The following is a 122,762-nucleotide window of genomic DNA, read 5'->3' as shown; positions in this document are numbered from 1 at the left end:
AATTGAAAACAAGACATATCTTCGAAATAAACTTCTACATTTCTACCTAATTTCAGTTCTCGTTTCTGCTTTTCCATTTATGTGTGCATCTAAAAGCTCCTGAAAAAAGCAGGAGCTTATCAGATACAAATGCATGGAGACAGACACGTGTAAAAACATGTAAAAGGAAATTTCCTGAAATTTAAAATATTATATTTTAAAATTGGCAACCAATTGAAAAGAGTAAACTTTGAACACAAGACATACATTAACTGACACTTAGATGGATCAGTTCTTAGATAGATCATCTTTTTAATACAGATTCTGTTCTATACAATAACACGTAATATAAATCTTATACCATACTAATATTTCTCTATACACATGGTCATAAATGTACAGTACAGTGTACACACATATAGTATTAACACACATACACGTACATGTATCTTCTCGTTAGTAGCTTTCCAACTCACTCAGAGTTTATCACAATGGCTGATTTTCTGTCCGGCAGATGATTGTGACAAAAAGAAAAACTATTTTCTTTGACTAAAACCCAAAACAGACACTTGAATATTTACATCCCTGAAAAATTTACATTAATACACAAGAATGATGGTCTTTTGTCTGGCTCAAAAATATTGTAAAAGGTGTGAGGATGAAGGAGATAGCCCCAATCGCAAAGGCGCTCTCCAAGAGCCCATACAAAGTTTAAAGTGTACTCTATCTACTTACTGACATAAATCTACTGTAACACCCATTATACAACAGCTGATTGAAGGCTGGTTTATTGTTTTATGTCCAGCACATTGTGAAATGAAACATGAAGCCCTGAGGAGAAAGAGAGACACAGATATAGTGAAACATGTCCAGGACTTAGTCCAGAAGCTGACGGAGGCCAAAAGGCCTCCGCAGTCATTCAGAGTACTGTCCAAAAGCAGTGGCTCCGCCCTCCTGAGCAACAAACAGCGAACAGGAGGAGATGTCCCATGTCAGGTTTCACATGTTGGGATTTCTCTGGTATAAGATGCTAGTTCAGCTAAAGTGACTACAGACAGTTTTAATTAAGTTTCCACAAAATGTTGCCCTTTGATTTCCACTTTAAAACTGAGGTGATACAATTTCAGTAGTATTACAGTAGCCTGTGTAGTATTCTGCTTTGACATGATGCCCAGTGGCCTCTTTCTGTTGATCAGCTGATTAAGTCCCCTTTCTTCTCTCTTCCCCCAGTAACCTAAACCATAAGTAGAAAACCAACAATTCTGTGTTCACATTCTATTTGTTCACATCCTTGGGGTCATTGCTTTTCTCAGAATTTATTGCACATGATCACAAAACACACACGCTCCTTTATTCATTTAATCAACCACACACGCAAAGACACACGTATACATGCCCACATGTAAACATACAAACGAAATCCCACAGCCTCGCTTAAGTCATCATGACTTTTACTCATATAATTTATTTCAACAAATAATAAATAAAGTCATGCCTTTTAGCTTTAACTTGCACACATTGTTCTAAAATATGGTGCTTACTGCAAATTAAATATTTTTTATTTATTTTTATTTCCTGGTAGTTTCATAATAGATTGTAAACTTCTGAATGCTTGTATTTACCCGCTATTAATTTGCTATACCATATACAGTATTTGCACTTTCACTCTGATACATTGTTGTAAACATACAGCAGGACATTCAGCACCACAATAATATATTAATAACTCAATTAAGGCATTAACAAATGAGGGAATTAAAGAGAAATATAGACTTCCATTAATATTTTTCTCACTGAGAATATCTGTGCAGGTAGATATTGGTGTGCTTTCACAGATAATTACTAAACATAGATCAGTGTGTGTGAGTGTGTGTGTGTGTGTCATAGGTACATGCACATGCAAGTTGAAAGTGCACGCAGGAGCAGTAATGTATGCATTTGCTGTTGTCTAACCCTTATCCTGCCCCAACTGCACTGATTTTCAGTATACATGGCTATGGTGTATGCTTGGCCAGTGTTGTCATGGAGACACAGTGACCACCTTGTCCCTAAGAAAGTGGACTAATGACAGCCTACGTAAGGAGAGCAGAAAGAAGGCTCTAATTAAAGTCTAGGACTCACCTGTCCACATCTGCATGGAACCAGTGGTCATGGGATTTGTCCTGACCTTTGAAAACTAACTGGTTTTTTACACACCCATGCACAAATATACACAAGATCCATCTTTAGCAAATTGGTAAGATACATACAATTCTTCAAATTCACACACACACACTTGCACACATGCAAACACGCTGAAGCCTCATTCCCTCACTGCTTCTGTGAGGCACCGATCAGTGGCTTCACTGGCCTCCACTCGTGGCTTGCGAGTCTTCCTCTGACCTCCACCCTCCACCCAGGAGTTATGAATAACTGTCCCCCCGCTAGGAGCTGGGTCCACCTGCAGAAGGGACACTACCCTTTTCTTGACACGCGTTTTGAGGGCACGGCGCAACTTCTGCCTGGTGAAAGCATAAAGCAGAGGATGAAAAATAGTGGTTCCATAAGCCATTGCCAAGAAGCAGAGGCGCAGCCGCACCAGGCTGTCGCTTGGACCCATACACAGGATCAGAACATTGACTAAAGACAGAGGCGCCCAGCAGCCCAGGAAGGTGGATATGATGAGCAGGGACATTTTGAGGACACGGCGTTGACGCTCTCGACGGTCCCTGTGCCTGCGCACTGCCCGCCTCAAGGCGATGATGGCAGAAACCGAGGCCTGTACACCCATGGTGGATGCAGGCAGTGGTGAGGTGGCGTGGGTCTGGGTTGGGGCTGAAGCTGGGATTGTAGAAGCAGGGGTGGCCGGTGTGGTGGCGATGGGGGTGGTGGCAGCAGTACTGACCGTAGTGACTGTGTCTCCACTGTCAGACATCGCCTGTGGCATGGAGAGGAGTGGTGGGGGTGATGTTGGTGTCGGTGTGAGGGAGGGAATGAGAGGCGGATTGGTGAGGTTCTGGTTGGAGGACACTACCTCTGTGGGCAGGCTCAGGTCCTTCTTCTTCTGCCTCCTGCAGCGTATCCTGCAGGTGGAGTCCTTTGCGCGCTTACTCCTCATCATGTGGGAGCCTATTCGAATGTTGAGGGCCTGCAGGATCTTGGAGTAGGTGAACAACATGACGACCACAGCGATGAAGAAGCATGGCACTTGGAGTAACAAGTGATAATACATCGCCAGGCCGGTGTAATACCCCTGGCCTCCGACGCACAGCAGAGTCCTGTTCTGCCATACTGGAGTCAGGTGGTGTGTTGGGGAGGAAGGGTGAGTTGAGGGTAAAGCGGAGGGAGATATGGAGGAAAAAATGGGGGTCAATCCAGTGGTAAACTCAGAGTTATTGTTATGTCCTCCTGGCTCCTCATCCTTATTGTCCTTAACCGCTGAATAGAAGAAATCCCCCTCAAGGAAGGGCAGGAAGAAGACCGCCAGAGACACGGCCCACACTGCTGCCAGGAGCAGTGCTGCTCTCCTGGTGGTCAGCAGACGACTGGCTGGATGCACTGAGATGTCGTACCGGTCCAAACTGATCACCAGCACATTGACTGCTGTGGCCACACTGGTGAACGTGACACAGGCCTCATGAAAGCAGCAAAGCGTGGCCAGGCTGCCGACTCCACTTCCATTCGCCGGGAGCAGGATCACAGCCACAGTCAGCGGCAGACACAGCAGACAGACGAGTATGTCCAGCACATGGAGGTTCACTGTGACCAGGTTGCTGACTGAATCCACCAGGTTGGACTGAGCACAGTAGAGCACGAGTACGGTCAGGTTGCTGCTGAAGCCCAACACCAGCTCCAGCATCAGCACAGTGGTCAGGGACACCTGGAAGCCCAGGGGGTACGGTTTGCTCCAGCCCACCTCACCCCCTCCATCCAGCAGGCCTACCCCCTGACCATCGCTGGTCTCCAGGAGGTCACGATAGCCTTCGGTCTCCATTGACGCCACAGCACTCCCTCACACATAGCAACAGCGGCCACCACGCCAGACCATGCTTTGTCTTTCTGTTTCCTCTGACTCAAACGAGACAGTGACGAGGATGATGATGGTCAGATCTGTGGTTGATTCTGTGAAAAAATATATAGAAATTAGTAGAAAGACAGAGAGATCAAAGAGGAAGATCAAGCAGTTATCACTCAGCTGGTTTCATATTTACTTAAAAATAAGACTCAAACTTGTCAGATAAACGGGAAACAATTTGACAAGTGGAGAGGAGCTAAGACTCGACACAACAAGGTAAAGGGGAGCTTGGCGGGCGATTAGAGTCGTGGGTTGCAGTTCAAGCTGCTGCTGATGACCCATGATGCCTCACTGGGCTCCAGTAGTTAGACAACAACATGCTTCGTATCGACAATGGTGAGAGCTCAGAAAAGAATTGGAGTAGAAAAAAAGTCTCTTGGGGGTCATTTGCAATTATGAGTGGATACCTGAATAGTCAACACATTTAAACAAACCAATGGGGAATTATCTCCTGTGCTTACGGTTCGTATACTGTGCTAAATGTTGTCACAAAGATGTACCCATGCTTCTCATGGGCAGGAGTGGGTGGATGATTGATTCATTATTAAGCAACGTATGTATAGGTCAGGGAGCTTGCAGAATAAGGCATGTGGAAACATATAGAAAGCAGCCACAACTGGACCGTAACGATGGCAGTGACAATACATGGGCTCTACATGTTTCCCCATTGACAACCCGTCTTGTGAAGACAATTAATGCCTGTGATGCCTGTGTAATACAAGAAAAAAACCTTCTGTCAAACCTCTCTTATTTTTTCCCACTAGCGGTATAAAACGATCAGCTTCTGCCGAGAAGAGGTGGCAGGTACATTGGTGGGCTGGTAGAGAAAAACCGTGCAGTGCATGTCAACCTAGCAGGCCCCCGACTGAGGGTGGCAGCAGTTAATAGTTCTCACAGGGAGATATAATGAAGACGAATGGATCAATGATCCGCAGACAGTGGGATATAAACAATGCTATCAGAGAAAGACGAGCTCCCCTGGCATCCTCTCTCTCTACACCCCCTCTGTCTCCTCTGCTCTCCCTCATATCCCCTCCTATTCTGTTCCCCTTTCTGAGTGCTGGCTGAGACGGACTACTTTGCATGTAGAGCATGTTATTCATGACTGACTGCATGCTCTCCTGTGCCCGGGAAGGAATCGCATTAAATGTTGGTTGATTGGATATAAAGCTTTATTCATGTAGCGAGAAAAAACAAATTCCCTGAGTCTCTAAACTAAACGCTACAGGTTAGTCTTAACCGGCAGCGTTGACCTCAGTCTTTGCTGTCCACCTTTCCTCTGCCACTGCTTTTGTTCTCACCCTCTCGTTTTCCCTTTTCCCTTTTGTTTTATCTCACTTTTTTGGTCCCATTTGTCATCTGGAATGGACCTACAGGCAGAACAGGAATCTTAATCCACTAATGGGCTCCATGGGGTGTGTGGTGTTGGAACATTGATTTAAAGCATCATCAATCTGCCAATTTAACAAGTCATAGGCATGGGAGCACACAAACGCACTCCTCCTCTCACAGGCACCTGTGATTTCATTTTGAGCGCTGCATAAAAAATATTTTATGTTGAATGCATTTTATTTCTTCCTCTCAACACAAAATGCAGTTTAAGTGTTGGCTTTATTAATTTACTTGAACACAGGTCACAGTATAATGCTGTATGTAACTTTAGTAAGAACACAACAACTTTCTCCGGTAAAGTACCTTTAAAATCTTCCACTAGTATCAACTGGCGAAGAGATTCAAAATGATCCTTTACCTCACTTGCGGCACACCACTTGTCAAAGAGTAGACTCTTCTCTCGAGCAAACTCCACAAATGTTTGCCCACTGGCCTTTTTGTGGTTCCTGAACTTTTGTCTGTAGGCCTCAGGGACAAGTTCATAGGCACGCAATATTGACTCCTTGAGCACATCATACTGTAAACTCTCTTCCAAGGAAAGCGATGACACAACCTCTTGGGCTTTTCCGACTAACTTGCACTGTAGTAGAATCGGCCACATGTCTTTAGGCCAAAGTAGGGCAGTAGCAATCCTCTCAAAGGCATTGAAATAGGAATCAACCTCAGACTCCCTAAATGTTGGCACTAAAGCAATGTTCTTGCTTACATCAAAACCTGTTTGCGAAAGTGCAGAGTTATGGGTTGACCGTTGGCCAGCAGCGATTCTCATGGCCTCCACCTCAAGCTGCTTTAATTTGACCTCTTTTTCAGCCTCTATTTCGAACTTCCGTATCTCTAACCGAAGATTATATTCTGCGTTCCGGACCATTTCCTTCTCCTGCGCATCTAGTTGAAGGCGGGCTAGGCGAACCTTCAACTTGGCATCGCCACTGGATGCACGGGAATCTGGGGAAAAAGCTTCAAAACGTGGTAACGTTGCAGGAGGAGAGTGACGTTCAACCCTTTCACCCAAAGCGGTAGCGGGTGTACCCTTGCTCTGTTGAACGGAGGAAGCCTCTGGCCGTACCAAAACATCCAACTCCACTAGTCCCTCCAATACCTTTGTTTTGTAATATTTCCCATGGAAATGGAAATGACATCTGGCATAATCACAGATATATTTTAGTTATCTAGATGTTTAATTGTTACCTTTCTTTATTCAATACGGTGGACATCAAGGTATCAAGTAACGGCGTATGTTTGACAGTCAATCACAGCAATCACAGAGGCAACATGCATACTGTGTCTTCCATCTCATGCCAAGGTGTGTGTGTTGCGTGTTTGAAGCACTACACTTAATTAATGTCAGAAAAATAACTGTATTTACCATTTATGGAAAGCTAAATAAATAAAATAAATGTAAGCATACATTTACAATAAAAATATATAAATCTAATGATAACACAGAAAAAGAAGACATTTGTGTAAAATTCTATTCTGATTTAATCACTCTTAGTTACAAAGGATGTGTACCGGTGAAGTGAGCAGGCTGAATTGATTTCAACAAGAGTTGTTTATTATGACGAAGAGAAACATTGAGCCACAATCAGTCCTGTGATAATGGATACTCACTTTGTGATGAACTGGTAACGGATAAGAGCCACAAGGCCAGAAAGAATAGAGTAGAAGAGAAAATACGTCTGTGTTAGCATGTAGTTTGGGGGCAAGACAAAATGTCATAAGCCCTGAATCTGAACATCTGTGACTCTGACCTGCGGCAGAAGCAGTCACCGTATTAAAGTATTAATCGGGAAGGAAGGAAGAAGTAGACAGGGTGGTGATTTGTGGGCTGTTTTTCTATAATGATCACCAATGTTGATGTTTTTCAGTTGGAATTGTAAATGAAAGTTCATTCGAGGCAACAGATCAGTCGTACACAATTTACGGTCCTGCTCGCTGAAAAGAGCGGTGCAGAGAACGCCTCGCTGTATGCTCTAATACAGTGTAAACGTGTTGGCTCTAATAAGAGCATTGTGTTATTGTGGCATGCCTTTTTCCAACATACTATTGTGTTTGTGTACTGTATTTATGTGTAGTGATCTTTTAGTTGTGGGAAAGGAAACTAGCTGGAAACTCTGATTTACAATCAGCCTGTGATTGACAAGTCATTCAGAAGAGAAAGGAGCATAATGCATAAAACATGATGTAAAGAAAATCACCCGCACAATCAGGCATTCAAATTTAAAAAGTCTAACATGTTTCTTGACAGCTTTGGTGGTTAATCCAGAAGACAAACACATTTGAAGGTCATTTTTTTTAAGGCTGAGTTCTGTGATGGTCATAGAAAATGGCTTCATTTCAGTCATAGTGTCTTAAATTGGTTTTACCCTGTCCGAAGTCATTCATCAACAGCCTAATTTACAATCATGTATTGACAGCTAAATAAAGTGTCTGGTTGGTTCAGTATGGAATCTAAAGAGTAACTGTCATCTACAGATGTGACTTTAAAGATGATTTCATCAAATCTGGTGTCATGATCCAGAGTTTTTGAGTCTTGTTTTGTGTCTTATTTTGAAGTCCCCGTCTCTCATGTCCTCTGTTTCCCTGCATTTCCTGTCCCTGTGATTGCCTGCCCTGTCCCTGATTGTTTCCTCCTGTGTGATTGTTAGCCCCGCCCTCATTGTGTCCACCTGTGTCTCGTTCCGTGGTGTCCAATCACCTGCACCTTCCCTGTGTATTTAGACCCTGTTTGTCTTTTTCTGCAGTGTTGGTTCGTACTGGTTAGTTTGTGTGTGTTTGACCTGTTTTGAGTAAATTATTACATTTTCTGTGGAACATTGTTGGCGTTTGGGTCCGATCTCTCTGTCTACAACAGCCACCCTGATATCTGGTGTGTAAATTACAGAAGATTCTCTACCTTGCTCCAAAACATCAACAACAACAACAACAAACTGAGTGCCCAACCCCTTGAGGTCCCGCCGTCAGGGTCATTATAGGTGACAGATAGTGTGGCAGGTCTTCAAGCCCCTCAATAGCAGAGGGGAAATGCTCAAGCAGATCTTGTCGTCAGTGTGACAGGTTCAGTTTTTTGTTTCTTTGCTTGTCTTTGTGTGATTTCTTTGCATGTGCTCTAAACTTTCCATGATTCTAGCTTATTTCTCCTGACAACACGTTTCTTGCCAGAGGCTAAATTACTTCTGCCAAATACAAAGACAAACAGTAGGCATCCTTTCGGCCCAGATGGAGTCTAAAACAACACATTGTATGGCATTTCATTATTTTGGCATACTTGTTAGGTGTGTCTTTGTAAAATAACAAAACACACAACGACCTTGAGAGAATATATAAAAGTTCTAACATTGTATAGAGACCATGAGCAAGACTGAAATACAGCTGCTCCGCCCTGAATTCACAAGATAACTGCAGCAAGACCCTGCAACAGTTTGATCAAAAAGGTGCAATCAGCATAGTGCCGCAGCAGCTTTGTGGATGACAAGATTTATTCAAGCCACCAGTCTTTGTCCACTATGTTTTTATTTATCATTAGCAAAATTAGAAAAAGAATTAGGATCCTGTAAGTCATAATTATGACTTACTAGCTCATAATAATGAGCTATAATTGGTTTCTTACAGTGGTGGAAACGGGCTTCCATACCAATCTTCTTTTATTAACACGCCCGCAAACACTTTGCACGACTCACACGCACAGACTCGTCAGGACACTATAATGTCACTTAATCCTACCTCAATGGGTAGAAGCACACTTCACTTACTTCACACACAATTCCCCTCAGATGACACAACACCTCCAGGCCAGTGCACCTGTCTGGTAAACAACACGCATGCGATCCACGGGGTGTCTAAAATGAGGCAGAAAAGGTTTATTAACTGGCCCTTTTCTTTCTGCCGTGCTGCTGCGTGCCGAGGTCTCAACCAGCTTCTGTTGAATGTCCGGATCCTGCTCCCGGCCTGAGGGCACTCTCCCATGTTCACCCCAGTCCTCTGCAATCTAGATGCGACGATGGTAGTCGGAACACGTGTGACTTCAGTTTGATAATTATTACAACTCTAAGTGCTCAGTTTGCATATTTCTGAGGTTGTCAGAACTTTCCACAGAAGACCATTTCTGTCTGTTTTAAACCATCTGTGTTAAAGTAGGTGTAGTGGAGAGATCTTAGTATTGCTGTTAGTTAGACAATATAAGTATAATAGCTATAAGCAGGGCTACTAAAGAACGAATGATAAGCAGCTCAGATTTCCATAAGCTGACGATTCGGCCATCTGATGTTATCTGTACATTCTTGTTTAATAGAGCACACTGGATTGCTTTAAGTAAGTCTCTCTGTCCTCTAGGCAGGAGTTCTTATTTGTAATCAGTAAACCTGCTGCTGTGGTTTAAATTTAGCTTTTGGAAATGATTCAGCTCTTCTGTGAGGCATTACGTTCACCTCAGGGACGGGGGAGGGAGGGAGGGGGGGGGGGTTGTCAGTGCTGTTAGGGCAACAATAAATAAAATAGATGTGTCACTTTAGTTCCAAAAATGAGATTGGAAAGAGAAAATGCTGTGGTTGTTCAGATAATAAAAAAGACATTTAGAAGAGGGCATTGTGTCTAACTGCAGGTGCACAAAGCTGGAGGTGTAGCTGTACGGTATTCTGCTTTATTTTGGGAACTATCTGTGGAATAATTTATATCTCTTATTTCTTTGATGTATACAACATGGTGAAACTAGAAACAAGCCTTTGCTTGTCTATGGAATGGAAACTAAAAGTTGACGAGAGGAGAGAGACAGTAAAGGTGAGTGAAGGAGAAAAAAAGGGAAAAGAGAGAAAGCCAACAGGAGGGTGACGCACGCCGTACGCTGACTCATGGCTCTCCTAGGTATTCCTAATGTCCGCAGTGATACAATCGATCAAAGACTTAATTTCCCCACACGATTCATCCAGCAGCGCTAACAGCAAGCAGCCACCAGCTGGGCCGTAGCATGCCTGGCAGGCTCCGAGCAAAGCAGCCGGGACCGGCCAACAACACAACCTGCTCAGTGAGAGCAGCAACATCCCACCCGATCTCATAGGTTTCTGATGAGGTCAGCTTCAGGAACTTCCCTTTGAAATATGTTTGACTGCGCAGCAAACATAATACTGTATGTTTATTACAGGTGTAAGTGCAACTCCAGAGCTGTTAATACTGCTACTTCAATATGAGGCCAAGGCCAAGCAACACTTAAACCCGTTGAATATAACAACGGGTCATCATAACTCCTTCTCGGCCACAAAAGCCCAGCATTTAGTGCACAATGTATGGCTTACTACCATCTGCCCACACGGCCACCCACCGCCAGCCCACGTCTCTGCATGCGCTCCCTCCAGATACAGCGGAAGATGGATTGTCATCTGAGGTGAATGACATCTTGTGTGCTTAACCCTTGTGTTGCCTTAGGGTCATTTTGACCCGAATCAATATGACACCCTCCCCCCGCCTTAGGATTAATTTGACCCCATTCAATGTTTAATGTCGGTGTTCTTTCGGTAGTCAACAAACAAACATAAAGTGCCTCACACTTAAACTTGGAAAACAATATTAATTCTAATAATTTTCTGGAGGTTTTAATTGCTGGCGTCAAATTGAACCCAAAGGGTAAAATATGTTAGTAAATATAAAGGTAACAGGAGGGTGAAACATTGAATCGGGTCAAAATGACCCAAAGGCAGGGGGAGGGTGTAATATTGATTCGGGTCAAAATGACCCTAAGGCAACACAAGGGTTAAGAAACTGCTGAATCCCATCTGCACTTATGCCTGAGACAAGTTCGGGAGAAAGGGACGGGGGCAGCGGGAGCTAACATGAGAATGGGAGGTGGGTGCAGTGAGGGAGTGATGGATCGGAGGGTGGCTTAAAGGCGTGTGCAGATGGATGCTGAGTCGTGTGCTCGCTTGAGGGGAATGTTTGTTCCCTGCTCACTACCTCTATCCATCTCGCTTTTGAATAGTCCCAGTTGCGCTGCCTCGCCTCCCCTCACCATCCATCTTACAACCAGCACATGGCTCTAACCCTAACCCTATTTTACACTGTGCAATATCTTTTGTGAAACCCCACTGCTATGTCCAGACACTTTATAATCCCACAATTCTGACAGGCTGCTACCAGGACAACAATAAGGAAACTACAGCAGACAGGTTCATTATAACAGCCAGTAATCTATAGGAACAGCACTGCAGAAAAAGGCCGCGGTCGCAAGACAACTCTGAGACATCATTATCACCTGACAGCGAGCTAGATGGATTTAATTTGGCACATTCATAAAAGACACTACTTGGTATCCAATATCCAGCTATACAGGATACCAAGCCTGTGGATAAGCACCACCCATCAATAAGCACCAATCAAGGCTTTGCAATTACAGTTCTGTAAACAAGAAGAAATCAAAATCGAGAGTGAAAGCTGGCGAAATTAGGTAAAATTGAGTCGGAGCAAGTGGAGAGTGTTTCGTATATCAGTGCTTTGGAAGGCTGTTCACTGGCCCATCAAAGACAATAGCAATGATTACAATATTATACATAATAATAAAAGAGGGCAATTTAGAGAGGAGTTCATTATATTTCTATTATATCCGTAATTACTTGTACATTCCGTGTGTGTTCTGAACTGATCAGATGAAATTTGTGATGTCTCCCTCCATCTCTCCATTTCAACAGCCCTTGTCATCAGGAGTTAATGGATTGTCAGAATCCAGTGAAGTAGCCTGTGTGCTGCACCTATCAGTGTAGATTTGTATTGAAAACAGATAATCAAGTCACAGTGCAAGGTCTGTGGTCGCTTTAATGCTGCACTTGTGACGAGGAATTAATCCAACAGTTGATTATGTGATAAAAGAACCGCTTCTTGTTTAGCAAGAAAGAGGTTTGACGTGGATTCATCTGCACACGCACACAGAGCATCTCTCACAACCAGGAGATGTTGACTCACAATGGTGGATTTATTATGATTTAACTATTATAGGTGCACTCCAACAATTTAACAGTGTTCTTGTCATACGGAGTATCAATCTGCAATGAAAAACACTTTTATAATGTCATCCTTGGGTCTAGAGAAAGCTTTCAAATGTTTGTGACGATAACCTTGACGACATCCCAAATAGTACTCGAGACTTTACAACCACGGGGAAAAGATGTGCTTGAGCTGCACAATGGGAAATGTAGGATCCAGCGTTTTGGAACTTGACTATTATTTGGATATTTTTTCAAATCTGTTTTACAATTTCAACAAAAGTGTGATCCTAAACTGGACAATCCCTTTAAGTCATGTGTTATATGATCTGTGTTATATGATCTGGCAGTCTTACCAAATGTGTCAACAATAAGTTCAGGGTGTATAGAGAAAAGTAAAAAGATAAAACATTTAATTCTTAAAGGTGGCCGGTAGATTTTTCTACAAACAGGTATAACACATATGTGAAATGCAATTCTTTCCTCACATAATATTTCCTAATTTATTTATTTTTTATCTCTGCTGTTTACATCGATGTTTACTTCTTCTTCTTCCCGGGCTTTGTTGGTGCAGTTATGTTTCTTGGCACATTATTGAAGCCACTTTTAGATCAGCGGAATACTGAGACCATTGGCAGAAATATGAGTTGCTACTTCAGCAACTCGGACAGTGCCGTGTATTTATCAATACACAGCCCAAAGAGCTGCTTCAGATATGATGGTCCTCTGGTGGATGCATCAGCACAGTCTTTTGTGGCCAGCTACACCCGGTGGAGGCTAGTAGCTCGCACAAACCTCAGTCAGATAAAGGATCCTTAAGTCAGGCTGACTAGACTAACATGTATGCAACGAAACAACTTCTCTGCCACGTCGCTCTCTCAGGGAATGGAGAGAGCGGATAATGTAAGCCAGGGGGATGTGTTTTGCTAACTAGGGTGATGGCATCCCACCTCATACTGACCCTACTCATCCATGTGCACACAATAAATAGACATTTAACAAGAAATTGCAGTGAAACAGCAAATGGGGAATTTTGCATTCACCTTCAGCTTAGATTGATTGAAACTTTACTTCAGAAGTAGATTTGCGCCTTCAGGGATAATAATCTTTGAAAGAAGAGGTTAGAAAACTAGAACAATGGAATTGAATGCAATAGAATAAGAGCAAATGAGCAAGTGGAACTGATGGGTATAGGGAAAAAAGAGTGAAGCTGTCTGAAGTGATTGTGCTATTTCACTCCAAATGGCAATTAGAGCTCAATTAATGCCATTTATCTCCTGCGGACAGGACATCATTGGCCAAGAGGGGAGAGCTTCACGGCAGGCACACCTTCATGATAGACAGAGGTCTCACCAGAGGACGCAAGACCAACATACACATACATTAATTATCCATTCCCATTTCCCACATGAAGCGGTTTCATAAAAAACCCAGGAGGGCCAAAGAGCATAAGACGCATACTAAATACATGTCAATTAAACCTCATTTAGACTCACGCCTAATGTCGGTTCCAACTGATATCGAATGCAAGGTATTCATGTCATTATATGTAAAATGTGTGCCAGGTGTGTCTGCGTATAGAATATTTGTAATGTTTGATTAAGTAAACACAACCCGCAATTGGCTAACCCCCTCGTCTAGACTACAAGTGTATCAGACTTGTTTTTCACTTGCACGTCTCACACAACAGATTAATTCTAGGCGATGCAGATGTCTGCATCAGCTCTGTACAGGCACACGTCTCAGCTCCGTCTCTCAAGTGAATGAGAAGTCAGCAGGCAGTGTACGACAGACAATACAAGTGGTTTGGAGAATGTGTGATTCACCATAAATTATGATGCAGTTCGTTGCAGCAGTACGAGAGCTTTTCCGTGGACAGCCGAGACACTCACGCAACTCATCACTCACTCGCTCACACACAACCGAGCTCATGATCCCCTCAGCGGGCATACAATAAATATGCAAGAAAGCAGCTGTGTTGCTGTTGGATATCTACGGGTTGCCACAGTGAGTCTCTAAAGTCTCGTCTCTCTATTTGCCCGTCATGCGTCTCACTTTTCCATCATTCTCCTCCTGCTTTTGTCCTATTTGGTGGTGGGATCTGCTTCACCCCTATGTTTTTTACTATTATTTGAGGAACATTGTCATCTACTGTATAAGGGAAATTAATTAAGTGCAGGGTGCTTTTCATTTCACAAGGTAAACACGGGTAGGCCTATGCTTCGACAAAGGATGAGCAAACTCAGCCATCTTTATTTTCAATACACATGGTGTTATGTCTTTACTTTTTCTGTTGTTGTACTAGTTCAGAGACGGGGTTTGACAACTTCTTTCTATGATGATTAAAAAAGGATTTGGCCAATCCAGTCAAAATATAGTTCTAAATATGAAAATACAAATATACAGTTGTCCTTTAATACTACAAGCCTGTTGCTGTCGGCTTTTACAGCGATAACTGTGATTGTTTGTGGTTACTGCACTGACTTTTTGCAGATGCTTATTCAAAATTGTCAGCAGTTGAATTATCAGTGAAAAGTAAACTACATTAGTAAACTATATGTATACCACTAAATTGTATTAAAAACAGCTTTATTTCAGGCTTTTGTGACCAATGAGCAGCTGTTACATACCACTTATCTGCTTTTCTCACACTGTTGTGGTCCTATAATAACCTCAGCAAGACTCTGATCATCTCCTCGTCAGCACTGTTACGAAAGGTAAATAAGACTCCTCAAATCAGAAGTAAAGTACCCCTTTGCTCATTGCGCTGAAACAAAATATGACAGTTTTCCTCAACTACGCTGCAGCATCTATCTGGAGAGTGACATGTCTGGTGAAATATTTCCCCACCAGCAGCATCAAAGCTTCTCTATAAGAAGACGCATACACACAATGACCCACATGCACAGCAAACACATGGCCTTCATGAGAGTGAATGAAAATAGGAACACTTTAAAACAATTATCCCTTTGGGAATCTAGAAAAAAGACACACACACACACACACACACACACACACACGCAGCCATAACACATCATAGAGAAGGTGGGCTTTAACTTACTCTAAATAATCTTCTGCATGTTTGTACTCAGTCTCATCCAAGAAGTTTGAACAATCTTAATCTGCGATACATCAAGATGAGCTTGTTACTGTATTTTCACAGTAGCTAATTAACCATGAGTTAAAAAGATTGATCATTTGATAATATTGAGAAGAGGATAACATCTTGTAAAATGTGGTGACCTCATGGTTACCTTGCAACCTAAAATGTCTTTGAAGCTGCATTCTTAAAATTGTATTTAGATTTTCATTTAACTAACTATAGGCTGCAGAGTGTAAGCCTATTATTTTTGAAAGTTTCCATAATGTGCGAAATGTTCACAAATTACATAACCACACTTACAAAACACAAGCACTGGTATATGGGTGTTAGAAGTTAAAATACATTTAAGAAATCAGAAAGTATGTGAATGTGGGTAGGCAAAAATGTGAGAACATTTTGAAAAAAGAAAAGTTTTGCAAAGGATCACGATGACTATTATGTGGGAGCACAAAAGTAATATGAGAAAACAAAAGAAATTCATATTTTTAATTATTTAAATCCTCACATAGAAAAACACCTCTTGCCAGGAAGAAAAAATATGTTGCAGCACAGGATCCAAAGAATCTGATTTTGTGTGGAAGCACTGTTGATGCAAACACACAGCAGTTTGACATTGAACCAACTCAAACTGTATACTGGAGAGTATATGTTGCTTTAGTGTTCAGCAGGAGAAACCCATCATCACTTCACCACCTCACTACTCACATGTTCACATTTCGCATATCATCAACAGGAGAGCAGTGCAGGAAACACTGCTCTACATTCAAACACACAGAGCTAACACAAAGTCGGATGTTTACGGTAGCCTACTTATATATATACATACTGATTTTAAAACTATAGATTCAACATCGATATAATTTTAGATCATTACTGCGATAGAAAATAAATGTAAAAAAGCGCTTTATGACGTTGCTACACGATAATAACATTTCAGATTATAAATCTACATAAAAGCACATGTCAAGCCGAGAGACATCTAATTTGATTCTCTCTCTCTCTCTCTCTCTCTCTCTCTCTCTTTATTTATTTATTACTGTTTTTGCGGTCTTTCTGATGAAGGTAAATAACTGCAGAGGCACCGTGAGAAACAATCCTTTGAAATCATGGTCTCGTATCGGAATATAACCAACTAATCATATTCACAGTGGAATACTTGTATCTTATTAAAGCATTAAATGTCACGAGTGGATGAACTGAGCCACTGCTCTTCAACATGATCACACGGGCCGGCTTCACGCGAATCCATGTGACTGAAGCGTATCAACAATACGAAGCCCACTTGGTCCTAAATAAGTCACTACAGGTCCATTTTTCTATATTCGATTATCTTTCCCTCTCTGTGACGAAGTGTTGTCTGACTATTGCTGCACAAAAAGAAAAACAACCCAATTGGACAGAGGGATATATTTTGTGTGATGTCCGAAAACGCAAAGAAGCGATTACAATCAGCCGCTGGCATGTCCCGAGGCTGATATGTCAGGCCTCTATAAGTGCTGCTGAGTTGTTATTATCGACTCCAGTCCGCAACCTAAACAGGTCGGGACGGTCTTGTCCCTACATCACAACATGATGCATTTAGTCACATCGTCTCATTTTAAACATGCATTTGTAAAGACATTCTCAAAATCATGAGGATTTTTACTTGGAATTAAACATTGTGCCTACTGTAGAAGAAGTGTTGTAGTCGAGTGTTAAACTTACCAGTTTGGTGAGTGGGAATTCCCTTTACATCCTACTGCGGGTGTCCGTGCGCTGCGCTTTCTCCAACACTGGACCCCCGATTCACTCCAAGGCTCTCCAGGACAGCCCGCTGTCAGCCAAAAACGTGACCAGAATGAGTTGCCTCCGTGTTGTCATAAATATTACAGCGGGAGGGGGGTTGCGGGTGGGGGTGGGGGGCCCTCCACGGCTGCAGATGCTGTGGCTCACAAAGTAGGTATAATATCACAGTGTTTGGGCGTTTTTCTTTTAATTCCCCAATCAACACGGCGCGCTACACCTGTCCACTTTTATGCAGCGGACTCACAGTAGCATCCCACACACGGACCGGTCCACCGCATGATGCGCTAACTGCTCGCTGGAGCGCAGTCCTCCAGCAAGCGCAGGAGGGGGAGGGAGGGGGAATGGAGTGGAGTGGGATTTGTGTTCGAAGGGGGAGGAGACAGGGATGCGAGAGGAGCAGTGGGGGTGGGGGGCGGCGGTGTGTGTGTGTGCGTGTGTGAGATGGCTAGCCTTCGTTCCACAAGGACGACCTGAGATTCTTCAAGGGTGACCGCTCCTCTGTAGTATTTCAACCAAGATTCCCAAATGACTTGCGTCTCCCTCCCTTAAAATATACTGCACCCACTTCTTCACCTGATCTCCATCAAAATAAAACTGACTGGATAATATCAGTCTCCCCATGTGGAGGAGGCTTTTGAAGGCTTCGGTCTGCTTTGCTGCACACTGAGGGCTGTTCACTGAGTGTCTGCCCTCATATCAGGCTCTACATTTTAATGGGCTGGTTAAAGAGCAGATTCATGAGGCTTGAAGCCATATTTCACCTGAGATTATCATCTCGTTGTAAGGCGCATCCTCGGTCACTCTGAGCTGTGTGCATGGTTCAAGGTCACTGACCAGATTTGTGACCTTGGACACATTCAATATGAGGTCCCTGTCCCTGCGGTGCTCATACTGATTCACAGACAGTTGTTTTGGAGAGGGGTGTAAATGTCGTGATTATGTGAGATAAACTGCAGTGGGAGATAAAAGGTGTGAACACCCAGAGTGTCTGAGGAGAGCCATGCAGCTGGTGCAGCTGTTCGCTGTTAAGAAACTCCCACAGTGGAATGTGTGCTACAATTTAAATAAAAAGTCCTCCATTAAGAATAGCTATGCATATTTCCCCCCAAAATGGATGTAACAACTGTGAACATTTAACCTTATTTTGAATTGTTTAATGGTAAAAACCTGCATCTGAAATATGCCCTTATATGCTAATAAACAGATGGTGGTATAAATACTGTTTATATAACCTTGAACAAGAAACCTTGCAAGCCTCCAAAATTAAATAAAATCAGTGTTGGCCCTCATGCACCTCCACCAACTCCCCTAGGTGTTTGTAATCCATTCTAAGGTCATTGCTATTTGTGCTTGTTGCTATCATATCATCATCATGATATTTGCCGAAAGTGTTAGACCCTTCAGTGTTGAATGTATTATTTTTTAGGCAATAGTTTGGGGAAATATTTACTTTCTTTCAGCGAGTTAAATGAGAAAACCTATCACTCGCATATCTGTTTGGTAAATGCACAGCTCCAGTCATCAACTGGTTAGCCTATAGCTCAGCATAAAGATGGATACAAGGTGAACCAGCTAGTCTGTGTCACAGGTGGCGTCACAGGAATAGCGAGGTGCAAGAGCTCATGTGCAGAGGAACTGGACTGGACTCACAGTGCATATCACAAAAAAACACTCTTTACTAAGGCAAAAGGTTTCCAAAAAGTAACAAAGTACAAAAAGGGGCAGGGCAGGCATGTCAGGAATACTAGCAACACGAAAGACAGGACTACGGACAAAAGACAACAATCCAGCAAGAGACAAGGGAAAGACTGACACAATATATAGGGGGGGGGAAACATGTACGACATGAGACAGTAACGAGCCGAGAGTGGCTGAGGGCAGTGCAGGGAATGAAACAGTCAAGGTGACACAGAACAGAGCCTTACAGTCTGGCTCGGCCTGAAGGTGCACGCCAGCACCTCTGAAGCTCACTGCTAAAAGGTACTGTGAGGAACTGTGTTTTAAAAAGTGTAAAAACAACACATTGTAGTTTTACCGGACCTTTTCTTGGCTGTAAGCAGTAACTTCCTGAAGTATCTGCTTATTCCCATGGCAACCTCAACACTAAAGCCAACACATGCACCATCTTATTTTACTTCCCCTTTTTTTTTTTACTTATGGAAATATGAAGTATTAAACTGTGAACATTAGAAGCGATGTGTAGGAACATGTTGCTCCTTCCAGAACCAGGCTGTTTCCAGCTGTCACCATGCTATAACTGGCTGCAGTTGTAGCCATAATGTACACCATACAGACATCTATCTTCTCATCTCACTCTCTGCAAGAAAGGGAGTATGTATATTTCCAAAATATCAATCTATTTCTTTAAAATGTAATACATGTAACTATAAATTGTATAAATAAGGTTTGGTTTATGGAGGACTGACTGTGCTTCATGTGTGTAACGGGAAGGAAGTATTTTTTGAGAGAAAAAGACATCCCACCACCTCCACCTTTTCCTTTTGTGCGACACACATTTGACAGAAACAGCCAGGCTCCCTGTGAGCATGCAGTCGCCTAGTTTCTTCGTCAAACACAAACATAGTGAACTGCCCTTGCTAGTGATCTGAATCTCTTGTGAAAACAGTCACACGCAAATGCAAAGCTAGCCAGTGAGTCGGAGCATCTGCCAAACACCCACATACCATATGCCCGCGTCACTCAGCCAAGGAAAAATAGAGAAACACATCTAAACAAACACACAAAATGTTAGAATGCAAATAAAAACATACATAAAAACAAAAAAATACAAGACAAGTGCCGCCTATACAGCAAGATGACATAGGGACACGCTGTGTGCCCGACATTCAAGCTGTGCAGCATGAAGACAACATCTCTCCTTTGTAATGACTGTTCATTTGTAATTTCCATCCAGCAGGTATCGCATGATAAATGCTTCATTTTACTGCTTTGACCCTCTCTTGCCTTACATCCGCCGAATTGATGCACTGCATCACCTCGACTTTTTGAATGATTTTCCCGTTTTTCTCAAAAGGCATTTTAGCACCACCAAGACACGGGGCATGAACTTACTACATACACACACATGAACTTACTACATACACACATGAAGTTACTACATACACACACATGAACTTACTACATACACACACATGAACTTACTACATAGTGACATACATGTATAATGTGTAATAAGGTCATGTGCACATGACCTTATTACATACACACATGAACTTCCTACTTACATACATACACATGAACTTATTACATAGTGACATACAAATTAACTTATTACATACATACAAATGAATTTACTACATGGTGACATACACATGAACTTACTACATACACACACATGACCTTATTACATACATACAAATGAATTTACTACATAGTGACATACACATGAACTTTCAACATACATACAAATGAACTTACTACATATCTACATGTGTAGTGAACTTCTGTGGAAAGACGCTAAAACTGAAATCTAATAAATACAACAAAATCGTAAAGAATACATTTCTGCCAGGAACTAAGTAACCAAATATCTTGAGTGCTTGGACTCTAAATGTACCAGGTGTCTAGACATATTAAGAGCAAATTATACTCTTTGACACTCAAATCATTAAGGCTGAGTCCACCTTGTTTTATGACCCTCCCTTTCCAGTGTACATTCATGAGGGACGCTGCGACATATCCAATTGTGAATAATGGCTGAAGAAAAGTCTTAAGGCAAAATAACATTTAACTGAATTGATATGTTAGTCATAGTCTTTGCATTGTATGTATATATGCAGTATATATATATATACATGCAGTATATATATATATATATGTATATATATACATACATTTATATATATATCTTTTTATTAACCTCAGAGTAACATACTCAATTTGCTGCAAGGACATCCAGCCAACATAAGGAGCCAGAACCTGAAGAAGTGTCTTCCTTAGCCGTGTTTGTATTATGCTACAACCTGTATTGATAACTTTGAATCCTGCACACCAGATCTCTCCCTCGAGGCTCTGCCGGTTCCGCCTCTTTTCTCTGGTCTTGTGTTTCTGACCCGTCGACTCCGGCGCCGTCTAATGTGCCATGCAGCTCTGACCTGCAGTGCACCAACGTGCTGAAGATTCGTTCCAGCCATTATTTAGAGAAGATGAAAGCCATTTAAAAACTGCCGAATGTACCATAATGATCCCAGCTGCTAAAAAGGGTGTTGAAAAGAGGAGTCAGCCTCCTGCTGAGAGAGACGGTGTCGAGGAACAACGGTTTGAGCCATACCTCAACAAAGAACACTATACCAGGTCCGAAAATATCAGAGAAAGCCGAAACAACTGCCACAGAGTGAGAAATGGAATAATGCGATTCAAAGGAACAACAAGAAATGTAGTGATGTCGACAGAGGAACAGCCTCCACTTTTTAGCTTAACATCTCTCATCTCATCAGAAGCCTCAGGTGAAAACAATAATATTTCCAGATGTAAATTAGTTTATATAAATCAGACAATACAATAATTCTTCGATACAAATATTCAAAATACAGATCAATAAGCTTTACACCTAAATATTTAGATTTAATTTAAATTAGAACTATAATAAAATTGCTTTACAATCTTCCCTGGTGGGTCTTAAACTGAACATTGAATAACATCTTAACAAAATTGTATGTAAAATTGTTAAGACAAATTGAATTAATTATAACATATATATACATATATGTTATAATTAATTTATATATGTTATTTATTATATAATATATATATATGTTATATATATATGTAATATATTATATAACATGAAATAATGTAATATAAATCAATAATATCAGACACTGATTGTGTCTGTTATTTATGCCAGGTCTGTCTTTTAATCAGAGGATCGGTGGTTCGATTCCCGGCTCGCTAGCCCAATGTTGATGTGTCCTTGAGCAAGACACTGAACCCCGAAGCTGTGTCTATGGTGTATGAAAAGCTAAATGAAATGTACATTTATGGTACTCATCATATTCTTGATTTATTCCATATATTTTGTTTATTTTATATTTTATTCCTTTCATTTATAATAAACCTGATCATTTGATTTGTATGTTAATGAAATAATATGTCCCTGTACACTATAAAAAGAACTCAGCAGCAACCCCGAGATTGAGATGAAATAATTATGTAAAAGTTCCCTGTTTTTCACAAATTGGGTGTCGCCCTAAATACAAATGTAAAACATTTTTTTATATTGATATTTGCGGTTTATAAATCAGAAATTAGTCATTCATAATTCTTAAATAGTTTGATATTCATTAATTATTACACTGTACACTACACAGGTTGTGTTAAGGAGCTGCAGTGAATTTAGGGAATCTCATATCCTTCCTATATCGAGGATTACATCCAATATGGTTGTTATACGTCAGCAAAATGCTGAGGTTAAAAAGAAACCATCGCTTTTTGAATTCACGGGCCGATATCAAAATGTGACCTTTTCTCTGATGCGTTAAAGAAACGTGTTCTGCCAAGCCTCATTGTACGTCCACTGGAAACATCTGGCGCTCAGCTACTTATGCACAGTAATGACAAGAAAAACATACCACCAAACCCCAAGATGCATGTTGTTGTTTTTCCCCTCTAATATTTCAAGTAGAAACTGAATCCATATAAGTATTGTGAACCTCCAGGTCCCAGAGAGAGATGTTCCCCACAGGCGTCAATAAAGCAGTAGATCAATAAAGCAGATCATTTTTTCTCCCTGTGGACTTACTATATATATATATATTAGTGAATGTAATCAGTATGTGGCCATATTTCCTGATCAGTGTGTAAATTAAACATTTATTCGAGTGATAATATGATTTGTCTTGTGCATTTACCGTAGCCTCTGTGTTGTGGGTTGTTACGTCTGTCTTGTGTCCTGTCAGTTAGGGGGTCCTATGTGGTATCAAAGATCTCATAACCTCTGGTAAACATGATAATGTGTCAAGACCCCTGGGGCCTGGTCTGAACGGTCATCCCGAAAGTGAGACACACCAAAGAAGCCTGGTCACACAAATACCACCACTCACAAATTCACACAGAAATGCGAGACCTAAATGGTTTCCTTGTGGGGGCACACACAGGTGTCACTAATAACATGTAAATCACTAGATCACAATTGCTAAAAAAAAGCCATGGTTTATGTTATTTGTTACAGCTGTGCTTTCCTGATTTGACCATTTTAAATGTGTGAAAAGGGCCAATGAATCAGATTAATTTAATACAGAAACAAGATTGCTTTTATGGTAGCGATGTTATTAAGATGGTCGTTCGCAAAATGAAGCAAAACAATATTTTTTTAAACAGAACAATATATTCCAAAAAACAGCTTCCCTTACAGAGTACGTACTGTTGCAAGGAGTATGCACTCGATTGGGACATACTACTTTGTCATAACATTGCACCTTGAACTTTGACCTTTTTGCTCATATATCGACTGCGCTGCTGAGGATTGTGGCTCAGAATAGCCAGAAGAGCATGGTGGCTTGCACACTGAAAAATGGAACCGGATGCAGTGGGACATTCTGGTATCTTTGCCATGGGCCTCCTGCCGTTCTCTGGCATAGCAATAGTATAGTTGGAACAAATACTAAAACTCTGCAGTCTCTTTCTAGCGGCTTTACGAGGCTTAAGCACATCAATGCTGTGAGCTAAATGCTAACGTCAGCATTCTAATAGGCTCAAAATGATAATGATGTTTTAGCAAATAAATAATGTTTATCATCAAGAACAAAATCTATGTGAAGCCTTTGTGGCTTGACAAAATGACGTTGAGTCGAGGTTTGAGGGAGACAAACGCTGAACCAGGGGCATGGGGCAGACAGAGAGGATTATGGGTGAGGCGGAGAGGGATAGAGAGATAGAGAATGAGAGAAAATGAATAGATAAAGATAGTGGGGGAAAGAAAAATAGAAATAAGAAATAAAAAGACAAGTAGCTCTGCAGTAGTTGTTTGATCAGAATCCAACAATCGCAATCATGCATTATGAATAAGAAGAGGAGTTTACCTTTTCCCAGCATTAAGAAGAGGGTGCAGAGCACACGGAGGCCGGTCACTAAATGTCACCACTGAAGTGTCCTTGTATAAGCTCATGGTGTCCTGCCAGGAGGGGGCAGACGAACAGCTTGATTTGAACCTCTCATTACTGTAAGAAGTACCCCTGGACCTGCACAGGGGGTTAATATTGACTGTCATTATGACTTTGTGACAGCTGGCCAGTCACCTTTACTGGTATTTTGTGGCAACTGTAAACTATCATTTATTTTACTGTGTGTCTACTGGCTGCTGTTTTTCAAATAAGTGTAATGGGCTGTGAAATTAGTTTTATCTCTGTGCACAATAAGGCTACAGAACAATTCTTGACTCTAGTTTCCCTAAAGGCTGGTTTTGGAAAATGCTTTTTTACTCGAAATGACAAAGTGTAACCATTTAAAAAATACTCAGATCCTCAATTTACATATACGTGGTTTAATAAAGAAATAACACATTTGACCAGCGTGTTAAGTCTGTTCCACATGACAGACCCATTTGATTGGATTATCTGTGGCTGGTACGGACAAATGGGCACAGGTGTCTGCATGACTACGCATTCACCTGTGCTCCTGCAGTCAAATTCAGTTAAGACATTCCTGGTTTGATTGAACCACAAAGGAACTTTGTGATGGATGGAAGATGAGACGCTCACTGACCTGTCACTCCACCCCCCCCCCCCGCCCCTTCCTCCCCGACCCTTGACTGTGCGATCTGCTCTCTGAGGGCGGCGGCTGACATCCACGGCCCTGTCTACAGCTCAGCCCTCCTGCTCCTCGGCCACACGGATATCCTGTCACTTCCCTCCCATCCCCACTCAGCCACACAGCAACAGCAGGGCCCTTCCCTACCCAGCCTGCATACTTAAACTTGAAAATGGCACGTGGTCACCATCCTCAAACATTTTAAACGAGCCACGACTTTTACAAACTGGCAACTGTGATTTCTTTACGGTGCCATTTGATTCAGTGCGAAGATATTACTTGAAGCCTGCCAGAGATAATATCCTGAACAAGATAGACGGAGCACTGGAGAAAAGGGGGAAATAATCTTCTGTCTCACCTTGCCCGTCTTTCTTCCATCTCCACAAAACTACAATTTCTCTTCATCGGTTTCCTCCATTTCTTTAAGTCTTTTAAAGTTCAGTTGTTGCAACATATTTAGTCAAAGGCTTAGCCTTACTTTACCCACATGTTAATAAATGAATAGGCAATTACTTAGTGTTCAAATGAGGCTGTTTAGGGAGCAGAGACCAGAAACGTAATTCAAGTAATGACCCCATGGATCCACATCAACAGCACAAGCTGAGTCATTGAGAGAATGAATAAGAAAATTAAAGATTATAGTGTTTCAAAGACAAACTTTAGTTGACCAAAATCAAGAGTAAAATATGAGCTGGAAGCTGCAGAAGGATCTCACAGACAAGGACGTCTGGCAGCTCACGCTACTGGCTGAGTGGGATCAAAGGTCAACAGCCAGCCTGTGAACCGTTTCTGAGGGGGTTAGATTGCTGATAACGCAAACAAACTGAGGAGGTTAAGGTATGAAGAATTATGAGTATCATAAATGTGACGCAGTTACAGAGTCTGCAGCCATTCTAGCAGCTCTTTGAGTCTGCACAAAATGCTTATAATATTAGTGTTAGCTTCATGCACCATGTGAACGATCTAGGTTTAGTGTGTTAGTTTCAACTGTCTGTTCAGTGTGTGATTCCACCTGCCATATAGTGCAGGTTCAGAGGCTCACAGGTGCCCTCCCTCGATAATCGGTTCATGAGAGTTATACCCAAGGTAGGTTGTTTAGCTCAGGGCTCAGCACAAACATAAATATCAATAAGTCCCCTGAATAAGGATGCTTGTCTTTTCACTTGTTGCTAAGAAATCTAATTTGTGTGCATTTTTTATAAACTGGTCGACAAGGGAACTGTGTTAAAATAACTTGTTAATCATTAAGGTGCCAAGTCTGAGCCGTACCGAACTGTATGACTGAGCAGTATGTATTTTGATCCAATTCAGATAATAATAAAATATCGTCGTCCACCCGACACATCATGACCTCTGTGGTAATGAAGTCCTTTGAACGCTTGGTCCTGTCACACCTCAAGACCACCACCGACCCTCTCCTGGACCCCCTGCAGTTCTCCTACAGAGCCAACAGGTCTGCAGACGATGCAGTTAACATGGCCCTACACTTCATCCTCCAGCATCTGGACTCCCCAGGAACCTACGCCAGGATCCTGTTTGTGGACTTCAGCTCTGCCTTCAACACCATCATCCCGTCCCTGCTGCAGGGCAAGCTCTCCCAGCTGCACGTGCCCGACTCCACCTGCAGGTGGATCACAGACTTCCTGACCGACAGGAAGCAGCACGTGAGGCTGGGGAAACACGTCTCAGGCTCCCGGTCCACCAGCACGGGTTCCCCCCAAGGCTGTGTTCTTCCCCCTCTGCTGTTCTCCCTGTACACCAACAGCTGCACCTCCAGTCACCAGTCCGTCAAGCTCCTGAAGTTTGCGGATGACACCACCCTCATTGGGCTCATCTCTGGTGGGGACGAGACCGCCTACAGGTGGGAGACTGACCACCTGGTGACCTGGTGCAGCCAGAACAACCTGGAGCTCAACGCTCTAAAGACAGTGGAGGTGGTTGTGGATTTCAGGAGGAATGCAGCCCCACCCGCCCCTCTCATCCTGTGGGACTCCCCCGTCAACGCTGTGGAGTCCTTCCGCTTCCTGAGAGATGGTTATTGGCTGCAATCTGCCTTCCCTCCAGGTCCTGTTCACTTCTAGGTCACTGAAGCGGGCCAGAAAGATTGTCGCTGACCCCTCCCACCCTGGACACAACCTGTTCGAGTCCCTCCCCTCTGGTAGGAGGCTGCGGTCCATCAGGACAAAGACCTCCCGCCACACCAAAAGTTTTTTCCCGTCGGCAGTCGGGCTCATCAATGGAGCCCGGGTCCCCCACTGACTGACTGTCACCCCCAGGACTACCTCCTCTTCTTCCTCCTCCACACACATGTCACTTTAACATGCACTTTAACTTAAACACACACCTAAACACTTTAACGTTATTTGTTGTCCGAGCACTTTCTTCTACTTAAGTTAATACACACATTGCACTGTTGCGTTGATTGTTGTTTGTCATGTCTAATGTTGCACCTTTCGCCAAAAAAATTTCCTCGTTTGTGTAAATATTCCTGGCAATAAACGGTTTCTGATTCTGATAAGACAATGTAACGCAGAGTCAAAGGTTGCTTTTCAAGCTACTTTCAGTTTTGGATCTCTGCTCGATCTCATAACATCATATTTAATCAGCATGCTAACATTAGCTAATTAGCTAATCCATTCTCTGGGCCCCTTTGGGAACCCTTTCTCTCTCGGTGGATTGCACCCGTGAGGTTGGAGTCAGTCAATAATCCACATGAGGCACTTCAAGTATTGTCAAATTTAGTGTGGATATGTAGTGGCAGATGGACAGACTCCTTGGTGCAGCGTCAGCATTGAGGCACGCATTTGTATTCGGCTTCTGTGGGGAAGGAAGGGAGCTGAGTCGGAGGTCCAAGCTCTTGATTTACCAGTCCACTTATGCTTAGACCCTCACCTAAAGTCACAAGCTTTGGGTAGTGACCGAAAGATGGAAATATAAATTACATTTGGCCAAAGTGTGCTTCCTTCATAAGGTGGCTAGACTCAGCCTTAGAGAGGGTGAGGAGCTCAGAGCCGGCTTCTTTGTGTGTTAACATGCCAGTTGAGGTGCCTCTGATCAGGATGCCTCCTGGATGTCTACCGTTAGGCTACAAGGTTTTCTGGGCAAGTTAAAGTGGCAGGAGGTTCTGGTGGGGGGGGGGGGGGGGGGGGGGGGACCCATACACTTGCTAGAAGGATAGAATAACTTGTCTGGCCTTGGAATGCATCAGGGTTCCTCAGGAAGAGCTGGACAACAATGCTGGAGAAGAATGTCTGAATGTCCTGCAACAAGACCCATGATAAGAAAAGAGTATAATTGCATGGATCTGGGCACCATGGAGATCTCCTCCCAATCTTAATGGGAATCCATCCAGTACTTAGTTGTAGAGACATCTGAGGATCAACAAAGACAGAACCACGAATGTCTGATGAAATATTTCCAAGTAATGCATGCAACAGTTATTTCTGTGAAGCCATTCCTTGATTCGCTGAAAAGAACTTTCTTGTGAATCGTAGTACTTTCATATGCCTTATGTTAGGCGGAGCACTAGAGCATTGGCATTAGCATTAGCTGGCTGGCTTCTATGGTTTCATACATGCGTCACACTGACACTTCTCACTGTATCCGCTGATGTGCCCCGAGCTGCCAAGCTCCCTACATCAACTCAACCACCATCTTGCTGGTTACTGTTGATTTAACCATTATTTAATGTTTATAGACTAGATGTGTTTGTTCAAGGAAGATTACATTTTACTTTTTTCTTTATCTCTGAGAGCATCCTCAAAGAGGGCTGTCATTTTCCATCAAACCTGACGATAACCATTTAATATAAAAAGTACATTTCTTGACACAGGTGTCACTAAAGATATGAAATTGAAAACAATCATAGGAGTTAAGCAGCAGGGACATTGGGACAATCTATGGACACCCAGTTCCTGCTATCCTGCTACACCCCAGAAATAGATTTAGATGTTGCACCAGTTCCAATGAGCAGGAAGTGCCTTTGAGGACCCTATCTGATTTCCATCCACCCCTCTCTTCCAATAACCAACAATTTCCACCACTCTGCTTCCTAGCCCAACAAAATTTCAGATTACAGATTTGCTCAGGAGTCAGTCAGGAGACGGAAGTGGATCACTGGGGGGAGGGAGGATTGAAGGAGTCAAAAAGATGAGAGCGAGAGAGTAATGGATATTGAGATCTGAGAAAACTGAAAAACTCCATCAGTTGTTTGAGTGTGAATTGAAATAGAGCAGAGGCTGCTGAATGACAGGCAGAGATGAGAAATGATATATGCTAATTTAGGCTTATGCATCTATAATATCCCATGAGAGGCTGTTGATAATGCTGAGGCATTGTGACACTCAGGTGGCCCATGCTCATCACTGCCATAATGAAGAGAATATGCTAATAGATGACTCATCTGCTGGAGGAAGAATTGAACAAAGTCAACACCTTCACTGCTCTGTTAGTTAATGTAGGAGATTGACAGGAGAGAAGACACTGAGGAAGAGGCATGGACAGAGAGATAGATGAGATGGAGGGAATAGATGCACTCAGACATTACACATGTAGAAATACATATAGACAAAGCTAATGTAAAGCTTATGTCTTAGTGACTTTCATTTTTAAAAGTCTTTAAAGATCTTTCTTTTTTTCTAAACACACCATAAAGCACATTTTCCCTGCATAAATGGACTCACAGTCAGAGAAATATGAGGTTAGCAGAGGGAGGCTGGTGTATAATACCCTCTTCTAATTGAAACCGCTTTGTGAGAAAGTACTTAGTTCAGCCCAGAGAGGCTGAACCAAAGCAGATCAATACACTGAACAAATGCTTCGACTGGCACAACTCTGAGTGCTCAGGTGAAATACTTACAGGACAGAAGAACATTCTGATGGCTCGTCCACACTCAAACTGCAGGGGATCAAATAGAGAGAACACAGGGGTCAAAGCCACGATTTTTTCTCCTTCATTTCCCCCCCTGACACTTAAGTATGTCAGGTTCTAGTGACGGGGTGAGGCTCAGGCGCAGAGAGACAGGCTGGACGCAATATGAATAACAAAAAAAGCACTCTTTAATGAGGCTAAACAGTTTACAAAAAACAAGGTCCAAAAGGGGCAGGCAGAGAATGCAGGTTTAGGGCAGGCAGGGTCAACAGGTAGAACCAGGAACACGGACAGGACGACGGGAAAAGGACACGGAACTATAGACGACAATCCGACAGCAAACACCGGAAAGACTGACACAATATATAGGGGGGGAAACACAGGTGTACGACATCAGACAGTAACGAGACAAGCGTGGCTGAGGGCAGGTGCAGGGAATTAAACAATTAAGACAGAGAAGACACAGAGGAGACACAGGAGACACGGAACATAGGAGACACAGAACAGGGTGTATGTTTTGGTAATGAGCAATATGTGCAAGCAAGTGGGACAGGAGTACAGATATAAGAGATACGGATCATATGCTATTATGACTGAGAGGGTGAAAGTGAGATTGAGAACATTTCTAGCATGTTTCATTGCTATAGCAACAGCCTTTGTACTTGCTGAGGGAAGTGGGTGGCATAAAAAAAAGAGCAAGAGTGAGTGGAGTGATGGAGAGGGAGAGAGGGAGAGAGGGAGACTTTAGCTTACTCCTCTCTCTTGGCAAGGTTCTACCAAGCCAGCTCTCTGCTAACCCCAGACTGTGGGGCTTTAAACAGTCAAGGTCACTGAAGAGGAAAAATGAACAACTCCTAAACGTGTTTCTGCATACTCCACATACGAGGGAGGTGGAGAGGAGCAGTTCTGACTCAGACAGACAGGGGGAGCTACCATTGTACTCACAACATGCACATGACTGCCCTCCACAAGACATACTTCATCCCAGCCGAAGGATCATGGCGCCTGTGAAATACCCTTGAAGGGTCACGAACCATAATCCTCATTGTACCGCATTTAAATGCCTTTATGTCGCAACATTGAAATAGTAGAGAGAAAAACAACATAATATCCAATCTTCAGCATTTGGAAAATTCATATACAAGCAGACGTGCTTCCTGTTTTCTACGCAAAAGCTAATCATCTCAATAATGTTGCATTCTGAGCTCAAATTTAATGGCAGCAGTGCCACTGTTATGGTGGTAATTACAATTACAACGCCAATATAGCTCAGCAAATGAATGCAGTGAGGCGGGCACTTAGTTCATATTAAATTACAATTCAGTTGTAGTCAATGTTCACACCACACATTAGCATAAGTCTGCGAAGGACAACCTTGAGTCACGAAATCAGACTGTGTGTGTTTAGAGAGAGAGAGCCCAAGAGCCCCGGCAGAGAGAATTTAAAATGAGTTAAGGTTATTAAATCTCAGCTTGTTTCATAGAGACTTACGTTTGAAGTCCCTGCCAACACCCACACACACACAGACATACACACACACACACACACACACACACACACACACACACACACACACACACACACACACACACACACACACACACACACACACACACACACACACACACACACACACACACACACATCCTTTGGAAGACTTGAGGGACTGCTCTAAAGGATTTTGGTGTCTTGGGTAAAGCTGATTTGTTATGGCTGCTGAAATCAGTGACGGCTGCTATTTTTGGAATATGTGAAATGCATCTAACACTTGAATCATGAGGAAATACTGTGTGAAATATGTGTGTCAGTGAGCGTCCCCCCCCCCCCCCCCACACACACACACCCACTCACACACACAAACTTCAGGAGGAAGACGACATCTCCACAACCGCTGAGAGTTCTGGGAGAAGATGTGAACATGGTGGAGGAGTACAAGTTCCTGGGCGTCTCCATCGACAACACACTGAACTGGATGGCCGACATCAACGCTGTGTACAAGAAGGGGATGAGTCGACTCTTTTCTAGAGGAAACTTGGATCCTTCGATGTGTGCAGCAAGATGGTGGAGATGTTCTCGTCTGTTGGACCAGTGCCCTGCACTTCTCCGTACTCATGGGGGAGCAGCATTGGAGCCGAAGACACAGCCGGCTCCATCATTGGCTGCAAAGAGAGGACACTGAAGAAATGATTGTCCATATTGGATAACCCGGACCACCGTCTCAACCACCTACTGCAGGGAGAGTGCAGCGCGTTCTCCAACTGACTGTTTCAGCTCCGCTGTCACAAGGACACATTCAGGAGAACATTCCTGATACAGGAGAACATTCCTGCCCACTGCTGTTGGACTTTATAATAAATCACCTCTGGCCAGATCCCCCTGAAATTGAACATCAATAAACTTTGCACCGCAGTCACTTTGTACTTTAGATACACTGTACACTTTCATTTCGGTATTATTTAAATTATTGAATGTAATATGCCCTACTACTATATTTTATTGTATATTTGTAACCATGTTTGCTGTTGCTTCAAGACATTCCACCCTTGGGATGAATAAAGTAAAATCTAATCTAATCTTTTGTGAGTATTTCAATTTTTCTTTCTGTGTTTTCTTCACGAGATGTCAGTGTGATTTATTGTGCCATTTTACTGCACTATTTATACTGTAATATATCAGCTGTTAAAATGATGCATTGCTTTAGAAAATGAATACCCTCACCAGGACATTTAAATGCTGCTTACACTTAAATGTATCAGTAATACTATTTAAGTAATACAACCCTGTCTTATGGGTCATTCTGAAAAATGTGTACAAATAATGTACTATTTTTGATACTTCAATCCTGGTAATTAAGTTTAACTTTGATTGCAATACTTTTTATTGTGATGGATTATTCTTATATAGCATTATTAGTACTTCTACTGAAGTAAAATATCGTCATTATTCACTCCACCACTGGCTCTTGCATTCAGTGATATTTTAGGTAAGAGTGTGGTCTAATGGGATGTTACAGTTCATGCATCTGTGCATCAACATACATTCTTAATAAATATCTATATATATATATATAGATATATCTATATCTATATAGATATATATCCATATAAACATCTATATATAGATATATATCTATATAGATATATATAAACATCTATATATATACCTATATATATAAAAATATATATATCTATAAAAAAATATATATCTATATATCTATATATCTATATGGTTTTCAGAGTTTGGTGTGGAAAAACTTGACAGGCATGCACAGAGTAAAGACCTAAACCCCATCCAACATTGGCCAGGCCTTATCGCCCAGCATCAGTGTTCCACTTCACTAAAGCTCTTTTGGCCGGATGGGATCAAATCCCTGCAGTGAGGTTCCTAAATCTTGTGGCAAGCTTTTCGAGTAAGATAGAGTCTGTTATAGCAGCTTACTAATGCGCACAGCAGTGGCCTGTCTTTGTCCATCACGTGAACAATTGAAGTCTTTTCCATCTATTTATCTCTACCTGCACAAGCACCGTCAGCACGTTGTGATCTTGTCCTTGCTACCATGTGCTTCAGGTGATGAAGCTCTCACACAGCCTCTGCCAACACATGCGGGCCCACAGCGTGATGAGGTGCTGACGGAGATCACTTATGAAATTGAGTCAGGTAAAAGAAGATGACGAGGTGACGGCGAAGCTGCGTGAATCCTGTTGGAGTGTAATGAGGTGGATATAGAGTCGCCGTGTCTAACACCAGAGGAATTAACCGAGGGCAGAGAGCATGGAAAACGAAGAGGGAGGGGAGGGGGGGGGGGGGAGGCGTGGCTAACAAGCAGAAAATCCTCTCATTCGTAATATCTGCAGATGAAATTAGAACATCTTGATCAGTCACACACATAACAATTTATAGTCTCCGAATCTTCGTAATTAACACTTCCATTGACAAATTATGTGGTGAATTTCCATGATTGGACATTTTCAATCGTCTGTGCACACAGACACATATCACTGAGGCCATATCATTTTATTTTGTTGTCAGACAGACAGCGAATGTGAAAGTCATCGGTTCAAAAGCCACAAGCTTTAGTGTTGCGTATGCTAACGTGCCAACATACAATGTTTAAAATACAAACAACGAATAGATGACATTAGAATATAGAAAAGACTTGTCTTTATTAAAATATTTGGTTTATTAGAAATGTCTTTTGAAATGTTCCATAGCTCTACAGAAACAGAATTGCACCACAAAAACACACTGTTCCATCTTCAAAACACAGTACAAAAATACCTTTAAAATAGCACCTTTTCTCTTGCAGGTAAACATGCAGTCATGATCAGAAACACGACTTCCCCAAACAGTAAAATACAATATGTACAAAATATTGGCAGAATATTGTGCTTGATTCTTCATATTTAATACAAATATGATAAAACTATATCCATAATATAACCCAATACAGATGTGCTTGCATAGTAATCATGTAGAGAATTGTGAAGAGTTATTTTAGGCATCTGTGGCTCTGGATTTAAAGGTTCTGTTCATCCCCTGCAGATGGTATTCGTTGCTGTTCGAGCACTTTCAAAGCTTTCATGGAAATCTCCTGGTTAAACTCATTAATTTCTACCATGTTGGGTGAATTTTTTTAGATTTTTAGTCAAGATCAAGTACATATTTGTACATTTCAACTCTTAAGTTGCACTACGGTAAAAACAACCACCAATCACTGAGTCTTGTTAAGGGCTCAACTTGTTATTTGAGAATTACATTACATTAATTCTATATTATTTCTATACCATTTGTCATGGAATGTTATTTATCTTTTAATCAAGTTAAAAAATGAATGTAAAAAATAATCTTATGCATGCAGTTTACAGGTATTCTCTTTTGGATTCAGGGTTAATGTTAAATGAACTCAGATAGCTTTTGTCATCCCAAAGGATTTCTCTGAAAAAAGCTGAAATACTACCACAAAAGTAGCTTTATTCAGGCAACTCCTGTGCTTCTATGTTGAGGAACATTACAGTAAAATGATCATGACAAGAAAACTTGCGAATGCTCATTAACAACCTTTACCTCTGCCCACTTTGTTACTTTACTAAGTCAGGACAGTGAAACTGTTTATATATATATATATATATAGATATATATATATATTAGTGAATGTAATCAGTATGTGGCCATATTTCCTGATCAGTGTGTGAATTAAACATTTATTAGAGTAATAATATGATTTGTCTTGTGCATTTACCGTAGCCTGTGTTGTGGGTTGTTACGTCTGTCTTGTGTCCTGTCTGATAGAAAGTCTGGCATCTAGGGGGTCCTATGTGGTATCAAAGATCTTTTTGTTGTTGAGTAAAATAATAAAAACATCCTTGCAGTAAATACCAGTTCAGTGAAGTCCACAACAAATGTAGTTTGTAGTCCATGCTGCCAAATCCTCCTGTTATGTGTATTTTATTGAGTGTTGCTGGGGATCTACTTGTGGTTCTCTTTGCTAAAGTAGCTTTCACTACTGCTAATCATGAATACAGCCGTAAACAGGCCTAGATTTGTGCAGCTTGCATCGGATGACACATTCAACTGAAATTATTAGGAAATAAACCAAACATAAGACACCTTCATGAGTGAAGGGAATACTGGGCCCACCGAGACCATTTCCTTCTTATTGGCCTGTTTCCGATCAACAGCTAAGTTTTAATGACTAAAAAATAAATGCGTCAAGTGTTTGGTTTACTGCTGTTGATCTGTAATAAGGCAGTATGCTGTTACAGAAAATACTTTTATAGTTATTTAGAACTATAATTACAGGCTTGATTTTGTGAGGTCACACTGAATTTGTGCCAAATTTAAAAGAAATTAGCCATAAGCTTTCCTGAGATATCTCATTCAAGAGAATGGGATGGACATTAGGTCAAGGTGAAACTTTGACCTACAGAATGTGATAAATTAATCTGTGAGTCCAGGTTGATGTTTGTGCCAAATTTGAAGACAATCCCACCTTCTTGAGATATTGTGTTCCCGTGTACGAACACCGAATGCCTCCGGACACAGTTGCTACTGGCACGGAGGGTACAAAATATGTGCCTTTTGAAAAGGTGGAACAAATGCTTGTAATTACCAAACAATGGAAGACGCAACACAATTGTGAGGGTATTTATAATCGGATAAAATGCACCCACTTTGACAAAATAACCATCACTTCTGAACAAAGAGACATTTCTTTTCAATTTGTCAGTGACCGGTTCCACGTAAACAAACACACATAAAAACTGAACTATACTTCAATCTACAGCCTCAAAAATGATCACAGAGTTAAAAAAAACACAATAAATCATCATGAGCTTCACCATATTGGTATTTACTGAAGGCTATTGCAACACCAAATGGATTACGGTACTGAAGGTACAGTGGAAGGCAAGGACACTATTCTTAAGTGTGCCAAGGTACGACTGCACAAATCGTACTAACAAACTAACCCAACACTGTTTTATCTTTTGGAGAGCATAACGCAAGGGGGCCCTCTGGTATCCCCTCTCAACCTGGGATACAGTTTGTTTGGGTTTGCAGAAACAATAAATAAACAAGAACTAATCTTGAACATTTGACAAAATAATGATGAGACGGATTTGTCCTCAATCATCTTGCGGTCTTTAAGGGATGAGGACCTGCACAACAGATCACACTCGTTAGTCTGCATACATTCAATACTGACATAACCTACCATGTGTGTGTGTGTGTGTGTGTACCTTTAGCCTCCCCAAGGCAGAGCTCCTCGCACTCCTCCTGTTGGAGGAAGCGGTTGTTGTTTCCTTCACAGCCGCTGTAGATGAAGGGCCTGCAGGCCTGAACCTGACTATTAAAGTACCAGCGCAGAGTGTATTGTCCACAGTTCCCCTCCTCCATGGGCAGCAGGCACAAGTCAGCTGGAGCTACAGAACACAAACATGCATGTGCGTGCACGCACCCACCCACACGCACACACAGACACACACGTCAAGAGTGTGCACACAGAGAAACAAAGACGCACACACGATAAGAAAAGAGCAGGCCAGGCAGAGAGGAGCTGAGGCAGAGCAGTAGAAAAGAGCAATATGGGACCCACAACAAGCATTCCTGACCACTGAGATCAAAAACGCAATCAAACCAACATATTCATTTTTTAGATAATTAGCTCCGATTTATAAATCATTTTGTGTGATTTTACTGGATGCATTTATGCCTTTAAGTCAACAGCAAAACAGCAACGCAGCCCGGGACATGCAGAGAGGACCAGACTTCAGGCCGGCAGGATGGCAGAATGAATCCTTGTTGAATCCCAATACAAGACAACAGCATGAGCGGTTTACCTTCCCCCTGGACGCTCCTCTTGATTCTGATCGATCTGGCTTTCAGAGGTGTAACTTTGGCTGCTTTCTGACCAACAGCTTTTACTTTCTTCTTAACATCAGCTCTGGCTGATTTCTTTGGTTGAACTGCGATTGTTTTTATATTTTCATCCTTATCAACCTCACCTGCACACACAGCATAGACACATTCAGCATGAATAGAAGGACAAATACATTAGTGTGATAACGGGTTTAAAGGTCATGGTCGTTCTCAGACTCAGGACGGTGGGCGCTTGTAGCAGGCGGGAGTGAAACATTATACAAGGTCAACGCCGTCCCTCAATGTCATGAAATGAGCACAAAGTGAAACACACACTGAATATGAAGACACGCTCCTCCAGCACAAACTTGATTATGTGCCGATTGAATAAACCAAATTATGGCACATGGGGAGAAATTTGAAACGCCATCTTCTGTTCGTCACATGAACCAGACCAAGTCTGTGGACACATCTTGTTAATGTTGGGGTCATTCTAATTAAAAGGGGAATCCAGGCATTGTTATTATTCTCGTACTTTTGTCCATTGTGAACATTTTAATCGCCACCTTTATTGTAGAATTTGGAAAACCTGGAATTTGTGCATAATTGTGAGAGTAAAATAATATAATATAAAAATATGGAAGTAACAATCAGGTTGATGCATATTTCTGAGGTTCATAGTTTGGGCTCATGAAGACATATTGCCTGAAAAACACAGCATCGACTTTGTTTCCCCCACTTCAAAACAGGGAACACAGACAATGTTCTCATCTTACGCATTTCATGTAAGACCAGGTTGGTTGAAGCGGTGCTCAGTCTATCAGAAAGTGATATTTTACTCCACGGTAGCATCAGACATGGAATGAAACACAGTACCGTCGCTAAGGTCGGCAGAGGCAGTGAAGTAGAGCAGCTCGTCCAAGGGGTTGTTGTTGTAGGACTGGATGGAGTAGATGTGCTCGTAGTCGGGGTCGTTGGTGTTCACCACCACATGCAGCTCACGGCCTGAGAGAAACGCAACACCACACAGGTAAGAGATCCTTCACCTGCATCTGACGACCTCCACGCTTCAGACAGATGGAAGCCCTTTGGACCGTATTGGCCCAACTCAAGAAGCTTATGAATACAAGTACAAAAACATCAGTGAGCCTATTCACTAACATTTGTATTAGTCTATAGAATACATGATGTGGGAGTGTAACATAAATGGAGTCCTCTGTTTTCTTAATGAGAAAACCACCCAGCTGTCAGAGGTCTCCAGACCCAGAGCCACCAAGTTAGACCTGCTTGTTAGGGACGGACAGGCAGACGGACACACAGGTCAAGGTCGACAGGCAGAGCGATGGACGCACACACTCACCCTCCTCACCCTTCACGGCCAGTAGTTGCTCTGGTGCAGGCCGAGACCGGTTCGGGAGCTGGGACCGATTTACCGGGCCTGTACCTGAGAGAGCCAGATAGGACGGGCAGGAGCGAACAGGTACACCAAGGGAGCGGAGACGAGATTTAGAGAGCAAGAGGGACCAGGAAAGTGTTACAGAAGAGGGACCGGAAAGGTAACATGATGGGAAAAAAGGAAGGACAGAACATTCTGGTAGTAATACCTTCAGACACATGAGCCAACAACAAAAACAACAACCCCGAAGCCCCACACAAATCATTCCACCGTTGCAGCATACACACCAGATGAAAGGATTTACAGAGTTTTGCAAGATTGGTCACCATGAGGCAATCTTCCAAAAACGGGTTGTAATCATTTAAGGATTCAAGTCGCTGCTGTACGGACTTGCTGCCTCAAACCATCACTGATCTGTACATTATGAAATGCAGAACTACTTCTGAGGTATGACTAATAAAGAGTGAAAACGTTTGGTTTTGCTTCATTATTAGTACCCCTGCATCGTAATAGTAACGGCTGCTTCACAACACTGATGAAGTCTTCATTGATCAACTTTGAGAAAGTCGATCTTTTTTGAGTTTTTTTCCAATTGTCTTTTAATTAGTGGATTTGATCCAGTCTCAGTAATTTGAAGAAAGTACGTTTTTAATTAAGTCTATATAATATTTGAAGGTAATGAAACTGATTGTTTTGTGTGCATGAGGTTAAATGATCATTTAAACCACACACAAAAATGCCTAATTTGGGAAAATGCTCGAAAGCATTCAAAAGAATATATATGCGACTGACGACTCCACAGCAGTGTGTGGTATAGTGTGTGACTCATGATACACCACAGCCCTTCTGGCCACCAACCCTCCTCTGCTGCAGTCGATTGGCTCACTCACCTCCACACGCTGAGGACCAGACGGATGGACAGGAAGGAAGCAGAAACAGAGGACAAAAAAAGGTCAGCTCCAAGAGCCATGACATTGTTGTAGTTCTCTGCAGCTTCTTTTGTATCATACTTTCAAAGAGTTTCGCTGAAGCTGTGACTCATATGCCGTGGATACCAGCGGAAGGGGGACACGTCTGTTATAAATTAGCAATGTGAGCTGCATGACAGACTCACCACAGTGCTGACTCATCTCGGAGCGAACGTACTCTCTGACCTCATACTCCTGAATGGAAAATAAATAGTGGGAAGAGAGAGAGAAAAACACACACACACACACACTTACAAACACAACCCTAATTCAGCTTTGTGTAAGTGTGTGTGTGTGTGCTGTTTGATGGACACATTCAAATTGAACAGGGTAAAGGCACAAGCACTGACCATCATGCCTGGCTCTCCGCTGTCTCCCTTGGCTCCATCTGGTCCCAACTCTCCCTGCAACACGAAACCGAGTCAGAACACGCGGCACACACAGCGGCGGAGAGCACGCGCATCCATTGAGCTGAGAGCAGCACGGCAACGAAACGCAAAGTCAAAGTCAAAGATCAGGAATTGTGACGTTTACAGATACAGTACATAAAAAAGGTTTCTCAGCCTCGGCATCCTGAGCCAATGACCCTTTAACGAACCAACAAATACAATAAAGCCGGGAGGCGTTAAGAAAATGTGGTTCTCATCTCAAGTTACCAGATTTGCTGGAATTCAAAAGCGTTATTTGAATACGATTTTCAACGTTTTTTAATAAGGGAACCAATAAGGATCTCTGGTTTTCTATCCAGAGATGTTTGTCCAGAAAAAGACCCGGAGACGAGGGCGACACTCACATGCTCTCCCCGCTGCCCCGGGATCCCTGGGATACCGCGTGGACCAACCATGAAGGGACCGATTGGACCTCTCTCTCCCTGACGAGGTACAACAACATTACACCACACAGCATGTCTGCAGGAGACGAGCGGAGTAAACATCTTTGCATCGATCTCTGGAGAGGCGCTATCTGCCTGCGTTGCTTCAGTGAAATCAAAGGCAGATCATTGATTCTAGTCCACTGCTATCGGTCCTCCAAAGGAGCTACGATTCTCCTTCAGTTCACACACGCAATATGACATCAAAGCTATAGCGAATGTGACTTCATGCAGTTCTGGTGCGCATGCATTGTGCCAATCTGTGTTTACAGTTGTTTTGTATTAGTGCTTGTCTGATCCGTTAATAGGATGTAAAATAAACTGGGTTGACTAACAGGAGTGTCTCAGTCTAAAAAAAGGTGCGTCCATCAAAGAGACTGGATATGGCCCCGCTCTCCTTTCACCAGCTCTCTTTCGTGATTTGATGATGCAGCAGACAAGCCAGTCGGAGGCAGGGCCCATCAACCTGTCAATCATTATGATGAAGCAATACACGGGAATCAAAGAAAACGAGCTGTCAGGTGAAGAAGAAACAGGAGAACAAACTCGGGAGGAAAACAAAAGACTGTATTCTTTTTGTAGAAGTCGTAAATCACATTCCTCACAAATGTCAAAAACAAAAGGTTGTTATCTTTGTTGCTGCTCACACATCTCTGACTGCTGCTATTTTGTGCCGTTGCATAGTTGTGCAATTACCATGTTAGTTTATTCTTGCTTCCATTATACATTCTTTTTCTTTGCTAGATAGCCATAGAATGTGTGTGCACCGTCGTACCTGATGGGTTGCCCATTAGCCGGTGTAACAAAGGCTTGTTGGATTGCCATTATATCCTCTCTCGTCACTTTAATAGACATCTGCCTCCATAAAGCGGAGAAGTGTGAGGAAGTTTGCAGCTGACCCCTCTCACCCTGGAGACACTCTGTTTGAGTCCCTCCCCTCTGGCAGGAGGCTGAGGTCCATCAGAACCAAGAGCTCACGCCACACAGACAGCTTCTTCCCATCGGCAGTCCGGCTCATGAACAGAGCCCGGGTCCCCACTGACCCTCATGAACAGAGCCTGGGACCCCACTGACCCTCATGAACAGAGCCCGGGTCCCCACTGACCCTCATGAACAGAGCCCGGGTCCCCACTGACCCTCATGAACAGAGCCCGGGTCCCCACTGACCCTCATGAACAGAGCCTGGGACCCCACTGACCCTCATGAACAGAGCCCGGGTCCCCACTGACCCTCATGAACAGAGCCCGGGTCCCCACTGACCCTCATGAACAGAGCCTGGGTCCCCACTGACCCTCATGAACAGAGCCTGGGTCCCCACTGACCCTCATGAACAGAGCCTGGGACCCCACTGACCCTCATGAACAGAGCCCGGGTCCCCACTGACCCTCATGAACAGAGCCCGGGTCCCCACTGACTGACTCGGTCATCACCAGGACATTTCCTTCCTGTCACTCCCATTGCACACCTCTTATTCTTCATTTTAAATACACTTAAATACACATAACTCTTCACTTTTAATACCCTTATCACTTTCAACTGACCTACACTGGTTAAAGTAATGAAACCTGCCTTTCTGTGCACTTTATCTTATTTCTATATTCTTAATTCTCGCACTTTGTTGATTGTCGCTGATTGTTGTTAATGTTATTGTCTATTGTCGCACATTCCTTCAATGTGAAAACATAAATGGCAATAAAAGCTTCTGATTCTGAAGTATGTCATTCTTCATTGTCAAGCCAAAGTAAAGATAGTCACCTTCTGTCCCTGGAGCCCCTCTGGGCCTTTAGCACCAGCTAGTCCCTGAGTGCCACTCAGGCCCGGTGTCCCATCCACCCCCCTGGGGCCAGGGGGACCGGGTACACCCGATGGACCCTACATGAATCACAGAGACAGGGCATTATGAACCCAAAGGCTTCCTGAGTGGAGCTCTGAGGATGATCCATGTGGTGCCTCTGATGGTACGTCCCATGGAGCCGAGAGACGCTCACACTGGACCGCTACAAACTCACCCGTTCACCTTTCTCTCCCTGAGTTCCTTTGGGTCCTGCTAGGCCGTCAATTCCACGGTCGCCCTACACAGCAGAAGAGAAGTGGTAACACTTTATATATTGGACACATTTATAGTTAGTCAAATAAAAGTTAAGACAGCACATACCTTTGGACCGACTATTCCTTCTTTTCCAGGAGTCCCAAGAGCCCCAGAAGGTCCAAGTTCCCCCTGGAAAACACAGAGAGCACAGCTGGAGACCAGTCTTAAGAGCACACAGACGCATGTATACATACATATATATATATATATAAGATATATATATATGTATGATATATATATATATATATAATATATATATATATGTATGATATATATATATATGTATGATATATATATATATATGTATGATATATATATATATATATATAATACATCACATAGTGTCCGTTGGATGTTAATCATACCTGTTCACCTTTTCTTCCTGGGAGGCCTGATCGGCCATGAGTACCACCATCCCCCTAAACACAAACACTCGTTAAATTTCAAAAGTACTAACCAAATATTACATGACTCATACATTCCAGGACTCACAACTCATAATAAAAACTACAACAAGGAACTTTAATTTTGAGTTGATTAAGTGGACAAAAGTGGACCGAAGCAGCGGAGTCGCTCTCTTCCTCCCGACAAAACTTCAACCGCAGGTCGAAGGCGTCTGCAAAGCTGGATCTGACCTGGGCTCTGGACATCGGCCGATACCGAGTACCGATTAGATAATACCGTTTGTATTTAATAAGCTGCATGCTTTACCGTATGCCCAGTGACTGGACTCATTCTTTTATCTATGAGGTAACAACATAAATACATGGATATCTATTACTGGTACATCGGTTGTATTCTGCATTTCTAATCACAAAAGGATCCGCTGCACAGACGACGAGCTTTCAGTGAGATGTTAACTTCTTAGTTCATCATTGGGACAGAAGAAATACCCGGTGTTAAAATACCACTCGGTGAGAAATCACCACAATACAATTGCTTCATTCATGCTCATCTCTTCTCCTCTTCCTCCTCCAAATCAGATTTTCTTTGTCTGTCTTGATCCCACCTTCTCTCCTTTGAGTCCATCATTTCCACAAGCTCCCTTGGGTCCTCGGTCACCCTGGAAGCAAATAAGTTCATCTTTGAAAGAGGCCCATGAAGAAGCTTGTGAGTGACAATGGACAAGATGCTCTGGACCAGCCGGACAGAGAGCCCATCCATTGGTCACAGACCAGCGGACTGGCTCGGGTCGTTGGTCACAAATCAACATGTAATATCAAACGCATTCTATAAAAACCTCAATATATCACTTTACGGAGGGTTATATGCACAACTATTTCTTGTCCAGGACCAGCTGACAGGCACCCGGTGGAGTCTTCAGGCAGTAAATGGTCCTGGCCAATAAGATAAATTGTGAGGTCCTGGGATGTCGTACATGTATAGATTGTAAAGCCCTCTGAGGCAAATTTGTAATTTGTGATAATGGGCTGTACAAAGTACACTGAATTGAATTCAAATAGTCTTGCACATAAATAGTAAATTGAGGTTATTGTATGTTGGATTTTGTAACTTTGGGAGGAGCCAAGTTTCCTTTATTTCCCAAAATGTCAAACTATTCCTTCAGATTCAACCTCTCATCCCACTGAGAAATTTTGAACTTTTTACATTTTTCGAGAGGTCTGAGATGCTTCTGATGTTGTTTGTGGGTAAATACTTGTGTGTGAGAGGCTGCATGTGTTGTATGTCTTCTCTCTTTACTGTCTCCAGCGGTCCTCTGTGCACGACTGTTGCTCAGTGGTGAGCAGAGTCGTCTTTCCACATGGACTAGCCCATGTCCATGTGTCCTTGGGCAAGACTCGAAACCCCAAATAACTCCCGTAGCTGTGCCTGCGGTGTGTGAATGTGTGTGAACAATAAGAATTCAAACTTATATAGCCCTTTTCTAAATACACAAATACATGTAAATGAATGTTAGATGGTCCTGATGGTGGCTCCTCCCATCAGTGTATGATTGGGTGTGAATGGGTTAAAGCGCTTTGAGTGGTCGGAGGAATAGTAAAGCGCTAAACAGGAACAGTCCGTTTACTCTGGTCTCTCTTACTAAATAGATCTGTGTCAATGAGATAAGCTGATAAAAGTTATCAAAATAAAAATAACTTGCTTGCCTGCACACATCTTTGATTGCTTCAGTGATTAAAATATAATTCAAATGAATAAATTAAGTGAAAGACAAATGGGCATTGATTCTATCAGGCTTAGCAAACCCGCTATTTTTGGGTGTTGATAATCATAATGAAAGGGTGAATGTTCTGCATGGATATCTTGACTGTAATCCTCTGCAATCATATCCATGTTGTGCTATTATTGACTTGTGATCGTCATCACCGACTCCCGAAGGATGAAAATACCTTGATTCCTCTCGGTCCTACAACACCAAGCTCTCCCTTCTCGCCCCTCTGCCCGGCTGTCCCGTCTTTTCCTTGAAAACCCTGGAAGAGAAAACAGAAAAAAATCCCTTGATCTGTCCACCAAAGAGATAAAACCACACACACACACAACATGATTAATCTATATTGGGATGAAATTCAAATCACAGACCAATTCGCCAGGTACTCCAGGATAGCCAGCTTCTCCCTGCAGGGAGAGGACAGAAATATAGTGATTAGAGCAGTCAAATTATGACATGTACTAACTACGGACTGGATTTAATATTAACTCTGACACTGATTTAATCACAATAATCAGCCATGCTCAGCGTTACTCGCCTTTTGTCCCCCAGGGCCACGGGCCCCCGGGAATCCAATGGATCCTCTTTCTCCCGACTCTCCCCTCAGACCCTAATGTCAAATACAAGGATACATAAATATGTATAGTGATCATTTGTGATATCAGTATAGTGGCCTTTTTGATGGTGTAACAAAAGAATATTGTTTAAATGTCATCTTTTCCTTGTTAACAGTTAAATAAATGAGTTCAATAAATGAGTCACTTGATGTGTCTGCTTGGCCATCAGATCCATGTTACTTGTTATAATATATGCAATTATCCATCACCACTAAATTATGTTATGTGGGACGAATAAAGGATTATCTAATCTAATCTAAAAGTAACTCTATATCTGAGAAGTATTAAAATAAGCACGCTTTTGATAATTGTTTTTGAGCAAAAATGCTGGTTTCTCTGCTTTATATCTGAAGCTGGTCGGTTGAAACCAGAAATGTGAATATATCACCATTTCTGAGGTTCCCTTCACCAACTAGTTCATAAATCCCTCAACATAAAAAACAAAATGGAACAAAAGAAAAAGATCCTTGGTAGCATCCATAACACCATCCTACATGTATAACACCATCCTATATGTATAACACCATCCCACATGTATAACACCATCCTATATGTATAACACCATCCTATATGTATAACACCATCCTATATGTATAACACGATCCCATATGTATAACACCATCCTATATGTATAACACCATCCTATATGTATAACACCATCCCACATGTATAACACCATCCTATATGTATAACACCATCCTATATGTATAACACCATCCTATATGTATAACACGATCCCATATGTATAACACCATCCTATATGTATAACACCATCCTATATGTATAACACCATCCTATATGTATAACACCATCCTATATGTATAACACGATCCCATATGTATAACACCATCCTATATGTATAACACCATCCCATATGTATAACACCATCCCATATGTATAACACCATCCTATATGTATAACACCATCCCATATGTATAACACCATCCTATATGTATAACACCATCCCATATGTATAACACCATCCTATATGTATAACACCATCCCATATGTACAACACCATCCCATATGTACAACACCATCCCATATGTATAACACCATCCTATATGTATAACACCATCCTATATGTATAACACCATCTCATATGTACAACACCATCCCATATGTATAACACCATCCTATATGTATAACACCATCCCATATGTATAACACCATCCCATATGTATAACACCATCCTATATGTATAACACAATCCCATATGTATAACACCATCCTATATGTATAACACCATCCCATATGTATAACACCATCCTCTATGTATAACACCATCCTATATGTATAACACCATCCCATATGTATAACACCATCCTATATGTATAACACCATCCCATATGTATAACACCATCCCATATGTATAACACCATCCCATATGTATAACACCATCCTATATGTATAACACCATCCCATATGTACAACACCATCCCATATGTATAACACCATCCTATATGTATAACACCATCGTATATGTATAATACGATCCCATATGTATAACACCATCCTATATGTATAACACCATCCCACATGTATAACACCATCCTCTATGTATAACACCATCCCACATGTATAACACCATCCTATATGTATAACACCATCCTATATGTATAACACGATCCCATATGTATAACACCATCCTATATGTATAACACCATCCTATATGTATAACACCATCCTAAAGGTATAACACCATCCCACATGTATAACACCATCCTATATGTATAACACCATCCCACATGTATAACACCATCCTATATGTATAACACCATCCCATATGTATAACACCATCCCATATGTATAACACCATCCTATATGTATAACACCATCCCATATGTACAACACCATCCCATATGTATAACACCATCCCATATGTATAACACCATCCTATATGTATAACACCATCCCATATGTATAACACCATCCTATATGTATAACACCATCCCACATGTATAACACCATCCTATATGTATAACACCATCCCATATGTATAACACCATCCTATATGTATAACACCATCCCATATGTATAACACCATCCCATATGTATAACACCATCCTATATGTATAACACCATCCTATATGTATAACACCATCCCATATGTATAACACCATCCTATATGTATAACACCATCCTATATGTATAACACCATCCCATATGTATAACACCATCCCATATGTATAACACCATCCTATATGTATAACACCATCCCATATGTATAACACCATCCCACATGTATAACACCATCCCATATGTATAACACCATCCTATATGTATAACACCATCCTATATGTATAACACCATCCCATATGTATAACACCATCCTATATGTATAACACCATCCCATATGTATAACACCATCCTATATGTATAACACCATCCTATATGTATAACACCATCCCATATGTATAACACCATCCTATATGTATAACACCATCCCATATGTTCAGACAAGAAACACATTTACCTGCTCCCCGAGAGGGCCGTCTTGACCTTTGCCCCCTTTCTCTCCCTGCACACCTTTGGATCCCCTGTCACCCTAAAATGAAACAATAGTCACATCTTGAATCTTGAATCTTGAATCCAGAACAATCACAACTAAATAAAAAATAATAATCTCATTATATTAGACCCATCCAGGTGTTAACTGACCGCTTCTCCTTTACCGCCCCTTTCTCCAGCAGGTCCTCCCACCAGCACGGTGTCCCCCTGTGAGTGACAGGACAGCTGTAAACATCTGGCTTCTCCCCAAAGCCACAACATCAACAAACAATGTTTGGTTCTGCAACCTTTCCTTAAGCGGTGTCACTTTTATTATCGTAGCTCATTAACATTGTGTGTATTCATATATTCCTCCTGCTCTCGCGTGAAAGAGCTCTTTCAAAACAGACACAATGCGTCTTATAGTCCTCCCTCCGTTTGTGTGTCAGAGGGAGAGAGATAGTGGGAGAGCTTCATAGACATCACATGTGCACACCTTCTCTCCTTTGTCACCTTGCAGCCCGATGTCCCCCTGAAAAAGAACATAGCTTGAGCAAAACATTTCATTCAGCTGTTTATATTTCTTTCATTATACATGAGCAAAAGACTCGGGGGAAGACCCAGCGAGCATGAGGACACATAACAATGGGACACGGCCTGGTAGTATTCACCTTCTCTGCCCGGATGCCACGATTCCCTGGGGGACCCTGATAAACACACAAACAAACACACACACACACACACACAAACACTCCCATTATATACTGGAAGAAACAGCGTGCCTGTTTTTAACTCAGGGCTATGTTTACAGCCTCTTGGTCAATTAAGCACTTAATTAAACACAACACTGAAACTAAAGTTTACAGCTTGAGGCCGAGTCCATGAGGTGTTTTATGACTGTGTTACGTCCCGTGACTGAGACGGCCCTCTTTCAGGAAGAGGGTGGAGCTATCTAATTCAGGTCTGATAGCCTGGAGCAACACCACCTGAGAAGGATCACCTAATCAGTGGGTGGGACATATATACACCCAGACTAAAGTGTTTCTCGCTCTCTCTCTTCACCTCTGAGCTTGACTATCCTGTGACCTGGTGCCTAAGTGTAGGCCACCATTTGTGTGTATTTTCGAGTCAAGCTTGTAGGGGTTCTCTGCCATTTTTGTTGTGTCCATTTTCTCCTGTTTTGTGGTCAGACAGGGAGCGTAGAATTGTTTTTCCTTTCTTCTATGGGAGGTCAGTGGTATCTTTTGTTTTCTAGTTAGCATCGGGGTTTTGTTTGTTGTGTTGGCCTTGGAGACCCTGACGCCTTTTTCCTTTTGTTTGTGTTATTCTACCCTTCGTTAAACCTTAACTCTGAAATAAATATTCCTTATTTGCTCAAGTATTTAACTTTATTGTTCGCCTCCTTTGTTTCCCCCTTCGCTGTATCCCTTATTATTTGTAATGTTGCGACCTGTGCACCCTAGATAACGAGAGGCCGTAACAGACTGGCAGTGCTCCACCCACAGTGACGACACCCGCACCTTTCTGAAAAGTTCAAAGATCTTCAACAGGAAGCACTCGGAGCTGCCGCACGCAAAAAGAGTGCTCATAAAAAAGACGGTGGGTGCAATGTTTCTTGGCTTGGCGGCCGCACGCAGCTGCTTTCTCCTTATTTGGAACAGTTGAAAAGCTGGCGCTCAGAAAAGAAACACATATAATATGGACACTGCGTTCATGGAGAAGCTGTGTTGGTGTATGTTGTGTTACTGGGTGATGGATGAATAAGTTATCCAACAGTATTTACCGTTGGCCCTCTCTCCCCATCCGAGCCAGCGCGGCCCTCCTCTCCCTAAAACAGAAAGAGGAAGACAAACACGGCAGTTTCTATCATGCAGAGGCAGATTACATCAAATCTTCAATACAACACGACTGTCACCGATTTCTTACTCTCATCCCTGATTCTCCTCTCTCTCCTCTGGGACCGGGGACTCCAACGCCAACCTCCCCCTGGCAGCAGAAATAATATTGACACCCTTCAAAAAAATCCATTAACATTGAAGCAGGAGGAGAGAAACATGTGTGTCGCTTGGAGAGTCACCTTGTTCCCTTGGACCCCGTTGGTACCAGCAGAGCCCTATAAAGTTGTAATCATAATTCATCACTCATCGTTTTTTGTCCATTTGTCTCTCAGACATTTTACTCTTGTACATTTTTTTATAGAATTTTAAGCAGCATCTTTACTCACTGCCTGTCCAGGAGGACCAGCAGGTCCAGGGGGTCCGACATTTCCTGCCCGGCCTGCAAATCCCTGGAGACCCTGAAATAGAGACCTCGATAGTTGAAAACAAACCAGAGATATTAAGAGAAAAGGCGTACGGTATTGTGTCATCAGCGGCTCCACCAACCGTCTCTCCTTGTTGTCCGGGAGGCCCGAGTTGTCCAGTTTCTCCTCTCGGGCCGGGCTGCCCAGCAACACCCCACTTCCCCTGTAACCCTGGAGGACCAGCTGAACCAGGAAGGCCGGGATCTCCCTGAAATGAAATCAGAATTTGATCTTTGACCCGACTCACATCTGATGAATTACATTCACTGATTAAAGAGGTACGTACAGTAGTTGATCCTCTGTTGAACCACATGCTGTTACCCACCTTTAAGCCTGGAGGCCCAACCCGACCCGGATGACCGAGCAGCCCGATGCCCTTCTCTCCCTGCAACCCACACGTTGTCATTACACTCACATGGATTGGTTTTAATTTTAGGCAAATTAATAAAAACCCATGACAGAACTGTACCTTATCTCCTTTTGGCCCTGAAGAACCCTGTGACCCCTGCAGAAAAAAGAAATGTCAAGTGTGAAAATAAGACCCATTCCAATAATAACTTACTGGAAGGAAAACAGAAACATGTAAACCATTGATTGTGTTATTGTTATTACAATTAATTAATAATAATAAAGACAAGTTGCAGTTTGTTTAAATAGTGTAACACTGCATGCGTCCCAGATATTAGTTTGGCATTCATAAAAATTAATTATATTAATACAGGTGAAGACACGTTCCATCTGTTGGAGTGTGTATGGTCAGCGCCTCGTTAACCTCGACCATAAATAATCAAAACCTCGCGTCAGAGGAGATCGGTCACAATTACAGTTTACACTTTTAGAGACTTTAATAACTCTGCTGTAGATAAATTATTGATCAAGGTTAACTTAAATAATTGGACTGACCTTGAAGAGAAACAGTTTGGCATAAAGAATCCTTGTTTTAAATGTGAATGTTAACCAGGATCATTGGATATTTTCTGCACTCATGTTTTAATCATATGACATTTCTGTTATCAAGAAATCAAACAAAAGTTGAAGTAGGATGTGATTACCTCACTAGGATGATCAACATGTCCAATTTGGAGCTGATTATTGCAGCTGATGATGCTCACAACCATGGATTACAAGTGTTGTGCCTTAAGTTGTTCTTTAGGTGTGTAAATGAAGTGAAAACAAATGTCAAATTTCCATAAGGGTATAAAGACCATAAATCTAAATAAATGTATAGAACAGGCCGGGTGACACACGACGGGGTCTTAAGGGGCCTCTGTTGTATTTGGTGCTCCTTCTGTCAAGCTTTTTCTTTAAATCTAAGATAAATAACAAAACAGTTGGCTGAGAACATGATGTGACTGTCGATTTGCGTTCAGCTTTCAGAACCACGAACAGCGTTCTGTTTGTCATCTGCAGAGCCAGCACTTAAACACAGAACATGGATGAACACATTTTTCAGAAAGCACTTAGTTCAATACTTTTGTTTTGGTTGTAAATAGAACTTTGATCCTCAGAGAGAGAGAAAGAGAAAGAGAAAGAGAGAGATACAAGCCGTGAACAGCTGTTTTCGAGGCCTCTCCCGGTGGATTTTGACCACTTGCAATCAAAGTATATTTTGAATCGTGTCTATGGGCAGTGTTTGTTTTTCTTTTTTTGTTTGGCAACAACCGCTAAGCTGATGCCAGTTAATTTTTTTATTTCATTTGGTGCTCCCAGCACTCGCCTGATTCCATGTCATTCGTCCCATCATACTAAATAGCAATATGCTGCATTTGTTCACATTAATATAAACATCGAAGTTTATCGTAAACACTTTGACCTTAATTCACACACTACTTATGGTAGTCTAATGGTGGCAGATGAAAGCATTAGAAGTTTAGAAACAATATATATGCCAATGACAAAAAACACATTCAGTAATATCACATGTGAGAGTGTTGTGACACAAAAAAAAGAAATCTAGAAATCAAACGGTGGCAGTGGAAGCTGATAACGCACATCTTCTCCGGGGTCTCCTGGTTCACCGTCCACTCCCTAGTATGAACACAGAAAACATGATGAGAAAATATGATGTGAACTTTATTACGATGCTTTTCCTTGCAGCGTGATTGAACTCACTCTCTCTCCTGTGTGGCCAGCAGCTCCTTTGTCTCCCCTGTTACCCTGAAAGACAGCAGATATTAGGGATCAGCGTTAATGAAAAAGACTTGGAGTGAACCTTCAGAGCTCATGCGTTAGGAAGACTCACCTTTTCTCCAGATATCCCTCTCTCTCCACTTGTGCCCGGGAGCGTTTGACCACTAAGACCCTGCATCAAGCATAACCGGGAAGGAGGTGTCAGTGGGATTCAGTTGCTCTGTTCTGCTTCTTCATTTACAAACTTTTAGTATTTTAAATTCCAGACGAAGCTGCAATAGTTTAGTATGTTACAGAATGAAAGAAAAGTTCTAGTAGCTACCGCCTTATTATGGACATTTACAGTGACTCACCCTCTCTCCTTTGGCCCCAGGGGGTCCAGCCACAGCCTGTAGGAGTGCATACGAATTAAGAAAATAATAGTAAATACCTGCGCAGCAAAGTATGGCTTCTTGCTCTTGTATGAAAAAACATAACTGTGTAAAAGCCTTTGTATTTAAGTATTAAATCAACAATTTGCTCTTCCAGCTCTCAAAGATTAAAAGCCTTAATACCTGAGGCAAAGACTCAGGAATGAAACCACTTTAAAGCTTTAAATGTTGGTGTATTTTAAAATCTATTGCAACTGTGGACAATGTTATTTCACTTGTTCAAGTGTGTGTGTGTGTGTGTGTGTGTGTGTGTGTGTGTGTGTGTGTGTATGTGAAATGGAGGTGCTGAGCAGACGGGCAATCGTTGCCTCATTATTCATCAAACTAGTGGAGTCACTGACAGCGTCACCGTGGCTCTGTCCAGGGGGCTGAACCCGGGGCAGTCGCAGTGAGGGAGCTGCTCGAGACGCTCATCACGATTCATGTCAACATTACAAACAGCAGGAACGGCCGTGATGAACAGAGTGCGTGACAATCAGGCTCCATCGTTGTGTCATTGCATCCCTCTCTAAATAACGCCAAGACGACATTACATCCCTAACACAACTGTTGCACGTCTGTATAAGCAAGTCACTGTAAATATGTGCTAATACATACCATTATGATATCTGGCAGCAATCATGACTTTTGCATTATTAAGCTGCGCTCGAGGCTAAAGCGTTGGATTGCTCGGTAATTAGAAAAGGGTAATCTGCACCACAGCAATAGCAAATTACCTGGTTACAGTGCAATTTATTTCAAAAGATAAGGTGCACTCAAAGATTACTAATAGTCTGGTAGCAGTTCATATCATGAAAAGAATCCAATTGTTGCTGCCACAGCATTTGCAGTGTATTAATATTGATATTGTAATAGCCATATTGGATAAAAAGTGAACAGAGATGATTATGATTGTATGTGATGAGCCCTGCAGAGAGAAAGTTATGAATGCATGTGACCTTCTCTTTCATTTTCCAGTCTCCCTGAGCTGAAATGTGGCTTAATTGAGATCCTCATCATCAGAACTGGGCCAGACGTTATCAGGCCGCGCCAATCCCTATCAACAGATGACTGCAGTCATTCAAATACGGAAAACTGGCACGCAATAATATTTCAGTGTCAGTGGTAGTTTGCATGAAGAGTGGCACTGACAAATCCCGTTTGAGCAGAAGCAGAACTTACTGTAATGTAGGAGTTCAAGTTAACACCAAAGTGTCTTTCACACTTAAAATGTCGAGGCATTTAAATTTTAAGAGAACAACCAACATTAGAACATCCAGGTCACAGATTTGCCAATTCCTATCAGAAATGCATTGTGCGCGGTAGTGAATGATAAGATGATGAACTCTTAGAACTAGCATGCATTGTATCTGTGAGGCCTGTACTCAGGCTCTTGTTGTATCTCAAGATATACTCTAATCTAGACAAGCTCCTGCCACTCGCAGACTGGCTGTTAATAGAACACTTAAGCCAATTATCCACTAATCTATGCAAGGATTTAGCTGAAATACACATTCATGGTTGATTCTTCAGGCCTACACAGGGATTTTCCCTATTTCGCTACATTTCTGTAAACAACTCCAGAGCTGTATTGCTGCAGATGATATAGACATATGAGGGTAGTGTGAACAGAAGAAAGAGTAACTAAATATATTCCGATATGTGAAAAGTCGTTATTCAGGGTGAGCAAGTGCCAGAAAATGTGCTCTTTGAAGGTCAATCAATAACTGTCGTATAACAGAAAGATGCTTCTGAGAGAACTTGCAAGGGAAGATGGAGCTCTTGTTTTTCCGCCTTACCCAAGCTCAAAATAAATGTTATGCTGGCTATTTGATATTACAGAAGATAACTCGCTCACAGAATACAAACAAAAATGTGACTATAGAATAGTTAGTCGTGTCTCCTAATTCTGGGTACCATGCACTTTAGGATAAAATGCTGAAAACCAATTACTCAAATGTTTTCATGAAGATCTTTTCTCACTTTCAATGGCCAAGATAGGTAGCGGTAGCTTTGGAAACTAATCATCTCCTAAATTAGAGGTCTGTAGCCAACCCCCTTGTTTGCATATGTCAATGCAAAATGAAAAACAGATGAGAGCTTATCTGGTGCAACTCCATCAAAGTACGATGTTGTTGTGCTTCATGTTGTTAAGTAGAGCGCAATTTCTGAATTCAATGACCGTTAAACACCCTCAATTTCTGCCTTGCCCATTGACTTCAGCTACAGGCTACTGAAAGATCTCCTCATCGATAGAGATTGTCTACATATTCTAAGGTTTTCTGTTTGGAGCGCTCCTCTTGTTCCTCTCCCGACAGCCTCATCGTCACACCGCTGCAGCCTCCTCACAGATATCACAGTTATAACATCAGTTTCTAGAGACAGCACGCAGCAGCATAGAACCAGCTAACAGCTGCACATCTGGACAACACTACGTTACAGGTTACAGTCGGCCCCGGCCCCGGCCCCGGGTGGACAAACAACCGCAGCCCAACCACAGCCCAACCACAGCCCCTGAATGAAGACTCAGAATAGGCATCAGTTGGAAGCGAATAAAGGCATCACAGAAATGTTATCACTTCTGGCAGCAAATAATTCTGTAGCTGGTATCACATCCAATAAAAACTCCCACACAACCAATTTCATTGACTGTCCTTTTTAGCCAGAGGCTGCTCGGTAGATACAGAATGTTCTCACCTTCCCTGGAGGGCCGCTGTCTCCCTGCTCCCCCTTCAAGCCCCCGTGGCCTGGAGGTCCAGCAATGCCCTGAGAGCACATTACATAATGAGGGAGACGGATAAAGACCGCACAGTGCAGGCTGCAGATTACAGACACCTGTCGCATGAACACATACAGACATTGGCAGATAGTCACACACACGCGCACGCAAACACACACACACACACACACACACACACACCTGCTTTCCTGGTAATCCAGGTATTCCTTCTTTGCCAGGCACCCCATCTCTTCCAGGGATTCCTGGTTTACCCGCTTCGCCCTGAGGAGCAGCACATCCTTCAGTAGGTTTGTAGTTCGTGTAATCACAAGCAGGTGCAGTCACATTTGTATTTGAGTGCACTTCAAAAGGTAGCAAATCAAAAGAGACGTGCTTCAATAAACACCACACATTATCAATTAATATGGATCATTAATGCGGTCTCTACTTATTTAACATATTTTATCTATACTAGTGTACTAGTATGTGCCTGATGGATTGTGGAGGTCTGGATCGTGGTCCATGCCTACTGCCAACTATTCATACGCTCTGTCATACTCATTGAATGTGTTGTAACTCTGTAATGTGTCCTTCTGTACACATGACATCTCTTGTTCTGTCCATCCTGGAGAGGGATCCTCCTCTGTTGCTCTCCTGAAGGTTTCTCCCCTTTTTTCCCCTTATTTTTGGGAGTTTTTCCTGATCCAATGTGAGGTCCTAGGACAGGGATGTCGTGTGTGTACAGACTGTAAAGCCCTCTGAGGCAATTTTGGGGGGGAATTTGTGATAATTGGCAATACAAAATAAACTGAATTGAATTGAATTGTGAAATATCACACACATAGACAACAGCTGGCAACCAAAAGGAAGCCAAGTAAAAGGTTGCAGAAGAGTTCTAGAAAGTCCGGACAGCGTACACAACATGCCGGGAGGTTCGCTCATTTTCCAGTTGACGGTACAACAAATCACACGTTATGTAACTTGCCTTTTTGAAAATTCTAAACATAAAACAAAGCCGAAGCCGCCATTTGTCAGCAAAAGCTTGGTACACATGTTTTGGCATTTCTATTTAATCACTTTCACATTTTCAGTTATAATTGAAACGCCCCCGGCCAAGAACATTCCTCCCTGTGCTCACATCACATCCTGATCACACACTCACCAGCTGCCCCGACAGCCCCGTCGGGCCCTGTGGCCCCTGCAGAGGAAAATAAAGGCAGTAGTAAAAAAACAAAACACATTCTGACACACACCATGAGATTTTTATGAATTACATGTGAAAACACGGAAGCTGGTTTCTCCCTGGGGGGACGCAGTGGGGACACTTACCACAGCTCCAGGGAGACCTTGTCGTCCTGGTAGACCTGTACTACCCTGGGCACCGGGAGGACCCTGCAGAGAACACAACAACTCACGCACTGTTCTAAACCCTTACCGTCTAGATTGTAATGGGATTTGGTAATAAGTCAATTAAGCCTCGCGACTAAAATATGCAAAAACACCACTGGAACGGTTTTACCTTGACTCCGAAACCTGGCTCTCCTTGGTTACCCTGTGAGAGACACAAGCGTGTTACGACTTCAGCTACAACCAAAAGAATCTCAGTGTCAATGCTGCCACACACTGGGATGTAGGTCTCTCACCTTCACGCCTGGGGTACCTGGAAGCCCGTTCGGACCAATGGGGCCCTAATTAAAACACACACCACCGACATGTAAACAGCTGCTGGTGAGAGTCGGTGAATGTGTGGGCATGCCTCATCACACAGGGGATACTTACACTTGGCCCGAGAATTCCAGGCTCTCCAGGGTTTCCCTAGCAGCAAAATACAAGTCATGTACGGTATACTCACATCATAAAATACTCACTGACAGCATATTTTTTAAACTTCGAATTTGACATCTTGGAAGAGTTTATTTGCTTAAGTTAGACGAAAAGACTGATACCGCTCCTGAGTTTGTCATTAAAATGACTTCCTGGAGTCTAAGGGAACTGGCTAAGCTAACTGGCTTCAGCTTCATATTCAGCAAACACTTATTGGCCTCCTCATCCAACTATCGGCAAGAAAGAGAATAACTGTACTTCCCAAAATATCAAACTATTCCTTAAAGCACATATAGATTCACATAAAACATTTGACAATACAAACACAGAGGATCAATAATGTCAACAAAGACCCACTGGCATGGTAAGCTCTGGACCAACAGGGCTGTGAGAGGGAAAACACACGCCGGGCAGCATCAGGACCAGCTGCATGCTCGATAAGCAGACTCAAGAGAATTGACAACACAGGACTTTTTGAAGTCCAAAAACCCAATTTCATATTCCCCTCTGCTATTGTACACTACATACTGGCGAGAGCGTTAGCTCAGGACGTCAGCTGACTTCCTGTGATCTCCTCCAACACATCTTTGGTGTCTTAAATTGTAACTATTGAGTTTGATGCGGATGCTTTGGGGACTTGGTATTGATTAATATTTGATGAGAAACCGATCAGCGTCTGACTCTTCTCCGAGCTCCCAGAAGGATGTTTCCAATAAATATGCATTGAGATTAAAGGGGGTGGGGCGGGGGGTATTTTCCTGGTAAATCCGTGACGATGTGTGCATCCTGATGATAGGTTGTTCTCGTCTCCTGTTGTTAAATGCGGATACATCTTGCAAGCTATTTCCTGTCTAAGCTAAAGCCCGCTGGCATCTCTAACGCGTCAGTGCTTTCCCCATCTGCATCAGACTCCACAGGGACAGGTTCTCCCCCCCCCCCCCTCCTCCAGAGCTCATCATGCCAGCCAGCAGCACAGAACCTACCGGTCTGCCAAGAACTCCTGGGAACCCAGGCAGGCCCTGGAGGGGACGAAAGACAGAGGAGGGTGGATCACAGGAGAGGGTGGGGGGGGGGGGGGCAGGGGGTGAGAACAGTGTTGGAAGAGGGGAAACAAACAACACAGAAAGAAGACACAGATGAGGAGAGAGAGGAAGTCAGAGTAAGGTGTCAGCCGCACAGCTGCAAACAGTTACAGTCGAAGGATCCATGACCCCTCGGCCCCGGAGAGCTCCACCAGCCAACCCGCTGGGGCCCTGAGGATGCAGCCAAAGAGAGATCCACTTTGCTGGGTTACTGGTTACTCACTGGTTGGCCCAGAAGACCAGCGGGCCCTGTTGGGCCCTGTTGGGCCCTGCTCTGACATGAAGGGAGTGGAAACACTGACTTTTACTTCTGCACCCGACCAAACGATCGTGACATACATCACACCGTGTGTGTTTGGGCTTTAGGGGATCACTGCACATAGGGATGGATAAGGATGTGACCTTAATGTGACCTCTGGTGTTAACTGGAATTATGCTGGTTTTAACCTCTTAAGCCCCAACGCACCACATATGGTGCATTTTTGATATTGTGTTTTAAACTGTCTATACTATTATAATAAACATGAGCAAATATATTGATCTTGTACATCAAATTAAAGAAGACAACTGGGGCTACAAGAATCAGTGAGCCATTTAAACACAACTCGAACACCAACTGAAATAAAAATAAAAATATCATAATCATCATTTTGTCAGGTGTCGGCCCACTCGGAACGTTTCCGTAGCTAGCGACATGTAGCTTTGTGCAATCATAAAAAATGAGATGTTCGAAAGCAAGAGGACTTCACACAGATTCTAAATATCTTTACAGAATCCTTCTGCACCAAAGTATCACGGAGATATAAGCCAAAGAACACATAAATATTAATCGCTTCATAGCTTTACATTCAGCAAATTCAACATTCTTTTGTTCTTGAGAAGAAGAAAAAACGTTTCTCTCCCCTGCATTCCAGCTGGCATGGCTTTAGTGTGTGTGTAGGTCCCTTTAAAAACCAGGCGGACTTTTGGGGAAGCGTCATAGTCAGCTGTCAGGAAGTTCAATTTCAGCGAATCGGAACTCCTCCGTGAATCGCCACCTTAACGTGGTGGAGGAGTTTGAGAGGCTCAGTGATCCCGGGAGCTATGTTGTCCGGGGCATTAGCCCCTGGTAGGGTCTCCCAAGGCAAACAGGTCTCGGGTGAGAGTCCAGACTAAGAGCGGTTCAAAAACCCTGATGAAAAGCAGCCCACGGACTTTAGTCACCTCGCCCGGACAAGGGAAACCGGGGCACCCTCCCGGAGCCAGACCCAGGAGGGGAGCTCGTCGGCGAGCGTCTGGTGGCCGGGCCTTCGCCTATGGGGCCCGGTCGGGCTCAGCCCGAAGAAACGACATCGAGCAGCAACCCTGTGGACCCACCACCCGCAGGGACAATCATCGGGGTCGGGTGCTATGTAGACCGGGCGGCAGGCTGGGCAGGGGACCTGGGCGGGCCGATCGCCGGCGACATAGACTAGCTCTAGGGACGTGGAACGTCACCTCGCTAGCGGGGAAGGAGCCGGAGCTGGTGCGGGAGGTGGAGCAGTACCAACTAGATCTAGTTGGGCTCACCTCCACGCACAGCGTTGGCTCTGGAACCAAGCTCCTGGAGAAGGGTTGGACTCTCTTCTTTTCTGGAGTTGCTCAGGGTGAGAGGCGCCGGGCGGGAGTGGGGATACTCACAAGCCCCCGGCTGAGCGCTGCCGTGTTGGAGTTTGCCCCGGAGAACGAGAGGGTCGCCTCCCTGCGCCTACGGGTTGCGGGGAGTAAAGCTCTGACTGTGGTTTGTGCTTATGCACCAAACCGCAGTTCAGAGTATCCGGCCTTCTTGGAGTCGGTGGGAGGGGTCCTGGAGGGCACCGCCTGCCGACTTCATAGTTCTCGTGGGAGACTTCAACGCTCACGTGGGCAAGACAGAGAAACCTGGCGGGAGTGATTGGGAGGAACGGCTTGCCCGATCTGAACCCGAGTGGTGTTCTGTTATTGGACTTCTGTGCTAGCCACTGCTTGTCTATAACGAACACCATGTTCGAACATAAGGTGGTTCATAAGTGTACTTGGTACCAGAACAACTTAGGCGGAGATCGATGATCGACTTTATAATCGTATCATCTGATCTGCGGCCGTATGTCTTGGACACTCGGGTGAAGAGAGGAGCAGAGCTGTCAACTGATCACCACCTGGTGGTGAGTTGGATCAGAGGGCAGGGAGTCGGCCAGAGAGACCTGGCAAGCCCAACCGTGTAGTGCGGGTGAACTGGGAACGTCTGGTCGAGGACCCTGTCCGGGAGGTCTTCAACTCCCACCTCCGGATGAACTTCTCACACATCCCGAGGGAGGTTGGGGACATGCAATCCGAGTGGACCATGTTCAAAGCCTCTATTGTGGAAGCGGCCGACAGGAGCTGTGGTCGGAAGGTCATCGGTGCCTGTCGCGCCGGCAACCCAAGAACCCGGTGGTGGACACCGGGGGTCAGGGAAGCCGTCAAGCTGAAGAAGGAGGCCTACCGGGCCTGGCTGGCCCAGGGGTCTCCTGAAGCAGCTGACGGGTACCGGCAGGCCAGAAGGGCTGCAGCTGCGGTGGTCGCGGAAGCAAAAACTCGGGCATGGGAGGAGTTCGGGAGGCCATGGAGAAGGACTTTCGGTCGGCCTCAAAGAGATTCTGGCAAACCGTCCGACGGCTCAGGAAGGGAAAGCAGGGTCTACCCCAGGCTGTTCTCAGCGTGGGGGGGGAGCTGCTGACCCGGACAGGGGACATCGTCGGACGGTGGAAAGAATACTTTGAGGAACTCCTAAATCCGGCCAACATGTCCCCTCTAGAGGGGCAGTGCCTGTACACTTGGGCGGGGTCGCACCAATATCCCTGGCAGAGGCCGCTAAGGTTGTTAAAAGCTCCTTTGTGGCAAGGCGCGGGGTGGATGAGATCCGCCCTGAGATGCTGAAGGCGCTGGACATTGTTGGGCTGTCTTGGCTGACACGCCTCTTCAATGTCGCATGGGGGTCAGGAACAGTGCCCTTGGACTGGCAGACCGGGGTGGTGGTTCCCATTTTCAAAAAAGAGGACCGGAGAGTGTGCTCGAACTATCGTGGAATCACACTTCTCAGCCTCCCTGGGAAAGTTTATGCCAGGGTACTGGAAAGGAGGCTCCGACCGCTGGTCGAACCTCAGATTCAAGACCAGCAGTGCGGATTCCGTCCCGGTCGTGGAACTGTGGACCAGCTCTTCACCCTCGCAAGGGTCCTCGAGGGGTCCTGGGAGTTTGCCCAACCAGTCTTCATGTGTTTTGTGGACTTGGAGAAGGCTTTCGACCGGGTCCCTCGGGAATTGTTGTGGGGGGTGCTGCGGGGGTATGGGGTTCCGGACCCGTTGCTACGGGCTATCCGGTCTCTGTACGCCTGCAGTAGGAGCTGTGTTCGCATCCTCGGCAGTAAGTCAGACACGTTCCCGGTGGGTGTTGGTCTCCGCCAGGGCTGCCCTTTATCACCGGTCCTGTTTGTGATTTTCATGGACAGGATATCTAGGCGCAGCCTGGGGGTGGAGCAGGTCAGGTTTGGGGGTCTTGGGATCACCTCTCTTCTGTTTGCAGATGATGTGGTCCTGTTAGCATCCTCAGACCATGACCTCCGGCACTCACTGGGGCGTTTTGCTGCCGAGTGTGAAGCGGCAGGGATGAGAGTCAGCACCGCCAAATCTGAGGCCATGGTGCTCTGCCGGAAACCGGTGGATTGCTCCCTCCAGGTGGGGACAGAGTGCCTGCCCCAAGCGAAGGAGTTCAAGTATCTCGGGGTCTTGTTCACGAGTGAGGGTAAGATGGAGCGGGAGATCGACAGGCGGATCGGTGCAGCTGCAGCAGTAAAACAGGCGCTGTACCGGTCTGTCTTGGTGAAGAGAGAGCTGAGCCGAAAGGCGAAGCTTTCAATTTACTGGTCGGTCTCGTTCCAATCCTCACCTATGGTCATGAACTTTGGGTAGTGACCGAAAGAACGAGGTCGTGAATACAAGCGGCCGAAATGAGTTTCCTCCGTAGGGTGGCCGGGCTCAGCCTTAGAGATAGGGTAAGGAGCTCGGACATCAGGAGGGAGCTTGGAGTCGAGCCGCTACTCCTTCGCATCGAAGGAGTCAGCTGAGGTGGTTCGGGCATCTGATTCGGATGCCTCCTGGACGCCTCCCGTTAGAGGTTTTCCAGGCACGTCCTACTGGGAGGAGACCCCGGGGAAGACCCAGGACACGCTGGAGAGATTATATCTCCCGGCTGGCCTGGGAACGCCTCGGGATCCCCCAGATTGAGCTGGAAAGTGTCGCGGGCGAGAGGGAAGTCTGGGTCAACCTGCTGGGTCTGCTGCCCCCGCGACCCGACCCCGGAATAAGCGGATGAGAATGGATGGATGGATGGATGGATTTCACATTTCAAATATGGCGACGCCTTTCTGTCTCCTATTGGCTCACAGTGCTGTCAATCTTGTCTTTCTTGGTACCAATCGATTCTATTGGCTCTAAGTATTCCAATGACGTGTCGTTCTTTAAAATCCGCCCTTCCCCAGCGGAGATATCTGCGCGCGCAACAGCTGCGCTGTGACAGATCCAAAAACCGGCTTTACGCACAGCACGCACGCGCACAGCACCACTTTGTTTGATCGTTTTCTTATCTTTGATTTACGGTTTTAAAGGCACATAATGATGTATTTGCATGTATTGAACACCACAAGTAAAAGTGAAAGTGAAATAAATGGTTTGGTACATGAGAAAAGTCAAATGGCACAGATGGTGCTTCAATGTGCCCAAATGCAAATTGGAGAGACCTCGCCTAAATTCTCTTTACTAAAAAGTCTCCAACTATTGTTCTGCTTTATTTTTCTGAGTCAAACTTTGCAGAGAGTCTGTTCACAAGTTGTATTATTATCTGGGTGATTTTAGGCCTTTGCTGTGCATCCATCCAGGATATATTCATCCTGAAAGTACTTTTTTTTCTAATCGAACCTGAAACTTCTATGAAAATAGAAGTTTCATCTTTATTTACTCTTAACCAGTAACATATATACTAATATTTACACATCTGAACAAAAGCTCACATGTGTTCCCTTTATTATAACACCAACATTATTCAAATAGCTTTTGTGGTTGCAGAGCTACACCCTTTTTAGTCTGGGTATGTCATTTCGAGCAGAAACCTATTCAAAACTGAGCAGGTGCATTATGTCTTTTATATGAATTAATACTCATATATAGAATACTAATAAATTAATCAATTATTAAGTATTATGAACTATATAATGTTATTCTCATGAGAAAAAGAAAGTCACTTACCCAATCTGTTGAAAGAAACATTCACTACAGAGTACAGAGTTACACACGTGTGTGTAAACCAAGGCAGTCATTACTATAACGCGCTCATAAAAGAAATGTTTTGGAGGAATCTTCAGGCGTAGAACTTTACGACCAGTACTTCACACTTACCGGTTTCCCATCCTGACCCGTTTTTCCTGGTTCTCCCGGTGATCCCTGAAAGGACAAAGTAAAACATGTTTTATCACGCCTCGGATGTCGTAGCAATGAACTCAAAGCAGATTATTTTATGATGACAACACTCAGCTCACCTGCGAGCCGTTACGCCCCATTTCTCCAGAATGTCCTCGGTCTCCCTTGTCGCCACGAGACCCCACGGCACCCTGTGAGACACGTGACACGGAGCTCATTTGCATATATAAACATGTGACAGTGCATGACAAATGTTCTTGGACTAGGAGTACATCTTACCCGTTCTCCTTGAGGTCCTGGTGATCCTGCAGCACTAGGTTCTCCCTTGTGCCCTCCGGCCCCTGGAGGGCCTCTGGCTCCAGGCGGACCAATCAGTACAGAGTCAACAGATGCTCCCTACAGTATGTAAACACAGTATATTTACGTACTGTGTATTTTATATTGACATTATTTTAATGGTAAATCTCTTCGTTTTACTGCTTTAATAACAAAAGCTGAGATGGAGTTGACCTTTTGACCTGGTGGGCCGGCTCCTCCCGTTGGCCCGACTTTACCCTGAAAAACAGAAAACACTCAGTTCCATGTGGAAGTTATTGTTGTTTGGCTGTTATATATATATATATATAATTTATTCTGCATGCTTCTATGTTCTGTGTCCGGACATGGATCTTTTTATTCGGTCCATTTGAACATCGTCTCCCTTATTTTATTTGCTTTGTCTGTTTTTTATTTGTGAGTCTCCTTGTTGGAAGTCTTGTTAGTACTTGACAATGTCTAAGAGTAATCACTATTCTCACTTTTAATTGTTCGTGCACCCCATTGTTTTATGACATTTGCCTCTCGAGATGAGAAATGGCCTCTTGGCGATAACTACATGTTTTTATTCATGTCCCTTATCAAATAAACCAAGTCAGAAGTCATTACATAAAACATGAATTTCTTCTCACTACCTCGCTGTGTTGGACTGAAATATGTCAATGTCACATAAACACTTACATGTTCTCCTCTGTCTCCTTTCTCTGCTCTCTCCCCCTGAAAGGCAGATATATACATTTTATTAGCAGAATCATGTTCAACGACAAGTCTCCATGTGTTTCCCCGAGTCCCCTCAACTGAAGCTCAAGCAAAGTCCAGACAGGAAGACACTCTTTACACGCCGGTTCATTTGTAAGCAGTCTCTTAGTCTACCAGCGATTACTCCATCAGCCGATGGGGGCGGGCACGATGAATGAAACAACCAGTGAGAGGCAGCGATGTTCTGTAAGCCAATCACAGCGTCGTTGGCCAAACTTAAAACAATGTCCCCTCTGCTGCTGTCAGCTGTCATTTCAGCTCAAACCGATGCGATTGAACTCACCTTATCTCCGGGTCTTCCAGCCTCGCCTAGTTCCCCAGCTCGCCCAGGAACTCCCGGTATTCCTGGTTTGCCTGACACTCCAGCGGGCCCTGGGGGTCCCTCTGGCCCTCGCTCTCCAATGGCTCGACCGGTAGGCCCGGTTGCACCCGAGGGTCCTCGCTCCCCTTGATCCCCTTTGCCTCCTCTCTCTCCATGGAAACCACGAGGACCCTGGTGCACGACGGAACAGGAGAGCTATGAAACTGACTTGTGATGTTGAGACTTCAACATGGACTGCAACCTCTGGATTTGCTGTGGCCTGTCTGAGGGTCTTCGTCAGCCTCCAAGATGCTCTTCGTGGTACTTACGTCTGCACCAGACGGTCCTCTCGGTCCAGATTCGCCACCGTCTCCTTTATCCCCTTTCACTGCCTTCTGCACTGGAGCCGGCAGGAACGTGTCCTTCCTGTCCACAACGGCCTTCAGATCCGACATCTTCGTGGAGGGAAGAAACGGGAAATGGTCGGCGGGAGCTACGTAACCTTCAGCCACAGGCCTAAAGGCCATGTTCAAATGTATTTGCACACAACTTTTGAAATATATGGTTTTACTGCAAACATATTGAATGAGGTTAGCTAACTCCTCCACGCTATCGGGGCAATGTTTATTCTAAGAACTGCCAATTTAGTTAGAAATCTAAAGTCAGTGCACTACGTCAAGGACATCGGGCCTCACATGCCACCCGGGGGGTTTTACCTATTTTTATAATGCCCATAAACCAACAGCCAATCCCATATTGGACCATGGTAACTCTGTTAATCCTCTTTTACTGGTTTAAGACATTGTAATTTATAAATACATCTGGAAGCTGTAAATGGCATGATGACACTTGCAAGAACAAATAAAAACACTTTGCAATTGTAAATCAATTATTGTTAAACTCTAAATACCCGTCTCTCCTGATTGAACTCACCTTATCTCTACAATTGTGTTACTGTTTTTATGGGAAACTACAATTTCCCAAATGTATTTTCAAATGAAAGCACAAATTTATGTTGACATTTTAAATATGCCTAATAAACATATCTGTCTACTAAGGGAATGTTTAGCGCTATACTGACATACGTGGGAAAGTAGTTATACCCACATTACATGCAGGTGCAAGGCTTTTGGAAATAAGTATTGATGAAAGGACTAACAGTCAAAATTGTCCATCAAAAATATATTTAGCAAATCTCTTCATCAACACGTATCGTCATTTCTATCTCAGAAGGGATCTTCATGCTCTGACTTAATCATTTTCAAAGCCAGAGTGAAGATGTATCCATTGCATTAAATACACCTCCTTATATTACATGAACTACTCAAGACGAGAAAACTTTCTGCACCTTAAAAGGCTTAAAAAAACTAAAATGTTACAGAATCAGTGAAGTGCAAATCCTAATTGTGTGCCTGTCCACATACCTGAATGCCCATGATGGCCAGAGCCTTTTGTACATCCTGGTCAGAGAAATACACAAACATCAACAGAGATGAACAATAGCGACCATAAAGGATTCTACACTTCTCAGCGATGTGCTGACATCTTACCACGGCTGTCCCCGGTTTGCCCGGTGACCCGTCCTCTCCTGGGTCTCCCTTCCAATAAAATGACATCAGAGCGTCAACACAAAACACACACAACCTCAATCACGACACATTTTCGACACAATAAGGACGGACATTAACTTACAGCATCGCCTTTGTGGCCAAACGGGCCTCTGTCGCCCTGGAACAAAGAAAGTTAGAAGGTCAAGAGAACAAGTGTTTACGAAGCTAAAGAAAAACTGTGATAAACACAGACATCCACGACTTACTCTGGCTCCCACAGCGCCAGGGACCCCAGGCACGCCCTGAAGGGCAGAGCAAGGACAACGATAAGCACATCAACAGATAAGACAGTGGCGGGGGGGACGGGGGGGGGGGACAACAGATGGAGATAACAACACACATGTTCGCCGCTACATGTGGGAGAGAGGGCGACGCTGCTGCGGACAACATGACCACACAAGGTCTCTTATTGGTTGTTTCTGTAAAATAAACTCTTTTAATATAGCATGCAAAAAGAAAATATAATGAGTTGTCCTGTGCAGATAATGATTTTATCTTCCACTAGTTCACATTAGCCCTGATGGTCTTCATAATTTCTAGCAGACATCACTTTACACAAAGCAGTAACATGCATTTAAAGACTGTAATTAACAACAGAGTCAGAATGCTGCAAAGTCATGCATACTCACGGGGGTTCCTGGAGGCCCCTGCGGGCCGGGGACTGGTGCCGCTTCGACTCCTTTAAAGTACACCACCTGAGAGACAGGAACAAGGTATAGATTAGTAAAGATGACAAATTACAATTCCCATTCATTGTTTGTTTAAAATGTGACTCCATCTGTCGCACCTGTCCAGGAGGACCAATGCTGCCAGGTAGTCCAGGAGAACCGGAAGGGCCAGAGGGTCCGACAAGCCCAGTAAGACCCCGGTCTCCTTTCGCCGCGTCTCGGCCCTGGAAAACAGGTGCAATTACACAACTGAGACTCTCTCTCCACAGGGTTGCTTCCTCTTGCGATAGAGTAGAGGCTGAACTATCAAATCAAAGCAGGTGGCCTCTGGCCCCCCCCCCCCCCCTCCACTGATGTTCTAGAGATAATTAATGTGAATTTGCACATGAAAACAGCACAGCACTGACATTTGGTGCCTGTCTGGATCCCTCTCAGAAATGGCTCCCCCTTAAAGGCCAGGCGTGATCATTAGAGGCTAGCGCATGTATGTAGCTGCTTCTGAGAAGCCCATTGATTCAGCAGTAAGTGAGGGTGTGATGGTAATGTCAATGTCAGAGCCAACTACAGTTGATAAATACACACTTGAGTGGGAAAGTGATGAGGAGAAAGCAAAGGAGGAAAGCTGATTTGTAATACAATAAAGTCAAGGATCAATACAGGAAGACGGGGGTGAGAAGGGGCAGGTCGACAAACCAAACACAAAGAGAAATAATGATATGAAAGAGATTTGAAAAAAACTGACATCTCTTCCAGCAGATCCTGATTCTCCTTTGTCCCCCTGCACATTAAAGACAGCACAGTCAGATTCACAAAGACAGACATAATAAGGAAGCAATTTCAGAAAACAAATGAATAAATAGACAATAGTCCTATCTATTTAAAGTACTGTTTGATTCTATTTTAAATCCTTTTTGTTTGCTATTTTTACATGGAAGTGTGTCCTGTTTTATGAAAAGCACTGCAAAGATAATATTCACAAATAGTACTTTATCAAAGATGCTAGACTTTAAGATGATAACATCCAAATATATTGTGTTAAGAATTTGTCCCCTATTTGTGAAACAGAAACATGTTGTTGTTGACCACAAACCTTCCTCCCATCTTCCCCGGGTACACCATCTTCACCCTGAAAGTGAAAATATAATGCATTATAGACTTGAACTAACAAACCAACTGAATAATGGCCGGTCTGGTGCAGGAGCACTCAGGTCATTCATAGCCATTGCTTTAGAGACTCACGTAACACCACATATGGAGACGAGCCCTTTATTGTCAGGGCCATTACAAAATTAGAGAATGATAGACAGACGGACTAAAAGAAACAAGCAAGCACTCCTGAACAATAATCGTATTCTGTCTGTTTGGAATAAATATCAAATTATCAGTGAAGTCAAGAAAATGATGAAGTATATAAGCTAGGAAAAGTCTTATAGCGAGGACTTACCATCTTGCCAGGAGAACCAGGTTTGCCATCTTCAGCTGCTTTACCCTGAAATACAACAACAAGGACGACGACACTGAGCACATGTGGTGTGAAGAAACTATGAAGAGAAAAGTTTGTGTTTTGGTGTGTGTGTCTACTCACAGGTGTCCCTGCAATGCCCGGGGGCCCGACAGGCCCTGAGGGGCCCTGCTCCCCTCTTGGTCCATGTAAACCCTGTTCATCAAACACACACACATTAATCCCACTTTTTTTCCGACTAAAAGCCTGCCAAGATCAGACTGGTTTAGATTAGCTCACATGTACTATTGTGGGTAGAAAGGAAATTTACAAAATAGAAGATCATTTTAAATGCTTAATTTAGTAGTTTAAAAGCAAATATGACATCAATAGCAACTGCAATTTGTTGTGGATTTACAGCAGCAGTTACAGAGTTATCATGTGTCTCCCCCCCACAATATGATGTGGACTCTTTAACTACACTTTACATTTAGCAGGACTTTTAGAATCATTATTATGGCCAATATTACATAATAGTCTCCTGTGAAACTGGACAAGCCTAGTGATGTCTTTCCCTGTAGTTGCCTTATGCAACTGGCCCCAGTAGTTAAGCCTGATCTTTAATGCCTCCACTGCGCCCCCTGCAGCACACACACATACAGTGCAGACGGAATGCAAATCAGGGGCAGATATGCGTTTACTGAGAATGTGTTTAATACAGTATTTGTATAATATTATTTAAATCAGAAAAAAACGTTTAAACTATTCCCCAAATAAATATAAAATTACAATTATATATTTCAAACTAACAAACAGGAGAGATTAAACTCACATCTCTTCCAGGATCCCCCTGTTTCCCAGGATCCCCCTGCAAAAGGAAAGAACAGTGCATCAGCTACACATTCACACGCCAGTGAGGCTGCACATGCGTATGTCATTTAAATTTGGGGAAAAGATGGCATGAAGTACCCTCTGGCCAGGAGGTCCAGCTGCACCTGCTTTACCATCCAGACCAGGACGTCCATCCAACCCAGATGTTCCCCTTTCTCCCTGAACACACAGATGTTTAGAGTCAGAAAATCACATGCAATCAACAGTTAGAAAACAGTGGCTGAATTCAATTGTAGGCCCCTCTGCCCCCACTGAGGATTACTGCAGGTCAACAGAGGGACAGCAAGAATGTGTTGTAACTGTAATGATTCCTTCTGTATACATGGCATCTATTGCTTCTGTCCCTCCGGGAGAGGGATCCTCCTCTGAAGGTTTCTTCCCTTTTTCCCGTGAAAGGGTTTTTTATATTTCTTTGGAGTTTTTCCTGATCCAATGTGAGGTCCTGGGACAGGGATGTCTATGTGAACAGATTGTAAAGCCCTCTGACGCAAATTTGTAATTTGTGAGAATGGGCTATACAAAATAAACTGAATTGAATTGATTTGAAGAACTGCCAGTTTATATATATTTTAAAATATTGATAAAATGACTTTTTTTTATTCAGTCAGGAATATTGTGAGGACCATTTCCTCTGATTGATTCCAAACCTTATCTCCAGGCGCTCCTCTTCCTCCTGCGTCGCCCTGTGAACATTAGAAGGGAAAAAAACGTGTGTGTGAAAGGACGTGAACAAATCACTCAGGTATCACAGATATCTAGTGATGAAAATCGAAGGAGAGAAGCAGTGGCAGAAAGCCAACTCACTCTTGTGCCTGCAAGTCCCCGTTGTCCCTCTGGACCCTGGACAAGTAGCGCAGAAAAAACCAGAAGTCACAAATGATCATGAGTCATGCGCACCAGATCCACCGGGGAAGGGGGCGGTGTGCAGAGGCTGTATGGTGGCTCACCAGATGCTCACACGAGCATTTACAAATTGCAAGAATGAGGCAAACTCACCCGTAGGCCCGGGGCTCCGGGAGCCCCGGCTCCGCCCATCTGACCTTTGCTGCCGTGCTCTCCCGGGTCCCCATCGTCACCCTGGAAATAACAATAACACCAGATGAAGCCTTTGGCTAATCATGACATTTTATAAGAGTGTTTTCACTACTGTGTCTGCAATAAGACTGGATGTGGTTGAATAGTTCTTGCAACAGGTTCAGTACACACCTTCTCTCCTCCCTCTCCTTTCAACTGGCCCTGGATGGCAGCCTTTTGGAGAACACAGATATGTAGCGTGAGTTGAGCGACAGGAAGTTCTCTCAATGGTCAGAACTATGCAGCTACATGTTGTTCATAACTCTAGTTTTCTGAGATCAAAATAACACACTCACCAATTTTCCTGGTGGCCCTGGAGGCCCTTGAGCTCCCTTTAAGAATAGAGTGAAATACGTGAGCCAACTAACAGTAGATATAAACCTCGATAAGAACTTTGTGAAAAAGTAAAGCAGACAACAAACCAGTTCCCCTTTCACTCCTCTCGGTCCTGCGGCTCCAGGGCTGCCCTGTGATGGAACTCAGATCAATAAAGACCGGAGCAGCTGACCTCCATCACTGTGTCTGCTCTCAAGGCTTCAGTGGAGATCACAAGCTGTCTGTATGATACATAAATGTGTGCCTCACATTATGTCCGTGCTCTCCCGGGTCTCCAAAGTCTCCTTTCTCTCCTGGTCGACCCAGCGGACCAGCCAGTCCCTGAAGGCATCAATTAAAAATATATCTTTAGTCGTGTAGTTTTTTAAGTTTTAGAAAGTCAACTTGACTCTAAAGTATGTCAAAGACACTTGTAGTACCCTCAGCCCTCTTTCTCCGGCCTTCCCAGGAAGTCCAGATTCCCCCTGAGGCAGTTGGAATAGACATTTGCAGTGATGTGTCGACATGGATCTTCAGAAATAAACACACTTTTATGAAGTGAGTGAGATGTAGTGTACTTACAGGTGTGCCTTCATCCCCCTTCTCTCCAATCACTCCCTTTAGGACACAAGTAAAATCGTACAATAATTCTTAATGATGAAGAGCGGTAATAATGAATTATTTTACATTACATTTTAGGACACCTTAATTCCAACAACAATAACAACAACAACAACAACAACTACTACTGAGTGAAGGGTGAGACAACATGCATAAAGTGTAGCTTGTACCTCTACCATGTCATCATTAGATAGAGATGCATGTTGGGAGGAGCAGAAGAGAGGTCAACAGTCTGATGTTGGGTTACAGCACTGAGACCAACATGCAACAATAACAACAACAACTGTGTGACTATGATTTAACAGTCCAGAGTAATATCTCACATCACTCTGTAAGGAAATCCACTTAAAGAAAAACATACCGTGATGAGATCATAATAACGTTCACTATTGATTTACCTGTGGATTTTCTTAAATAATGATTCTGTCTATAAAATGTAACAGATTTTTGAAAAATGTAACAATTTCTTAGAGTCAAATCATCGCCCAGCCCGGCTTCCAACTATTCGTGGAGACTGCTAATAACAAGTGTGAATCATGTTACTTTCCACCGTGGAGCCGCTCTCACCTCTTTCCCATGGAGACCAGGCTTTCCTGGGAGTCCCGGCCTCCCGTTCTCCGCCCTCTCTCCTGGTTCCCCGGCGTCTCCCTACAGAACATTTAGGAAACCAGTTCGACAATGGAATGAACAGAAAACTCAACTAAAAACACACGTGCAAAGGCCAGCAGGCCTCTCACCTTGGCACCTGGCCTTCCACTGGTACCAGCAAGGCCCTGAGGGGAGACAACAGGTGTTGTGTATTTTGGGACTAAAGTGCTTTTGGGGCCTGACCTACAGGGACAGCTGGCATGAGGGAATGTTTCATGAGTCATGAATACAATTATATAATATACACTAACGTTCAAAAGTTTAGGCTCACTTAGAAATGTCCTTATTTTTCAAAGAAAAGCAGTTTTTGTCAATGAAGATAACATTAAATTAATCAGAAATACACTCTATACATTGCTAATGTGGTAAACGACTATTCTAGGTGGAAACAGTTTTTAATGAAATATCTGCATATGTTTAAAGAGGCCCATCTCCAGTGTTCTCATGGTACATTGTGATATCGCCTTAGAAGACTAATGGAGGGTTAGAAAACCCTCGTGCAATTATGTTAGCACAGCTGAAAACAGTTATGCTGGTGAGAGAAGCTATAAAACTGGTCTTCCTTTGAGTTAGAAGTTTGAAGAATAAAATTCATATTTCAAATAAAAATCATTATTTCTAACCTTGTTGTGGCAGCGGGGGTGTTTAGGCTCGGCTGCAGAGTGGGTGGAGCGGGGGTGTGGTTCAGGGAACGGTGTCTGATTGTCATCAGCTGGTCTGATGACAATCAGTCCAGCTGATGACAATCTGTGTTTGTGAATCTGCAAGGCTTTGTCTTTAAAAGGAGCTGGATGGACTGAAGACGGGAGTGGAGTGCCGAGCAGAGACACTGTCTGCGGTCCGAAACAATAAAATATATTCCGAAATATCACTCTGGCTGCTCGTTCCATGGTGCGTAGAGGGGGAATCTACTAGTGACGGCTAGAAACGTGTCACACTTGTCAATGTCTTAACTATATTTTTTATTTATTTTGCAATTCATTTGATAATTTTCATGAAAAACACAAACTTGTCTGGGTTCTAAACTTTTGAACGGTAGTGTGTATCCTAGCAGCTGTGAAGGATACCATTGTGACATTAGTTAAAGATGCCATGTCGATAAAGAGGCGGGACTATGACTCCAGTGGGAACTCACTCTCTCTCCCGGCTCTCCTTTCGGTCCAACAGCTGACGGTCCTGACCCTGAAGACCCCTTTGCAACAAGACAGAGAAGGAAAATGTCATGGAGTCGGATGCCAGGCTGTACGTGACACATGAACGTCGTCGTCTCCTGGTTTCTCACTTTCTCTCCTCTCGATCCAGCCGCTCCCTTTTCTCCACTCGCCCCCTCGGTACCAGGCAGGCCTCGCCCGCCCTTTAGCAGAGCAGCAGAGGAAACACGTCAGAGAGACGGAACACATGGTGTCCAGATGGAAAGTCTGACCACAACACAACTTGAGAGCTTACATGTTCCCCATTCTTCCCGGGAAAACCTGGACCCTGCATGATTTGAATACAACAGTGAGGACTCGTCATCGCAGACAAAGACTGTCATGGACATTAACTCCAAATATAAAATTAAAGGTCAGATCTGTTATTATATGTCATGATTTTTGCTCCTCCTCTGATAACTCACACTCCTGCCGGGCTCCCCGCGAGCGCCTTCATTTCCCTGGGAACAGACAGGTGCAACTGTTCTTTCATCTTTTCCATTAAAATTCATTGCATCAGATTACGAGCTGTTCCGTGATGGAGTCACGTTCCCATTGACCTGCTGCTTCTCGTGTGATTACACTTTAAATCAGCCTCACCTTTTCTCCTGCCGCTCCGCTGGGCCCTGGTAAGCCCTGGCGACGATGAGAAAAGACTTCATTTATATAACTTTATGCATTTATAACAGTCAGACCACGAGGCAAGTAGGGAACTAACGCGGATTATGATGTCATTAGCAACGCGGTCACTCACACTCAAACCCGGTGGTCCTGCGAAGCCCGGCTTCCCAATGCCCCCCTGCGACAAAACAATATTCAGATAACAGCACACGAGCCCACTAACAGGAAGTCAACAGGTGAAATAATCTAGATTAATAACTGCACCGACTCTGCTCTACTCACTCTCTCCCCCGTTTCACCAGCCAGTCCTCTCTCCCCCTGCAAAGAAACACATTGACAGTTTCACATGTCCTGTGACTCTTCTTTGAGTATCTGACTCAGCAAACCCTGCGTCTGGCGAAGAAGAAAGGTACATTACGGAACTTTTAGAACGATCATCGTGTAAAAGTGTTCGTTGCTGGCATCGGCTCCAAGTGTCATTTCAGGAAGAATGAGGGATTGACTTTATTTACCACCAGCCTGTACAACATTTCCACAAAGTGTGCATACAAACATAATCTTGCGCAGACAAACGTTCATCTTATCCCAAAAGAATTTGAAAAATAAAATCAGGATAGCAAGACGTTGCATCCACATTAAAACCATCTCTCAGGTACCTACACGTTCTCTGCAGCTTTTTATTTATTGGACCCAAGAAAAGAGGCCGCCTGCTGTGCCTCCGAATTTTTCTAGCCAACATTTTTTTACTTGAACTTTTCAGATCCATGTGAGTTTCATGAGACGCACAACCGGCTCAGCGAGATTTTAAATGTTCCATTTTGATCTTTCAATTGAGTTGAAATTGCATGTGCTCTTTCCTCCCTGTGGTTACATGTGTAACTCCACCTGGTGCCATACCTGTGAATATGGACCGTAGTCATCAAGGCTATTAAATCCCCCACACACAGATTCTTGAGACTTTAAAGGCCACACACACATACACACAGACGTGCACACACTCATAACTCACCCGGTCTCCCTGTGATCCAGGCTCACCTGGCTGTCCTCGGTCCCCCTATCGCAATAGAGTGACATAAAGGTTATTCCTCTGTTCAGCGCTTACAAACAAAGTCCTCGGTGTCAAATCTTTCTTACCTTGACAGCAGTTTCCCCTGCAGGCCCACGAGGACCCTGAAATATATGAGCAGAAATGCGTAATTATAAATGTATTCATGTCAATCAGCAGGTCAAGTTTATCTCAAAAATGACACCAGATATTTTAGTGAACGTTGGGCCATGGAACACAAACAAACTGTACAGTCTGAACGGGGACAGCGCCCCCATGTGGACATGCATAAAGCACCATGTATATCTGCTCACATTTCTTAAATTGTGAGACTCTGAAGCTTCTTAAACAGACGCTCATCAAACATCTAGTCTGGAGTGTGTGGGCGGGGTTGTGCAGGCGGAGCGGACGTATGTGACCTCACTGCTATTTACTTTATTTATATTGTTAATAAATAAATTAAGCCGGCAACCACCTTGACTACATTTTCACTAGAAACTGCTCTACCTCTAACCTCACTGTAACTCCTCTTCATGTCTCTGACCACTTCTTCATCTCTTACTCTCTCTCTCTGGAACTGACAACCCGCCCATATCTACAGACTCTGCAGCTGTACGCCGCAACATTCGCACCCTCTGTCCCTCCTCCCTGGCCTCCTCTGTCCTATCTGCTCTCCCCTCAACTGACTCCTTCTCACTCATGCAGCCTTACTCTGCCACAGACACTCTCCTCTCTACCCTGTCTTCATCTCTTGATTCTCTTTGTCCTTTTAAGACACGACCGGTTTGCAAATCCTCTCCGGCTCCGTGGTCGTCTGACTCGGTGCGCGCCGAGAGAGCCACCTTGCGAGCGAGGGAAAGGAAATGGCGAAAATCGAATCAAGGGGATGACCCGCTCTTCTATCAATCTCTTCTTTCCTCATTCTCTTCCTCTATCTCTGCAGCCAAAAGCTCGTTCTACCTGACCAAAATTCAGTCTTCCTTCTCTAACACCAAAAAACTCTTCTCTATCTTTTCCAACCTCCTTGATCCCCCCTGTCCCCCTCCTCCTTCCACCCTTCTGCCGAGCCACTTTGTCGACTACTTTACAAACAAGATAGACGACATACGCTCCTCCTTTACTAATCCATCTACTATTACTCCACCATCACCAACTTCTTCTTCATCCCCCTCTCTTTCCTCTTTCACCCCCCTGTCTCCTAATCAAGTTCTTAGCTTGGTGACCTCCGCCCGACCGACCACCTGCCCCCTTGACCCCGTCCCGTCTCCCATTCTCCAGGCTATTGCTCCTGACCTTCTGACCTTTCTCACCCATCTTATTAACAGCTCCCTCTCAACTGGCTGTTTCCCTAACTCTCTGAAGGAGGCGAGAGTCAACCCTCTCCTGAAGAAACCCACGCTTGACCCGTCTGAAGTCAGCAACTACAGACCGGTCTCTCTTCTTCCTTTTCTCTCCAAAACTCTGGAGCGAGCTATCTTTAACCAAGTGTCCTCCTATCTTCACAGTAACAACCTTCTTGACCCTCACCAGTCTGGATTCAAGGCCGGCCACTCAACAGAGACTGCCCTCCTTGCTGTCTCTGAGCAGCTTCACACTGCTAGAGCAGCCTCTCTCTCCTCTGTCCTTATACTTTTAGACCTTTCTGCAGCATTTGACACCGTGAACCATCAGATCCTTATCTCCTCCCTTCAGGACCTGGATATCTCAGGCACTGCACTCTCCCTTTTCTCATCCTACCTCAACGACCACACTTACCGGGTAACTTGGAGATCATCTGTGTCTGATCCTTGTCCTCTCACTACTGGGGTCCCTCAAGGCTCCCCCCTGGGTCCCCTCCTCTTCTCTCTGTCTACTAATTATCTCGGCTCTGTCATTCGTTCGCATGGCTTCTCCGTAGCTATGCTGATGACACCCAACTGATCTTCTCATTTCCACCCTCCGAAACACAGGTAGCGGCGCGGATATCTGCCTGTCTAACTGACAACTATCAGTGGATGTCTGAACATCACCTGAAAATCAACCCTGACAAGTCCGAGCTGCTATTCCTTCCAGGGAAAGGCTCTCCCACCCATGACCTGACTACCACCTTCAACAGCTCTGTGTTGGCCCCTGCCCCGACTGCCAGGAACCTCGGGGTGACACTCGACAGTCAACTCTCCCTGACGGCCAACATCACTGCGACAACGCGTTCCTGTAGGTACATGCTGCACAACATCAGGAGAATACGGCCTCTTCTTACTCAGAAGGCGGCACAGGTTCTGGTCCAGGCTCTGGTCATTTCACGCCTCGACTACTGCAACTCCCTCCTGGCTGGTCTACCTGCTAAGGCCATCCGACCTCTGCAGCTCATCCAGAATGCAGCAGCTCGACTGGTCTTCAGCCTCCCGAAATTCGCCCACACCACTCCGCTCCTCCGCTCTCTCCACTGGTTACCGGTGGCTGCCCGCATCCACTTCAAAACACTGGTTCTGGCGTACCGTGCTCTAGACGGATCGGGCCCCGTCTACATCCGGGATATGGTCACACCGTACACCCCGGCACGTTCGCTCCGCTCGGCAACAGCCAACCGACTTGTGACTCCTGCCCTTCGAGCTAATCACTCGAAATCCAGACTGTTTGCTGTCCTGGCTCCTCAGTGGTGGAACGAGCTCCCCTCTGACATCAGGGCAGCAAAAAGTCTCTACATCTTCCGCCGGAAACTAAAAACACATCTTTTCCGACTATATCTGGATTAAAACACAGATTAGCACTTCAGTGGCTCTTAAATAGCTCTTATTATGGTACTTTTGTAGTTCGACTATGTTGAGGAAATGTTACTTTCTGTATTCTTGTTGTTCTTAGTTTGTACTCTTGGTTGATGCACTTATTGTAAGTCGCTTTGGATAAAAGCGTCTGCTAAATGACATGTAATGTAAATCAGCCATCTAAAATTGCTTTGTGCTCAACCTACCCTGTTCCCAGGGTCTCCCTGCCTGCCCGAAGGTCCAGGCTCCCCGTCGCCGCTATCGCCCTGAAAAAATAACGACAAGCCATCACTCTGGGATAACCCCCCCCCCCCCCCACAGACACACATTGTTAAACATTCATACACTTAGTCAATCTGCAGCTACCTTGTCTCCTTTGCTGCCTCGAGGTACTCCTGGCTCTCTGGGACTCTGAGGTCCTGGAGGTCCTGGAAGACCCTGATAATAAAAAATGCAATTAGTAAATGCAAAATACCCCCCCGCCACACACACACACACACACACACACACACACACACACACACACACACACACACACACACACACACACACACACACACACACACACACACACACACAGAGAGAGTTCCCTCCCCCAGCCTGTCAGAGACTCACCTTCACTTACTACCTTCAAATCCCGCCTTAAAACCTACCTCTTCTCCCGAGCGTATGACCTCCCCTACCCTTAACCACCTCCTCTCCCCAACCCCCCCCCCTCCGCTTTGCTTCTATTTCTCCCTGACTACTGTGTTTTGTTGTTCTGTTCTATTTTGTCTCTATATGTTGCCCATTCTTGTCTGTTCTTTTGCTTTGCATTTTCTGTCAGCGTCTTTGGGTCATTGAAAAGCGCTTTACAAATATAATGAATTATTATTATTATTATTATCTGCAAACTCCACACGTCAGCACATTGGCAGTGATCAGCAGCGCTTACTGGGGAGCCTCTCTCGCCCTTCACGGCCACCCCGCTGCCAACTCCTGGAGGCCCCTGTCAGCAGAGGAGATAAGAGCTGAGGGTCATTATGCTTATGTGTGTTACTCAGAATACTTCTACCGTTAGAGGACGAGCTGGTGTGACTCACCCGGTCACCTGCAGTGCCCCTGTCTCCCTGCAGAACGAGAGAGAGAGAGAATAAGAGAGAGAGAGAGAATGCTGAATAGTGTTAGAAAACGTTTCTCTATTATAACCTCAGACATCGACGTGAATCATAAGTATGTAACCCACTTCTCTAAAACTCCACAGAGAATATCGGCATTAAGGCAAAAGCTTGAAAAGGAAACCACAGAACCACAGAACCACAGAGCCACAGAACCACAGAGCCACAGAACCACAGAGCCACAGAACCACAGAACCACAGAACCACAGAGCCACAGAACCACAGAACCACAGAGCCACAGAGCCCCAGAGCCACAGAACCACAGAGCCACAGAACCACAGAACCACAGAGCCACAGAACCACAGAACCACAGAACCACAGAGCCACAGAACCACAGAACCACAGAGCCACAGAGCCACAGAGCCACAGAACCACAGAGCCCCAGAGCCACAGAACCACAGAGCCACAGAACCACAGAACCACAGAACCACAGAGCCACAGAACCACAGAACCACAGAGCCACAGAACCAGGATGTAAACACATTCTGTACATGGCAAAAATAAGCTGTGGGTCATTTCCTTATTCATTCATTCATGTTATGGCAGTTTAGTTATTGTGTAACAAAAACTACCCATCAGATCTCAGCATTCATAGCACAACCAGTAAAAGATGAAGCCACTGAAGGATGATGGAAGTGGCTCACTGCTGCCCCCACGTGGCCGAGTCTGACCACAACAGGTTAATCCTGGCGCAGTGATGGAGCCAACCGACTCCATCGGCTGAGATAAAGAGTCTCTAAGTGCCCCATCTCAAAACGATGTTTCTTTTAGTAAGTGGAAATCTAAATGAGAGCATTTTATTAAATGTTTCATAACCTAGTTAACATAGCAACAAATTACAACATAAACATTTATTGGCTGAGTTTAAAACAGAATAATTGTAAATCTAATATCTGTAAAAAAAATAATAATAATCAATGTCAGCAACTCCGGAAAAAGCCTGAATATTTAAATATTGTTTTAATGTAAATTATGTTAAAAATATTTGACCTTATTAAACTGAACACAGCACACTTGTGTTTTACCAACACAGTGATATGTCACTCCCACATGCCAAAGGGATGACGGCAGCATCTAACTTTAGGAGCTGATGGTGTACACAAGTTACTTTTTACATGGAGGGAAATGGAGAGAAGCGGTGGAGGACGCTCACCTTGATGGAGAGTCCTGGCAATCCTGATAAACCCGGGCGACCATCCTGACCAGGTGTTCCCAAAGCTCCGAGGGCTCCTTTGGTCCCATCGCTGCCCGGCCGACCAGGAGTACCCTGAGTACACACACACACACACACACACACACACACACTGGTCAGTATCCATGCAGAACACCCAGACAGCTACACCCTGATCTTTTTACCGCAGCTGGACATCACCTTACAGATCAGAGTGTGATGGTGTGTGTGAGTGTCGGCCGCTGGACAAAGACAAGTCAGGACTGTGTTCACTCCGGTTTGTTTCTTACCAGAATACCTGAAACGCCCGGCTCTCCTTTCCTCCCAGGGAGACCGCCTCCTGATATAGCCGAGCCTGGTTCACCCTGAAGCATCAGCACAGCGCCGTAAACACACACACACAAACACACACACACATACACTTTGTTTTCAAAGGAACTAGAAACACATGTGAGATGGTTTGGGACAAATAAACGACGTCTCTGCTCACCCGTTCACCTTTACCCCCCATCGGCCCCTGTGGCCCTGGCCCACCTGGTTCACCCTAGAACAACAGGAAACACTTCAGTGTTGTACTTCATATTTAAATGTCCATCTAAAAATTCTGCAGGTTAAGAGTTACTCACTGAATCTCCTCTGATCCCCGGTAGGCCCTGCGAACCCTGACACGAGAACAACATTGTTGTGTTACTTCTATGCTCAGACGACAACATGAACACACCACATGTGTCCGTGGGGGGTTTTCTCCCTCAAACTCACCGGGACCCCATCAATTCCAGAGGAACCTGATCGTCCAGGCAACCCTTGACTTCCATCAATGCCAGGAAAACCCTAAGATGAGAACAGAGTCAGAGACAGCGTGTTTCTTCAGTCCTCATGAGGGAAGTGTGTGTGGCGTTGCTCTGGCCTGAGCTGGACTCACTCTCTCCCCCTTTTCTCCTTTCACCCCCAGCGAGGGGTCAACGGGGATGACTTGGCCCGGTGTACCTGGGCGTCCTTCGGCACCTCTGGGGCCTTCCCTCCCAGGCTGACCAACCCGAGCCTACACCACACATAACGTGTGTCCAATTACTTGTATTTTGAATAAGCAGCACATTGCTGTTGATGGGTCAGTGGTAATGACTCACCGTATCGCCCTTACGCCCGTCTGTGCCGTCTCTGCCTCTCTCACCCTGCGGAGTAAATACAAACAAAATGGCGCCTTAAAAAAGCTGAAAATGCTAATTAAAAGGAGCGGTAAAGCATTTAGCAACTTCCTGCAATGTACCTTTTCTCCACGATATCCCCTCTCTCCCTAAAGTAAATGGGAAAGATTGTACTTATGAAGAAAACGTTGGGATGTTTCTGCCAGAATCTATGGTGCATTATTATCACATGTTCAACATTTTGATACTGTATGAAAGTACAGCTGGAGAACTCACCTGTGGGCACTGAGTGGTACACTGCTCAGGACCTGGACCCACCTAAACAAAGACAGAAACATGAGGCTGAGATTAAAGATGCTTTTTAATGCTATATCCTCCTTTATTACAGCAATTATTACCTTCAATGTTATTTCTATTAAAAAAAGCTTCGAAGTGCCACGAACAGTATGTGTCTACAGATCTCACAAAGCTTTAAAAACATGACTAAACTAAAGATAGAATTGTCCCAGGTTTCTCCTTACGTCTGGTATTCTGGCGATGCCACAGAGCAGCTCTGCCAGGTCCGTGTGCATGGCGTCCAGCTGTGCTGCATCGCGCGTGTACAGGATGTTCTGGGGGCTGCCGTCCGTCACTGCCCGTCGCAGCTCCTCGGTGTTCGCCTGTTCTATACCAACTGCTAACACCGTCACACCTAACAAACACACACACACACACACACACACACACACACACACACACACACACACACACCAAGACATTTGTCTCACAGGAGGTGGATTTTGGATGTCTGAGTCAGGGTAAAGTATGTCTACATATAGTTGAAGTTCAGAAAACGAAAAAAAAAGTGACAACAAAATGATCAACTCGTGTACGTTACTGATGGCGGCATCTGTGGCCCAGTGACCCACGACGCTGACGGGACTCGCAGGGCTCAAGGAATACTTCACCCGCAAAATAATCTTTTGTATATCTCCTCCTCACCCAATGTTACCTTGAAGAAAATGTGTTTTTCTCGCACGCCTCCACGGTGTGCGGAGAATCAACAAACGGAGAACAGTCTTGATGAATGGAAGTGAATGGAGGCCATGTAACAACACAACTATATCAAAACATTCTTCTTTAAACTCTCGTTTAGACTCGCACGGACAAGTAAATGCTGAGAGGTTTCATAAAGTAAGTTTTTAACCCTTGTGTTGCCTTAGGGTCAATTTGACCCGAATCAATATTACACCCTCGTGTCGCTTTAGGATTAAATTGATCACATTCAATGTTTAATGTCGGTGTTCTTTCGGTAGTCAACAAACAAACATAAAGTGCCTCACACTTAAACTTGGAAAACAATATTAATTATAATAATTTTCTGGAGGTTTTAATTGCTGGCGTCAAATTGAACCCAAAGGGTAAAATATGTTAGTAAATATAAAGGTAACAGGAGGGTGAAACATTGAATCGGGTCAAAATGACCCTAAGGCGACAGGAGGGTTAAGATGCATGTGTACTGCGCATGCAACTAGTTAAATGAGACTTGGATTTTACTTCTGAGAGTCTGTAGAAGGATATGTTTTGATAAAATTCTGCTATTTTTAAGCCTGACTTCCATTTACTTAAATTGAAAAAAGTATTTTCAGTTTTTTGTATTATTCGTTGAGGCAAGGTCGAGTAATCGGTTTAAAAAAATATATATTTTTTCATTTTTAAAAATAAATGTATATAGGCCTACATACTGTGGCTGAGATCTTGAAACTAAATGGTCCAGATAAAACTAACATTAGTGATCTGGTGGCTGCCGGCCAAACCATAATATGATGCCCACCTGAAGCTCTGAGACTGGCGGCTGCAAGAGTCAGATTGTCAGCGGAGTTTTTGTCAGCAATGATGACGACAGCACCGGGGACGCTCGGCCTCCGTCCAGCTGAGGGGGTCAGAAGGTACTGCCTGGTGTATGTCACCGCCTCACCTGCAGAGGGAGACAGACAATTTCATAACTGGTAACACACAAACACACACACATCAAGCAGTAAGTATAGAAAAGGTGAGAAAGAAACTGACCAATGTTATTCCCAGGACTTTCATCAAATGGTGTGGACTGGATTTCTTGAAAAAGTGTTTCAGACCTGCCATGGCGATTAAGTAGGAACCATAATTTGGGTCTGTAACCATACACTACAACTCCGAACTGGAACAGGGAGAAAATAATACAATTGTTAGTCAGCAAAAAGTGACCATGCCATCTGATTTTGGGAGCGCACAGTCTGTTGAGAGGCTTCCTCGTGCAGGGCCGTACCTGAGAGTCGCTGGCTCCGATAGTTTCGAGCGACCCAGCTGCACTAGACAGCAGTTCACGCAGAGGTCTTGCGAGGCTACTTCGGTCAGTCGATGCCGGGACCAGAAACACCACATCCAGACGCCCGCCCACACAAACTGATGGTAGCAAAGTGTGTAGGGTTTAAAGTACGGTATCACAAGGTGGTTATAGGTATGGTACGTATATGAAAGAGGATGTGTGGTTGGTGCATTACCGGTGCGTTCAATAACAGAGCTCTCAGTTCCCAACCCATTTTCGAAGGTGGGTTGCACCGTAAAGCGATAACGGCGGCCCAAACGTAGCCTAGTCACCTGGTAAGAGCTGGACGTGGCAGGGAGCGAAACGGACAAGCCTCGACCAACATCTGGGAGATGGGAACAGTTAAAATAATGCAGGCAGAGGCTTTAAAAAATAATATATAAAATATAATATATATATACAGGACTGTCTCAGAAAATTAGAATATTGTGATAAAGTTCTTTATTTTCTGTAATGCAATTAAAAAAACAAAAATGTCATGCATTCTGGATTCATTACAAATCAACTGAAATATTGCAAGCCTTTTATTCTTTTAATATTGCTGATTATACAAAAAGAAAAACCTAAATCATCAAAAAATTTTATTTTTCAGACCAAGTAAAAAAAAAAGCTAGAAAAAAGAAAAAACTAAACTTATCTCAAAAAATTGAATATTTCTCAGACCAAGTAAAAAAAAGATTTATAACAGCAAACAAAATCAAACATTTGAAAATATGTGTTTTCGGAAGTTATTAGTGATTTATGTTTCTGATTTATTCTATTATTTAATATATTATTTTTTTTATTAGGATATTAAAATTTATAGAAAAGTTTTAATTAAAAGCATAGGCATCATAGTTAGAAAAAAGATATAAACCGAATAACATGTAATTTTGTTTTTTTATTATTTTTACATAATAGAAAATTTAGCAATAATATTCTAATTTTCTGAGACAGTCCTGTATATCATTTGAAAAAATTAAAAAAATTATATATATACAGGACTGTCTCAGAAAATTAGAATATTGTGATAAAGTTCTTTATTTTCTGTAATGCAATTAAAAAACAAAAATGTCATGCATTCTGGATTCATTACAAATCAACTGAAATATTGCAAGCCTTTTATTCTTTTAATATTGCTGATTATGGCTTACAGCTTAAGAAAACTCTAAAATCCTATCTCATAAAATTTTAATATTTCCTCAGACCAAGTAAAAAAAAAGATTTATAACAGCTGAGTGTTTGTCAAGGCTCAGGAAACCCTTGCAGGTGTTTCGAGTTAATTAGACAATTCAAGTGATTTGTTTAATACCCTACTAGTATACTTTTTCATGATATTCTAATATTTAGAGATAGGATATTTGAGTTTTCTTAAGCTGTAAGCCATAATCAGCAATAAATCAGAATAAAAGGCTTGCAATATTTCAGTTGATTTGTAATGAATCCAGAATGCATGACATTTTTGTTTATTTAATTGCATTACAGAAAATAAAGAACTTCATCACAATATTCTAATTTTCTGAGACAGTCCTGTATATATATTAATTTTTCACCTGTCTCGTCTTTCCAGCGTAGAACATATCCTGTGGCACCTGGTAGTGGAGTCCAGCCAATCCGCATAGAATTCTGGGTAACCTCTGCCACCCGTACAGTTAGGGTGGACGAGGGGGTACCAGCTGTAAACATGGACATTTAATTGGACATGTAATCCAATATATTCCTTGAAATGCAAGATGTTGTATATTGTGCAATATTGAACTCAAGGAAGGCAGTATTCCCATGTTTATTGATTCATCAAGATCAAAGGATTCTCAGTGACTTACACGGTTTTACTTAGTGAGTAAATACTGTATTAGGATAAGACTGAGGCCCACAGTGCAATGTGTAGTATGTTATATGTTTACCATATTCAGCCTTCTTAAAGTACTGTTTCATCCATTCATTCATTCATTTCAGGAAACTCCTAACATCCACTGTTTATTTCTTCCAGTCAACACCCTTTTGGGGTTAAAGAAACCTGCCAGAACCGTGAACTAATATAAGAGGACAGGACTCACGTGTGGTGACTCTGACAGACACAGGGGCTCCCTCTCTGTTTTGAACTAAAGCCATGACCTGCACCTCGTACTGGGCTCCGGGGTCCAACTGGTCTAGATCCACTGCTGTTACATCTCCCCGCAGCAGCTGACTCCTCGGTTCCCCACCTACAGCAGCACAGAGTCGCAACAGTGAGTGGGGTGACACCGTTCTTGTTAAAAAGATAGTTCTGATGTTTTGAAGTACGGTTGCATGAGGTTGTTATCCAGAGTAGCCTAAGTGTTTTACTTACAGTAGATGATGGGCTGTACGCCCCTAGTTTGGAGAAACAGACAGTGGTACTGAGGCAAGAGCAAAGCCATGTACTGCTGTGAAAAACTTATTTTAGCTTTTTAAAATCTGTAACTGAGGTTTTTGTTTTTCCAAACTGCGAGTGTCCTATGAGTGTACTGTGAGTGTCCTGTGAGTGTACTGCGAGTGTACTGTGAGTGTCCTGTGAGTGTACTGTGAGTGTACCAAACGCCATCTATTGTTGGTTATACAATGACTTTAAGTACCTTATAAAAACCCAATTCAAAAAAAGCAAATTAATGCTTGCAAGATGTTATATTTATATTTAGGACTTCATAACACAAGTGAAATCAACCAGCAATAGATTTACCATCCGTTTTCCTCCAAGACACCCGATAGGCCGTTGCTCCCTGCACACCAACCCAAGTGACTCGAACAACCTCTCCACGACCCTGCTGGATTTGAAGTGATGTCACAGTCCCGACCAGAGATCGATCTGGTTCTGAAGTTTGAGATGGAAAACAAACAGTCAGTTATTTTCCTTCCAGGGAAAGGCTCTCCCACCCACGACCTGTTTATCCACAACCTGACTACCACTTTCAACAACTCCGTGTTAGCCCCAACCCCGACTGCCAGGAACCTCGGGGTGACCTTCGACTGTCAACTCTCCCAGACTTATTGTATTTTGTAGTTTGGCTTTTTTTGAAGAAATGTTACTTTCTTGATTCTTGTTGTTCTGAGTTTGTACTCATGGTTGAATCCACTTATTGTAAGTCACTTTCGAGAAAAGCATCAGCTAAATGACATGTAATGTATTATATTTAGTGTTACCCTAATCATAGCCAAGTTTCTCACAAAAAACACGACAACAGCAATAATGTGTGTTAGATAGATTCAGTGCGGTACCTGTTCTGATACTCAGGGTGGAAGGACTTCCCTGTCGAGAGCCACTGAGTGAAGAAACTGATATGTTGTAGGTGGAATCTGACTGTAGCCCATCAATGGTGAAAGAAGATACGTTGGCAGCCATGTTACGAGTTGATTCCACTCCTGTAAAACATACATGAGATGAGAAGAGGCTGACAGACAGATCACTACCCACATCTACGTACTAAGCCTGTACAATTCTTCATATTGCCATGTTATCATCTATTTGGTTGTATCTTGTGTCTTTAAAATACTTAGTATTAATGCCAAACATTGCGTACCATCATCACGGCGCCAAGTGACCTTATAGCCAGTTGCCCTCGTGGACCGTGACCATGCAATGCGTATCTTCTGAGATGAAACGTCTACGATGCGAAGGCCGGACACGGATCCACCGTTGGGATTGGTCCGACTAGAGAGTGTGACCACCTCTCCGACCCGTTGATCAACCACAGATGCAACACCAATTACCAGCGCCTCGTCTGGTTGCAAGCCGTCTATGATGAAGGATGTGACCCCCGCCCCCAGAATACGGGACTGCTCTGCATCTACAAGGTAGTGAGGTCATATGAGAATCGTAAGAAACTTAAGAAACAGACTATTAAGTATAGATATCAAGCTTCTAAGTCAAAGGACCATGAAATATAATCTAAATACAACTTTTGCTCAATCTTCAATTCACTAATATAATAATATGTGACTGAAAATGATAAACTCACATACACATGGCAACATTAAACACTTACTGTTGCCTTGTCTCCAAGTGACCCTGTAACCTGTGGCCCCTGGAGCGCCTATCCAGGCAATACGAATTTTCCGACTGTTTGCGTTTGCCACTCTGAGGTTCGTCACTCTGCCCGCAACTTGTTCTGAAATGAAGCGCATACAAGGCCTCAGGTGACAAAATTCAATGTATACATTAAAAAAAAAACCCAAAAGGTATTTCACTTGTTTCAAATGTCAAGATGAAGAAGAATGAATGAATTAACCGTAACAGAATGCATTACATTTAAAATAACATTTTAGCAGTGGTGGGCCGTCAGGGCCAGCAAGGCCTTCTCTGCTGGCCTAAACATCATCAGAATATAATTTTTTTTTTAAATAAATGTTCCCACAAATATGTATTAAATTATTCCCCAGAATAAGAGTTATACTCTTCATTTCATAGCTTTCCTCTTGGTTGCACTGCTTCCAGCCCCAGGTTGAGATTTGGAGGGCTGGTCTTTATGTTAGATCTTTTATCCAATCATATTCAGCCATCATGTGTTGCCAGGGGGCTAAAATCTGCCCTTAGGCCTTCAGAATCAACATTGCGGGCGCTGGTAGCTTAAAGTGAATGGGAATGCAAATGTTGTGTCAACCAATCAGCTTTAGAGTTGGCTCCTGAAGGCCTGCTAGCTGGCCCCGGAACCGGCACAGGAGCCAGCTAGCAGGCGTAGTGCTGCACGTCTTTTGATTGGATTACCAATATTGAGAGGCGGGGCCTATGGGCAGGTATATGCAGAACCTCAGAACTAGGAAACTGAATTTGATAAACGAATTAATTCGCGTACTACTAAGCTATTGTTTCAACCCACAATGGCGGAAGGAGGAGAATATATCGATTTGGTCGAGGATATAATTATAACGCCATTCTCAAGACGAACTTTAAGACCGACGCCGACGCTACAAAGCCCGTCACAGGCGGGGAAGAGGTTCGTTCGCCACTTTCAAAGTTCCAACTACGAGCGATATCAATGGCTCAGGCTCCGAGAAGCTCTGCACACCGGACTGCTGGGAATGCCTATTATTTGCAAGTGATCGATTTGGTGTTTGGAGCCACACTGGCTTTGCAAACTTGAGTTGTCTAACCAAGGCAGCAACGAGACACCAGAGTACGGCTCGGCACTTACAAGCACCGGTGCTTTTGAAAACTTTTGGGGACACCCGAGCGGATCTACAGATCAACGAACAAGCGCGCAGGGCAACCGATCTGCACAATGAAAAGGTGAAGAAAAATAGTGAAATATTGAACAGACTCATTAATTGTGTCATGTGTTTGGGGAAACAGGAACTTTCATCATCACGGTGAAACTGCTTTGGGTGACAATGCGCTGTTTAGTGAACGCACTGTAAAAAAAAGTTGGACTTAAAGCTCAAAGTTTGTGGACCAGAAATGGATAGAAGAAGAATATTAATATAACTGTTGCACTCGAGTATTCTTGCCTATTAGTTGAACTGTACTGTATTGTACTCTTCCCCTGCAATTCTCTGAATAAAAATGTAAATTTCAAGGTGACGCAACGCCTGGTTATCCTGCGTCTCTGTCTAACTGTATAGTGTCTAGAGCCATGCCATCATAATGATAGTAATAAGAGGTGGATTAATTTGGGTGGGACTGTGTAGGACCTCACTGAAGGCCCAGGCCCCAGGCCCACGGCACGCCACTGCATTTTAGTGATCTGCTCTTTAGGACTGGCTAAACCAAGACAACAGGATGAATACCACAGCAGCACAGTGACACTGTTCAACCCACCTGGTTTGATGTAAACAGTAACTGGGTCCCCTTCATTTTCTCCCACCAGCGCTGTGACACTGACACCATAAGACACGCCCACCGTCAGGTCTCTGAGGTCAAGGGTCGTCTGGTTTCCATGGATAAACCTTATTTCATCTGATCCAGCTGACACATCATGCAACAAACAGAGTCTATTTTCACACGCATGTTTTCATTAATTTTTGAGCAACCAATCATCTTAATGACAAATAAAACAATGAATAGAAAAGTGTCAGTGCACCTTCTGTGTTCAGGATAATGATGCGGTACTGCGTGGCCCCGGCTACACCCGTCCAGCCGAGTCTGACAGTGCTGCCCAGAGACTCCACAACTCTCAGGTTGGACACTCTCCCCACTGGCTGTTCCCCTGCGACACCAGAGTATCAGAACACTCGTACAACATAGATACAGGCACAACCTCTTTAAGCATATCTACAGGAAAACATATTCACTCGGAATTTAACCCCAGCACATTTATGACCACGCAAAATGAACTCAGAGTTGTGTGCTTCAGGGCTGAGGTACTGACCTCTGGATGTGGTGGAGACAGGTGTGGCCTCCTCACGGCCATCATACAGGGTGTACAGGGTAATGATGTATTCTGTGTTGGGCTGAAGGCCTTTTAGTCCATAGCTGGCAGTGGTTTGAGGAAAGGTTAGGCTCTGGACACTGCCTCCTGGAGACAGAACAACGGTACAAGATCAGTGTTTTATGTTTAATATACCTGCAATGCAATATACTTGTCCTACTACCTGCAACTAAGAAACTAAGAAGTGGAGCTGGCATTTACTCCAGTATTTGGCTATATTTCGATCAAATTGTCACAGTGTGATACAGTACACATAGCATTACTGTTGTGTATGTTGACATCAAAATGATTTATTGTGATCATTAGAATAACCTGTCCATGTTGCACAGCCCTCCTTACATCAACAGAATGTTACATGTAATGTATAAGCAGAATACAAAGGGAACAGGTGAATGTTTGAGCATAAGACATGCACGTCTGACCTTCGCCATCCCTCCATTCCAGCCGGTACCCTCGAGATGACGGAATGATTCTCCAGGTGAGCTGAATAGAGGAGGGGCCGGTGGTGGCTGCTCTGAGCATCTGCTGCTCATGACGCTCTGAGGTAAAGACAATGTATTTCACATATATGTCATTATGTAACACATCATAACAAAAACTCTGTCCCCATCAATCAATCAATAAAATGTGTTAAAACCCAAATTCACATTATTAAAAACAATACTGCCTATTATTGGTTGCTGTAATCATTCGTTCTGTCTTTGCTAGCCAAAAAGAGATCCCTTCCTAAAGTGATTTCAATGTGATGGGGACAAAACACACAGTGACTGAGCAGTGTAAACATGCAGTTTAAGTTCAGCTGAGGCTAAAACAGCTGAGGCTTCAGAGGGCGAAAACAGTCAAATCAAGCAGGTGTTGCAAGGAATGGCAGCTTATATAACACCAAAAAGCAAGCTGGTATTAGTAAAGCTATACTATAGTACACTGCACTAAACTACATACAAAAAACGTTTCAAAATAACAAGGAAGTCCATAAGTCAAATGAAATTTTTTTAAGGCTTGCGGCAAGCACCCGGCAGGTCTGCACCTGAACTGAACTTTAACAATGGACCTGAGGAGCTTCTACGCCTTGCTTTTAAAACAGAAAGTTTCTCCTACAGACACTCCAAAGTTAGTTAATAATCAATTAAGCCATCAAGTAACTATTCTTAAAACCAACAAAAGATATTTCTAAAGCCTTAAAGATTAACAGATAATTTAGGGTATTTAAAAAAAGAGCTAAACAAAGAACAACTGACTAAAGTGGTCATGCTATAACGTGCCACTCTGAAACCCTACCAAACCCACAAGTCATTTATACTACAGCCCAATGCAGTGTTTTTAGGATATTCACATACACAACCTGCACATTTTCATGCTAGAACGTTGGGGTTCAGGAACCTGTTGTGAAATAATACAAAAACTGCTGTTTTGAGGAGGTGAGAGAATGTGCTGTCTTCACTTAGAGAGACACGTGTCCTATAATAAAATGTATTTGTGTTGACTTTGTTAAGCTTTGTTGTCTGTTTATTAGTGTGCACATGTTGTGAAACCTTCCTTATGTGTTCTCATGCCAATAAATCTGATTCCAATAGAACACAAAGTTCTAGTCATGAAAATAAACAATGCTGCATAGTGGCAAGATATCATTATGATGTTACAGTGAAGTTGACCTTTGACCTTTTGGATATAAAATGTCATTGCATTACTTTAGACATTTCTGTAAAATGTTGTCATAATCAGCATATGAATTATTGTTGTATGGCCGATAACATGTTTTGTGAGGTAACAGTGACCGTTTACCACCAAAATGTAATCAACTCATTGTTAAGTCAAAGTGGACGTTGACACAAAAATGTAAAGAAGTTCCCTTCAGGTGCTCCTGAGATATCACATTCATGAGAGTAGGGTGAGTAGACCCAATGCCTTGCGGCCTTCTATTGCCGCTACAGAGGCAGTAAATTATCACACAGGTCAGACCCACGAACCCTTTCTCTGTGGTACTGTATGTGGCCACAGGTCTTCTCTTCACATGTCAACAAATCCACAAGAAAGTGCCAGGTGCTAGTGGGAGCACACAGGTCAAAGAACTACGCCTACAGCACCCACAGATGTGTCTTTTAGACTATAAAACATGTTATATATTATTTGCTTGATTGAATTCCACCCAAATCTAGTGAAGTGTTTGGGAAAGATTAATGAAGACACAAAGATAATTGATAAACATAGCCAAAAAATCCATCTATAAAAAACTTCAACTTTAACATTACATGCCATGCAGTCTTCGATGTATTGTTTCGATTGTAATGTTTGACAGCCTACATGTATGAAGACTTGATAATATTGCTGAATATATACACTTTCAAATAAAGATGAAGGCTTCATTCAATGTGTTCCTCACTAAAGCAAAAAAGAAGGAACAGACGACTCATCCCAAACGACAGACAACACAAATAGTTGCTTCTCCACAGGTTTACACAGGAACAAACAAGAGAGAAACAAGCTCAGCTTCAGTTTAGGTTATGGTGGTGTTCAGTATGTATTTATATATCTTACTTTGATGGCACAACTAGGCCACACAAAAGGTTTTTAGTCCTCCATTTCTGCCGGCTCTCTGCTCAGTGCGGTGGAAAGCAGTGACTCAACCTTCGTTCTCATAACACTGGTCCCCATGAAGTGTCCCCATATGGGCCTTACTCACGAGAGACAGATGGTGCGTGCGTGTAATGAGTGTGTAGTTGTGCTCGAAATGTTCCCTAAACAAAGCTAAACAGTAACATGTGAATGTTTTCAGAAGAAAGATGAACAGCAGATCAGACTGTCTGTCCCTGCCTTCAGCAGACACAACAGAAGGCAAACACTTGATCAACAAGCATTATTTAACTATGATTACTAATTTAAAAAGCACAAACACAAAAAACTGATGGAATTTAGTGTCATGTGGTAAGTAGCAGTTTTGGTGTGCATGTAACTCTGAGTTGTGAGAGTGAAGACGGTAAAATGAACACAGAATAATTCCCAGAGAGTAGAGACAGATGTTTGGTGTTGAACTCCTGAAGCCACACCTACCTATATTGAACCTGGCGGTTGCTACCGGGCCCTCGGTGTTGCCCTCATACAGCGGGATGATGGTGACGATGTACTCAGTGTCGGACTGCAGTCTGGACAGAGTGTGAAACTCATCAGCAACCTCCACCGTCTCCACGTTTCGACCTTTGTGAATGGAAAAATAAAATGCAAATTTGTAAAAAAAAAGAAAGAAAGAAGACTGACTGGCAGAAATACAAGATGGTGTCTCATGTCGGCTTTGTCCTGACCTGTGAATGGTCCCCAAACCACACGATAGGCCCGCGCACCACCGACACCTCTCCACTGCACACGAACACTGCCCTCTGACTCCGTCTCCACTGATAACTGCTGCACTGCCTCAAGGCGCACTGACACATGCAAAAACATGAACACAGACACTTTTAACTATATGTTGTAATTATACTGAAACACATTCAGAAGAAACAGTAGCACTTTAAATGTGTACCGTATTCTGTGCATATGCTGTATGACGTACACTACCGTTCAAAAGTTTGGGGTCACTTAGAAATGTCTTTATTTTTCAAAGAAAAGCACTGTTTTTTCAATAAAGATAACATTAATCAAAAATACACACTATACATTGTTAATGTGGTAAATGACTATTCTAGGTGGAAGTGTCTGGTTTCTAATGAAATATCTCCAGAGGTGTATAGAGGCCCATTTCCATCAACTATCACATTGTGTTTGCTAATTGCCTGAGAAGACTAATATCTGATTAGAAAACCCGTGCAATTATGTTAGCACAGCTGAAAACAGTTATGCTGGTGATATAAGCTATACAACTGGCCTTCCTTTGAGCTTGAAGTTTGAAGAACAAAATTAATACTTCAAATATTAATCATTATTTCTAACCTTGTCAATGTCTTGACTATATTTTCTATTCAATTTTCAATTCATTTGATAAATAAAAGTGAGTTTTCATAGAAGACACAAAATTGTCTGGATGACCCCAAACTTTTGAATGGCAGTGTATATACTGTGTACTTCGGGCTGGGCAATAATTCAATATCATCATTTATCATTTTTCAATGAAATCATTGAATTAATCAGATATCAAGATATCGTGATATACAATTAGATTTATAATAACAAACAAATACTAACTCAAACATCTCAGAAAATCAGAATTGATAGGAATTTTGCTCATAGGAATACACCCGCATAGTTGAGTCAAATCGTAGTCTTATCTGATTATTCTGTGTGTATAAACATAGCCAGTTTATAGCTGGAAATAGTTATTCATGTTCATTTTCCACAAAGGTTGTTATGTAATAACTAGTAGTTTTCGTTTGTCAAGTATCTAATTCACACCAAACTATACACAAATAGGCTTTACCATGTGGTTATTTCATATAGATTATTTATTAATTAAATAACCAGAAGACATGCTATATACTGATATGAAATGACCTGTATCTTGATAGAAGCCCAGCCCTACAAACTCTGTAGGCTACCTAACACTTGTTTAATATTGCTCCATCATGTAACTTTATTCCAAAATCAACAACTGTATTTTCCTGTATCGACTGATGACAATTAAATTACAAGGATTTACATAATAATAATATAACAGTACCAAAGTAATTCTAATGGGCCACAGGGTGGACTCACATGTGCGGGCGTTGAGGATGGACGGGGACGCAGCGTTTCGGGGGAACAGGGGATAGAGGCTGACGACGTAATCTGTGTCGGGCTGAAGGGACTCCAAGGTGAGGGATGTGGAGTCTGCAGGCAGAGACTGCTCCAACAGCTGAGCTGCTGGCTGACCTGCTCCCCCAAACACACAATAGACCGGGTGAGGTGGCATGGAGGGCATGCATACTAGATCCATTAGTGCACTGATAGCAATCACAAATGATACTGTACACTATGTCAAAAGATATAGGTGTCATCACGTCATCAAATTCACCTCGCTCTCACCTCAGCGCAACAAAGCCAAACTATGGCAGCCAGCCAACTGGAAAGAAGTGTTGTTCAGTTCACGTCTATCTGTGTGCATGTCATGTATGTGTGTGGGTGCCTGTCAGTATCTGTTTTGTATGTTTGAATTATGAGTGTGAGTAAAAGCAAACACAGGAACAGGTAGAAACATTAACCCCCTCTCTGTATTTAAATCTTGTTTTATATTTTGATGCTTTTAATGGTTTTATGTGAAGCACTTTGAATTGCCTTGTTGTTGAAATGTGGGCATAGACGCTGGACTTAATGAAATACTCTCTCATCCTGTATGTGGCAACCTAACTAGTCAGAGGAGGATCTCCGTGGGAGACAGGCACTCCTACCAGATGTTCAGAGAGAGACACTGTTTATATCAGCCTTCAGGGGCCACTTTTCTCTCCTGAATTACAGCAAAGGCACCTAGACATCTTGACACTGTTATAATCTATGCCACACCCTGTCATTAGAAATGTGAAGAAAAGATTACTGACTATCCGTGACATAAGTGAAGATATTCACTCTTCATCTTAATTTTAAATATTAAGTAAGGATTGGGAAATAATAAAAATCCTAACAGCCAGTGCCTGAGGGAGGCAAGGTGATAGAAAAGCACATGTTCCCCATACTCAGCCGTGACTGCTGTATATTCTTGACATGTTTCCAATTTGCCATCAAAGGATAATTGTAATTCAGTCCTGAAGCTTTTTTTCCTTCTTCTTTGCTACTGTAATCATTCATTATTCCAAGATTAAGTATGGTGTCCTTTTTTTAAGTGGAAAAGAGGAGATGCTGCTAATGTACTGTAAGTGTTATTAAAACACAATTGCACAAGTCAGATGAGTGGCAGACCGAAAGAGAAGGACAGGTAAACAGGTATACAGTATGTGTGGCTGACCTTGTGGTCCATAGGTGAGTCTGTAGCCTTGCACAGGAGACAGAGGCTGATCCCAGCCCACGGAAAGAGAGAAGAAGCCTGCCTGGACCAGGCGGAGACTGGTAACCCTCGGCAAAGACCCTAAAGGAGGATTTTAAAAAAAGACATGACTGTAATAAGTTCAACACGGTTTCTTTCTGTCTCGTGTGTGTGCTCTCGCATTGTGGAAGGTTACACTGCTGACATGTTATCCTTCACTTGATACTCACTGGTTCGTTGCTTGGCAGAAACAGACTTCCCCACACTGTTGGGGTATTGGGCGATGATAGTCACCAGGTAGTCTGTTCCTGACCTCAGCTCTTGTGCGGTAAAGGTCCTCTGACTGGCAGGGACTGTCTCCTATAGAGAGATCGGTCATTTTTGTAAGCAGTCAATCCTAAAACAAGTTTTAACATAATGCATGACTGAAATAGATCGGTCGGCCACGACATTCTTCTATCTGCATCATGTCTGCCAGGAGAAGGGAATGTCACTCTCTGTTCTGCCAAATTGTAATCTCCATAGCATCTACACAAAGAAGATCCACCCATTGGACATGTTCATACTCAACCTGAAGGCAGGCGTTTCTCTCACGATTTGCTACTTTAATCTAGGTTATCTCCATTTGTCAGTAATATTCATCCAACACCTGGACTCACCTGACGCAGCTCTGATGTCATAGGTTGACCCAGACCTGAGAGTGGCACATACTGGACCACATAGCCACTCGAAGGCCCGCCTGCTGCACTCCAGCGAAACCTGAGAGTATCCGATGTTTGGCCTGTGAACTGAATGTTGGCCGGACCAGAAAAAGCCTCTGACAGGAGAGAAGCGGGTGGAAGCAGGAGGATATATAAAACAATTAAATGCAGGTTTACAATCTCACAATAAAGTCTGAGATAATAATAAGCTACGTGTTGGCTGTGTGTATTTTTAACTACTGATGTTACGTTATTTAAGGTAACCGACATACCATCACTAGCATAGACCCCTCCTGCTTTGGAACACACTTGGAGGCTCACAAGAGGAAGAAGTGTGTTCAGCTTTTTGAAATCCCCAACAAAGAAGATGAAATCACTACTGGGCTGGGAGGCAATCTTAGCCAGTTCACTTCTGTCTGCGCTCTTTATACCTAACAAACCACAGAAAATTGGCAAAATAAAAAATAAGTGATCACAGTGGCTCAGATCAAGTCAAGCTTTGAGTAAGAAAGAAAAGCCTGCATGTTAGACACCTACCGACTGCAAAAACATGCACTCCTTGACTGCGCAGCTTCTGTGCCGGTTCTTCTACACTATCTTGCGACTTTCCATCTGTAATCAGGATAGTGATCTGAAAGTTAAAGAAGACCCACGGGACGAATAAGTAACGCAAGAGGTACTATGTTAAATATGCAGTTTTATAATTTTAAACCCCCAAATAATGGCTGCTCCTCCGACCTTTGGTACATCCCGTCTGGACGCCGGGTTGAAGAAGTTGTCAATGACAAACTTGAGACCAGCACCAGTGCGTGTGTTTCCGCCCTTGTAGTTCAGATTCTTTACAGCGTTGACCAGCTCAGTGCCAACCAAATGGGTACTTAATGTAAATTCAACTCTAGAGGGAGAGAAATGCACATTAAATACCTATTTCTGCACCTGCAGTAAGATCATCTGCCATTGCATGCACAGGGCAGTACTGAGGTAGTATTAATCCTGTTAGTCACCTGGAGGTGTCGCTGTACTGTATGACCCCAAACCGTATCCCTGACTCGCCGACAGAGCTGGCCAATGGCTTGACGATCCCAGCCATAAAGCCTTTCACCTGCAGGAAATTAGCACGGCCAATACTGGAAGACCCATCAACCAGGAAAACAATATCTGCTGCTTGCACATTATCACACCTGCCTGTAAATACAAAGCGATGGAGAATACATGTGAGCAGATGAACAGACACACATCTGGGGAGAACACTTTGATGAAGAATTAGAATTATTGATACCCTGCGCTTCACTCCGATTCATGGAGGACAGCAGGACAGTCACAGTGAAAAACCAGCTCCACATCTTCACAACCTGGGTACACGAAGAGCAGAGCAACATTTAATTATGGCACAAACTCATTTAACTCACAACAAAACAGTCTGATTTCATACTGCTTTTAACGATGACTCTGTTAAAATCGATCCACTGATTCAGTATTCATGCTGGCAGACGTTGAAAGGCCTTGTTTTTCTTGTACTTCTCTTTGTTTCCTTGCGTCTCTAGGTTATATTGGTCAGTGTTGTTACCAACTCTTATTCGAGAAAAAGCTGCAATCCCTCAGCTAATTACTATTCATCCCCTGCAAATTTCCTGTTTCTGCGATTTACCCGATGGTCACTTTCCTGTTCAGCTGCAACCCATTAGTCATATGTTCCTCAGCCTACGTTGAGGGTGGTTCAGCCCTGTTATTTGTCAGATTGTCTGTGTTTCTTTAGAGTTATAGCCATTGTTCCTGCCCGTACCTGTTCTAAACCACGAGCGACTTGGATATCCTGCCTGCCAGCCACGTCCCTTTGAACGTTGACGTTTTCTACATTGTAAAAATGTATCATAGCAGTCAAGCTTCACAAGTCTGTTTAAGATCCACGTTATATTTGCATGATACAGTCTCAGTGAGTGTTGCCGTTATCGGAGCACTCTGAATAAATCATGAGTATGATGACCAAAACTGAAGCTTTCAGTGTGAGCTAATGCAAGAATATGAAGTCGCACACAGCAGCTGATCTTTCTAAGCACAACCCGCCCATACATTAACGCATGTTAATTTCATTCCTTCAGCAGTTCTACACAAACCAGGCAAACAGCTTACTTACTCCAGCATCAATCATCTTAATTCTTTTCTCCTTAAACACTATTAGCATTGTCATCAAGATGTTATCCCTCAACTGGAAAGACTAACATGCCTATTAAGCACTGTAGATACATTGAAACTTAATTTAACCTGAGCGCAGTTGCACACATTGCTGTGAACACCAGATAAGGACATGTTAGACATAGCAACATTAATTCTGCACAACCACATAATAGGAAGCCCAGGGCCCTATTTCTCGTACGTGGCTCAACAAATTAGATCAAATGTCCAATTATCCAGCTTAAATTAACGAGATGATTGACATCAGGCTTTCTCGGTTTCTCAAAGGCTGATCCGCCCTCAAACTGTCTCGTTAATTCAAACCTGACTTCAGTCCTCAGGATGATTGCGCGTGCCCGTCCAACTTCAAAAGGGTGAAGCGTCGATCACCGAAACCATGATTTTCTAACAGCACAATGACAAATAAACTGAAAGGAAGAGCCTCTTGTTTCTCCGCTGATGAGAAGGAGATGATCATGAAAAATTATAAGGAATACCAGACCATAATCATGAACATCTAACCCCTCTGTCATTAAATGCATTCACTTCCTTTGCAGTGTAGAGGCGTGGCGTATCTCCATGGAAACAGTTATACACCATAGAAGAAATAACCACTATTTCTGCCTTATACTTGTTGTGAAACTCCCACAAACATTGTAACATCAAACGCCCTTTGGGTTTATAACAATATCATATGTAGAATGATACATAACATCACCCGTAGGCTCACACAGCTCGGTAACTTTCACCGACTACTTCTAAATAACTGGATGAAATTCCTCTTTATTCTCACCCATTCTCGTCTGTGCATTCATGGAATCTACTCTCAACGTGTTTGGTGTGAACGCAGCATAAATGTTGGGAAAATGTATCAGATCATTTTAAGGCCCTCGTCATCACCCCAATCAATCCGATAATATTTCTTTAAATGTGTCTGCTGGCAGTCAGTTTAATGGCTCAACTCTTCAAGAACAGTATATAATATATATCTGTGTATACATGTATATGGAGATGACCATATAGTATAAGAGTTTGAATATGTGTGTGAGTCTGTGTGTGAGCCCGGGAACGTAATGAACACATCCAGAAGTTTCTCAAGCTCTAAATAAGCTTTATGAACCGCTCGGCATACAGCGGCTTTCCTGATGGTCTGCATCGCCGACACTGTACAACAATGTACCACACTGTACAACTATTACAAAGACTGTACAACAATGTACAACAATGTACCACTTGTAAAAAAGCACGCAGCATTGCATACAGTCTGTGAGTCAATGCCGGCTGCAGCGTGTGGCGTTCAATGTGCTCCAGAAGGGCTGTAAATAAATGATTCCTTGTGGGCAGAATGGATAGCGCTCGTACAGGAAGTCATCCTGATGTGATAAGAACTCTCTCCATATAAAATGTAATAGAACTAATATTGCTGCTTCATCAATGAGGAAGTGAGCTACATTTCCTTCTGGGAGCGTGGCCAGATTATCCAGTTGCTATGGTGATTTTTCCAAATTTACTTCGTGGAACCGAAAAGCCTCGCTTGTGTAATCTCATCCTCGAAATTATCCTGCTAACTACGTTAGCCTGGTAGGAGAAATAGGGCCCAGGACAACCATTGTTACCTTAACAAAACAACAATAAATACAAAAAGCTACATAGCGATTTTGCTACTCAACACTACTTGAGCAAACGGTATGTGATCATGAAAGTGGAAACTCCACAGATTTCAAAGTCTTAAAACCTACGATCAAAACTCACTGAAATCAGCTGAATACAGCCGTAACCATTCATTATGTCTTACCTGTTTTATCTTTGCCATTTTATGAACACATTTATGTTCAAATGCATACCAACTCTGGTAATGGTTACTCCAATGTCTCTGGGTCATTTCTAAGTGGAATCAAGCTGTCCGTATTCCTTTGCATGCCTTGGAGGAGTATTTGGACTCTTACTTCCTCCAGCATCAAACAGCCAATCCTCAACTTCCCATGTTCTATTTCTCCATCTGGTGGATGAATTGTGGTTCTGCACTCATCCTAAAGGCATTTGCCTTTAATACAGACATGATCTGTCCACATAGACCAATGGCTGATGGTGTTCTTTGAATGGAAACATGTATCTAGGTCAACAACCCCCAAAAAGTTGTAAATTAATGGAATTATTACCTAGTGTGCAAGTAAAATTAAACAAGTTTTACAGTTAAAGTCCAGAACATTTTTAAATCGCACACATGGTACCCCAATGGCCAAACAGGGTAAGAAAACAGCAGCTTATTCTGACAAAAACAAAAATAGCAAGATACCATAAGCTGCAAACAATAGCAGACACATTTAAATGCTGGTCCTAACCGACACTGACGTTGAGAGGAGACAAATATATTACAAAGGGCTGCATGTATTTGCAGATAGCATTTCATCGGTGTGCATTCTAATTCGTTTACTAAAATGTATAATCAAAAAAGTCAAGAATTTGTGTAAGTGTCAAAAACGATTGGTTAAAAAACATGCCACGGCTTTGTAAAGTATAGACTTAATGATGATCGGCATGCACATTTGTGTATATTCTAAACGTGGTACACTCAGAAAATTATGTGCAGAGAGACACAAACCAATAAGACAATGCTGCAATATAACAACATTGTCTCCCTGTGTGTTTCCTCTTCGACATCATCAGAGATGAACTCTTCCATAGTCTTTTGATAAAATGAATCTCTTATTGTTCATATCGCTGCACACAGTATGACCAATAACACCCTCAAACGTTACTACTATATGTCTTGGATGCAGATGCCAAAACCGTATAAACGATATGTACTGTGTAAAAACATATATATTTTTCACAACTTTCTCATTTAGATTTTTACCTCTACAATGATCAGTGACACCAACCACTGAAAACCACCACTTCTTTTTATCACAAACTCTATCGACATGCACCTTTTTACAGAGGTGATGCACAACATAGTGAAATAGCTGACAGATGTTTAGCCAACAAACAAAACCTCTGATCTACTCTGTAGAGCTACGGAAGCTAAAGTAAACATTCCTGGGATCAAAACCCTGAGAAGCCACTTACGTTGATGAGTCCCAATGTATAAGTGAGCGCAGCGTGACAACAGCAGACAGAAGTGGTTTTCTGAGATTGTACAGGAATGCAAGAAGCTTCAACATCATCTGGATTTGGGTCGTTTTCTTTGCCGTCTTGTTAGAACACTGTTCTGACCCAGACTGACTGAGTGTTTCCAGCGTCAGAAATAGCCCACATGAAAGAAAGCTGGAGTTAACGCACGTTGACAGGGCTTATTATAGAAAACAGACAGAAAACTTGGCTGAATGGCTCCCACATTGTTGTCGCGCTATATAACAACTATGTTGAAAAATATAATTGCTATCACCAATAGTTTCACATACATCTGTTTGCTTTATTGCTAAGACTTTCATAACTGTCTGGTAAATTGGAGGCTACAGCCAGCTGTTAGCATATCTTAGCATAAATACTGGAGACGGGGATGCAGATCAGTTCTTTAAATAATACAAAAACTAAAGAGCAAATACTGTGTTTTTAATTACGGCACCCAGCCGAGAGATAGTTGGGCACATAACCCCTCATGAACCATAACCGGTCATTTTTACACTTTTTGTAGGCGTTAAAAAAACAAGATATAACAGCATGTACATTATTGGGCTTTGGGGGTGTTTTTAATTCATTAACTCTGAACACTTTTCAGTTTTAGTGATAAGCTCAGCTAACGTCTTCTGAATGTAGCTATACATTTACCTACAGACATGAGAGTCTGATCTATCGCTCGATTATAAAGCCAATGAGCAAATTTCTCAAAATTTCGTACTACTTCTTCAAGAAGAATGGCGAGAGACTTTTGGGGTCTTGAGTCTTTCTCAAACAATACTTGCATTGTATCCTATACAGTACAGCCAGGGCAGCAATTAAAACCAGTAGAAGCCAGACTCTATTGGCTGACGTTGCCTGAAGCCAGAAGATCATAATTAGCCAAACAAGATTGCTTCCTCTGTAAGATGGAGATCACATAACACACATAACACTTAATATATAACACATCTAATGCCAATTTCCCTTTTACGAAAGTATTATAGACTTCTAAGTCTATAAAATTTAATTCTGTACAATTAGCCACATCCAAACACTGTTGATTACAGGTTTCATTATATTACACGGCAGGTGTTTAGACCACAGTTCATATCCACAGCCTATTCTAAGCACTTACCTAATGGCTAACTTAACACATCATAAATGATTTGAGGTCCATCGAAAACACCAGCTGAGTACAACAAGAAGTGACAGTAAATGTTAAAAGCATCACAAAGCCCACATTTAATTGTCTTCCTAGTACTCCCACAACCCTCCTCTATTGTCGGGCCCTATTCTAATATGTGAGTAAATACAATCCGGCTGGTAGATATTTTAAAATACAGGACTGTCTCAGAAAATTAGAATATTGTGATGAAGTTCTTTATTTTCTGTAATGCAATTCAAAAAACAAAAATAAATGTCATTACAATTCAATTTCATCACAAATCAAATTGCAAGCCTTTTTTTCTTTTAATATTAGCTTGCTTTTTGAGCTTATAAAACTTAAAAAAAAATAGAATATCTATTAGAATATCATGAAAATAAAAAAAAACTAGTATAAAATAATCAAATTAATTCAATATTTGAATTAACAACGAAACATGACAAACAAACTTCCTGAGCCTTAAATCTTTTTTTTTGCTTTTTTTTCTTTTACTTTTTCTGAAATTATACAATTTTATGAGATTTTTTGAGATTTTTTTAAGCTGTAAGCCATAATCCAATATAAAAAAATAAAAATTGCAATATATTTCAGTTGATTTTAATGAAACCAGAATGCATGACATTTTTTTTTTTTTTGCATTGTACAAAAATAAAGAACTTTATCACAATATTCTAATTTTCTGAGACAGTCCTGTATGTGTTCAAATAATACATTGGTCTACATCACATGCCGATTGAGGGAGTAACACACTTCCTCTGAGCTCCTTTTTTATTACAGCATATGTAAAGATATTAATCAACAACATTCCTAGGGTTGCCTGCCTCCACACCTGGGACTTGAAGTACCTGGTTTATGGATATGGCCACACCCACTATAGGCCACCTGGAAATTACACATGGGTTGAAGATCAATGTCTTAGTTGCAAAGTGCAGCTTAAAGCTATCCACAACAGACATCAAGTGAGTCCTTAGTGTAGAAAAAAACTCTATGCATCAGCACTGACAGAGAAAGAAAAGGACTTTTCAGGGACAGGAAGAAAAGAAGATTAGGGCTCATCCCAGAGCTTCTTGTGGGAGCTGCACAGAGGTTGGGCTGTGCTTTGTGAAAGTTCAGCTCAGGCTGGATCACAGAGTTGCGGTTTAGTACAAATGCCATTCTCCCAGGGGGGCTACAGGCCACAGGCCACTGCAATGTGACAGAGTGCAGGATTGTGTAAGAGCAGCCAGGCTCCCTCAGTACAACATCAGTCACCATGGAGAGTGACACCACTGGACAAGGGGATGGAGGGGTCAGAGGCTGTCACAGTAAATTACCAAAGTCTCCTGCAAATTTGCTCACACACCAGAGCTGGATGCCAGAATCTGCTGATGGCAAGAACAGAAGAGACTTCCTCTGAGTCAAAAACAGGGTAAACTGATCCTGTCACCCTTGACCACTACCCTCAGGTCAAGTACAGAGATTCTAATGTCCGCTACTAATGAATTATTTCTCCGTTGCTTCATCCAAACTCAACAAAAGTACTAAAAATAGGCAGCGTTTTAAAGTCTTCTGTGATCAAGAGAAGCACTGATCTTGTCCTCCTTTTTAAATATTTTACAAGCTTTGTATTACAACAAACATAACACAGGTGGAATAAATCTGTGAAAAACCGGGATTAATTAATAGGTTATCTCATCCAAAGACATGAATGAATGAAGACAAAAAGTCAATGTCCCCTAGTTAGTTTAATCCAACATAGCCTAAACACAGTAAAACATTAAGCACCAGTAACCCTTAAAATATACACATATCCACTAAACATTTAAATACTGGCTGCAAAGGTTTTCCACTAAAAGGTGTTGATACAATTATTTTAAGTATTACTCTTAAAAAGTGAGGAATATCTGAAAATGATTGACAACAAAAATGTTCCCTTATAAACACACACAGTAACCAGCAGCCGCCCTCTGAAGATGACACACTTGGCATCACTCCAGAGCCATTAGCTCTGCCCCATTGGCACGCCACCGACTAACCAAGTAAGGCTGCAGCAGTGCAGTCAATGACAAGATGAATGAGAGACTGGGAGGCTTAAGTTGAGTCAGAGAGGAAGAGTTTAATCAGTCCCGCTGAAGGTTTTTCAGACTTTATTATAAATTCCATGTAAATTGGGGATGTCTTGCTGTTGCGTCATCCAAACCACAACAAAGACATGGATGCACTTTGAAGTGGAGCAGACAACTGAAGCCATAAAGTCAGAGGCACAAACAGAGGAGTGAGAGTCCCTTCGTCTGTGCAGGATCATGGCGTGAGGCAGGATTAATGCCCTATAACTAAGGGAGGTCAGCTGAGGTCAACATGGTTGACACTCCCACGTTGGCCTGTTCAACTGTCATGAAGACTAATGCAGACAGTGCATATGAGTATAATTGCAGGATATGTCGGAGTTCGACATTCATTGATTTAAAAATGTATTACAAAGTTGTTTTTTTAGTCACTGAATCTTCTGTGGAATACAATTTTAGAAAGGGTGAAAATGAGGCGATACATGCTCGGTCTTGTCTGCAGGAAAAACAATTGGCTACAATTCAGATAAGAAGAGTTATCGATTTCCAGTATGCACATGCAGAATAAATCAATACCCAAAAAAAATGATATTTTGATACATACATTTAGATATAGCAAACATACACATTAATAAAGATAAGATAATTAAAGATAAGATAATCCTTTATCAGTCCCGCAGTGGGGAAATGTACCGGATTACAGCAGCAAAGGGACATATACAAGAGACATAGTTAAATCAATTCAAAACAAAAATGTACCCCAGAATCTCAATTTGCATATTGTAAATGTATCTATATGGGAGGCTGCCACGGAGCCCGGGGCGGGACCTCATCTTACCTGGGGGATCTCTGCTCCGTGCACCGGGGCCACAGCCTGCCGCTCCTCACCTGGCCTCCTGTGGCATATCCAGCCCTAGCTCTCCGTGTAGTGTCTGGACACACAGTAGAATTCCCAGTCAGCGGTAACCAGCGTCACAGCTTCAACAAAAAGCACAAAAAGCACTGCAGCTCAATAAGTAAACTCCTGTCGCTGCATCCCTGCAGAAGAAAACTCTCTTTCTGATTCCCGAGGAGCTGAACACCAGCAGCAGCTGAACAGTCCAGACTTGTTCAGATGCCTGAAGGGGAGTCATAAGCTCTCCCTTTCTGATGTTTTCCCTCCCCACCTCATTCTCTTTGCCTCTTGTCCCTCCCAGCTCCTCCCTGCAAGCAACCCATATAACCATGCTGAGCTGAAACATTAGCCACACAATTAAGCTACTTTTCATGCTCAGGGTTACATCATTTCATGCAGATTGACCCCTAGGTTCAGTTACCTGTATGCATTTGAAGAAGGAACTTGGCAAATTGACAATTAAAATATCAGGAAGTCCTGTGGGCAAGCTTTACAAACTAAAGCATTACTTGTATTGCTGTTGGCTTGTGTGTATTTAATAATGTTTGGGGGTTGCATTTTAAAATTGCAATTTTTATTTTTATATATGTAGATAAAATAGAAATCGAGAGCATTCTCCACCTCAGGGTATTAAGTAATTTCCCTGCTTTTGTAGATTTATATTTTTTATTTTAAAAGATTGATTTTGAGATGACTTGCAGCCGACACCAACAAATCCATGAAATATAGCCATCGAGCACCCTTTGTGGAATGAAAAGCATGGTAGTGTTAGCTTAGCTGGCTATATCACATGGCCAGTTGCTCACCTCCACCAAATATTCTCCCTAATAGTTTGTTCTGCAGCTGTACACTTATTGTCGAATGTGTGACATACCTGTCAAAGATTCACAGACTGCACTGCAAAAATAAAAATCTAAGTAAGATGAAATATCTCAAATTAAGGCAATCTATGCTTGTTTTTTGACTGACAAGATATTTCTTCTTACAAGGCAGTTTTCATGTTGGAGCATTTCACTTGTTTTAAGTGTTTTAGTCCTTAATTATCTTAATAAGGTATTAAAACTTGTTAATGAGATGTTATTACTTGTTTTGAGCAAGTTAATGCTTGAAACAAGAATTGACATAATCATAAGGCTGTTTGGTCAACACTGACAAGTACAGAACTGCTTTGTTAGTCAGACTTTCTTATTTCAAGCTTCCCATCCTTTCCATCTATTTACAAATTAAAACAGATCAAAACTCAATGGAGTTTATTGTTTTGGTGTCAATATTAAAACACAGCGGAGCAATTATGTATTCCTAGACCAAATACAGAACACAATTGTATATAATAGACATATCTGGGGAAAACACTGAGTCATTTGAACTGTTGTGCAATTCTATTCTATCTCCAAGATGGTATTTTACTTGTACGTTGGAATCAAAAGGAAATATGTTTTTCACCAGTCCAAATTCTGACATATTACCATTCAGTACTTTGGCGCCTTTACCTTCGATGACATCAGTGAGCAGATCTGTCATAGATTCCCTCTTCAATAAAAGATAAATGTGAATTCTCAAGATCAGAGAACAAGTGTACTTTTATGTATTCATAAAATGTACATCAACGACAGCACTGTGTCAAATATTTGTAATCAGAAATGATAATGAATAAATTAAAATAAATTCTGACACTAACATCTTTTTAAACACATGCATACACACACACACACACTACTCAGCCAACTGACCCGTAACCTCCTAATTGTCTTTCAAATTAACCTTACATATAATATTTACCTAACTATAATACATTGAGGTCATGGGGTGAAATCGCCTCCAAAACCTTCACAAGAGGAAAATCCTTAAAACCAGTCTTTTAGTTAATTTTTCGTACTTTCAAGCAACTTAGAGATGTGGATCCTCTAGAGGGACATCTGAATATGAATACCCTAAAGTTTGGGACTGATAGCTGCAATTTAAGGGCCCCCAAAAAAGGTCCAAATGGTCAAATTGGGCCTTATTCTCTTATATTCGCATATTTTTTGATAAATGCAAAAATGGTCATAATCTCCTAAATATTAGTCCTGGATATCCAAAATTGAACACAAACACTCAAGACAGGGCCTACAATGAGATGAAGGGGTGCAATTTCCCCCAAAACACCCACAAAAGTTAATTGGCTGTCTGAAATCCAGGACTTGAAGAGGGTGTGTGGCTTTGTAAATCTGAGACCCTGTTAAGAGTTTGGGCTGATTTTAGCTTCTTTTTTTCTAAACATGTCAGATCTTAGCTTTCTTTTCCAGGTTGTAGCCACTCCCAAATGGGGCCCAACCATGTAGGCTGGCAATATCTAGCACTTAGCATCCCTGCTTGGTAGCGGTTTAAAAAACGAGAAGAAAACAAATGCACTCTTTTGAAGGTTTTCAAGGAAGTCCTCAAGTGTTTGTAATATATGAAAAATCTCAATTATGATGTTCTACGAGTCTGTTGGACCAGTGCTCTGAGATGTTGGTGATGTTCTACCAGGCTGTTGGACCAGTGCTCTGAACTTCTCCGTACTCTGCTGGGGGAGCAGCATTGTAACTGGAGAAAACCAACCGACTCACTAAACTGGTGTGGAAGGCCGGCTCCATCATTGGCTGCAAAGAGGACTATCCGGAACAGGTGGAGAGGAGGACATGAAGAAATGTTTGTCCATATTGGAGAACATGGACCACCCTCTCCACCACCTACTGCAGGGACAGCGGAGCACGTTCTTCAACAGACTGCTTCAGCTCCGCTTCACAAGGACAGATACAGGAGAACCTTCCTGATACAGGAGAACATTCCTGATAGAGGATAACATTCCTGATACAGGAGAACCTTCATGATACAGGAGAACCTTCCAGATACAGGAGAACCTTCCAGTTACAGGAGAACATTCCTGGCAACTATTAGACTTTACAATAAATCACCTCTGGCCAGATCCTCCTCAAATTGAACAACATCAATGAACATTACACCGCTTTCACTTAATATACACTTAGATACACTGTATTTACTTTCATTTTTATTATTTTTTAAATGTCCTTTATTATTTAAATTCTTAAATGTAATATGTCCTGTCCTGCGATTTTATTTTATTGTATTGTATTCTTCAAATAATCTAGTTACTAGAGAAGAAAACAGCACAGACAGCCAGAGACAGACAAGAGAACAGAGAGAGAGAGAGAGAGAGAGAGAGAGAGTTCAAAGGCGAGGCCAGGTGCAGTGATCAGAAAGCAACGATCACAGATTGAACTGTTGAACCCGGTTTCGCGCCACTATTCCGCAGTTTGAGCTGCGCGCTGCTCTCTCCTGCTTCAGTGACGAAACGCCACAGAGGGAACGACAGCCTCCTGACATGACAGCTCTTCTTGAGGTAAGAATGCCAACTTAATTTAATTTCAGAGAGTAAAAGTTGTATTGAACGGGCAACGTTAGTGACACTTTGAGGTTTCTACTCGGCTCTGGTGAGGAGTTGAGCTAGCCTCGTGTGAGCTAGCGGGTAGCTACTTTTGAATTCGAGGCATGGTGTTCTGCAGTTCTGTGTCGCCTTGGACGTCAAGAGTAAGTTAACTTAGCTATCTGATGGTTAAGTGTCTTCACGTTTCTTTAACATCGTCGATGTAACGTAGGTTGTCGGTTTCTGTGTTGAAGGAGCCAACATTAGCTTACTTTACCACATGTTAGCTGAGGTAATGTGTAGCTAACTTTCGTATTATAGGTTCATTACTGTGGCAGGTGGGTTAAGACACCTGAGGGGTCACGTGCTACACACTTCATCTAATAACGACCATTTTATTGAAGTGCTTTGAAACTGGTTCCACGCAGACATGTGTAGACAAGCAGAGCTCACATATACCGGAGCGGTCAGTCCGGACAGTCACGTGACCAGACACGTTATTGTACAGGTCTGTTCACGTGAGGCGGGGACTCTGTTCACGTGACCGCTTTAAACTGCGCTGTGTCATGCTGTCGGGACTGCTGTTCACGTGACGCTCTTAACTTGATGCTGTTGACGTGGTCGGGACTCTGTTCACGTGACTGTTGTTAACATGACGCTTATAACTGCGCTGTGGCGGACATGACAGCTCACAGCTCCTCAGAAGCGCCGTGAGCTGTCCAGTGAGGGGATGGTTTCATGTTCAAATCTTAATTTATCGTCCACATTATCAGATGAGGACGTCACCAAAGATTGTCCTTTGAGTCGATGTTTACATTTATGTACAGATAATTAAGAACATTTAGTTTATCGTAAAATGCTAATTATTTTCTCCTGCCACCTTTCAGACATTGTCATCCAATTTGGATGGAACAACTTCGTGACCTTAATGACACCCAGCAACACGGTGAGATTTTAATCCATTTAAATGCAAGAAGCATGACATTTTTTAAGATGTTTTTTCTGTATTTGTGTTAGAGACACACAAGCACCACAGGGGAGGATCTGCAGCAAAGGGCCCACCGGAAATCAAACCTTGGCCGCTATGATGACGACAACATGGGGCACTTGAGTGTGAATCTAGCCTTTTCATTTTGATTTACAACCTTGGCATTGAAAAGAGCAAAAGTTGATGCTTGAGATGATTTTGGTTTTACTGAAGAGGATGTACGTCTTCCCCTTGTCCTTTATCTCCTTACTCTTTCTTTTTAGGTGTGACTACGACTACCAGCATGAACCTCAACACCTTCTTTGCTGTTCCACTAGTGTGACCCATGATCGGATACAAGTTGTCAAGGATAAACGGTGGTAAGTGGTTTTAAGTTCAGTGTGTTAATTTAACAACAGAATAAATTGTTATTGTTGTAACCACTTTGTCATGTTGTAAATGCTATTTAAAGTTATATTATTGTTAATCTTTTCAATTGTCTTTTTTCTGGCTGTAGAGAGAATCATGTCAGCCCACAGACAACCGATTGACCTGTGAGTCTTCAAGCAGTAATGATGACTACGCCTGCCTTAAGTTCCAGTTTCCTGAACATCATGGCATGTCTGCAGGAGATTCGGTCCCCACCTGTCTTCAGTCTGGACCTAATGACTCAGACACCAGTCTTGTCGAGGCTAAATCGAGGTAAGCAGTGATGTAGTTCAGAATAGCAAATGATAGGTGCAAGCACAACTCAAACTTCCCTCAATTGATCATCCTCAATTAATTTTCTTGTGGTTTGAATTGATATCCCCCTTAAATTTAGTTCCACGTATAGCAGAAACATTTCATTAATTCTATGGCATATTGTCATGTGTACTATCTTTCCCAAATCCACCCTAAATAGGTTTGCAACTCTGTCTTTGCACACAGGTGACATGTACTATAAATGTAATGGTAAATGCAGGAGGGCATTGTTTGCAATTGGACTGGGTCTCATTAAAACAATTTAAATGTAAGGCGGAGGAAGATATATCAGCTATTGTACACTGAGTATTTCAGTTATACAAATCCACAACAGGCTCGACTGTAATCTAGTTTATCCTTTTTTTGCAATACAAATTGTGTTATTGCTTATAGGGGTACATCAAAAGGTTTTATGTTAGTGTATCTTAAAAAAATAAACATGTTTTTAAATGATGGAATTAATTGGATGGGCTGTTACCCTGGTTGGAAACCCGAACCACGTGAAACGTGATGATGGTCTTGATTGCCTGAGTGGACCCATCTGTAGGCTGCAAGATTACAGACATGTAACACATTGTAATGATGCCTTTATGCTAAAATGTGTCCTTATTCAACATTGAACCTGACTTATTAATATTGTTTAACTATAAAGGTGACTTTATCATTGGAGCTCAGTTTACCAGAAGGCAGTGAATGTGTATCTGTTTCAGCATCATGCTCAAGCACTGCATCAATCTAACTTTGCCTTTGCTTTGTTTTTTTGGCTGCAGAGAGGATCACCTGATGTCAACATACGAGTTTTCAAGAAGAACTTCCTGAACTTTGTGTCCGTGTGAGACTCTACCATGCTGGGTGCCCTCTTCAGTCAAGTCTGGACACAGCGACTCATTGCTCTTAATCAACTCTGGGCAAGTGGCTAATCTTTTGTTTATTCATGGGATATCCTTCATGTCCACATCCTGTTTCTTCAAGATCTCAACAATGCTTTGTGAGTAAACAACACATGTGAGTGGATCAGTTCAACCTGTTTTTCACAGAATGTTAGTTTCTTAAGGTTTTCATCAATGATGGTTTGTATCTTGTTTTCCAAAAGGTGTTATTAAGATATTTCCATTTGTAATTTACAAGAATCAAATGTTGACTGTAAAATCTATGCCAACCTATTGTTATACACTGTACCATGTTTTTGCAAAGGAATTCTAGTGACTTTAGTTGCCAGCAACTTCCTTTGAACTTTGTAATAAAATACCATAACTGTAATAAAGTTTACAGTATAACTGTTGTTTTTACAAAACTTACTGTCATGTCTTGTATGTTCACCGTTAATTGGAACTTTTCAATAAAGTACCATAATATATTATACAGTTGTACTGTGTTTTTCATTGGGTTTACAGAAGAACTACACATTTCTAGTATGATATACATTGTCAAATTACTGATTTTAAGCATATTATGGTATTTCTCTCTAAATTTCATGATATTCCAAGAATATTGCATGAGCATTGGATGCTAAATTTAAGGAAACTTTCCTACATATTGAGAAAACAATTCTTAAATTTGTCATTGTATCAAGACAAATGTACTTGTTTTTAGTGTAAAATTACTTATTTTAAGATGTATTGCCTAACATATAGCCTTATTGCAAGATGATGGTACTTCCATTTCCAGATTTTAAGCACATTTGCCTACATATTGAGAAAATAATTCTTACATTTTTCATTGTATCAAGACGAATGTACTTGTTTTAGTGTAACATTACTTATTTTAAGATATATTGCCTAACATATATCCTTATTGCAAGATGATGGTACTTGTATTTGCTGAATTTAAGCACATTTTCCTACATATTAAGAAAATAATTCTTAAATTGTTTCATTGTATCAAGACAAATTTACTTGTTTTTCATCTGGCTACACTAGTTTTAAGATATTTGTGGGTTCTTCAAGGCTAGATACTTTTACTTGTTTTAAGAAATCTTGGCAAGTCAAATTTTCCTGTTCTGTTGGCAGATAATTTGGCTTATTTCAAGTAATATTCCCTCATTTTATTACTTTTTTTTCTTGTTTTTTGAGGCTGAGTTTTTGCAGTGTGGTCACAGCTGACGTCTTGACTTGTTGGCCTAGAGACAGTGAGCAAGCATGCACAATACGAGGACCCTGAAAAGCATCTTAAGGAAATGTGTCATCATTCATTTTATGACTTTATGACTAGAAGTCACCTTGACAAGGCAGCAGCACACATTGTATCAAGGTGGGGGGCTTTAGCATGGCCTTCTCAAATACAAGTACTCTGACTACATTTAGCCCCTCATCCAGGTCGGCTGTCACAAATGTTTGCAGCTTCTGGTACGGGATGGAGTTATTAAGAACAAGCTACTTATAACCGAAGAGCTCTTTATTCCTGATCTTCTCAAGGTCCTCATTGGGTCCATCAGCTGACCCTCATAGCAATAGGCAGAGCAACCACAATGGCACGGAGAGGGAGGGACAACTGGAATCTGTTTTCTGGTTATGAAAGTCAATAAGACAGAGAAGGTGCTATTCATTAATAATCTGAAAGAATCAAGATTCTATTATCTTCTTTCTGTCACACCACCAGCCTCTCTCAGGCTCAACCTCATCGTTCAATTTAATGCAAATTCTGCACCAATAAAATACATTTCTGTGCATTTGTTATAGATACTATTAGACTCCAGCATTAGAGAATAGATTATTGTGGCATTTCACTTTCTTATAAAATTATTCACATTGGCATTTTGGTAACTTCAGTAGGGGAAGCCAAAGGAAATATCACCGATATGTCTTTATGATCTATCTATCTATATATATACATTTCATCGAGGGCTGTCAGCGTTAACGCGTTAATCTATGCGATTAATTTGGCCGCGTTAACGCACTAAAATATTTTACCGCAATTAACACAACTTTGTTTACTTCCGGTGTGCCTTGACGTTTTTACACTCCTCTGAGTGTCAAACCGCGGCAGTGTGGTTTAACACTGTTTCCGTTATTAAAGAAATTATTTCTCCGCGAAAATAAGGAGCAGAAATCAGTTTAACTCGTGGATGAATGTCAGGTTTCCTCCTGCTCCTCCTTCCTCCCGTCTCCCCCTCTGATACACAGAGGAGCGGAGGGGCGACGGGTCGGGTGACGCGGCGCGGAAAGAACTCGTCACACGAAACCTTCAACGTGATTTGTCAATCCGTTTGTCTGTCAACATTTTGCGAAAAAAACAACCAATGAACACTCAGTAAATCACAAAGGACCTCCCACCTCACAGGCTCATTAGCAACCTGTCAGTCAGAGAACAGAGAACACGGAGCGAGGACATTGAGCCTCATTATATAGAGCTGAGATTGTTCTGGAATGTTTGATGTAGAACACGTGGGTATGTGTCACATGAAAACGCCTTTAAAAGGTGAAATTTTTTTTTTTTGTAAAATGAGCCCAGCCCCCCGCATCCAGAGGGTTAACATGACATATGTGAATGTCAGTCAGTTACCAAGGCCACTGGTTCTGCTGTTCAGTGTTAAAGATGACAGGACCAATGGGGTCTCTAATACACCTCTTCTTACTAATCTGATGTTTCACTGAAGAAACAATTTATCATCCACAATATTAACTACCTCGCTAGCACTTTATATGTAGGAGCCTCTTTGAAAACACAGCTCTGTGGGAAGTTTTGTCTTTAAAAAGAAGAAGAAAAAAACTTTTAATCGAGATTAATGAATTTCAAAATGTGTGATTAATTAGTTAATTTTTTTAAATCGATTGACAGCCCTAATTTCATCATATGTCAGCCGTCCAAAGTGTGATACAGTTTTTCATTAATGCATCTTTCATCTCCTTATATTCAGGATTTTAAAAAATGGCCTTGACAACACACTTGCGGTTCAGATGGATGGTTTATTTATTTGCATCCATTTACTCTTAGCAACTTTAAGCAAAGTTTAGTTTATTGAGTTTTTTTCTGAAGAAAGACAGTCTGATCAAAACCACCAGCCAAGATAAGCAGAACTGTAAATCTATGCGAGGCAGATGTGTTATGCAGCTCTGCATCTTTGAACCAGCCAACAAAGCAGAACCCGTCTCCATGCTGCATGAATTAAAACACATTCAAGCACTAGAATGTGTTTTCTCCCAACTATGCTTTTTTTTAGGTTGGTGAAGGACATCAGAGACAGCATGACTTCTGGTTTAAGCTGCTTCAAATTGCTCACGATTCTCCACCTTCACTCACTGTCTTAATCATTTTGATTTGACTCTGTGAATATTGAACTGGGTTTTGCTATAAAAAGTAGGCACACATGATTTGTCACCAGGAGGAAATGTCAGTGAACAAATGTCATAAGACCTTCAACAAATGTGTTGGCCAACAGTGAGCAATGTCTGTCATTGTCTGCCAGCACTTTTGCTTCTCATGCGAGGGTTCAGTGTGCTGTCAGGCAGAAGGACCCAGTAAACTATTGAAGAGGAGTGAAGTCGGCATGAAGTGCAGCTTGTTGTAATATGTGATAATGAATCCTACCAGCAAGCTGCTGTCAACAGGTGTTGGCAGGATTTTATGATGAGGGAATTTAGTTGTACTTAAAAAATGGTGAATCATCATTGGTAAATCATCTAAGACTCTAAGAAGTCATGTCATGACTATAGATGTACATACAGTCTTATTATCCCTTTAAACAAACATGTATGGCTGTCATCTCTTTGACCATACCTTTGATTTCACAATGAGATTCCTTAATCATTCAAAACAAAAACATTGTAACATGCAATCTTTTTGTCATTAGAGAGGTGACAGATTTTGTTTGCTGTACTCTTGAAATGTAATCAATTTGTAATTCTGATAAAAATCTGAGAGGAAATCACGTTCGACTTGCAGTTTTAGAGTGCAGGTTTTCTTTCTCTATGGAAATAGGAATGCAAAGGGCCTAGATGATGACAGGTGATCTCCGTCTTCTTCGCTTTCTTTTGTGATTGACACTCTCCTCCGACACTGGTTGTTCGACATGTTTAGCTGATTTAACTGGAGTTAAAGATGTGTGATGGGAGACCGGAGAGATAACAAGAGAGTGCAGTCTTTTCCCTGTTGAGAGTAATTTTCCCTTTCAGCTTTATACATATACTATTGTGCGGGTGGATTTTCTGTTTTTGTGTAAACATCTCTGAGTGCAGATACATCGGCTTACGTTCATGTCGTCTTAGAGATAGCCAAAGCTCAGAGTGTGTGTTTGCTTAGTTATCTTTAAGAACAATTTGGTTCTGATTTTCTGCCGGAGGGACATGAAGGTTTACCTCATCACGAGGCAGGAATTCACAGGCTCTCTCCTCGTTCTTTCAGGCAAAGTTGGAGAGGAGAGAGGCGGATAATGAGCAAGGCTCTCTTGTTGTGATCCTCCATCGCCTGCAGCGCCCTTTCCAAACACCACCTGTCCAGGGGACGAATAGCACAGTGAGCTGCTCTATACCTCCATTACAGGTCTGTGATTAAAACATGGGAAAGGAGAAAGCAAAGGAAGTGAAATTATCCAAGCATATACAATTGTATATGTTGCGCTAGGACTAGAAAAATATTGTAAAAACTGTTGTAGAGTTGTAACGTTGTTTTTGTATACCTGCACATGAAAATAAGAAAGTCTATGTTTTTTAATTAATACATTAAAAAAAGCTATTATAATCAATAAAGGATATTATGAAGGATATGATAAAGAATGCATTATGAAAACATAGTAGAAAGTCACTGTCAATGAAAAATATAATCTATGTATAAGTATGATCATTGAATTATTCTTGTAACTGTACTAACTGTAACATGTTGTATGCGTCTCTTAACTATGGCATGACGTGAGTATGAATATGTATTGATTTTGGGAGGAGTAGTCAGAATGGGAGTTTCTACTAGAGATCGTCAAGCAGCTGTTTTAACCAGAAGCAGACATTTTATTTTGAAACTCATCTTATTGTGAAGGCCTGTATTTGAAGTATGCTAGTGGGAGTAGCATTGTTGTGTAGTAGATAAGATTAGCCGCCTCCTGTAGGGGTTAGCCAATAGTATGCTGTGGAATTTGAGAAGATCTATGCATGTGATCTAATACTACCCAATGTACATATATATGCTTTGTGATCCTTATTCTTGTATTAATTACCTTATATTAAAACTTTCTGAATCAGGAACTATTTTCCAGCACTGGGACCTCAGATCTCATTTGACCTAACACTGTCTACCAATTTAACAGATTTAAAATGAAAACCGTATATAAGTGGCCAAGTAGCTGAAAGAGATCATGTCATGACCTCAATCGATTAATTTTCTTGCACTTTGTCGCATGAATGCACAAACTGACATTGAACCTTTATTCAGGTTGTCCAAGTTAGATATTTAAGTGCTATTCAGTTCAAAGTCACAAATGTTTGGGGTTATAGTTTATTTAAGAAATACAGTCTGGTACACTTAGTTCAGACCTTAGGTTAGTCTAAGGGCAACGACCAGTTGCCAAGCAACCAGAAAAGACATCCAGGAAGTAACTGATCCTAGTACATAAAAGTATAAAAGGTGAATTGTTGCTTTTGTACAGATTAAACAAACAAGATCAAACTTGTGAGCTTCAGGTGTGCTGGTCCGTCACATTGTGGAGTCTGTGCAGAGCCAGGCGAGGCTTCACTCGCCTTTATGCTAAGCTAAACTTTTCTTTTTAACTTCTTAACTTATTCTCATCAAATTCTTGGCAAGAAAGCAAATTAGACTATTTTCCATTTACTTAGTCCATATATTTGTTGTTGTAGAAGGTAGAATGCTTTGTCTGGTAACTCAAGAACATGTTGAGTCCTTACAAGTATCTTACATTTTTATAGGACACAAGAGACACCACAGAGTGACATCATATATCATATCTCAGAAATAAAACCACAAACAGCTGAGAGGAAGTGCTCAGAGGTCTGCTCTGAGGCCACGGTTATTTATTGATATTAGCATCGCTACATATTTGCACCAACATTGGACACATGGACACATGCTGCACAGAGACAAAACAAAAAAGGAATGAAGCAGAAATGAAATATATTCAAACAGTGAAGCAAAAGAACAATTGGTGGCAGACATTCAAAGCATACACATGTTATTGATGAGCACTTAGAAGTGAACAAAGTGAATCGCACATTTATGAAAACAGGAACGATATAAGGACATTCTGCTGACATTATAAGAAACTGTTGAGTCAGTAAGTCTTTGTACATTATAGCTTCCTGTCAGAATTGTACAGAAGATGTTCATGTTTATGATTATGAAATATGTTATTATGATCCTTTATCTTCTTTTGGAAATGGAAGAACTAGGGCCTAAAACAGGTTCAGTGCTGTGATAGTAAACGTTAACTCTTGTGGCATAAGGTCTGTATACACAAAGGTTCAAATCAAATAACGTTATGTTATTATACCAATCTGCTTTCACAGTTCTGCGTGCCAAATTGCATTTGGAAAATTGTTGGAAAACTGCCTGTAAGAAAGTCTTGACATGCCAACTGTGGCTATGGATACACTTTTTGATAATTTATGATACCAACAGAACCTTGAGGTTGATGAAGAGCGTATACGTGTATAGTTATAAGGATTACAAATAAACGTCCAAACGGAAATATCATGTCCACGTATTCTACAATCAAATCAATAACAGAGATTTCTTTTATAATGATAATAATTGACAGATTGTGCTTCTACGGTATCTATCAAGACTGTTTCATTAGTTGCAGCTGTAACAACTTGACATCCACAGCTTTGTGCTATTCTGCAGTGGAAACAACGTCATGTGTAAACAGAAAGCTGCAGCTGATGGTAATTCCACGTTTTTATTAACATGTCTGAACGAACTGATGTAGATAATAGCAACATCTTTAATGATTCACCAGTGTGGCTTGGTTGCACTTGTGGGCATCCTCTCTCTGGGCTGGAAGATCCGACACGCTTAAACGATTTACACAAAAAACATCAGGATTAAAGAAATGAAATCATTATTTCTTCCACATCCATAATTAAAGAAAGAGAAATAAAATACCACTTAATACCACTTTCCCTTCATACTCTAACCCTCGATAACAACAGGATTCAGAGGCTTTACATTCAGCGTTGAATACCACAACGATGAGCTGCTGCTTTGCTTCAGAGTTATGAATGCGTTTGTGCCTGCAGATGGAATCCATTCTTAGTCTAATTTCTTCAGAGGAAAGATGAACTCATCATTCACTCTTCACCGTTTACACTTTGTTCTTTAATTAATTATACAGAATCATCAACAAAGGCAGTGTTGAATATTTTAGGATATACACATATATTTACTTTGCTGAGTGAGAAGAAAAGGACAATACTTTCATGCCTGTAAATATGTTGCAGTTTCAAAAGTTATTTGTCTTTAGTCTGGCTCTTGTTTTTTATATATGAATGTCCAACTGCAGAATGGAAATCCACTGAAGTTGCAGACATAGACAGAGGTTGTGGTCTAACTCTTTATGATTAAATATGTTCAGTTGCATAAAACCACTAATAATAGTGATGGCTTATGTTTCAGAGTATTTATCAAGGACAGACTGCTGTCATTGTAATGTATTCATTAGACACGTACATATGCAAGTATCTTCCTGCAACTTGTATCAACCTCTGTATCTTTCTTTAATAAAAAAGAACATATGGACTGTAGATGTGGTAAATAACACAAAAATACACAAGTCAAAAACATGAAAAGAAAACAATAGTCACAGGTGGGAAACGTTGAGGTATTGCTAAAGGAATTTGTGTCGTGACTGTATATAATCCCTCTTTTCATCAACAGACAGATGACTAAGAAAACCCTCACACTGCGTCATCCTAAACAAATATTCTGGGGGGTTCTCAGAAACTCTGTCTCATTTGAATGTAGTGTTTATTCGTATGCACTGGATAGACACAACAACTCTGAGGTCCTCTAGTGTTTCGTGAAAGAAGTACAAATTAATGTATGAATGCAGGAATATTGGTGCTTGTAGTATTTTACAATAATTTAAAAAAGTATCTTATTTGATGACACAAAAAATGCATTTCATCAATAAATGATTAAACGACATACCAACATCATCAAAAGTTTCAAAACTGAGTATGGCAATGTTAAACCAGACGATAAAACTCATCGAAAAATCTAAATTATGGTACGAACGTCAGAACGATAGAAGAAAAATATGTAATAAATGAGCGAACAGAAGTTGTTTACTTTGAGGTCAGTGTTTAAATATAAGCGACACATGTGTTATTTGAGTAGCCTGAGACGCCACCACACTGCAAAAACTCGGCCTCAAAAAACAAGAAAAAAAAGTAATAAAATGAGGGAATATTACTTGAAATAAGCCAAATTATCTGCCAACAGAACAGGAAAATTTGACTTGCCAAGATTTCTTAAAACAAGTAAAAGTATCTAGCCTTGAAGAACCCACAAATATCTTAAAACTAGTGTAGCCAGATGAAAAACAAGTAAATTTGTCTTGATACAATGAAACAATTTAAGAATTATTTTCTTAATATGTAGGAAAATGTGCTTAAATTCAGCAAATACAAGTACCATCATCTTGCAATAAGGATATATGTTAGGCAATATATCTTAAAATAAGTAATGTTACACTAAAAACAAGTACATTCGTCTTGATACAATGAAAAATGTAAGAATTATTTTCTCAATATGTAGGCAAATGTGCTTAAAATCTGGAAATGGAAGTACCATCATCTTGCAATAAGGCTATATGTTAGGCAATACATCTTAAAATAAGTAATTTTACACTAAAAACAAGTACATTTGTCTTGATACAATGACAAATTTAAGAATTGTTTTCTCAATATGTAGGAAAGTTTCCTTAAATTTAGCATCCAATGCTCATGCAATATTCTTGGAATATCATGAAATTTAGAGAGAAATACCATAATATGCTTAAAATCAGTAATTTGACAATGTATATCATACTAGAAATGTGTAGTTCTTCTGTAAACCCAATGAAAAACACAGTACAACTGTATAATATATTATGGTACTTTATTGAAAAGTTCCAATTAACGGTGAACATACAAGACATGACAGTAAGTTTTGTAAAAACAACAGTTATACTGTAAACTTTATTACAGTTATGGTATTTTATTACAAAGTTCAAAGGAAGTTGCTGGCAACTAAAGTCACTAGAATTCCTTTGCAAAAACATGGTACAGTGTATAACAATAGGTTGGCATAGATTTTACAGTCAACATTTGATTCTTGTAAATTACAAATGGAAATATCTTAATAACACCTTTTGGAAAACAAGATACAAACCATCATTGATGAAAACCTTAAGAAACTAACATTCTGTGAAAAACAGGTTGAACTGATCCACTCACATGTGTTGTTTACTCACAAAGCATTGTTGAGATCTTGAAGAAACAGGATGTGGACATGAAGGATATCCCATGAATAAGCAAAAGATTAGCCACTTGCCCAGAGTTGATGAAGAGCAATGAGTCGCTGTGTCCAGACTTGACTGAAGAGGGCACCCAGCATGGTAGAGTCTCACACGGACACAAAGTTCAGGAAGTTCTTCTTGAAAACTCGTATGTTGACATCAGGTGATCCTCTGCAGCCAAAAAAACAAAGCAAAGGCAAAGTTAGATTGATGCAGTGCTTGAGCATGATGCTGAAACAGATACACATTCACTGCCTTCTGGTAAACTGAGCTCCAATGATAAAGTCACCTTTATAGTTAAACAATATTAATAAGTCAGGTTCAATGTTGAATAAGGACATATTTTAGCATAAAGGCATCATTACAATGAGTTACATGTCTGTAATCTTGCAGCCTACAGATGAGTCCACTCAGGCAATCAAGACCATCATCACGTTTCACGTGGTTCGGGTTTCCAACCAGGTAACAGCCCATCCAATTAATTCCATCATTTAAAACATGTTTGTATTTTTTAAGATACACTAACATAAAACCTTTGATGTATAACACAATTTTTATTGCAAAAAAAGGATAAACTAGATTACAGTCGAGCCTGTTGTGGATTTGTATAACTGAAATACTCAGTGTACAATAGCTGATATATCTTCCTCCGCCTTACATTTAAATTGTTTTAATGAGACCCAGTCCAATTGCAAACAATGCCCTCCTGCATTTATCATTACATTTATAGTACATGTCACCTGTGTGCAAAGACAGAGTTGCAAACCTATTTAGGGTGGATTTGGGAAAGATAGTACACATGACAATATGCCATAGAATTAATGAAATGTTTCTGCTATACGTGGAACTAAATTTAAGGGGGATATCAATTCAAACCACAAGAAAATTAATTGAGGATGATCAATTGAGGGAAGTTTGAGTTGTGCTTGCACCTATCATTTGCTATACTGAACTACATCACTGCTTACCTCGATTTAGCCTCGACAAGACTGGTGT

General features: G+C 42.3%; 4 protein-coding genes and 2 long non-coding RNA genes across 8 annotated transcripts in view; 2 read left to right on the top strand and 4 right to left on the bottom strand.

Moving 5' to 3' along the window:
- Positions 1 to 2,246: 2,246 nt before the first annotated feature.
- LOC130208287 (G-protein coupled receptor 22) lies at positions 2,247 to 3,952 on the bottom strand. The gene has a single exon (XM_056437327.1). The coding sequence runs from the start codon at positions 3,950 to 3,952 to the stop codon at positions 2,282 to 2,284; it is 1,671 nt and encodes a 556-aa protein (XP_056293302.1). The 3' UTR covers positions 2,247 to 2,281.
- A 29,960-nt stretch (positions 3,953 to 33,912) lies between these two features.
- On the bottom strand, positions 33,913 to 38,932 carry si:dkey-117n7.5 (uncharacterized protein LOC559444 homolog). Its single transcript, XM_056437011.1, has 5 exons — positions 38,632 to 38,932; positions 38,148 to 38,276; positions 37,253 to 37,417; positions 36,653 to 36,835; positions 33,913 to 36,571 (listed from the first exon to the last, which is right to left on the bottom strand). Exons 1-5 carry the CDS (start codon positions 38,930 to 38,932, stop codon positions 36,543 to 36,545), a joined length of 807 nt encoding a protein of 268 aa, XP_056292986.1. The 3' UTR covers positions 33,913 to 36,542.
- A 551-nt stretch (positions 38,933 to 39,483) lies between these two features.
- On the bottom strand, positions 39,484 to 106,359 carry col7a1 (collagen, type VII, alpha 1). The gene is made up of 114 exons (XM_056436725.1): positions 106,152 to 106,359; positions 98,109 to 98,181; positions 97,834 to 98,014; positions 97,568 to 97,724; positions 97,367 to 97,460; positions 97,102 to 97,260; positions 96,788 to 96,945; positions 96,359 to 96,488; positions 96,111 to 96,230; positions 94,889 to 95,044; positions 93,505 to 93,624; positions 93,257 to 93,400; positions 90,631 to 90,747; positions 90,149 to 90,295; positions 89,861 to 89,986; positions 89,599 to 89,745; positions 87,830 to 87,952; positions 87,365 to 87,631; positions 87,063 to 87,206; positions 86,527 to 86,658; positions 85,886 to 86,032; positions 85,382 to 85,504; positions 84,025 to 84,174; positions 83,790 to 83,926; positions 83,555 to 83,681; positions 83,319 to 83,462; positions 82,027 to 82,196; positions 81,782 to 81,823; positions 81,628 to 81,654; positions 81,488 to 81,532; positions 81,283 to 81,402; positions 81,120 to 81,191; positions 80,987 to 81,022; positions 80,851 to 80,904; positions 80,651 to 80,725; positions 80,343 to 80,456; positions 79,115 to 79,141; positions 78,967 to 79,020; positions 78,399 to 78,470; positions 78,239 to 78,298; positions 75,378 to 75,413; positions 75,253 to 75,297; positions 74,526 to 74,561; positions 74,377 to 74,421; positions 74,223 to 74,258; positions 74,048 to 74,083; positions 73,879 to 73,911; positions 73,715 to 73,786; positions 73,568 to 73,624; positions 72,522 to 72,557; positions 72,352 to 72,432; positions 71,746 to 71,781; positions 71,604 to 71,648; positions 71,434 to 71,505; positions 71,271 to 71,315; positions 71,145 to 71,180; positions 70,981 to 71,022; positions 70,771 to 70,851; positions 70,579 to 70,614; positions 70,422 to 70,457; positions 69,853 to 69,933; positions 69,716 to 69,751; positions 69,028 to 69,099; positions 68,887 to 68,931; positions 68,533 to 68,568; positions 68,185 to 68,220; positions 67,562 to 67,666; positions 67,404 to 67,469; positions 66,981 to 67,016; positions 66,857 to 66,892; positions 66,715 to 66,762; positions 66,589 to 66,624; positions 65,494 to 65,619; positions 65,147 to 65,356; positions 64,786 to 64,821; positions 64,300 to 64,344; positions 64,069 to 64,185; positions 63,909 to 63,980; positions 63,769 to 63,813; positions 58,241 to 58,276; positions 57,213 to 57,248; positions 57,077 to 57,121; positions 56,953 to 56,985; positions 56,763 to 56,825; positions 56,596 to 56,631; positions 55,635 to 55,715; positions 55,412 to 55,480; positions 52,658 to 52,693; positions 52,417 to 52,476; positions 52,287 to 52,331; positions 52,167 to 52,202; positions 50,644 to 50,679; positions 50,500 to 50,559; positions 50,257 to 50,382; positions 50,097 to 50,168; positions 49,950 to 49,985; positions 49,799 to 49,858; positions 49,656 to 49,700; positions 48,544 to 48,579; positions 48,369 to 48,404; positions 48,044 to 48,100; positions 47,859 to 47,930; positions 45,304 to 45,375; positions 45,137 to 45,172; positions 44,947 to 45,027; positions 43,605 to 43,658; positions 42,961 to 43,014; positions 42,662 to 42,724; positions 42,516 to 42,578; positions 42,262 to 42,378; positions 40,429 to 40,506; positions 39,986 to 40,039; positions 39,782 to 39,830; positions 39,484 to 39,566 (listed from the first exon to the last, which is right to left on the bottom strand). The coding sequence occupies exons 2-114, from the start codon at positions 98,170 to 98,172 to the stop codon at positions 39,550 to 39,552; spliced, it is 8,658 nt and encodes a 2,885-aa protein (XP_056292700.1). The 5' UTR covers positions 98,173 to 98,181; positions 106,152 to 106,359; the 3' UTR covers positions 39,484 to 39,549.
- Positions 77,118 to 78,188, top strand: LOC130208093 (uncharacterized). Its single transcript, XM_056437012.1, has one exon. The coding sequence runs from the start codon at positions 77,283 to 77,285 to the stop codon at positions 78,021 to 78,023; it is 741 nt and encodes a 246-aa protein (XP_056292987.1). The 5' UTR covers positions 77,118 to 77,282; the 3' UTR covers positions 78,024 to 78,188.
- Positions 106,360 to 109,475: 3,116 nt separating the features above from the next.
- LOC130208474 (uncharacterized) lies at positions 109,476 to 112,685 on the top strand. 2 transcript variants are annotated; one of them, XR_008834422.1, is made up of 5 exons: positions 109,476 to 109,590; positions 110,502 to 110,560; positions 110,632 to 110,961; positions 111,099 to 111,283; positions 112,096 to 112,685. It is a non-coding gene; the product is annotated as an uncharacterized LOC130208474 (long non-coding RNA). The 2 variants fall into 2 exon arrangements; XR_008834423.1 differs by lacking the exon at positions 109,476 to 109,590 and adding an exon at positions 109,762 to 109,778.
- Positions 112,686 to 121,349: 8,664 nt separating this feature from the next.
- The window catches only part of LOC130208487 (uncharacterized), a 3,193-nt gene continuing 1,780 nt past the window's right edge, over positions 121,350 to 122,762 (bottom strand). For both annotated transcript variants that reach the window (XR_008834425.1, XR_008834426.1), the window contains exons 4-5: positions 122,735 to 122,762; positions 121,350 to 121,937 (exon numbers count right to left, since the gene is read on the bottom strand). The exon at positions 122,735 to 122,762 is cut by the window's right edge and continues 157 nt beyond it. This is a non-coding gene — a long non-coding RNA (uncharacterized LOC130208487). The remainder of the gene's footprint in view (positions 121,938 to 122,734) is intronic.

Source organism: Pseudoliparis swirei, chromosome 18, assembly GCF_029220125.1.
Source record: "Pseudoliparis swirei isolate HS2019 ecotype Mariana Trench chromosome 18, NWPU_hadal_v1, whole genome shotgun sequence".
In the NCBI taxonomy this organism is placed as follows: Eukaryota; Metazoa; Chordata; class Actinopteri; order Perciformes; family Liparidae; genus Pseudoliparis; species Pseudoliparis swirei.
Note: the sequence above shows the minus strand (reverse complement) of the source record. Positions and strands in the feature narration are given on the sequence as shown.

What these genes read in the sequence shown, in the direction of transcription:
- LOC130208287 (XM_056437327.1), bottom strand. Translation starts at nt 3,952, where the DNA reads ATGGAGACCGAAGGCTATCGTGACCTCCTGGAGACCAGCGATGGTCAG.
- LOC130208093 (XM_056437012.1), top strand. Translation starts at nt 77,283, where the DNA reads ATGTCTGAACATCACCTGAAAATCAACCCTGACAAGTCCGAGCTGCTA.
- col7a1 (XM_056436725.1), bottom strand. Translation starts at nt 98,172, where the DNA reads ATGTGGAGCTGGTTTTTCACTGTGACTGTCCTGCTGTCCTCCATGAAT. An exon ending in CATTATCCTGAACACAGAAG is followed by an intron (nt 89,746 to 89,860) that starts GTGCACTGACAC and finishes ATGATGTGTCAG; the next exon opens with CTGGATCAGATGAAATAAGG. An exon ending in GGGGCACTGCAGGTGACCGG is followed by an intron (nt 79,021 to 79,114) that starts GTGAGTCACACC and finishes CTCTGCTGACAG; the next exon opens with GGGCCTCCAGGAGTTGGCAG.
- si:dkey-117n7.5 (XM_056437011.1), bottom strand. Translation starts at nt 38,932, where the DNA reads ATGATTTGTGTGGGGCTTCGGGGTTGTTGTTTTTGTTGTTGGCTCATG. An exon ending in GGCCGTGAAGGGTGAGGAGG is followed by an intron (nt 38,277 to 38,631) that starts GTGAGTGTGTGC and finishes CGTTTCTCTCAG; the next exon opens with GCCGTGAGCTGCATGTGGTG. An exon ending in CTCTGCCGACCTTAGCGACG is followed by an intron (nt 37,418 to 38,147) that starts GTACTGTGTTTC and finishes CTGTGTGTGCAG; the next exon opens with GTGAGGTTGATAAGGATGAA.